The 144,179-nt window shown below is 35.5% G+C and overlaps 1 protein-coding gene, 1 long non-coding RNA gene and 1 pseudogene across 3 annotated transcripts; 1 reads left to right on the plus strand and 2 right to left on the minus strand.

The window, feature by feature from the left end:
- Positions 1-9,016: 9,016 nt before the first annotated feature.
- On the minus strand, positions 9,017-38,941 carry PLSCR5 (phospholipid scramblase family member 5). 2 transcript variants are annotated; one of them, XM_025448941.3, is made up of 9 exons: positions 38,537-38,941; positions 32,211-32,277; positions 26,725-26,888; positions 22,159-22,201; positions 20,897-21,117; positions 18,591-18,752; positions 16,192-16,353; positions 13,405-13,488; positions 9,017-13,318 (listed from the first exon to the last, which is right to left on the minus strand). In XM_025448941.3, exons 2-8 carry the CDS (start codon positions 32,221-32,223, stop codon positions 13,450-13,452), a joined length of 804 nt encoding a protein of 267 aa, XP_025304726.3. In that variant the 5' UTR covers positions 32,224-32,277; positions 38,537-38,941; the 3' UTR covers positions 9,017-13,318; positions 13,405-13,449. The 2 variants fall into 2 exon arrangements, with proteins under 2 accessions (XP_025304726.3, XP_025304727.1); XM_025448942.3 differs by lacking the exons at positions 26,725-26,888; positions 38,537-38,941 and having other exon boundaries at positions 32,211-32,380.
- Positions 36,013-97,756, plus strand: LOC125753458 (uncharacterized). The gene is made up of 3 exons (XR_007405353.1): positions 36,013-36,176; positions 74,820-74,929; positions 97,376-97,756. It is a non-coding gene; the product is annotated as an uncharacterized LOC125753458 (long non-coding RNA).
- A 29,909-nt stretch (positions 97,757-127,665) lies between these two features.
- Positions 127,666-128,150, minus strand: LOC112661168 (ubiquitin-conjugating enzyme E2 N-like; annotated as a pseudogene).
- Positions 128,151-144,179: the final 16,029 nt, after the last annotated feature.

Raw genomic sequence — 144,179 nt, forward strand, 5'->3', positions numbered from 1 at the left:
GCCTGAATGGGGGAAAGGGCAGAGGGAAGGGAGAGGAAGAATCAGATACCCTGCTGAGCGCAGAGCCTGATGTGGGGCTTAATCCCCAGGGCCCCAAGATCATGACCTGAGCCCAAGTCAGAGGCTTAACCTACTTAGCCACCCAGGTGCCCCAGGTCTTATTTTTTTAACCACTCTGTCACCCTGTGTCTTTTGATTGCATCATTTAGTCCATTTAAATTCAAAGTTATTATTGATGGGCATGTATTTATTGCCATTTTTTTTACTTGTTTTGTAGGTTTTCTCTGATCTTTTTTTTCTTTCATGGTTTGCTGATTTTCATTAGTGATATACTTGGATCCTTACTCTTTATCTTTTGCATATCTATTACTGGTTTTTTGATTTGTGGTTACCATTCAGTTTATATATAACATCTTATGAATATAGCACTCTATATTAAGTTAATGGTCACTTAATTTTGAACTCATTCTTTACTCCTCTCCCACCATGTTTCAGATATTTGGTTATCATATTTTCCATCCTTTTATTTTGTGCTCCTTTGACTGATTTTTATAGATATACTTAATTTTATTTTGCTTTTGTGCTTCCTGTTTTTCTTACTCTTATTTATGTTTTTTGTTTTCTACTCACAGAATCCCCCTAACATTTCTTATAGATCTGGACCTAGTGGTCATGAATTCTTTTAACATCTGCTTGCCTGGGGACTCTTATTCTCCTTCTATTCTGAATGATAGCCTTGCTGGATAGTATATTCTTGACTCCAGATTTTTCCCTTTCAGAACTTTGAATATACTGTGACACTTTATTCTGGCCTACAAAGTTTCTGCTGAAAAATCAGCTGATAGCCTTTTGGGGTTTCCTTTATGTATCTGTCTTCTCTTCTTCTGTAACCTTTAAAAAATTTTTTATCACTAGTTTTTGCCTTTCTTTCTTTCTTTCTTTCTTTCTTTCTTTCTTTCTTTCTTTCTTTCTTTCATTTCTTTCCTCCTTTCTCCTTCCTTCCTTCCTTCCTTCCTTCCTTCCTTCCTTCCTTCCTTCCTTCCTTCCTTCCTTCCCTTATCTTTGCTGTTTTAATTATGCGTCTTGGTGTGGACTTTGTTGGGTTGAATTTGTTGTATCTTATAAGTCTGGATTTCTGTTTCCCTCCCCAGATTCAAGAAGTTTTCCGCTCTTATTTTTTGAAATATATTTTCTGCCCTTCTTTCTCTCTTTTCTCTTTCTGGGATCCCTATAATGCAAATGTTATTATGCTTGATGGAATCGCTGAGTTCTCCATGTCTTTCTCCTTATACAGTATTTGTTTGTCTCTCATCCTTTAAGTTTGATTCTGTTACTCTATCCTTCAGGTCACTGATAGGTTCCTCTGCTACCTATAGCCTACAATTTATTCCATCTATTGTGTCTTTAATTTCATTTATCATGGTCTTCATCTCTGATACGTTAGTTTTTTTTATCTCTTTGTCAAGGGTCTCACTGGTGTCTTCCAACCTTTTCTGAACTCCAGTGAGTATCTTTATCATCATTACTTTAAATTCTCTATCAGGGATATTACTCATTTCTGTTTCACTTACATCTCCTGCTGTGAGTTTGTCTTGTTCTTTCATTTGGGACATATTTCTCTGTCTCATTTTTTCTAGCTCTCTGTGTCTATTTCTGTGTGTTAGGGAAACCAGTTACATCTTCTGCTTTTGAACATAATGGCTTCATGAAGAAGATGTTCTGAGGTGCCCTGCAGTGCAGTGTCGCCTGTTCTCAGAACCCAGCACTTTAGGGGAGTCCCCTATGTGCATTGTTTTCATTCAGCTATGATATCTGAGTCACTTTTCCTTTCGGTCTAGATACCTGCACAGATTCTCTGCCTGTTGTGGGCTATGCTCACTCTCTGTCATGTTAGTGAGACTCAGGCCAGCTGGCTCTGAGAGGGCACAGGATTGCAGGGGAGGTCATCAGCAGGATGATGGTGTTTGCAAAATTTGCACTGTGCCACTATTCCTAAGCTGGATCTCCTCAAGTGTGGTGGATGCAGGGTGTGTGTATATGTAGGGTTAATAATATGTGTGCTGAGCCCAGGGCCAGTGGGAGAACTCCTGGTTGGGTGTCGTGCACCGCTAGTAGGTCAGGAAGCAAGTGCTACCTGGCAAAAGTGCCCCTTTTGTTTTTGCTTGGGGTGTGGAGAGGAAATGGTGCCTGCCAGCTCCTTTGTTCCTGGAGAATTCCCCAGTGTGCTCTGAAGTCAGTGTAAACAGATATCCCTTCTGTTGTGCAAGCTGTAGCTTCTGTGCTGCCTCTTCTTGGGCTGCTGTCTCTTTAAGGGTGGGGACCCAGCTATCAACTGTCTTCCAGGCTCACCTAAGGCTGAGTCAGCTGATTTTTAAAGCCCGAGGTTCCAAGTCCAGCATGTTATATGAACTCACAGAATTCAGCTACTCTGGTTTTCAAGGCCAGACATTATGGGGATTCATTTTTCCCATGCAGGGTCCCTGATGCTTTCCCCTCTTGATGACTAGAGTTCCTCCCCCATTTAGGCAGCTCCCACCCACCATTTCTCCTCCTCCTAAACTCTCTGAGGCAGCTTCTTCTCTACATTTAGTTGTGGAGTTTGTCCTGCCAGTCTTGGAATCACTCTTTAATTTGTTTACTCAGATATGAGTGATATCTAGCTATAAATGTAGGACAAGGTGAGCTCAGAGTCCTTCTACTTAGCCATCTTCACAAGCATCTTCTGGTCCCAGACAGAAACCTTTGAATTAGAGCTTTCTCCTGACAGATACCTGTCAATATTTTTCACTTTGATGTTCCATAATCACCTCCAAACTAATCCAGTAAGAGATGAACTTCCTGTTTTAACTTCTTACTGCATTCTTATGTGGATGGAAAATAAACTAGTAACAAAAAAGATAATAGTGTATACTAATGATAAATTAGATACAAAGTTATTTCAGAGTGTAAGTTTTGTCCTATTTAATATTTTGACCCAAGGATATTTATTTTTTTTCCTATACTGAGTGCTCACATCATTAATGTCATCACAAGTCAGACTATTATTGAATTATGTGAAGGGGAATATTGATAGGCTGGAATTTAAATATGTTGGGTAGCGTCATAGATATCTGATATATATTTATAGGTTGGACATTATGACAAATCATTGCAAAAAACAAATAGATATGCATAGAAGGTGGACTCATTTTGAACACAATTGAAAAGATTAGGAGTAGTCATAAAGGAAAAAAAAGCAAGACATTATTTCTCTTAATTTTAATCTTTAATTTTTTTGTTGCATAAATTAAAAAATGTCACTAATTTTCTTTTATGAGGCAAATCTGAATAATTTATTTTTTAATTTTGCATTCTTATTTATTTTTAAAGATTTTATATATTTATTCATGAGAGACACAGAGCAAGACAGAGAGAGGGAGAGAGGCAGAGACACACGCAGATGGAGAAGCAGGCTCCATGCAGGGAGCCCGACCTGGGACTCGATCCCTGGTCTCCAGGATCACAACCTGGGCTGAAGGCGGCACTAAACCGCTGAGCCACCTGGACTGCCCTGAATAATTTCTTTTAAAGGGAGTTGCACTTTAACCATTGTGTGTATAGGGGGGTAAGTGTGTGTATGATGCATATAATGAGTTTTGTTCAAACATTTCAGAAGTATCTAAGGAAATAATTAATTCCCTCATTATGCCACTCCCAACTCTGAAATAATCACTATTAAAAATTAGTTCTTAAATAGACATAGTTCTATATGATAGAACTCCATTCTAGCTGTCATGCTTTTTAAACAAATGGCTAAAAACATTTTATATGACTTTTATAACTGCACACCTATGCTTCTGCTATAGCAAATAAACTAAACGTTTGCACTTCTCCCTCTTTTGTCTTTTCACACACACCCCACATATAATTATTTTTGATTTTACAAAAAATGATCATAATTCTGCATACTTTTGCAAAGTAACTTGCTTTTTGTCACCTACTATAATATAGAGATTTTCTATCCTATCTGTCCATTTATCTATATATTCTATCATTCATCAGACTTACAACTTAATTTTAAGAAAAGATAATTCCATTTTATGTGCAAACCAGAATATATTAATTCATCACTGTTGAGCATTTTACATATTTATTAATAGTCAAGGTAAAATCTGGTATGATAAAAAGACTTGTGGACATGAAATGAAGAAAGTCATTTAATTTGTTTTACTTTGCATTTTCTATAATTTTGATATAGAGAAGTTGTACTGGTCATCTCTAAAGTTGTGCAAAACTAAAGCCCTCTGTTTTCCTGTGAGACTCAGTTCAGGTCATTTATATGGGTGGCATTGCTTTAAAATACTCTAAAGAATTTTACCAATATATAGGTAGTACTACTACTGTTACTGTGATTTCGCAATCACTCAGTGAATTGGAAACTTGAATTTAAGACAATAGACCAGGGATCTGTTCAGGCATCCCAGAGAAACACAGCTGTACTCTAAGGGACTCAGACTAGCAGTAGGTTCATATAATAAGTAAAGCACAGACAGATTACTGAAGATTTTGAATATCACATTTGGGATTTGGACATAAAAATAAAGCAAATACTATTTTGTTAGCTTTGAGTAGGAAGTTGTTTGCAACACTGGTTGCGTATTTGTACTACTGGGCAGATTTTTAATAAAGAGTACATTACCCAGAAGACACACCTAGGGATTTTGATCTAATTGGTCTGAAATGAGGCCTGGACATTGGTACTTAAATATTCTTATGGATTTTGTGCTCCTGTCATTTTATTTTCTGAAAAGCATATTTAAATGTGGTGGGACATCCCTGATCAGACCTACTCACCCTTGCTTGATGATCTGGAATCACCAAAGCTTGAAGAAATTTGACTCCATGTATGTGCCACCGCTTTGCCTATACATTTCCTGTGAGGATGATCAATACGCATCATAGAAGTGACCAAAGTGAAGAGTTTCCTGCATGATTCTAAATAATTTTAGATTATTATGTAATGATTGTTTAGCTTTTAAGCCAGAAATAACAAATAAGATTTGGGAATCTACTTTCAATTATATGCTTAATCTTAATAGTTACCTTTATTTAACCACTTAACAAGAGAATGTTATTGAGTTTCCTTGGAAATATAAGAATATATACATTCACTGAATTGATTGGAAATGTATTCAGTCTGTTCATGAAAAACAGTAACTAGGGGAGCCCTGGGGAGCCCCGGTGGCTTAGTGGTTTAGCGCCGCCTTCAGCCTAGGGTGTGATCCTCGAGACCTGGGATGGAGTCCCACGTGGGGCTCCTGCATGGAGCCTGCTTCTCCCTCTGCCTGTGTCTCTGCCTCTCTCTCTCTCTCTGTGTCTCTCATGAATAAATAAATAAATGAAAAATCTTTAAAAAAAAATTGAAAAACAGTAACTAAACTTTAGTGTTGCACAAAATGCATATATGAAAACAGTGTATTTCTTGTTTGATAAGAAAAATAACATCAAGTTTCACCCTCCCATATACAAAATCAGTGCATTTTTTCTAAGATTACAGAAAGAAGAAAGTGAGCACTCAATAGAAATTGGTCTTTCCATGCATCTGGTGATAGAGCTAAACAGAACTGATAATGTGAAGTGCTGCTGCCATCTGCAGCATGAAACACTTATTAAAGGCATGTTCCATATATGTGTGTCAACTTGCTTATATAAAAAAGTAAGAACTGTTTAATTTCTCTATTAGTCTTCCTATGTATTTTCTGCTAGCTTTAAACATATTTAAAAATGTAATATATTTTAAAACATTTGAAGGGTGTATGAACATGATATAGGTACCAAAATTAATTATATTTGATTGTTTGATTATTCTGAAATTAATTTTGAACAAGCAATTAAACGATAGATTAGTGGGATGCCTGGGGGGCTTAGCAGTTTAGCGCCTGCCTTTGGCCCAGAGCGTGATCCCAGGGTCCTGGAATCGAGTCCTACGTCGGGCTCCCTGCATGGAGCCTGCTTCTCCCTCTGCCTGTGTCTCCGCCTCTCTCTCTCTGTGCCTCTCATGAATAAATAAATAAAATCTTTTAAAAATAAATGATAGATTAAAATAGTCTTTATGATTCATTGATACGGAAATATTTTCTAAATCTTTTATGTTTAGCAAAGTTTTATAGAAATCACTCCAATAAAATTTAAACTTTTTTTCAAATATTTTTTTTCTTTCAGGTTTACTCATTACTTTCTTATTTGTTATATATATATATTAGTAATACAGGTATCCACAAAGAGGATACCAAGATATATTGTCAGTGGATGAAAGATTTTGAGTTGTTGGGTATATGTTACTTTCCCAGTGATAGCACCAAGTGTTGATGAAAACATTACTTATTGAGGCCTTAGGGGGATGAGAATATTTCTCTCCTAGGTTTCTAAATTCTTTTTCTATGTATTTTAAAAATTTGTCCTTTTGCCATTTCTTATCCACTCATATTCTCATCTTAGAAGCTAGACAAAAGTTAACAGCACTGTGATACTTTCTTATAAGAATGTAAGTTATTTAACATTTCCGAACATTGATCTCCCCACCTGTGCCTTTGTGCTTATAATAATCATTTTGTTGTGTTGTTGCATTGCAGTTAACTGGAAATTGCATGTGAGAATCTAGCATAATATTTACAACATGCTCATTAATGTTAGCTTTTATATATTCATGAAACAAATAATTTCATCATGTTTAGTTTTGTTTGAGCAAAATACCAAATTTTCATATTTTAAATCTCTTATATTTATATTGTAATTGACCATTAAAAACTTGATATTTATAATTAAGTGGAAAATGCCCAGAAAATGTATTTTCAATTATTTTGATAATAGTATTTGGCAGATAGTCAAGAAATACTGACTCAGTCAACAAAAGCTAGATTATCCTTTTTTCCTTAACAAGATTATAGTTTATTTTTTCTCTTTAAAATGAATGATAGATTCCTTAAATTACATAACTTAAATTATTTAAACCTCAAACACCTGAACAGTTCACAATACATGTCATTAAGTACAGTGCTTACTTGTTTTTATGACAAAGAAAAGTCATAGCATAAGAAATTTTAAAAATCCATTTGCGTTCAGAGAATTTTTATCTAAAAAGCCTTTTAGGATAATGCACAGATTCTAAAACAAAATGTTAGAAGAAAGAAAAATTGCTAAACTTGAGAACTCAAAATATTGTAAACGATAGGTTCTTTTCCCCCTAATTTTAACAATTAAAGAAACTACGACAAAATGTTAAGATAAGAGTATGTTGTGAAGTGTTACTATTTTATATTATTTCCTATGTTTTATCCTCATTTTGATAACAAACAAATGTATGTAAACCTCAATGAATTAGAATTTCAGTGAACTGCTATATATACTGCTGGGCTATACTCTGATTCTTCAGATGACCTAACAAAATCTCTCTTTTGTAGGGAAATATGGGTAACTTATTTAATGAGTTTAATTTCTTTCCTCCAGGATGTTATGAATAGGGAAGGATATTCATGGTTTTTGTTTCGTTTTATTTTTTTTGTTGTTGTTTATCTCTAGTACCTGTTGGTTCACTTGGACTCAGTTTTTTGTTCAATCTAGTTTCTAAACAATTTTCAAAGCCATTAGAGGATGCTTTGGTCAAGTACAAACAAAACACATCCAGGAGAAGCTATTCTTTGAATCATGATAGCAATACCAGTGAAGGACAGCTGCAAGCACAGCTGAGTGGGAAGGGTGGCCTCATTTCTCTGGAAGGGCCTCGATTCATTAGGTGAACGTCAACTTGTGGGACCTCTTCATTCTTTTTTTTCTTTTCAAGATTTTATTTATTTATTTGTTTGTTTATTTATTTATTCATTTATTTACTTTTAAAAGATTTTATTTATTTATTCATGAGAGACACACACAGAGAGAGAGAGAGGCAGAGACACAGGCAGAGGGAGAAGCAGGCTCCATGCTGATGTGGGACCCAATCCCGGTACTCCAGGATCACACCCTGAGCCAAAGGCAAAAGCTTAACCACTGAGCCACCCAGGCATCCCTTTATTTATTTATTTTAGAGCTAGGGAGTTTGAAAGAGTGGAGAGAGGAACAGAGGGAGAGGGACAAGGAGTGGAGCCCAGTGTGGGGCTCAATCCCATGAGCCTGAGACCATGGCCTGAGCCAAAATCAAGAGTCAGAGGCTTAACTGACTGAGCCACTCAGGTGCTCCAGGGTGTCCTCATTCTTGATGATAATTACAGTGTTTCTGACTTCTATGTCTTTGTGCTGTACTCTCGGCATAGCTTTTTTGTTTTAGAAGTAAACTCCATATACAACAGGGGTTCAAACTCACAACCCCAAGAACAAGAATCACATGCTCCTCTGACTGAGCCAGCCAGGCACTGTGCTTTTGGTTTGGGATGTTCTCCTAGGGGCACACTTCCTGGATTTGACCCCACCTGGCCGGGGGCGGGGAACACATTCATCTCATGCGTCATTACTCTCTAAGGGTTCTAATCTCTCACTCTAAATGTACTGAATGCTTCCCTTTTTTTGTGCCTTGATGTATGTTCTTTTGTCATGAAACCTGTAACACTGTATTGTACCAGTTATGGTGAATGGTATGGCCATTCCTTCAGCTTCCCACAACACAGACTGGGGCTTCATCCTTGAGTTATTAATATTCCTTACATCTCATATCCAATCATGTGCCAGGTTTGGCTAATTTTCTCTTCCATACTTTGCCTTGCAAGACTTTATATTATCAAGCCCCTGGCCACTGACACCTCAGTTGCACAGGCTACCTGTATTTCTCAAAGTTGCTCTGCAGGCTCTTGGCTCAGAGCCTTTGAACTCACTTTTCCATCTGCCTGGAACTCCATTTTCCCACACGTTCTAGTGAATTGCTGCCTTTTTCCCCTTCCTCTGCTCAAATGCAACAGTAGTTCCATTTTTTCTCTATTTCTTTATTCTGAATTATTTTTCTTCATGAAACAACTGATTGTTCATCATAGCAATGAGTCACAGTCAAAACCAGTATTAAACTTGTTTAATCAGTGATTGATTACAAAAGTACACACATGTATGAAAAAAAATTCAGTAACATTCCCTGCAGTCCAATTTTGTAAAATCAAGTAATCAGCCACAGCTTTAGTCCAGTGAACATTTCTGAGAGTCTGCCAGTCAGAAACAGTCTTACTCTGATAAACACATTTTTATAGTTAAAGTTAACACTCCAGATTCTACACTTCACACTTTTCCAAAACCCTATGTAGACTTTCTTTTGCTTATAAACTGTCTTCCAAACTCAGCCCTCCCTTGCCTAAGCAAGCAATAAATTAAACATTGTTTTAGACATTGAGTGATAGACTCTTTATCAGGATTTATGATCACCTATGATTACATGATATTTTTGTTATCTGTTGGTTTATTGTCCATCTGTGTTAGAACATAAGCTCCAAGATGACAGGCACCTTGTTGCATTGTTCCTTGCTGAAAATTCATGCTGACATAGATGCCCAGTACGTAATAACAACGTCATAAATATTTGTTGAATGCATCCATCTTTAGAGTAGGAATATCTGCCACTTAGCATAATATCCCCACTGCCTAATATATTGCCTAGTATATAGAAACAATTCTGTAAAATATTAGTTATATAAGTAAATGAATACATTCATTGACCATGCATATTTTAAAGTATTTTTTAGGGATATCCTTGAAGTAAACCCATGATTATTCAGAAATCTGTGCATCCATATACATAGGTCTTTTTTAAAAAAATATTTTATTTGTTTATTCATGAGAGACACAGAAAGAGAGGCAGAGACACAGGCAGAGGGAGAAGCAGGCTCCTTGCAAGGAGCCCGATGCATGACTTGATCCTGGACCCCAGGGATCATGCCCTGAGCCAAAGGCAGACGCTCAACTGCTGAGCCACCCAGGCGTCCTCACATACATAGGTCTTATATATTCATCTCTTTCTTCAGAAATACACTAGCTGAAAAGATGCCCACCTATTCAACATATCCTTTTGGAAAACTTAAAGGAATGACAAAATCACTATGTTTAAAACTGAATCCAGGATCTTTATCCCCAAACCAGATCCTCTTCTAAATTTCTATCAGTAAATGGCAAAAGCCAGAAACCCCCTTTCTTCCTCTAATCTTCAATTTCAACCCAGTATCAAGTAATGGTCATTTTACTCCCTAAATATATTTCTGCTCACTTCTCTCCCTTTACACGAGTGCCACATGTCCAAGCTACCAATAGCTGTCACCTAAACTATTTTTAGTAACCTACTAATTGGTCCATGAGCATCCTTTCCTGCACTCTTCCCAATCTAATCTTTAACCAATTAACTCTTAAGAATGTTCATCAGATACTGATGAGACAGAGTCTAGAATCTTTAACATGGCGTACTGGCCCTTTTCATCCTCCTCTTGTACCATATTCCCCTTCACTATCTAAACTTTAGTCACTGGCTTTCTTCAAGTCATATGAGATTGTCATGTCCTTCTCCTGCCCCATCACAGAACTTTTTCAAATGTTAACACCTCAGCCAAACACATTCTTCCTTCTGCTCCACTTATTCTTCACATGTTAATGGTACCATCACTCCCTCACAACCTGACCAAGCCAAATACCTCTGCTGTACTTAGTACCTTGTCTATCTCCTATAAATACTTACGTTTGACGTCTAACCTTTGTGTGTGCCATTATTGGATTAATGTCTTTTTGAACCATAAGCTCCACCAAAAGCAGGGGTACCATATTTTTGGCATATAGGAGGGAGTCAGCATATATTTATTAACTGAATGAATGAATGGGAGGTATTTGAAGCTGGTCACATCTTTCCCAGTATATCTCAGAATAAATGGGGTTGGAGCCTGTGTTCTGAGAGTGTAGTGGGGCCAAGGAGAGGTAGGTAGTAAAACAGAAAACTGTGATGTACAGAGGACCCTCATTCTAGAGCTGCATGCTTTTTCCTGAAAATTTTACTGAAGAGCCAAGTCTTATTAGTCTCTCATGGACTCTCATGTTTGTGGGAAAGGAAAAGGGAAAAAACAGAGCACAGAAGATATGGAAAGATCAGTTTTATCTTTAATGAGGGAGAGGAGACAAGATGGATCTTAATTTGTTGTAGTGTGCAATTCAGGAGCAAAGTGTTACGGTAGGTTTTTTTTTTTTTTTTTTTTTTTTAATATAGCCAACTTTGATATAAGTGCTATAACCTAAGAAGGCTTTTATCTTTAGGGAGTCTCTTTTTAGAAGTAGGGGTTTAAAACTTTTCACTAGTTTTAGGAATCATTTAAATATTTTTTAAAATCCAAACGTTTGTCATGTTAAAATATAATATTTATAAGTAGCATTTTTCTCCCATTTTGCCGCACAGTAAGAGTGTCAAATGCTGTTGTTGTGACCTCAATTACAAAAATCTTTCACTTTAGAAATCAAAAGTACAAGAAGAATAGATAAAAGCAGATTCATCTTTAGGAAGAAAATTTGGGGGAAAAAACAGGGCGCCAGGCAGTCTTCCACATACTGTCTAATTTTCCTTTGTTTTTACTGCATTTTGTTACCCCACCGGGAATTCATATGAAGCATGGTGCCTGACGTGTAATAAGCCCTCAGAAAATGCCAGCTAATTTTCTCCATTTTATTAGTTAATAAACATCAGCCATAAAAATGCCACTTCCTTTAGCTGGTTATGAATAAGTCACACATACATTAGTTAAAATGATGAGAGGGGAAGAGAGGAAACACTGCAGTCCCCTCAACTGTCACCAAGCTCTGCAAAGTAACACATAGGAGACCTGAGAAGTTTGAGACTCTAGGACCGATCTCCTGATGCATGGCTAGCACACAGCAGGGCTAGGCTCAAGACAATGTCTGTCACACGCAGGACTGCCATTTGCTTCTGTGACTGCATTGTTCCAATACTCAGGTCATACTAGTGACACTGAAAGAATGGATGGGACCACCAGAAGAAAGATTGGGTGGGATTTTGAAGCATGGTTATTTTTTGGTGGTCAATGCTTGAATGATTCTGTTCCACCAGTCGATCTTTTATGGTTTGCTGAAGCATGCCAATGGAGGGGGCTCTCAGAAAACGTGCTTCTTTCCCCCTTTCCATCTTATACAACCTAAAGCCCTGACCCCAGAACCCCGGACTAAATTGCTATTTGTGGGCTATCTTGGGAACTTAACTGACATATATAGAGTTATTTCTAGATGAGAGGTTCCCAATTCCAAATGATTAACTTAGGCTTGGAACACATTTCCATCACTAAGCAGGGGATTGCCTGGAGTTTCTCTGAACACCTTTATAAGTGGATAGAAATTTGGGTGGTATTTGTATCATTCTAAATTAGAGTCCAAATGGTTACATGGTGCTTTGTTTAAAACAAATCTGTTTCCTCATTTTGAAAAGGGAAGAACTATCATCATTCCTAACAAAGAATTCTGAAAATTTCTTCTTATGTGGGTGGGCTTTGGACATGAGTGGATAACTAGGTGTAGTTACCTAGGGGACTCTGAAAACGTTAAAGCATAAGGCATTAATTAATTGAATTGACCGTATGCCCTGACTTCTATATTTGCCTCATGTGTTAAGTTTTTATTTGTTTTTGTTTGCTTATTTTTAAGTCCTGGAATAAGTACACTTTTCAGAGCCCCAGATCCCTTTCTTAACTGAACTTTCACTATAAATAGATAAAGTTCCTGCTCTATACCACTGCTTTTACTAACTTAGAAGTCTATTTATATACTTACTTAAATCTCTGGTGTGCCTTTGTGTTTACAGCATACTTTGGTTTGTAAATATTAGCTTCTTTATGGAAATATTAGTTCCTTACCACTAGAACAAATTGATTTCATCTATCTTCCTCCTCATCTTTAAGTATATTATTTATCCAGGTTTTCTGATATAAAGTGAAAATCTCACTACAATAAGATTAATAAACAATGTCAAAAGATTAGTCATGAAATAATATTTTAGAAATCCAGTCCTTTTGATTAGTAACCAGCCTTAGTGCCAGAAAAACTTCAAAGTGCTCTCTAAACATTGAATTTTCATCAGTGATGCTGCAAGCCTTAGTTCTCATCTTTCATGCTTACCCATGCAATAACTTCAAAAGGATTAAAAAGAAAGAATGACAATCTCTCAAAGTAGCCCTGTACTCGGGCCAGTAATCTTGTCTTTAGCTATCACGCATTTACAACCAGATAATTGCTTCATTACATTATGCTTTAATAAATATAATAATTAAAACTTGTTAGCAAAAAAGCAAATATTCAAGCCATTTAGAAATGAAATCCAGAGCCCAAGGGATTTCTAGAAGAAAATGAAAAAGAGTTAGACAGCGTCAAATATAGACATCTTCAAAGGGAAAGAGATCACTTAAAGTTTCCTTTACTTACTGAAATAGTTTCTTGCATACTTTATTGTTTTTGTCATCTTGCTTATTATAATCCAGCCAGTGAATGTTCAAAGAACATAAAATCCTACAAATAAATAAACTGAATATGAGTGAATTTACAAAAATGTGACAATTAAGATCAGGAGTCTCACAGGGAAGCTTTGATTGTATAAAGCAATCATGTTGCCCAGTGGTTGTTCCAACAACATGCAATTTATCAGTAGGAGGAAAATCAAAAAGGTTTAAGTTTGATGACACTTACACGTCTAGTTTTCAGAATACAAGTTACTTGAAAATCTTATCTGAATCAACAGAGTATCATCTGTCAAAACTTTGGGTGATCAAGACAGTGCACACTTCGATTGCAGGGCATTCTGTGTCAGTGCAGGACATTGTAATAAACACTGATTTTTGAACAAGTATTACATAGATCATCATGGACTCTGTAGTTAGTAACAAGGTAGTCATCTCAGGAAGTACTGAAAGCTATATCACAGGAGTCTGACAAGGGGTAGTTAGAGATGTAGGCTGTGGAATGGTAGGGTCAAACTAGAGGAAAACCAAAATTAGGTAGTGTTTGTGAATTTTGCTGTTTGGATCAGGGAGCAGCTTTCTGACGGTCTCTTTCTCAGTACAAGGTAACAAAATAGAGACAGCATTTAAAACATAAAAACATAATTCTTCCTATCAAATTATATTTAGAAGTAAGTGACTTATCTTGGTAATGCATGTTGAAATTGTTTTAAAAGCTATATTGGCCAAAAAAAAAAAAAAAGGAAAAAAAAATAGATGGGAGCGTTAGATATTCTCAGTGAGTATATTTCTCCCTCAGACAATGGAGTTAAAAAGTTATCTATTCAGATGATTGGGGTATTATCTGGATCAGTGCTTCTCCAATTTATAGTACACAGTGAATTGTTTACAGTAAATTTTTACTGATTATAAGTGGGTAGGCTGGATTAAAGATGATCTGTTTTTTAATATAAACACTAAATGTGGAGCTTAATCAGAAAGGCTAAATTAAAATTTTGGGGAAAGGTTTTGTGTGTGTGTGTGTGTGTGTGTGTGTGTGTGTGTGTCTATGTGTGTTTGTACATGTGCATGTTTGGAGGGATTGGTGTTGAAATGCTGAACGATCAAAAATGGGAAAGGCGAGCAGGAAGTGGGAAATTAAAAGCTTTATCAAGTGGATAGAGGATAATAAGCAATGGAAGAAATATTAGGTCATAGGCAAGATTGACCGGAATTGGTTAGATTTATAGATGCAAATGGGAATTAAAGGTGACTGCTTAGTAAGTGTAAAAACCTAGTGCTGTACATATATGAATTCTACCTCTTACCAATGATAGGGAACCAATAACTTAAATTCCTGGAAAAAAATATATTCTGTATTAGACCCTAAGTACCTATCAGTAATGTCACTAGGGAATTATTTTTAGTTCATCTACTTCCCAAGTGTCTTTAGAAAAAACCAAATACAGAGAGCAGCACACATTGATAGAACCGTAAGATTTAGGATCCTAAAACTCCGAAGGACAATAAAATATGAGAGGAAGAATGCAGGGTTATTTTATAATTCCATGAATTTTTGTGAAAGCACTGACAATGCTAAACAATGGGGTAGAGATTAGAGGAAAAATAAGGAACAGGAGACGGCCAAGCATTTGGCACAGGTGTTACTTGACTTCTGTTCTATCACCAATCTCCACACCAAGAAGAAAATATTTCTAATGAAATTATAAGTTGGGAAAAAAAGGACAAAGACTTAATATCTTTGTAATAATGGATACCTGTTAACTCATCCCTGTGAATCCATGTATCCATGTTCATACTGGAAGGGCAAGACTGTACTTTCCACATTCTGAATGTTACTTTAGTTCATTGTTAAATGATGAAACAATTCTAACTTATCCAGGATAAAGTGACATTTACAGATTTTTTAATGAAAGAAAAAATAAGCCAAAAATCGAAATTGAAATTGAAAGGGAAGGGTAACTAAGGTTTCAAAGAAGTGATGAGTAGGATGTTGACAGGGCACCCATTCTTGAGGAAGAAGGTATGAGAGCCAGTGGAGAGCGTTGCCGGCTCCTAAATTCTGGCTTCTGAAGAGTTGGTGGTCCCAAAGTAGCCTTCTCTGCATAAACCTCCTTGGGGTAAATGCAGTGCTGTGTAGATGTAGTGAAATGCCGGGACACCTGCACCCCAATGTTCATAGCAGCAATGTCCACAATAGCCAAACTGTGGAAGGAGCCATGATGTCCTTCGACAGATGAATCGATAAAGAAGATGCGGTACATATATATAACGGAGTATTACTCAGCCATCAGAAGGATGGATACCTACCATTTGCCTCAACATGGATGGAACTGAGGGTATTATGCTGAGTGAAATAAGTCAGTTGGAGAAGGACAATCACCATATGGGTTCACTTGTACGTGGAGTATAAGAAATAGTGAAAGGGACTCTAAGGGAAGTAGGGGAAACTGAGTGGGGAAAATTAGAGAGGGAGACAAACCATGAGAGACTCCTAACTCTGGGAAACAAACAAAATGTTGCAGAAGGGGAGGTGGGCGGGGGAGTTGGGGTAACTGGGTGACTGGCACTGAGGAGGGCACCTGATGGGATGGCACTGGGTGTTAGACTATATGTTGGCAAAGCGAACCTCAATAAAAACAAATGAAGAAAAAAACAAAAAGAAAATGCAGTGCTGTGTAAAATGAGATTGGCACCACAGTAGTTAACAAGAAAAGGGAAACAAATCACTCATATTCTTTAAGACCAGACTTACAAAGAGAAAACAAGCACCAATCATCGCTGCTTTGACCGTCACATCTAGATCTGCGGGAACATGAATTCCAAAGTTGTCAGCATTGGTAAAGACATCATTTACAAATCCTGACCAGTACTTCGAAATCTTCCCAATTGTAAGCTTTTCGTTAATGGTCTTCACCTGTGAAAAGAAAATAAGCGATGTTAAATCTGAAGGTGAAACAAATGGTCTTATGTATCTTAGTATATTTGCTTCAAGAGAGACACAAATCATTTTATTCATCATCTGTGACAATTCCGTGTCATTCATTCCTTTATACATAAGCATAAGTTTGTAGATTTAACTTTAGAGTCCAGAAATGTTGCTTTGCTGACAGTTATCTAATCCATGTTAATTTTTTTTTGCTTTTGGTATGCAGATTGAGAATATAATAGCAATAAATAATTAGGGCCCGGCTACCACAAGATGGCAGCAGGTACATAGTCTCAATTACATGGTCTAACCTTGAAGGTAATTTCATTACCTGAGGTCCAGATTTTAAACCTTAATTCTTCAGTAGGAAAAAAAAAAGAAAGAAAGGAATAGAAAAATAAAATTTTTTTGATAAAGATTTTAGAAAATATTTTTGGAAGAAATTAATTTCTAGGTACATTGTAAGCTTTTTCATTGTTATTGCTAACATTTTATAATTACTAATATATTTAAATATTATCAGTCATTTCTTAATCTCATTTTTATATTATGCTTAAATATTTATTCGGTCATTCCCCTGTAACTAACCCTAAGTCCTATTTTTCAGTAAAAAAAAAAAAAAAAAAAAAATCCTCTGGGCAAATGTGCCACCCAGGAAATTCAAACTAATTTGACATCAAAAATCTGTAGTCCTTCTCAGCTAGTAGGAGTCTACAAGTCAATGTTATCAACTATTTTGCTTGCCCTGTTTCTCATTCAAAGGCTGACAGTGATTCAATATAAACTTTCACTTTCTGTATGGCAGGAGAAGATAGAAAATGGAGAAAGTTACTTAGGACATTCATTCCCACAAATACTAAAACTTCTTTTTTCTAAAGATTTATTTATTCAAGAGAAAGAGGGTGACAGTGAGACAGAGCAGGAGCAGGGGGAGGGGCAGAGGAAGAGGAAGAGAGTGAAGCCGACTACTGAGCAGGGAGCCTGATGCAGGCCTGGATCCCAACATCCTGGGGTCAGGGCCTGAGCTGAAGGCAGACACTTACTCGACTAAGCCACCCAGACACCCCAATACTGAAACTTTTAAGTGTCAATCATAAGGCATATTTGTATCCTTTAGGTTCTTTTTTTTCTTTCTTTCTTTCTTTCTTTCTTTCTTTCTTTCTTTCTTTCTTTCTTTCTTTCTTTCTTTCTTTCTTTCTTTCTTTTATTTGAGAGAGAGAGTGAGAGTGCACCCGTGCACACACAAATAGGAGAAGGGGCAGAGGGAATGAGGGAGAGACAAGCAGACTCTCCACCCAGCAGGAACTTATCCTATAGTCTTAGGAAAGCCATGCTGAGTTATTTTGGAGTAGAGCAAAGTTAGAACAGCTTCCTTTGCAAAATTTACATTGTAGTCTGGGTGAATAGTCTTCCCTGAAGTCCCTCAAACCGAATGTCCTGGGTGGGATATACATGAATGTATAGAGAATGAAGGAATGAATAACAAATTTACACTTTAGATTGGATCTCCTTTGCCTAAAATATATTTCTAGGAAAGGCTGTTAAGATAATTTATATTCTTACAATTGAATTTGCAACTACATATTGCTTTTTAACATTGAATTTACACAAATATGTTCATGTAGGTATAGCTTATTTTACAAAATGAAATTAGCAAGTCTTCTGGTCATTGCTTCTAAATTAGTGATATTTTAATGGACTGTGCTTCTTAGATGAGATTTGAACTGAGATATGTAACCACCAGAGCTATAGGAAAGAAGATATAATTTAGGGTGATTCTAAACTATATTTCCTTTGTACCATGGGTGCTGTAATTCCATATAAACCAAAAATTTTAGGGGCGCCTGGGTGGCTCAGTGGTTCAGTGTCTGCCTTCGCCTCAGGGTGTGATCCCAGGGTCCTGCGAATGGTCAATCTGATAGATGGAGTCCCACATCAGGCTCCTTGCAGGGAGCCTACTTCTCCCTCTGCCTCTCTCTCTCTCTGTGTCTCATGAATAAATAAATAAAATCTTAAAAAAATTTCAGTATGTCTTTTAAAAAGAATTCTTGAACTTGATATCTCTGAAATTATGAGTTGTTATTGGCATGTACAATATGGGTTTATTACGTTATTTCATAAATATATTATCTTCTAAGTTTATTTCAGAGTTATTTCATGATTTGAATATTTTAAAACTGAAAAATCAGGACCTAAGTGAAAACCCTTCATTCTGTCATCCATACCTCAAAATCCACATCACCAAAACAGCCACATGTTGCACAAGGACCAACAATTTTCAAAATATCTTCTTTGTTTGCATTTTGGATCGTGAATTTAGGCAGAAAGGGGTGCCACTTCTGTGCAACATAACCAACTATTGTACCAGGAGGGGCTTGGATTTCTAACTGTAAGAAGAGATAATAATAAAATAAGATTTTTCTAAGGTCACTGGGTTTTCATTTTACAGCAATGTCAACTTGCTTCTAAACAGCAACTTTCATGAAATTCTTCTGTATTCTACAAAATATTCTAAATATCTGCTTCCAAGGAAACACAGCAGGGGCTTTTTTTTCTCATATTTTATACAAAGAAATTCACTATTTTGATATATATTTGGCATGACTCACTCAAAGTCCACGTCTTTAATCTTCTTTCCTTAAAGAGAACCTATCCTAGAATTGTTCTCTGAGCCTGGGACACTGGCTTCTTTGCCAGTTTGTTTTGTGTGGCAGTTGGTCGAGGACTGAAGCTGTTTCCCAGGAGGTACTTCAAATCTCCTCCCTCTTTTGTGTTGCCACAACACACATCTATTTTTATCCCTCCCTTACCAATGATTAGTTATTCAGGATTTTTTTCCCTTCAGGCTGTCAACTTCTAGCTTCTCTGTTCAATTAAAAACAAATGCTTCTTGTGCAGGTTCTGTTTTGCATACCAATTTCACTTCCTCCAAAGTATTATAGACTAGCAATTGCATTTTCAGGCTTCATTTTAGTATTTTACTCCATTCCCTTCATTCTCTCCATGTGTTTATTTCCCATCATATTGTATTTCAACATACTTATGCGGTCAAATCCCTTGTGAAATAAGCTAGAGGTGGGCAAGCATAATGAAAATTGTTTGCTTTTAAATCAAACCAACTCCTTATAATCGGTTGAACTTTTATCTTTTTTTAATTTATTATGTTCATAGTCTCATGTGTATCTCTCTAGCATTCTTGGGTCAACAAAGGTGGTTTCAACAAGAGTGCTTAGAATTATATAGATCTGACTTGTCAAATCACTAAGTTGTAGACCTGAAACTAATGTAAAATAGTGTGTCAATTATACTTAAATTAATTTAAAAAAAACCCTAAATAGAAAGAATTATATAGATTTATTCTGGGATCACTTTTCAAATAATTGGTTTGATTTTGACAAAAATTGGTAATGGGTATCAGGATACATCTTATTTTTCACTGGGCTACTCTGAAATAAAACATCAATTATCAGAAACCTTCAAATGGATGTTTTATCTTATACTGACTACACCATCTTAGAGCATATTAAATCTCATATCCTCAGTAGGAGGATGAAGTTTCTGGGACTCCGTATATGAGTACTTTCACCATTTTATCACTTAGCTAGGAAATTGCTTACAGATGTTTGGAGAATTAGCTTTAGTATATAATGCTAGAAACTTCTTCAATTAACCCCATCCATATTAATATTTTTTCCCATTGTGCTAAGTAGAGTACTTACACGTATGTCCTCAATAAAGAAACTTTTTTTTCTTTTTAAAAAATGGGGTTTGAATAAAGACAGAGGGTCAAGCCCCATTCATGATAGTTCATGGATGTTTAAGTTACCTCCAACCCCTAAGCCCCAGTTTCCTCAATTGCTAAATGTGGAGAGTAAAACCTATTCTTTCTAACTCATAGAGATGTTATGATATCAAAGACATTAAAGTAAGTAAATGTTCCATGTCGACTTAACTGCATTATGCCAATAGAAAGTTATTATTGTAGAGCTATTAGATAATGATGAAAATCTATCATACATTAAAATAATTAAATGACTCCCTTCAGAACAATAACATAGTCTTTGTCAAAGTTTGAAGTTCGTCATAAATAGATGAATGGGTTGTGAAATTCTATACTAAAAATAATACCTCACCAACAGAACACCTCGGAAGAGTTTAGGATTAGCACTTTCTGATCTTTGCTACTATTAGAAAACACAAAGGGTAGATGTGCTTGATGGTGGAACTCATAGATATTACAATTATATGATTAATACAGAGATTCAGGGAGATGTGTCCTATTTACACAACCCTTTAGCTGTCTACCAATTCATGGAAGCCACTGTAGCTTTTGGTCAGAAAGGAAAACAACAACAACAACAACCGGTGAATTACCAAATCCTTAAGCTTTTCTGATTCTAAAGGAGCAATCTAATAATTCAAACAATTGAAAAGTGAATGGCCTTACGGCTTCAGATCAATGCCATTAATTAAACAAATTATTGCTAATCTTTTCAAACATAGAAAAATAAAAGTACACCCAATGACTAACCTCTTGCAGGTAGCAAGGGCACCAGCAGCTGTTACATCTCAAGGGCCTGTTTACCGTAATCACCTCCCGACCTGAGTTATCTGTGATCTTCAGAGTGCAGGATCGCAGCGTGGAACAGAAAGTACGATTGAAGCAGATGCTTTCCTCCACTGCAAAGTAAATTCTTTGTCCCAAGCTGTTTTTAATTTCATATTTGTTGGAGGTCTCTGTGCCAAGTATCACTAAGGGAAGAAAAAAATTCATCAAAACAATGCTCTTGTCTAGTACCAAATCTTTAAGTAAAGAGGTAGTGTTATTAAAAGAAAAGAGTCACTAATTATTAAGTATATGGCATGTTTTTCACCCAAATCTTCTTGCATGCTCTAAAATTTGAAGACTAAGCTATGGAAATCAAAGTCAACCAAGAACAAGGCTGTACAATGAGTACATTTTGATTCCAGATATATGACCTACTTGATAGATGTAGTTCCACTCTCCAAGTGAAGAAACAAGTCTGTAAAGAATCAAATCCTCAAATAATACTTCTATCATTGCTGTGGAATTTACTGGGACAACTCACAGCATAGTAATGATCTTTAAGATTTGTATAGCAGTATACCTACAGCTGCATGCTATCCTGCTATTACAATTTCAACTTATTTTAGATATAATATAGAATATTAAGGACAAAATACTCAAGCGAAATGAATTCAGTTAGTCATCATTGTAAATCTTTGTCAAATAACATACCATCTGATTATTCATTAGTGCAATGATAAAACATCACATTTTGTTCAATGGATTTTTGTTATTTATTTATTTATTTATTTATTTATTTATTTATTTATTTATTTATTTATTGTTTTTGTTTCAAGTTTTGTTTAAATTCCAGATAGTTAACATGAAGTGTAATATTAATTTCAGGAGTAGAATGAGTTTTTGTTATTTAGTTTCAACCTTGATTTCCATTTCTGAAATTATTAAGAAAATAAATTATTAACAACCATGGAAGTGATAAAATATCTTGTATTATTTTAAGAGAAAAATAATGTTAGATTCCTGATAACAAATTACCAAAGACTTGGAGAGTTTTATGCTCTCAGGTTTATCTACATCAGACTAACAATTTACTTTCAACGTTTGTTTTAAACAGTAGACCTACTGATCTTTTAAATTTTATCCTCAACACTTAATTTTTTATGAGATATTTAAATATAACACAATTACTGAAGCCTAAAATATTTGTAACAGTTCTAGTTAAGTGTAGAATATAATATACTTACTTCCAAGTAGCTCCACCTGCTGGTGTATAATTATCAGGTCTAACTGTTAAAGAATGACAAAGGAAATAAAAAGTGTTATATCATGGTTTGAAAACCTTCGGAGATACTACTGTTAACCTGTTTGCCACATGAAATTTGGTGATTTCCATGTTCTCTACCAGGAAAATGGTTGAAAACAACTCACATTTTATTTTTTATTTTTTTAAAATATTTTATTTATTTATTTGACAGAGAGAGAGAGAGAGAGAGCACAAGCAGGCCGAGTGTCAGGCAGGAGAGGGAAAAGTGGGCTCCCTGCGGAACAGGAAGCCCAACGTGGGGCTCGTTTCCAGGACCCTGGGATCATGACTGAAGCCTAAGGTAGACGCTTAACTGAATGAGCCACTGAGGCACCCATTTTCTCATGAAAAAGATATATTTTTTATTCAAGTAAATTTTTAAAAAAATTACAAGAACCCTGAAAATCCCAAGGCCGAATTGCCCAGAATAAGAATAGGAATTGTTGGTTAACTTTGTGTTCTTTCTGTGATAAAGGGAAAAATGAGGTACTCTTAGAAACAATACTTGGAGAAGATTTTTTAAAGTCTTTGAATAATAATGCCTAAAAAGTTTTAAAACTCACTTTTTAAAGCAATGATTTGAATGCCTGGCCTCTCCTTTCCAACCTTCCTAACTTCTCTTTCACTCTCAACTCAATCCTCACAGTGATAAAATGTCTTTGTTAAAGCTGAGAGAGGTTATTCTACAAATTGTTCTCTCACGGCTTCCTTTGGACTAGACAAAAAAAACCAGCCAGAAATCCTACTGATGCCAACAAAATACCATTTAAGCAGAATAAGTTTTGCCACTAACAGCTGACATGATAAAATTTGCTTTATGTCATTAGAAATGAAGTTAATTTATAAAGTACCCATAGATGAGAAATGACTATATTAAAAAAGTGTACAATGCAAATTTTTAAAGGAAATAGTAAAATACATTCTTAGAATGAATTTTTTTTCACTAAGGTAAATTCATGAACCTTGAAGACCACTGTCTTTTCCAACACTTCATTTTCTATTTTGCCTCTTAATTTCTTAACTGTAGTCCTCCTTCATTAATAAACTTACTGGTAACAAACTGAAATATTAGTAATATTAGGTATTGATTGGGCATCACAAACCTGGAAAATTTGAAGTTACATTATTTCCTACATTCTCCTTGCTTATCCTGAGATGCCAGTAAAACTAATGTCACGTCCTCTATTTAAATCTTATTATTGGTAAGAGAGTGCATGTGGCTTCTTTTTTTTTTAAGGTCACAGAAAGTATTTTCCATAAATAATTAGTGATTTAAGATATTCTAAAACCTATTCCAACAATAATGGAAATTTTTAAAATATTAAAATCAGTCTTTTGTCGTGTCCTATTGTTAGTTCTGTTCTCTTTTGAGGAAAATGGAGGATGAAGAGAAGCGAGAAGTCACAAAGGTTATCTGCCATTATCTAGCTGTGGTTCCCTTCGTGGTAACTAGGGGCAGAGAAGAACTATGAGGGCAAGACTGAGGTTGGAGTCTGGGAACTTCATGTTAGTGCTACAGATCAAGTTTTAGTCTTGACATTTAGAGACTGTCAATTGAAATCCACTCCATGTTGGAAAGGGAAGTTGTAACCCTCTGCTTTCTAACAATAGCAGGTGTTTATTAGTGGCTAACATGAGGTAGTCACTGGGGTAGATATTTTGACATAGTGTTTGATTTAATCCTCCCCAAAACTCAGAGGGTAGACATCGTTACATTGTGAAGAAACAATCCCAGAGAGATAAAGTAGTTTGCCTGGGATTGCAGAGTTTGTCAATGGGCAGGCTGGGATTTTAAACCCAGATCGGACTACCTGCAACCAATTCTGACATGGGTTCTACTCTCTTGTATTGGCATCGCTAAACTAATCTTACGAACTGGGATAAACAATTCTTAAAGTGATACTGTGGAACTTCTGAGTAGCTTTTCTTCCTATTTTCTCTCCCCCTTATACACACCCCAACCTCTGTGATAATATTTGATTTGATCTATCTCTGTGGGCAATCCCCTTGGATTTGAGGGTCTTGTTTTGTTCTTGCAGTTTCCATTAAGTAGTCCTGGGCCACTTATAAACTATGGTTCAAAGGAGCCCCTTCCACCCTTTGCTATTAATTGAGGGGCTAGGAATTGTTGGAAACTTTAAACATACCAGATCATATAATCAGGTGTTAGGGCAAGTAAAGAACTCAAGTATGAAAACCATAGAATGGAAATCTAATGACAGCTTTGCATATATAGCTTAAGAATAAATTCTCATGTATAACTTATCAGGTTTACAGATATCAGTGATTCCATTTAATATATGTACTTCAAAATATATTTGATCTATGCATATATCTTTGTAGACTTGAACTCACTACTCTTACCTCTGGGTGACTAAATTATAATTATCCTTTGACACTAATAGGATAAAATGATATTGATTATAATGAACATGTTAATCCAGAGAGAAAAACCTAGTTTATTCTTAGGTTTAGCTCTACATGAACAACCTAAATGTGTACGCACACACATCCATATATGTATATTGCACAGGCAAATATATGCACATATCCACATATGTATACATATGCATATGTGCATTTACATGTTACATAACTGAACATTTTCAAATTGTTAATGGGAACAAGATTTTCATTAGTCATTGGATGGACTTCATTAAAGGAGAATAGATGAATTTTTAAATTTTTACTTTGACTTTTTTAATTTAGAAGGATTTTGTGTATTTTGTATATTTTCCTGTTTATTGAAGAATGTACTGTTTTCAGATGTTCATGATTTTATTTAATTCTTATGGTTTTTAGGAAAAAATTAACACCTAAAAATGCACTTTATGTGTATCTCCTACAGACTTGTGGTGTAAGACATTTTAAAATGCTCGTTTATCCTGCTATAAGTACACTGCTTTAGAGCAAGCAAGTGTTCTTTTAGTCTATGGTGAATAAATTACCTTTCCCTTTGAAGTAAAAGAGTCACAAATTTGTGGCATATTTTTATTTTTCTGAAAGAGATTACCAAAGGTATATGTCTGGAAAATTGGCTTCATTTTAGAGCTGAAGCCAGTCGGTTCATATCTCTATTTATGGAATGCAAAACAAAAAATGTATTCACGTCAAGCATCTGGCTCCGGGTGTGTCATCATTCATGGATGGAAGAAGAATATGTGATGACCATATGTGATCATCAAACCTCAGCCCTCTGGCACTGGTATATCACTTTTATACTTGGCAAAACCTTGTCTGACAACATTCCCAAACAGCTTGCAGCAGTTAATCAACTCTAGTCAGCTATTACAGCTGATCCTTTCTGCAGATGGAAGATGGTAGGTTAGCTTTTCCAGCTCTTTTACATATCTCCCTGAGCTCGCCAGTCTCTGAAGTATATTTGTCTGCCAGTGGGTTTCTGGAGAAGGCATCTGCCATTATAAACATTTTCCCAGGAACATATGCTGCATGCAGCTTAAACCCTATCAGGCATAACAGAAAATCTCTTGTACCTTAAGGGAATTAACACAGAGATTTGATTTTGATAAAGGAGATAGACTTTATAGTTTGAAAGAATGCCAAACAAGCTGCAAATTGCAGCAGATGTGCTGACATCTCAATATTAGTGTATTTCTAATCTTTTGCAGGATAAAATACAAAAGCAACAACTATGTTATATATATGTATTATATATATAATACATATATATATATATTTGCTCTTTATGTGCCACATGGTTCAGATGATAATATTTCTTGATTGATTTGTTATAAGGCTTGAATCACTGCTCACCCTCCAATGACTATATCTAATACCAATATGATCTTTTAAGCAAATCAGCTTGGAGATGCAACAGTATCAAAGACAATGAGGTTGACTTGGTACCTTGCTTTCCCTTGGATTTATAGCTACCTTTTGAGATTCAGTTGAAGACGCTGAATTCTCAGATCATTACGGAAGTCTCTCCTGAGTACTTAGATCCTTAACAACCTCTCTCTCCTCTACGCACCTGCACACATTACAATTGTGTGTTTATCTGGCTTTGGTACATAGCCTTGCACTGTTTGTCAACATTTTTTGCATGCCAATTAAGTTGCAGAATGTTCGGGTTAGAGGGACTAGGTTTTATGCTTGTTATATGTCTTAATGATAGTGAGTACTCAATAAATATCCTTTAATTAAATAGCTGTAGGTGACTAGACATGTTAGACAATTCCTTGAGGATGCATTTGCTTATATCTTGAGCAATGAGCAGAAGGAGGATAAATGTGCTAAACAGCTCCATCAAAAATGTTTAGTGTCATACTCTGCCAAATAAATAAGGAAAATAGAAGTGGGAATAAAAGAGAACAAGTTTCTTTCCAAATAATAGAGATTTTTTTATCATAATTTCATGATTTACAGTGCTTTTCTCACTTCAATAAGTGGTTTGCTGAAGTCCTTCAACCTTGGTTGAAAAGCAAGAAACCAAATCTGTATTCATTTTAAGGGGCGAGCGTGTGTAGAAATAGAGAGATAAAAACACCTGACTTAAATATTCTAGACCAGGAGGGAGACTGCCTGGCAGAGGGAGAGCTGGCTGCCACACTTGGTTCCCTGGGTTGGGAAGTGAGTTGTGAAAGCTGCGGTCAGGGTCTGGAGCTCCAGGAAGAAAGCCAGGCAAGTCTCTACTTCTTTGGTTCTGTGCATCTGAAAGAGAATGAAAATCTCAGCCCATATTTAAATTTAGGCCGTTTCATTGAGTTTTTCTCACGGTATTTGTTACGCCTGAATTCAGAGGGTCAATGATCTCCTGCATTTTCCCTATTGCCATCCCTTAACCCTAAGCCAGAGAATAAGGAAGGCAAAAGATGGCTAGTAGTAGTTGTGGGAAGATGGATAATTGGGCAAGAAAAATGATTCCATAAATATATTTTCTGAAGGCAAGTTAAATTCCTGTTCAAAGAGCTAAAAAATGATAAACTCCAAAAGGAAAAGAAATAGTAAAAGGAACTAGATATTCTCTACTCATAAAAGGATAAACTTAGACATCAGTTTTGAGTCATAATTATGCGTTTCAAGGCATATTCTCCCTTTCTCAAATATTATGAAGGTACCTTGTATTTGCTGAGGATATTTTGTCTCTTTTTATCAGTCCTACTGCTATGACTAGTTTTAATTCAGTGGTCCTTACTCTTCAGGCCATACCAGAAGCACCTGGAGGGCTTGTTAAAACACAGATTCCTGGGTTTCTGCTTCAGGAGTTGGGGTAGGGGTGAGACTTGAGAATTTGCATATCCATTAAGTTCCCAGATGACCTAATGCTGCTGCTCTGACCATGTACTTTGGGAACTCATGGCTTAATTCTATATACTGTGAAAATATTCAAACTAATCTATGAGCATAAGGGCAGTATAATATCTAATGAAGCTTTGATTTCTCAGTATTTTGTATAAAAGCATCCAAACATTTTTGACAGCATGAATCCCTTTGTAGTTTACCCAATATTACAAAAGATAAAGTGATTACAGAAGTCTATAATGTCTAGCATTGATTTTTTTAAAGAGAATCACCTGTTTTCTATAGTATTGCCAGGTAAAAATGTTACTGTTTCAGTGATTGGTTAGGTTAAAATTTAGAGATTCGCTATTTATCCTGCATTAGTCTGGACCGTGTGTAGTATCATGCATAAGATGTAATTATGCATGAAAAAAATCTTCTTTTTAAAAAATATAAATTACTGCCTTTCTACTGTTATTTTTCCTTTTTCTTTTCACATGATTGCCATTTAGATTTCTCCCTCTCCCTTCCTTAGATACCATTTTTTTTCAAAGACTATCAGAGTTTTTATGCCTCATCCTTATTAATCCATAATTATTTGAGTCCTCACATTTGCATTCATTTAGTTTGAAAACACTATGCTGTCTTAGATTGAGCGTAGGTATGGATCAAGTTTCGTGATAGGTATTTTCAAATATTAGAGGGGGCATTATGAAAACATAATTCATACTATTCTGAAGACATATGAATGGGGAGGGCAAGGAAAACAGTTGCCAATAGGAAGTTTATAACAGATTGAAATCTGCACACAGATTTAAATAAGTATTCTCACTGTATATAAACTAAAGTTGGAGTGATATCCATATAATTCATAGTAGATTAGAATGGTCTCTTGGTCTCTCCTGAGTTCATGTAAGTTGTGTGTATGTGAGGGTGTATTTTTCAGAATCTTTTAAATCTCTAAAAAATAAATTTGAAGAAAGGTCTGAGTTTCCTTTGGAGATAGTAAATTCCCCACTATTAAGATAATTCAAGCAAAGCCTGAATGAGTTCTTGGAGAAGGATTAAAAAATAAAATAAAATAAAATAAACTGGTGAAGAATACATGGCTCCCAAGGATTGGTCCTTTGGACATTGACAAACTATTTGCAGTAATTCATTAAGTTTGTGTATACGTGTGGTGTTAATGAAAAACAGTTGCCAGGTGATTCATTTATTTACTTAACCTTCAGGTTGTAAGAATAGATGACAATAGGTGTTTAAGTTGGTACTGGTCTGTGACATTTAGAATTTGGACATGGTTGTGTTAGGACCATATGGAAACACACTTGTCATTTGATCTCATTAAAATAGAGCTCTATATATGAGCACCTGGGTCGCTCAGGTGGTTAAGCTGCTGACTCCTGATTTCAGCTTGGGTCATGATCTCAGGGTCCTGGGATCAAGCACCAAGCCTGGACTCTGCTCGGTGGGGAATCTGCTTGTCTCTCCCTTTGCCCTCCCCCGCCCCTCTTTTTAATAAAAGCAAGCAAATCTTTAGAAAATAAACAAATAAAATAGAGCTTCATACCAATAATATTATAGCAATTTGCTTCCACAGGCCCCATCCTGAACCTCTCAGATCAGGGCAGGCAAAAAGCACATAGGCTTAGGTACTCCTCTTGCTCTGGAGAAGGTGGCCTGAATGGAACCTCAGGCAGTAAACTGGGGAGAAAGACTGTGTAAGACCATGTCTGATTTGGGAGAGAAGGTAATGACCAATACGGCAACATCAACTAGAAATAATAACGCAGAACAATCCTTTCTTCAGTTTAGTGCCAAAAGCACTGCTGTCATGGACTTTCAGAGAAAGATAGGGGCAAAATTATGACCTAGGGAAAACTAGTTCGTAATGATAAAATGTTATGCTAGAAGTTCATCCTGGGTATGAAGGTGTGTCACTATTGACCAAAAAGGGAACTTTATGAGGGGCTGGAAATGTTCTATATCGTAATTTTATGGTAATTATACAAGTGCAACCTTATTTAAAAAATCATGAACTTAAGTTTGGTGTTCTTTATGCATTTTATACATGTTATCTTTCAATTAAAACACATATAAGGATCAATTTCTAATAAAAACCAGCAGAAGATTATTAGATTCTCTTGTCAATTTTATTATTAGAAACATTAGCAAATTACTCTAATTATCTTTTGTAAGCTATGTTTGCCATTACAAAGTGCAGATTATTGAGTGTCTTGTGAGTGGCTCTACATTCCAGACCCAGGTCTTTGGGTCCTTAGACCTCACAGCAGGTCCAGAAGCAGTGATGCATTTGGGACACAGGACAGATCATGTTGAAAGTTGGAATAGAGTCTCAGTTGGAAACTCTTGGTACCGTCATTGTGATATCACTTGATTTCTTTCTTTCTTTCTTTCTTTCTTTCTTTCTTTCTTTCTTTCTTTCTTTCTTTCTTTCTTTCTTTCTTTCTTCTTTCTTTCTTCTGATTTTATTTATTATTTTATTTTATTTATTTATTCATGAGAGACACAGAAGCAGAGACATAGGCAGAGGAGAAGCAGGATCCCCGCAGGGAGCCCATGTGGGATTCGATCCCAGGACCCCAGGATCACGATCTGAGCCAAAGGCAGACGCTCAACCACTGAGCCACCCAGGTGCCCCCCACTTGCTTTCTTTTCTGAGATTTCAGTATATTGGAGCAGATTTTAAAGATAGCTGCTGTTCAGTTTAGATCATCCTGGAAACTTCTGTCTTTCTTGAACTTAAAATTTGGGACCAACTTTTTTTTGTTTTTTTGACAAACTTGTTCTTAAATTATGTTTATTTATACTAAATCAGGAGAGCCCAGACCACACAAATATTTCTTCAGTTCTAATGGCATCCAGTATTCAGACTGTCCTTTGGTTTAGTGGTGCTGTGTGCCTAAACTGCCGACAAAATGTGTGAAATATCCAATTGTCCTGTATTCCTTGGGAAAATAATAATTATCAACATAGTTCATGGACCAGAGGACTTTCATGATGTTGTGAATAATGTCCTGCAACATATTTGAGGAAAACGGTGTACAAGAATATTTTAGGTAAATAATGATGATAATCTGACTTGCCTCTCAAATCAGACTTCTCATTCCAAAGGAAGCTTCATTTTCATTTCCTCTAAATAGAATAGAGTCTCTAACAGATGTTTTGCTCACTAAATAATTTGAGTAGGTTGCAGTAGTATTAATTTTCCACCTGAAGTTTTGCCTCTAAGTTTAGTAACTCTTTATCATTACTGAACATCACTGCCTTTTTGGTAGATTAATCATATTTTGATCTCACTATTGCTTTCCAGTCACAAGTTTCTTCAAAGACTCAGACCACCAGATAAAGAAGGAACTCCTTTGAATTTCTATCTGGCTTTGAATTTCTATCTACTCTTTTAAAAATGTATAACTAGCTTATAAATATTTCACATACTCGGCAACTCTTTACCTTACAGGCTACAGTTGTTGCTGTAACTCTTATAAAGTGTTGAAGTGTTTTGGATTAAGTGTTAGTGTCAGTCTTAAATGAAAGAAAAGACTTGTCAAGATTTTTTTGTTCGCCTTCAAATGTAAAAATGAGGCACACATATATTAAAATTCATGATTTTGTTGTTTCATGTATATATTTTACAATTGGTTTGAGCTTTGCCAGTGACACTCAGGGACTGGTGTACATTAAATGTTGAAGAAAAAAAATGAAGATTATCTCCTTTGTTCCATATTAAATCACATCCAAAAGTGTGTTTTGATAAAGAAAGCAAATAAGCCTACATGCTTCTTTGAATGTTTCATTAATTTAATTTAGGATATTTTAAATTGGTAGACTCTATTATCCTATTTGTAATTAGGTTTAAAGGTTTCCACCAATTATACTAATCATAATTCTGCATGCTAAAACTTTTTATTATAGGCTAGAGTTTAATGGTTTGGTCTGATAATGGAAAGAAACACATTATAATTTCATTTTTATATAATTTCACAAGTGTTTTTAGTGAGACTGAAACCCATTACTTTCAAAAACAACCATATCTCTGGTCTTTTTAGAAATTTTTTAAAGTAAGAGAGAAGAGAGTACTAATGATATTTATGCAGTTTCACAAATTTGAGGGATAAATTCCCAGTCCCCCTGCCACAAACTCCCTTATTAATCTGCTTATTTAAATTACTTATTTTCTGTTTGCTTTTTTATATATATAATTTACTATCAAAGAAGTTTTGGAAGTTTTTTGCTTCGTAATTCAACAATATTTACTTCTAGTCTATTAAGTTTATTAAAATTTATCAATAAAACATTGAATTCTTTATGATAAATGGATGTACACACATTTTAAACAAATTTAAAAGACTGAGCTATCCTTTAACACTATTTAACTTATGCGTGAAAAGTTTTCTTTAAATCCCTTTAAACTTGGAATATCAACCTGTCCTTGTGTTTGGCATTAAATATTGCCCTTCTAAATTCTGCTATGCAGCTTTTCTTATTAATTCACTATATTTATATTCATGATAACTAAAACATTGTTTATATCTTAACTTTTACATTCAATCAGATAGTTTTTTTTTTAATTTAATGGAACAGTCCCTTGAAGTTAAAAATTCCAGTGTTCAAAAAGTGATAAATGACAGGTTTTAAAATATCAATCTCACTGATTGTAACATCCCTACCACTGAATATTTTTAGTCATAAATAAGGACAAATTTATTAGCTGGCTATATTTACTCTTACCTTTAGAGGCCATGAAGATGTCTGAGTCACTTCTTCAAAGGCAGCCAGGTTAAAAGAACAGGCTTTTCTTGTTGCAGCAAGGAGAAAAAACACAGCATGCATAAAACTTCAGAAGGTGTCTGTCTACTTCATGTCAGCTTACAAATAACAGAGGAAGGGAGTGCCTTACTGTTTCCAGAGTGATGTATTTTATCACTTTGGACAACAGGGGGAGACGAAGCTATCACCAAAGGTAAACACTACTCAAAGCATCCTCTCTCTTGGTAGCTGAAGGAACAATTTAGAGATAATAAAAACAGGAAAGGAAAATATGCAACACTCATTTTAAGAGTCTTGTTTTCACTTATTGTTTTTTATTTCTTGGAATATATACCTTTGCATTTGCTATTACATCAGAAATGCTCAGATCTTCTGTGTCAGAGTCTATGATACATTATTCTGTCCTGTGTAAGTTTCTGACAGTTCTAAATACAATATTTTATATTTTGAAAATGTTCAAAATTTTAATTTTATTTATTTTATTTTATTTTTTGTATATATTTTTATTGGAGTTTGATTTGACAACATATAGCATAAAACCCAGCGCCCATGCAAAAATGTTCAAACTTCAATGTTATTCTTCTTTTGAGATTTCTTCGCATTCTCTCCCCCAAAAGCAAAGGAGCAAGAATTATTCCTTACTATTTATGTAACAAATAAATCTATAGTTTCGTTTTTAATTGAATTTGATGAATCACAGACATATGAAAATACAAACATTCAATAATCTTGCAAAGTTAATGAGAACATACAGGTGATATTTAACTGCATTGCATACTGAGGGGGAAGAGAAGGCACTGTCACCTTGACTAGATAGCTCATCTTTCTAAATGCAGGTGACCAGGTGACCATGGAGATTTCGCTCCCCAAGTCAATTGCCCTGGATGGCATGATTTGCAAAGGTTGAACTTGCAAGACATACTGCATTATAAGCAACATTGTCTGTCTTCTAAAAATAGTTAAGTGGCCTAATAAGCCATAGAGCATAATGAAAAATTATTATAAAGTCAGCCTCACAGGTTGTTGTTGATAGTCAAAAGTTTATGTTCTTATTTGGCAAAGAGATATTTCTTTTCTTTTTTTTTTTTTTTGAGATATTTCTTTTTATTGTTGCTTTTGTTTTGAAGTATTTGGGGTTGAAGAACTACCATTAGCTGATGTCATTTGCAGAAAAGGTGAATAATATGACTAGCATTTTAAAAAAATATTTACTTATTTAGAGAGAGAGAGAGAATGCGAGAGCAATTGAACGTGTGTGTGTTCAAGGGGGCGGAAGGGCAGAGACAGAGGGAGAAGGAGAGAGGGAAAATTCTCAAGCAGATTCCCTGCTGAGCACAGAGCTGACAAGGGGATCGATCTCAAGACCCTGAGGACCTGAGCCAAAATCAAGAGTTGGAGGCTTAACTGACTGAGCCATCCAGGCCCCCAATATGATTAACATTTTAACTAAATTATGTTTCCTGGATTTCTTAGCATTTGTCTTGGGCATTTGAAAAAAACTTTATTCTGAAGGAGCTAAATTGTTATTAATACTATCAAACCTGATATTTCATTTTTTAAATATTTTATTTATTTATTCATGAGAGACACAGAGAGAGGCAGAGACATAGGCAGAGGGAGAAGCTGGCTCCATGCATGGAGCCCAATATGGGACTCATCCCAGGACCCCGGGATCACGACCTGAGCCAAAGGCAGACAACCGCTGAACCACCCAGGTGTTCCAAACCTGATATTTTAAATTATGGTCATAATGGACCTGTTGATTTTGACTTTCCACAGAGCACCAATTTTGAGTTAATTGTGTATTTGGGGGGATACCTGGGTGGCTCAGTGGTTGAGTAACTGCCTTTGGCTCAGGTCGTGATCCCAGGGTCTTGGGATCGAATCCCACATCAGGCTCCCCTCAGGGAGGCTGCTTCTCCCTCTGCCTATGTCTCTGCCTCTCTCTCTGTGTCTCTCATGAATAAATAAAATCTTTAAAAAAAAAACATGTATTTTGGCAGGCCAATCATCCGTCTATGTGGATATGGCCATATGACTGACTAATGGATTCTTTCAATATTTAACCTGTAAGGGAGAACTTCCAGGCCATTTAACTTGGTGTAGTGTAGGAACTGCCCATTTCTTTCTTTAAACTTTCTCCCTCTGTCCTCCCAAAGACAGTGCTAATATTGCTTTTTCTTTTCAAAGGCTCAGCAGATACCAACCTGAGGTTTCCCCTTCCCTCCATCCCTTTCCGTTTCCCAGCCTTTCTCAAAGAGAGGCTCACAAACTGTCCTGATGGACCCGTGGGAGATTCAAGTGTCCTATTGCTGAGTGCTCCTACAGCCAAGTGGTGTTGCTCCAAGAGCTGGCTTCGCCTCCTCTCCTGCTGACGTTGCTGCTGTCAGTCATTTCAACTCCAGCTGCAAGTTGCCCTCAATCCCCCTCCCCCCTTTCCTTGCACCTGCTGCCTCAGTGAAAGCACCTGGACCTCCTTTCAGCCCTCAGAACTCTCATGTCCACCTCTCTGTTTGTGTGCTATGAAACTCTGGGCTGTTTCAAGCAGCATCAATATCAGTTTCCTTTTGCCATCAGGCTACACCTTTCCGGTCCACTGGCGTGATGCCGTGAAATATAGCTGGCACAAGGTGGGTGTGTCCAACAGGCAAAACCCAGGGCTTGAAAACACAGTGGGATCAGTACAGAAAAAGAGACTTAAAAATAAATATTAGAAAACAGTCAACGGGCCTCCCCCTGCACAGGGTACAACCCTCTCCTGAGCCTCTGCTCTGCAGCTCTGTTGCTTGGGCATGCTTATTTTCTCAGGATGTTAGGTCTTGACTGTCCTTGTCCCTTCTAAAAGAAGGGCCTCTTTACCCCCAACTTCAGATCCAGCCAAAAGAAAATGGGAAAAAAAAACCCTGCATCATAATTTCACTACAATTACCCTCTACCCATGGCCTTTCTGCAGGAGGACATATCACAGCTCTTCCCGAAGATCTGTTTATTCAATATCCACATCCTTGTTTAGAACATTTCCCTGAAGAGGTTTATTCAATATTACATCCTCGTTTAAAACTTTCCCTTGGAATCAAATTAAATATTTAATAGTTAGATACTGGACTCAAATTCTTATGTCTGAAGAGGCTCATCAAAATAGGGTCTCTCAGTAACAAAAGGAGAGACTGCAAATTATTTAAATCTGTCTAGTGGCAGATAAGCTCCCTGTTATGATCAAAACAGCATTATGTTTCAGACAGCATCTGCTGGGGAAAGGGTGGAAAATGGAATAAGGTATAAGCCAATGTGTCTAGGGCAGGACCAAGGACCAAGCATTGAGAATAACTAGCTTCAGGAATATTTCATGGTTATTTTGGTTTTACTATAAAATTATGTGTTCCTAAAAATTAAATATATACACATATAAACATATACATATCTGTATACATATATAATCATATATATACATTTATATGGAATGAGAGGGAATTATTTGTTTTTATTGATTTATATTAATATTTTTGAAGTGTAATTCCAAAACACATTTTATTCACTTGAAATTGTGTTTTCTAAAATTCATTATAATTCATAATGTTACATTTGCTTTTAGCGGCTCCCTATTATTATATTTTATGGATATAATGCATATACATTTTATTATATTTTATTTTATTACACTTTTGCCCATTGTCCTTCTAATGAGTATTTAAATTGTTTCCATTATATAAGGCAATGTTATTATGCACATGTATTGTGGTCTTTTGAAGGTAAATATCCAGAAATGAAAATGCTGGCTTATGGAGTATGAAGATTCTCATTTTTATTAAGCATCATTGCAGAATTTATCAAGTACTAAGCAAATACTAAAAAATTGCTATCACTGAAGATCATTGGAGAATTGAACTCTAGTGTGCTTGTAACAATTTACATACCCAACAGTAATGGGTAAGTGTTCCCATTTCTGTATACCCCTTCCAACACTGGTCTGGTCAATAGAGTGGGGAATTAACTAGGGACCCCCAAATATTGATTTATAAGAAGGCAGCATCCATGGGGGTGACTGGGTGGCTCAGTGGGTTAAGTGTCTGTCTTGGGCTCAGGTCATGATCCCAGGCTCCTGGGATCAAGCACTCCACTGGGCTTCCTGCTCAGTGGGGAGTCTGCTTCTCCCTCTCCCTCTGCCCCTCCCACCTCCCACTTATGCTGTCTCTCACTCTACACTCTCTCTCTTTCAAATAAATAAAATCTTAAAAAAAAAGAAGGCAGCATTCAGAAGTTTTAACTATAGCATGGCTAAGTAATGTGAACACTTTTGTATATATTTATGTTTTCAGCTATTCCTATCATTCTGTATAATGTAAGAATAATAGCAAATTTTATGAATAACTGATCATAAACTAGCTACTATAGGTGGAGAAGGGTTTTTAAATGATTATAATTTATTGATAAAATAGCTCCTTTCATTAAATGAGCCTTATGGCATAGTCAGCGAAAATGTGAATCCACTTTTGGCAACCATGTAGCACATAAGGCATGCATTTCTATGCATGAATCTTATCCCTGGATTTATAATTTCCCATACTAAAAGTTGTGTAATAAGATAAGGTGTGTATAAATAAATTAAGAAAGGAAATAAAACAAATATAGGGAGAAATGTCATTATTATAAATGTTTTTTTCCAGAGTTATTTGATTTATAACTATACTATTAAATATCCATTCCCTTAATGTAAACTTGAGGATGTTCCTTTCCTAGGAATGTGTGCCTCCTACGTCAGTAGCCATTTATCTACACTTTGCAAACCTTCTATCACAGTGCATAGTGCATTTCTTTCTTTTTTTTTTTTTTGCATTTCTTTCTTTTTTAAAAAAGTTTTTTTTTATTTATTCATGAGAGACAGAGAGAGAGGCAGAATGTAGACAGAGGGAGAAGCAGATTCCCTGAGTGGTGCTGGATGCAAAACTCAATCCCAGGACCCCGGGATCAACACCTGAGCCAAAGGCAGATGCTCAACACTGAGCCACCCAGGCATCCCTTAAAGTGCATTTCTTTACTAACTTATTCAAATCTGTCCTTTTGGTGCAATGCTTTATGCATTCATTCAATAAACATGTTTTAAATTTTTACTATGTGCATAGCATTATAGAGTATATTCAGATGTAATGATATGGCCCCCATTTTGGGGGGATGTGTACTCCACTGAAGTATCATAATACAGGATTGAAATATTCTTTTTATTTTCTAAGCTAAGAGTAAGTTACAACCTCCTGAAAATAAAATGATGTAATTCATCCTCTCTCTGAAAAGTGAAACTAATTGGAATCAATAATGCATCATTCATTGTTTCATACACGTCTAATTTTTCCTTTCCTCTGTTCCTTTAAAAAAGGGAAATAATAACTATAATAAATAATAACTATAACTATAATAACTATTAAGATATTTTTTCTTAAATAATAAAAGGATAGTAAACTGGATCATGCCTCCTAGCTGTTAGTAAAAGATGGATTTCTTACCCCCTCTCACTCTGCACATTTAAAAAGATACTGATGAAAGGATTAGGAAAAAAGGCAAGAATTCTGGATACAGAGAAGAATCTGTGAAAGTAGGAGAAAGCTGGTTCTGGAACAAATCTAGAAGGATCCCCATTTACCAAGATGACATGGAAAGGACTCCTAATTTAGAATCCTGTGGACAGACTCCATGGGACAAATGGTGTCCCATAATCAGTAGATTGTAAAGCCCAAGGCAGAAGCAGAAGCTTAGTTTGTATAAATTTTAGCCTTATACATTTTCTTTAGGTAGGACTAAGTTAAGCTGAATGGAGTCCTTTGAAGTATTCTGTGTTTATTGTGCTTTATCTTCAGGTATTTTCCTGATCTGTTATGCCATAATGTAAACTTTTAATAGTTCCTAATGGTATTTTGCTTTAAAGAGTCTAAAAATAGGGGGTGATATTCTGAGAGGTTCTTGGCTCATTCCAGGGATATTACTAGAGAAATAGATGGAAATTACAAGCAGAAAACTTGTACAAACATATGACATATCAACAACTATTTATTTAGGTGTCTTTCAGAGGTATGTTTATGCGTGTATCTGAGAGAGAAGTGGGGGGAAGATAGAGAGGCAGAGATGAGAGATAGAGATAGATGATAGATGGATAGACAGATAGAAATAGAAGCTGCTAAGTCGATTAAGGAGAATTAAAAATCTGAAAAATCTTCAGAGACCTCAATCCTCCCCACCAAACTACTTTGCCATTTTGAAAATCTCTTTATTTCTACCATTATTTTACATATACTTACCTTGTGCCTTGCTTCTTGCACCTTGCTCCTTGTGGTCACTTTGTCCTCCCAGCATCTGCCTGCATCCCTGACATCACCAAAATCCTGCACCAAACCCTTGGGTCGCTGCAGCCGCCAGCCCAGCAGTGCGCTGCATACAACTGCTTTCACTGACAGCAGCCATATCCCGCACAGCCAGGGCAGCTGCAGTTCAGTGCCAGCCAGAGGACACCAATTGTTTTCTGCAGCACATCTTCTTCGCATTCCCAGCATTGAAAATAAGCTTCTGCAAGCTCAGATCCCCCCAAGAGCATAGTTCCAAGAAACTGAGATAATTATCATAACAAATATACATTAAACATATAGGCAAAGTACACGAGAGTTAATTTATGCTCAATAGTGCATGTTTAGTGTTTTCTTCTGCTGCTGTTTATAGGCTAGCTCATTCAGAAAATGTGACCACATTTAAATGCATGCTCTGCTAAGCAGTGGCTAAAAGAGTGGGATGTGTCCTGTGTGACATGGAGAATGTTGCTTCACTACATGGGATGGGAGTGGAAAAAGAAGGCCTGTTTTTGTTATTTGTGTACATTCTTTTTGTTGGTGATGGTGGTGCCCAATGCAGGTCCTGACTGGTCGTGGGCATTCATGGAACGTTAACTACAAAAATGATGGAATAGAGGTCACCAACAACATGATTTCTTGTTTGGACCTTCTCCTTTCATTATTTTGTCTACAAGCAGATGCATGGACTGTGAAGAATGGATGAGAATTATGATTATGCTCTTGACTTCAAATTATCGTCAGTTGTGATTTGAATAAGATTTATACAGCATACTCTTGTGTTCTGGGCATATCTAGAAATAACTCTGTGTTTGCCTAAAGTATATTTATGTTTTGTGTAGTTTTGTTTTTTCTTTTGAAATCTCCTTGGTCGTGTTTTTTCTCCAGTCGCTAGGTAGATTCTAGTGCAATAGAAATATATTTTGAGCCACATAGGTAATGTAATTCAAACTTTTCTAGAAGTTACATTAAAACTTTTCTAGAAGAAACAGGGGAAGTTAACTTAAATAATATATTTTACTTAACCAGATATTTCAAACATATAATTTCAACATGTGGCACTGTCCAATTTTCAAGGGCTCGGTATCCACATGTGTACTGGACATGAGAAGTCCTATTCTACATTTCAAGTGAAAGACTTGGCTGGTGACACATGAAAGATTGTTTATTCATTTTATGTGTTTGTTTAAATAGTATGTGCTTTAAAATAATTTTGAACTTCAGTTTTTGATTTATATATTTTTATTTTTATTTTTTTATTTTTATTTTTTTCTCAAAAGCTTTCCTATTTTGTTTTTTTAATTTATAAATTTATTTTTTATTGGTGTTCAATTTGCAACATAAAGAATAACACCCAGTGCTCATCTCATCAAGTGCCCCCCTCAGTGCCCGCCACCCAGTCACCCTCCCCCCTCCCCACCTCCCCTTTCACCACACCTAGTTCGTTTCCCAGAGTTAGGAGTCTCTCATGTTCTGTATATTTTTAAATAAAAGTAGCACATGGTATGGAAAACTTTGAAATGATACTGAAAATTATAAAGTAAAAGGTTATATTCTTTCCCATATCAGTTTTTTCCCCAAAATAATTGGTGTGAACTCTTGTGTATGTATTTTCAGGTCAAAAATATGCTTATAATATGGGTCTACTTTTATATTTAGAATATAGCAATATGTTTAGAATTTCTACCATATGAAATCATGCAAATAGACCTGTACTGTGCTTAACTTCAGCAGTAAACAGAAAAACTACATGTGATATCATTACTCACTTCTTAGAATGACAAAAACTAAAAGGACTGACAATACCAAGTGTTGCCAGACACAGCAATGGTAGCTCTTATATGCTTGCTAGTGAGTGTGTATTTTGCTACAATATGTAGAAAAGTTTGGGATTATTCAGCATGTTTGAAGAGACACATATTCAATGCCCTAGCAATTCCATTTCTAGGTATATATCACAAAGGAACACTTGCACATCTACGTCATGAGAAATATGTAAGAATACTCATAGAAGCATCCATCATTATAACCCCAGATTGGAAACAACCATGGGTTGGGAAACTGGTCCCCTACCACAGAGGTCAAGGAGAGACCAAATAGGCAGACCACCTCTGATTGGTAAGTGGTGGTTTGAATAAGCAATGGATTTACTTACAAGGCTCGTCTTGGGCTACTCTAGGATTTTGCACCTTTCTGCCAGGTTCTTAAGTTTATATAGAGGCCTTGACTGGGTTTGGTCATAAATATTGTCCAGATGATTTCAACACCACCTTCCTCTCTCAAGACTGTGTCCTTGGGGCAGCTTCTTGTGGGGCGGGCAGGCAGGATGCACATTCCAAGGACGGATGAGGGATGAGTCCCTATAATCTCTCAGGAACTAGCCAGAGATTACATCTTCTTGATGACCTCCTTTACACAACAAAAATGTTCATTCACACACAAAAAATTGGTAAATAGTTGCATACTTACATAATGAAATATTACACATAAACCAAAGTGAGTAAACTACAGCTGTCTGGATGCAATATGAGTATTTCTTTCAATCATGCCATTGAATGAAAGAAGCAAGCCACAGAAAGATGCTTGTCTAGGGTGATTCCATTTCTATAAAGTTTGAAATAGGCCTACGTAGATACTAAAACTATACTTTTAAAAAAGTTACAGCAAATATGAGATCTGTAGTTACCTTTAGGGAGAAAAGAAAAATATGTGAATAGGCATAGACCTATGAGAGATCCTGGCAACATTTTAATTTTTAACTGATGTGGTGTTAGACTGGCGCTGCCACACTGGAGAGTAATCTGGTGATATTTGATATATACTAAGGTGTGTACTTCAGTGAAATTCTTCCCCAAATCCATAATGGGATACTCATGACAGTGAAGAGTTGAAGGCAACCCAGATGTCCATAACTGGGGCAATGGATAAGCAAAATGTGATAGATTCCCACGGTGGAATAGCATACAGCTCTTAGAAATGATTTACCAGATGTACACGCAGTAATCTGCGTGGGTAGTGGCAAAAATGTTTATTAAAGAAAAAAAACAAGACAAAGTTTATTCAGTTGTTGGTATCTACTGATACTGCTTTTGTCTTCTCAATGATTTTAGATTCTCTGTCACCTTTTTCAATACTACTTTTATATTAACACTTGAAAAATAAAATATACACATAAATGACAATGCCATGCCCTTTTGCCTTCCCCCAGTAATCTTGTTTCCTATTCTACCTTAAAGATATAACTTTTATACGTATATCTTAGATACTTCTGTAACTGGTAATGCAGTCCTTCCATTATATCAAATTCATGTATCCTATCCTCTATTTCCGGCTCATTCTCTCTGGTATTTCTGCTGAAACAGACCTTTGATGCACCAGCGCCTCCAATCCTACCCCTCATTGGTTTCCCTTTCATGTCCTCATTCTCTTGTTCACCCAGCCTAAATTCCATGGGGGAATTGTTTTAATTACACCCCTGAGTATACACATTTCCTACTTCATAGTACTCCTTTAGTAAAAAAAATAAAAAATAATAAATAAATAAATACATACATACATACATACATACATACATACATACTGGTTGAATTCAACTCTTCTACTCTAGGCCTGTACCTAAACGTATATAAAGCACACAAAACAATGCTTATTAGTTTCACTTTTTTATTTATGATCTCAAAATCAACTGGCCCTCAATGTTGCCAGATTATCATTTCATTGACTCTCTTGGATGACTCTTTCACACCTTCTCTCAAACAAGCATCAATACCTTCTATCCTATTCTCAGCTGATGATTTTGCATCCTACTTCACTGGGAAAATGGGAGGAATCAGAAGATGACTTTCAAAAATTCCCACTGCCACAGGTAGCTGCCTGCCAACAGCACGCATGCACATAGCTGTCTTCCTCCATGTAGCCGAACATGATTTATCCGGGCTGCTCCCTGCAAGCATGCACTGCATCTCAGCCTCTCTGGTAAATTCAAGAACTCTTAACTACTAATCTCCTTTCTATCTCTCTTTTTAAAAGATTTTATTTATTTATTAATGAGGGACACACAGAAGCAGAGACACAGACAGAGGGAGAAGCAGGCTCCCTGTGGGGAGCCCGATGTGGGACTCAATCCCAGGACCCTGGGATGGTGCCCTGAGCCTAAGACAGATGCTCAGCCGCTGAGCCACCCACGTGCCCCTCCTTTCTCACTCTTATATCAAGTTTTCATTCTTCACATCATGTACAAACTCATGATGACTTCCATATTAAACTTTTTTTTGACCCACTTCTCTACCAGCCATAGATCATTTTGTTCCTCCTCTTTGTAGCAAGATTCCTCAAAGAAGATTTCCGTATTTTTAGCCTCTGATTTCTTGGTTTCTACGTTCTCCCAACCCACTCCACTCAGGCTTTTGCCTTAGTGATTCCACGAATAACTAACTTTGTTAAAGCTTAAGATAGTTTCTGTGCTCTTAAACCCAGCGGTTAATTTTGGATCTCCTTTTCTGGTTTTGCTGGACCTACTGGCAACGTTTGACACAGTTGATCAGACCTTCCTCAAGAGGCTTTTAGTGTTATCTTTTTTTTTTCTCTTCTGCTGATCACACCTCTGTCTGTTTTGCTAGTGATACCTCTTGTTTCAAATGTCTATTTTGGAGGACTCCAAATCTGAATCCTTAATCATTTTTTCCCCATACATTCACTTCCTTGGTAATCTTGTCTAATCTCCTGGCTTTAAATCTTTTATTTTTTTTTCTTTTTGAGATTTTATTTTATTTGAGAGAGAGCATGCATGAGCAGGGGATAAGGGCAGAGGGAGAAGTGGACTCCGCTGAGTAGGGCACCTGATATGGGGCTGGATCCTTGGACCCTGAGATCATGACCTGAGCCAAATGTAGATACTTAACTGACTGAGGCACCCCTTTAAATCTTTTATATATTTCCAAAATATATTTCTAGCTCAGGCTATGTCTATCTCTATTGTCACACCTGATTCTATTCCCTTATTCACTCTATTTTAGTCACACTGGCTTTCTTGCTATTCCTAGACCATACCTGGGAATCTATCATTTTAGTTTAGCTCGAAACATTCTAACTAGAATATTCTTCTGCAAGGTGTTTGCAGGTTAAGGCCCTCATCTCATTTAAATTTTTGTCTACATATCACTTTTTAAATGAAGTCTCTACTAATCACAGTATTTAATGTTCCTACACCCCACCCCCCAGCAGTCCAGCAGTTTCTTTTCTCTTTTTGACTTGAAAATTATAGGTTCTATTTCTATTCTTTAAAGACTAACTTTACATATTGAGCATGTCCATATAATGAAGTGTAAAGTTATTTTCTATAACTGCATCTTAATAACATTTGGTTTTCATTCTATATATAAAATTTTCAATGCTTAGTCCTTTACCATAGCTTCCCTATATCATGGGTGGCTACATGTGTCATCATGTTGTGTTTTCAAAAAAGGCTCATGGGATTGTGTTTTCTGAATTCATGCATAATTGAAAATTTCTTTCTGTTGTCTTTACACTTGCTTGACAGATTGGCTGGGTATAACATTCATGAGTTATGCTTCATTTCCCCTTAGATCTTTGTAGACTCTGCTTCTATTGTTTTTTTAATATTTATGTGGTTGTCTGAAAACAATAGGCATTTCCTGCTTCCTAAATGCCTTGGTTTCCAAGCCTAGATGACTGAAGAATTCTTTCTTTATCCTCACAGTTCAAGAAGGTGACTATCACACGTTAAATGGTTGTTTGTTTTGTAACACTTTTTTGGGAAGCATGTAGTCTTTTGATCCTTACGTTCATATATTCTTTTATGTAAGGAAAACTTGTTTTAAAATGTATATTTTTTTCTGTTCCATTAGTTGTGGTCTCCACCTCAGATGCAAGAATTATCCTAGGTTTCTTTGTTATCACTTGTTCTGTATCTATTACCTTCTTTCTAAGTGTTTTAAGTACTTTGTTTTCTCTGCATTCACATTAATATTTCAAGAATCTGTTTTCTTTCCTATTATTCATTTTGCTGTTACTTTTAATCTAATTACCTGAGTTAGTTTCAAGTTATTTCTTAGTTCTGTAATGCTACTTTCCCTCCTTCAATTTGGTCCTTGGCTCTGCATTTTCATTTCATTACGGTATCTTACCATTGTGAATTTAGTATATTGATGACTTAGATCTGTGTTTTCTTTGGATTCTTTGGGAATATGCAGTTAGAGATTTTTCCTTATTTTCTTAGATAACTTTTCCTTAAAAGTTGATTTTTTAATTTCATTTCACATATGCTACCATTTCTTCTTTCTCTTTCCATCCATGTCTTCTTTCCTTTTCCTTTCTCCCTTTCTTTCATCTCTCTCTCTCTCTGCCTTTATTCCTTTTTTTTTTTTTTTTTTTTGGCCTTTTCAATAGCCTTTTGCAGTGCTAACATGCTTCTTTCTTTTATCCATCTCAGTCAAGGCCTTCTGATTCCTTTGATGTAGTGGGGATAAATCCTCCATGATTTTCCTTTCCAACCTGATATGAAATTCACAGAGCTTCAGTTCAACATCTTTAGTATTTTGTAATCTATTACTTTTATGTAGCATATGACCATGAAAGTCAAGAGGATATCTTATTTAAAGGATTTGATCTCTGGGTTCTTTTTTCCATTTTTGTGAAATACTTTGTATCAAAATCTCAGTGTTCTCTGTTGCTGTGTATTCTGCTTCTGTCCTGTGGGTGGATCCCCCTCCACCCCAAGTAAAGTGGGATCCTACAGCTCTCCTTTGCTTCCAAGATGATTAGGCAGGTTATTTCTCTTGTCACTTCCTCCAACAGCCATTGCCACTTGCTCTAAGCACTGGGACAGAAACACAGTTGGAAACTTGCTTTTGCCCATAAAATTTCCAGAATGACTAGTGTACTGCCTGTAGAGTTTGAGGGATTGCAGCACTGCATGGTAAAGGCAATTCAGAGACTGCAGATAAGGTGTTTAGACCCATGGCCTTTGGCACATGCATTTCACTAGGCTTCATTCGCCTCTCCCAGACAATCTGCCTTGCTTTTTAATTCTTTGTCTTTGACTGCTTTGCCTCCTGACTGGACACAACTCTGGGAAATATAATTCATTTTTTCCCTTTAAACATCTTCCTGCCGGGGAAATCTAAATGAAGAGTCTCAGACATTTTTCCTGTCTCTTAAGAGACTCCAGTGTGGTAGGGAGGGGCTACGTATCTAGACCTTTTTTCCTTCTCTGCCTAAACGTCTCTTCAATTTGCCCTTCAAGTTGGGAGAAAATATTTTAAAATCTTGGGCTTCGAGACACAGAAAGAGATCTTAAAATCATGGTTTCCTAACCAGAAACTTAAGTAGTTTTCAATATTTGTGTTATTTTTGATGGTAAGGACTGATAGTTACTTGGCAAGTTGAAAATAAAATGATGTGACTAAGTACATACAACTAGAGAGATATTCTCTGACTCTAGATTTATTAATGCTCTTATAATTGTATTTCTATTATACTTTTTTTCTTGTTAAACTACACAACACAATGGAGAGGTGTTAAAATATTTATTTTAGTCATTTGGGTCATTGACAATATAAGTCAACTAGTAATTTTTATGCTAATTCTTGAAAGTTCATTATAAACAATGTAACATATTTTGGCCAGTTAATCAGGAGCAGCGATTTTGATTTACAGTTTCATGCTGTTATAAATTGAGATATTCTGTCCAATTTTTTTTTATAAAGGAGCAAAGGGATGTTTCATTAAATTTCAAAGCCTGTCTTGTGTCTGACCATCAATGTGCTATTATTACACTTAATGTCTTGTTCCTCATGAGGGAAATCTTTTTCTTTTTTAATCCCCTGTCACTTTCCAAATCATCATTTTTAAGAATCTACCAATCAAAGGAAATTGTGATTCTTTGAGCCTCTCAGCTGTACTCTTTGTAACCATGGAAACCAAGCCAAACTGTTGCCATGGTAACCTTCCTGAAGCAATGATTTCTCTCATTATCAGTTTTTCCTAAGATTAATAAATTCATTGGAAGTTTAACATAAATAATGCTATATTTGTGTATAATTTATGGCTTATTTTTAAATCTCTCTCATTTTAAATTATATACAACTGAATGTATGGTTCATGATGGAGGAACAAGCACATTCAAGTGGCAATATTTTAAGCAATTGATTGAGTGCCTGAAGAGAATTAATTTGACCTTGATGCTGAGCATATTTTGTCTTTAGTGGCACATATTTAGTAGCTTAAGGTGCATTCCCTCCCTGCCCCCCTACATACAACTTGATTTTGCTATATTATATGCCTTGATATTATAAATGCTATTTTTGGCCTTCAATTTATATAATCAACATATTGATAAAATACAAAGGACATGGTTATGGATAAATAACAGAAGATAAATTATAGATATCTTGGGAACATAAAAGCAATTGTATCTTTATAATGTGTGGTGAAAGTGTGATTTTATAAAGAGCTAATTTGATATTGTTGGAAATCAATTACTACTGTTTAAATTGGTAATCCAGGAAATGGTAGCATAAACATATTTCAGAATAATTTTATAAATATTTCCAGATATTTATAATATTTAGGTATTTGAATATTTTAAAACATTTTAAGAATATCCTCTGATGTGCATCCAAAAGGGGGAAAAAGTAAATTGTTAAAAAGAAAAGGGGACCAGAATTGGAGGTTTGGATGTAAGACTCATTATTTTAAACTTTTATATGGTTTGATGTTTATTTTTTTTATTTTTATTTTTTATAAATTTTTATTTATTTATGATAGTCACACAGAGAGAGAGAGAGAGAGAGAGAGAGGCAGAGACATAGGCAGAGGGAGAAGCAGGCTCCATGCACCGGGAGCCCTACGTGGGATTCGATCCCGGGTCTTCAGGATCGCGCCCTGGGCCAAAGGCAGGCGCCAAACCGCTGCGCCACCCAGGGATCCCTGATGTTTGTGTTTAATACACCAGCAATATAAATAAACATCGAATCAAGATTTTGTTATTCTGTAGTTTAGAGTGGTGTTTTTCACAGTAAAAAGGAATGTCTAAGAATTTTTATTTCTCTCTAAACTGAATACAAACATAAGCATATGTGCTAGATTTTTCTAGGAGAGTCCTATTCTTCATAAATCTCAAAAATACTTCATTCCAATTGTCCCTTTGTCCCCTTTTTTTTCTATTATAGAGAAACTATGGACTCATGTAATCGGTGAAACCAAGGCTCTGAATTTGGAGCATGAACACATGGAAGGGCTAGCATGTGCACTGTCTCTATGTGATTGAGGATGGGGCCTCTGGGAGTCTGGGAACCCTGGGAGTCTAGGCACCTTCAAAATAGAACAAGATCAGAAATATTATTTATGAAGACATTATTTTTAAATTTGTGGGTGTGGAGACCCAAGATGAATACCCCTCAGTTTATTAGTCAGCCAAGTCTGTAAGTCACTAGTGTGTGACTTGTGTGGGGTTGGTTGCCAGGAAAGGGGAGACAGCTATTCTGACCTCACCCATCTTTGACTTTCTTATCTCCTGGCTCTTTACTGGCTAGACTCCAGCAAGAAGCCAGAAGACATGAAAGTTCTGTTTTGTGGAACAAATAAGTCAGTTTCTCTGGGCAGAAGACAGAATAGGGATAAGTGGAGATAGGCAGAGAATGGATTTTTAGGGGCAAAAGGAAGACATCTGTCATGTAACTCCCGTCTTCAGACCTTTTGTGATTTTGCTAGAACTGGGATTTATTCTCATCTGTCAGAAAAAATTGCCGTAATCAATATACAAATCTGCCATCTCTACAATATGAACGGCCTCCTCTTAGATATGGCAACGTTGAGCATGCAGCACCTACAACGTGATGGGTTACTGCGTTACATTTGAGTAAAAATGGAGAATGAGGAACCTGACTGGATTCCATGAATGGTGTCTTCTATTTACAGTGTCACAATTATCAATAAAAAGGAGCTACCATGAGTTCAAATTTCATGGCATCACCAGGGTGACATAGACGGAATCCAGAGAGTGGAGCTGTCTCATCAACATGCTGTAGGTCCCCAAGTTCCACTGTCTGAGAATTCTTTCAAATATCATTTTCTACATAAAATTTATACGTCTGATGGGAAACACAACAAAATGATTCTAACTGTAGAAACAATGACCATAAAGATTTCTTCTTAAAAAACAAAAAATTGAGGGCATCACTAGAGTCCTGTTTCACTTGAAAAAGGGAATACTTGAAGGAAGAAAAAGACCAGGAAGGAAATTCACATGCCTTTAACATCTTTTGCATCAGGTGCTCTGGGAGGGAATCAAATACATATATCTGACTTAATTTAGGTAATCATGGCAAATTGATAAGGCAAGTAATTTTTCCTTTATTTTAAAACTACTGTGTATGTTTTCCACAAAATTTGGTTCCAATCATGTTCTGTGGTTGCTGTTCAGTTGAAGGCAATTATGAGGTATAACATAGCCAAAGCTAGAAGAAAGGAATGTGAGAAGGTAATAGACTAACTAGATCAGTGCATTTCAAAACAAGTCTTGGGAAATCCTCATGTTCCAAGAATAAGCCTCTGGGATTTCTGAGGTGTGAGGGGCAGGGCAGGATTTGGGGGCCCAAGTGATGCTGGATGGGTAGATTTCAGACTGTTTCTTTTCTTTCAAACAGAGAAATGTGATGTGATATGCTTTCAAAATTGTCTTTCAAAAGAAAACTAGTCTAGAAAATTCTAAAAATTGTATAATCGGCTTCTTAATATTCACTCAAAATCCCCTCTAATATGTTAGTGGCATAATCCTTTCAGACTATATTACAGTTAAGTAGAAATGAAGCAATAATCAGCTTGCTATTCACATAAAAAGCAGTATTGCTTATTTTGCTCCACAAAGGTTCATTAACTCATTTTAAGCTAGACACTTCATTAAACAAACATGTGATCAGCTACAAGCAGTTCTTTCAGAAAGTGAAAGTGAGAAACCCCGCAGTAGAATGTGACCTCCCAGGGTAAAATTCTTTTCACGTTCTTTCTTAGGATACGGCGTTTGTCTTTTCTTTTGGGGCTCTCTTTTTCGATTGCTGCCTTCAACTTACCAAGAGAACAGTTTCGAGGAATTTGTCAAATTAATAAGCAATTACAATCTGTCCGTTTGTTGTATGAGTTCTGCATTTTGATGGCAATACTGAGTTTAGAAAGGATGTGCAATTTTGCCCAGGCACGTGGAGGTGTGAATCCTGCCTATCAGGTACACAGACAACCTTAAGTGACCTTGCCACCGAGACACCTTGAAAGACTGAGGGAAAAGGAATTTGAAACAGATTTCTTTTCTCATGTGATCATCTTTGTTACGTGTGTTTTTTTAATTCAAATGTCATTGACATATGACCTTGTGTAAGCTCAAAATGTACAAAGTGTTAATTTAGTACATGTATAGATTGTAGTATTTAAGGTAACATCTCTATCACGTCATATAATTATTTCTTCTTTGTGTTGGGGACCATTAAGATATAATCTCTTAGCAGTTTGGAAGGTGATACTATGGTATTGTTGACTGTAACACACCGTTGTGCATTAATCCTCCAGGATTTACATACCTACCAGTTCCAATTCTCTCACCCCCTTACCTTTGGTAACCACCATCCTACTGTTTTTATGAGTTTGACTTTAAAAAATTTTTCATATCAGTGAAGCCATACAGTATTTGTTTTCCTCTGACTTATTTCACTTACCATAATGGCCCCAAGGTCCATCCAGTTTGTCCCAAGGGGCAGAATTTTCAGTTTTTATTTTTGCTCATAAGTAAAATGGGTTTACCAAAGTAAGAGGCCCTAGGGGCTCTCACAGAAGGAACTCTCCTTACGTTAGCATGCCAAAGGGAAAGAGAGTAGATAGTCTACTAGTTTAAACAAAGCAGAAAAAAAAAAGCTACATTTGAGAGTTTTCTGTTTTAAAAAGTGTTATGTTTAGCAAAAAAAAAAAAAAAAAAAAAAGAGGGTGAGGAGAATTACACAAGTTTTCACCTAATTTATTCTTTGGCTGATTTAATCCATGTATATTTGCATATATTAGCATACAAGAGAACTCACCGAATGAAACCAATTATTTAAGTTGAAGCTAACAAATAATGGCAAGAAAAGAATGAGGGAAATTGTAAGTATTTGACTGCAAGTATTTACAGATAAGGAAATTGAAGTAAGGACTTATATGTTATCTGTGTTTAATTTCTCCCCTCATATTTTATATTCTTTATAACCGGGAAGAGTCTGAGAACTGTTACACTGGCCTTTTTTAAAGTTGCTTTTCAGAGGGCTAATTGAATTAAAAAAAAAAAAAAAAAAAAAAAGGAACTCTAATGCTCAGAGCTGTAAGGGGTCTCCAGGGTTTCTGTGCTTCATCTCCATACCCTCAGGCACATTTTGCAAGTAATTTGGACAGATAAACCTACAGGAAAGGTGATTTCACAAACCATTGCTAGTAATTCATTGTAATGTTTAACTGACCTTCCCTTATTGGCAGGAAGTTCTTAAATCTGTGTGAAACGCTTGGTACAGGAACTTAAATATCACATGAGAGAAAATCTGATGCAGCATTTGTCCCGTTTATGTCTGGGTCAGTTACAACCAGGGCCTTTGTCTCCTTCATTTGAATAGAAGCTTCCTGAAATATGTCAATATTTGCCTTCTCCACTTCCTCCCCTACCCACTATCACCATTCTCTACTTAGACAAGGACAATCTGGCTTCTGTTTCCTAATTCAAAGACCTATCGCTTCTCTGAAGTAACTGTTTCCAAGGTAACACAATGCCCTCTGGTTTCCAAACCTAAAAATGCTTTGAAGTTTACTCATTTAACCTCTGTTGGCACTTGACTGGGTCGACAACTCCCTTGTTTCAAAACATTTTCCTTCCTGATTTATTGGACGTTATGTTCTCTTGGTTTTGCTTTTACATTTCTGAGGATTTTCTGTATTTACCTAACTTTTAAATTTAGTGTTACCTATGCCCCTCCTGTCCTTGATCTCTTTTTTTCCTCACCCTATACTGTCTCCCTGAACAATTTTATCCACAGACTGGTTTTAGTCTCTGTCAACTCCAAATCCGTATTAGTTCATACCTCTCTTCTGGTTTTCAGATTTGTATAACATTTTATAAGAGTGTATTGATTAGTTAAAAATCTCTGATGTTCCATTAATTGTACACACATACCATCACCAATACCTCACTGAAAAATCGAATTTTCAATACAAAAATCTCTAATATGTGCCATTCTCTTGTCCTTTCTTCGTGCTAGACATAAGACTTAAAATCAAGTAAAATACATACATGGTCCTCCAGGAGCTTAGGTCCAGAGACCCTGAGCTGTCTCTTGGGTTTACCCCTTAAGGGCTGTAGTGCCATCTTGTCCTTCCCCGTCATGGCTTATAACACACTGTGCTATATCTGCCTGTTTCCTCATGTACATCTCTCACACATAGTGTCAAAAGGACAGGAACTCCTTCTGTCCTGTGTATATATCTTTCTAACTTAATATAGATCTGTTGACTTGAATGGCTTTTCCCCAGTGCCGTATACCCACCTAAGCATATAAATTTGATGTAAAAAGAAAATTATTATTTGCTTTCCAGAGTTTCATTTTTTGTACTTATGGAATTATTTTTCTAGCAGGTCAAGAACATTCTATTTATTTTTTAATAAAATAAAATCGTCAGTTATTTTACTAGCAAGAGGAGTTTACATAGGAACAGCAGAGGAATTGCAATTCAGACAGACAAGCTATGAGAAACCATAGTCAAGTCCAAAGAGACAAAGAGAAGGACAGTTTTTATTAGATTTTAGGAGGAAATGGGGAGGATTATTTTGAACAAAAGTTCACTGGAGAAAGAACAAGAGTTTGAAGTTGTGGAGGTTTCTCATTGTCTGTAAGTGGTAGTTAATGCATTGCTGCCTGGGCTGAGAGAGATCTTCTTTTCTTAAAAGCAGGAGATAAAATTATTGTGTGGAATGTGTCCTTCCTTGTCAAGCTAAGAATTGTCTTCTTTCTTGCTACTGGTTATACAGCCTGCAACTAGTGTTCCGTGCATGAGAGCTCCCCCTTCAGGGCTTCTTCACTCCATTTTAAATAAGATTTCCTTTACTCATTTTCAAAATATGTATTTGATATTTATAAACAAAATGGACTCATGTAAAGTTGCAAGTGACTTTTAGTGAATGTATGGCCTCTGGGACCAAAGAAATATATTTGGAGAAATATAACCTCAGATGTTAAAGGATTACCAACTTAAGAAAGCATCTAGAATTTATTTTTTTGTACTATTCCAGGGAGGTTAAGGAGGATGTCACAATTTTACTGAATCTTTAAAAAATTCTTAATATGTATTTTTATCGGACCTGCTTTTGTAGTAGAAAAACACATTTTTTATTGATATTAGCCTATGCATTACGGTGAAAAATCTTGATCATTTTTTCTAAGATCTTTTACTTGTGTCAGGGCAATAATATTCTGTAAAGTCTTTGACATTGTATACACATGTTGGAATATGTACATAACTTAATTATATGGAGTAGGCTCTGTAGCTTTTGTTAGATTCTCAGAGGGGTCTGTTTTTCCCAAAATGTTAAGAACCACAAAGCCATACTCTTTGTTCTATACCAGATCTGGAAATTATTAGTAAGAAAGAAGAATTTTTCAGGGAAAATATCAAATGAATACCTTAAGCCAAAAAAAAAGTCTTTTTGTTTTTGAAATTTACACTACACAGAAATGCAAGCTCTCTTGATGCTGACCCTACAAGGGCATTTCTATTTGTATCTGAATAGATTCATTTCCAAAATTGGAGAGTAGCCCATGTTCCATTACCATGTAGCCCACAACATGCTTGAGATTGCTAATTAGGGTGCAAATCGTGGTGGTATTCCTGGTGACCTGGACATGTGTTCAATAGAAATAGAAATGAGCCCCTCAACTCATTCCACATAGGCCAGAAAACATCTGCCAGATGGTTATAGCTTTCAGTAACTATTAAACTGGATCACATTTGAACAAATGACTTAGATATATAGTGTTTGAAAGCTTATTCTGAATTTTCTAACATATCCATGGAGATTAGTCTTAATGAAAAACTACATTAATCTATCTCATGTATTGTGATTAGCCTAAAACCGATAATTCTCTCTCACTTTTGCCAAAGTCAGCCCCAAAATGGCTTTATCCACTTTCAGATAATGTTAACAAAACATCTGGGAGATTTATTGAGATAAGGATATCTAGTAGGACATCAAAATTAATTTCAATTCCCTGAGGTATCTTATTTTAATTAACAAAGCCATGATCTTGTTCTATTAATTAGCATGCTGAAGGAATAAGTTTGAGATGAATTTAATTCTAGAAAAGCATTTATCTTCCAAAATAATAAAAAGAGCATTAACTATCTCAATCTAATTTGTTTTATACTTTTAATAACAGTCTTGAAATTCCATCCAGAAGAGTAATATAACTAATATTCATTATTTTTAATTTAAAGCTTCATTTTGGGTGTGCATATTTCTTACAAGCCTCATTATTAGTAGTACCATAGTTCTAACATTGTATCTTTTAAAGATTATTAATGTGAGCACAAGTTCATTTATTATGTGATATTATTAAACTTTCTGTTGGGTGCGAGCCTCATATTTATTTCACTCCAAGTGTTTTTCCTCACTAACTTATGGAAGTATCTGAGTATGCCAGAGTACAACTAGGAACAAGGCACATGGAATTTGTAATAACTCCCTGTTCTGCCCAAACATATAATTTCTGTCTAATCATATATTTCACTCTAGATTGCTTTTATTGATATATCCTTATATTTTAAATATAGCTAAAACATTTTAGGCAAAATTAAATTAACAGATTAGATTAATAGTATGTCTGATACAATATTAAGATTACTGTAATGGAGCATGCTGAACAATTTCAAATAACTTCATCTTACATCAAGCCACAAATGATGGCTTCAGGTGGTATAATTAGAGGGACTGGATTGTAAGAGCTTAAATGGCATCCTACTGGAAATCCTCCTTAGAACTTTTTCACTTTCATATCTGTTTTGTTGTAAACAGGCTTGCATTTGAAGGCATCATAGAATAGTTCTCAAATAAAACACTGGAAAATGGAGTGTATGCATTTACTACCCGAATGCAAGAAAAAAAAATCAGTATTTTGTATATGGTTGCTGTTTTTCAATCTTTCATACTTATAACCTAAACCATGGTCAGATAATGTTTTAGGCTTTGTGGGCCAAGAGGCAAAATTGAGAATATTATGGAAGTCAGTATACGGCAAGTGAGAAAACAGAATTACACAAATCTTATTGATGGCATTCAAAATGTAGTAATTGAGGACAATTTTTGATAATACAAATCTACTAATGAGAAGAATGGAATTCTTCTTTATAAATAATATTTCACTTAATTGGCATTCAGATTAGTGTTTCCTATCATCAAAATTAACTGCAAGTGTTTAGCTGCCAATGCTGATCCATAATGAGATATTATGTATTTCATCTTTGAAAATATCTTTTCACAGAGGTAGGTCTGCCAAATATTGATATTAACCCATGAGCATATGGAAGACACAGAATCCTGTTAGATTCTTCTCTAGATATTTGCCTTTTAGCATGTCATTGCATTTCAGATTATTCATTTCCAGTTGAAGGTTGTGGGGAAGTTCCTCACTTTGAGGAAGTTAAATGAACTTTGAGGTGTGGAAATTTCCTTTGAACTTGGAACTACTAGAACTTAGTTTAAGCTTAAAATGTGTATCTCCTGCAAAACTGTGGTAATGAAGGCATTTCTTTTTATCTTAACTTCTGCCAATCTATGAGGCATATATAAGGCAGCTTGACATTACTTATGATTCAAACAATATTAGTTGTCATCAAAATGACTTTCCTGCAGTATAAGTTCTGCATTTAAGTACTGTTATTAATACTCATAATTTTGCCTTTTAATTCTAGGTCAAATTAATGAAAAAATATTATAGTCTATAGCAAAAGTTATTTCCAACTCTGTTCAGCATTCAAAGGTAGTGGTTGAGGGTGGTTCTTTTTTTAATATTTTATTTATGTATTTGAGAGGGAGAGTGTATGTGAGTGAGCAGAGGGAGGATCAGTTGGGGAGGGAGAGGGACAAGTAAACTGTGTGTTGAATGGAGTCTTGCAGGGCTTGATTTCATGACCCTGAGATCATGATCTGTGCTGAAATCAAGAGTCAGACACTTAACCGACTGAGCCACCCAGGCACCCTGAGGGTGGTTCTTGATCACAAAAGTTTTAACCTTGCCTCAGCTCAAGAAAATCACAATAGAATATCCCTGCCAAGTTATATAATTGCCCTGTGGTAGAGCAAGTCAGGGTAGTCAATGTCTATTTTTGACACACATTCACAGAATTGATGATGATCAAATCCATGAAAGCCAATGAAGATCACTGTTGACAACTATGGTAGTGACTTATCTAATAGAAAGTCTTTTATTCTTTATGTACTTATTCACAATGTCACTGGGTTAGTTGGGGTCCTCTAAAAGGCAGAGACACCAACGTGGGTTTAGATGTGCAAGAAACGTACGGGGGAAAACATCGGAGAGGCACAAATAGGAAGGAGCTAGAGAAGGTGGGGCGGAGCATTCAAGCTCTAATGCAGTTCTGACTCCTGTCAGGGAGGAAAAGAATGAAAGGGGGGTTTACAAGCAGTTTGAGGAAGGTTTCAGCGAGCCAATTGGAGTACTTGAGCCAAAGTCACCCATCAGAGGAGTCCCTTCTGTGTTCCATCTTTGGCTGGAAGCATCCTGCCACAGTCCAGCACAGGTTCCATATAAGTTTACTTCTTCATATTTACTTGGGGAGAATTTCCTCCATAGTTCCTCTGGGTCTGCCTTCCTGAGGGGAAACTTTTAGAGTGAAATTTGTTTAATAAACTATAGTCCCAAACACTGCAGTTGATCTTAGACTGCCACTGGTCCTCATTCACCCATTTCCTCCCATACAATTCATTCTAAATCTCCGTGCCCTCCCCTATCACCTTAGCATATGTTGGTTGCTTATATGGTGGTATGATCCAAACATTCATTCCTGAGGGTTTGAGTGCTCAGTGATCATACTTTCCTCAGAATCTCAGATTTTTCACAGTTCTTGACATATATCTAGTTTCTGCATATATCTAGTCAAGGGGGTAAGGGAAGTACCAGGAAATGCCCAACTGGAAAACTTGGGTTCTGTATGAATTCCTCCCTGCCCCACTGCCTTCTCATGCCATGCAGAATCACTTACCTTGTTGGTGCGGTGACTTCCATATTACCTGTTGGTATCTCAACACAAGGGGTTCTAGTGGACAAGGTGTCTTGGTGGCAGCTTTAGCTTATAATGTAGTGGTATTCTTGCCAATTCCATTGGTAAGAGTATATTAGTTTTGGGGTTTCAGGACCTTCGCTCCTGCATAGTCTAGTTGTAGGGATGGAAAGCACAAAATTCCTATTGGATTACTGGAAGTAATAGTACATAATGTCATTCTTGCTTTTACCTGTTGGTATGTGAATCTATTTTTATTATTGGAAACAAAATGCCATGTTGAAACCTCTGATTGAATGCATTTAATACGTATAAAAGGATGGTATTCCATTTCCTCAGAGAATTGCCTCTGAGCTGGTGCTGTAGTTAAACATTTAAAACTGTTCCATCATTTTGTGAGGTTGGCTGTTTCTAGATGGTTTGGTATGTAATATGATTATTGGATTCCATTGTAATGGGCTTACTCCCATACCTCTTTCACTGCAAAGTAGGTCCCCTGGTCTGATGTCATGCTATATGAAATCCATAAACCCCAAGATGTTGGTGCTTACTGAAACCACACAGGTTAGGATGGCAAAGCTATACCCAGAACAGGAATCTGTCTTTCTAAGAGGGATGGACTGCTGGCCTTTCCAGTATGTGAGAGCCAACATAGTCAACATGGTTCCAAGTGGTCCATTGGTCTTTTCGTGTAGGAGAGTTGTGTTTGTTGTCAGGAACTGTGAAGAATCTGAGATTTTACTGTATTTGCAAGCTAAGTTAGCCTGCCATAGTTTCATAGATTTTGGCAGAAGATGTGAGACTCTTGGATCAAGGGCAATGGACAATTTAATATGTACAGCCATAGCAGTAGTTTAAGTGTCATTATTTTTGTGTTGGCTTCCTCAGGCTTAATTCCAAAAGGGGTTTGAAAGAGGAATACATATACAGTGAGTTGAACTACAGAACAGAAACCGAATTTAGGAAGCTCAGACATTTTATTTTATTTATTTTTAAAGATTTTATTTATTTATTCATGAGACACACACACACACACACACACACAGAGGCAGAGACATAGGTAGAGGGAGAAGCAGGCACCATGCAGGGAGCCTGATGTGGGACTCGATCCCAGGTCTCCAGGATCAGGCCCCAGGCTGAAGGCAGCACTAAACCGCTGAGCCACCTGGGCTGCCCGAGCTCAGACATTTTATAATGAGAAGCAAATGATAGATATATAACAGAGTTATTTTAAGGACAAAATATGATCATTAAAAGCTTTTTGTACAGTGATTTAACAGCATCTAGCATATGGTCAGGATTAGAAATAGATACTTTTATTATTAGGTAGTATAAAGGTTTACTTCATAGACCAGGGATCTCAGTAAGATTTATTATTTGTAGCTAGAATATTAAAATGCAACTGTTACCTTTTGGGGGGGAATGAGAATTTACATGTTTTCACAAGGCAAAAGAAGGCAAATACAAAAACCAACCAAAAAGGAAACAAAACATCCTCTGTAGATTATTCCTTATTAATCTAGATTATTCAAGATTAGGCCACCTGAATAAAAAGAAAGAAAATAACCTGAGTTTTTGCCTGGAAACACTACCAATTTTCTTTTGAAATGTGTTTGAGCTTTCATGAAGTTCAGTATTTGGTAATTGATGGTAAATCTGGCATTTACTATGACAGAGAACCTATATTTATTGATAATTTTACTTTGGATGCTACAATATAAACCCATACAACTGCACAATGAAGATGACTATGTAAGTCTAAAAGGAACTTCTGAGGGAAAAAGCAATATCACTGTTTACTTCTGTAAGTTTTAATTACATTATTAGTTCTAACGTGTAGTATCATAGGAGAGCAAATGATATGGTTTCAAAAATTTACAGATTCTGAAAAAGTTAAATGACCGTCAGGACTCTCATTGACCACAAAACTCTTTCAGATTTCAGCCTTTGTTTACATATAGAAGTTACTCTGCATTTTTCTTAAATAATTTATAATCTATATGGGATTTTTACATATACTCTATATCTGTTAAATAAATAGAAACACTGGGACCAGGTAATATGATATCAAAATTTTATTCTTGGAAACCTATTTTGAAATATCTTGCAAAATTTAGTTTGCTACATCAATCTGCTCTCCGAGGAAATTATCTCAAATTGTAGGCTTCAGGGTAAGCGAAGGCCATACTTCATACTTCATAAATAGAAATGATTTTCCTAACAGCGCATTGCTTTTGCAATTCGTACAATAGTCATCTTAAGGGGCTTCTCTTCTTCTGTTCATGTGGTCTTAGATAAAACAAAGTGCATTTTATGCCATCCTCTTCTTGAAACTTTTCATTGGCATATGGGCACCCTTAAAATAATCTTCAAAATTCTTACAAGGGCCTTCTAAACGTTACAAGTTCTGTTTCTTGCCAAAGTATCCTCTAAAAATCAGCCACTGTTTTTGATGGAAAAAAAAATGACTGGAAATAACCAAATACCTATCATCAGAAATTGATGTATTCACATAATGGAGTGCTATGAAGCTGTAGAATCTCTATCCCTCTCTCTCTGCAGATGTACGTGTGTGTTATTTATATATAGATCATGTATATCACATAAATGTATGCATATGTCTATGGATATATTCATCTATATATTTATTGAATCAGGATGTAGCGGAGCAGAAGGGATAGGATGGCAACGAGACTTCACTGAATATACTTTGTTCTATAGATTCAACTTTTCTACCACTTATATATTTCAATAATTATAAAGCTACCTTAAATTTGAAAAAATCCCTAAAAAGTCAAATTCAAAATGCAGTAAATGAATCTGTGTCTTTGTTGGTAGCATAACCATAGGCATAGTAGAAAGGTCATTCTTTCCTGATGATTTAGACTCTCCTTTAGCTTCTATATCCTGGTAGTTCAAAGGTGTCTACTGAATCCTTTTGAAATCAATTCACCCCATTACCTGGGGATCTCCCTGGGTCACTGTGGCCTACAGGAACACATGTGTGTTGGCTTTCACTCAAAATTCATATGTTCAGATGACTCCTGCTTGGTTTCTGACTTTCACTGATCTCCATTTGAGAGCTAGATGCTGGCTCCAGTGCTATGTGTACTCCATCCAGCTCGAGTTCCCCAGATGATTGGGTTAAATTTCTCCCACTTATTTTGTGGGTAGGAAACATATTTTTTCCCTCCTCCCAGGGCTGGGAGATTGCATGGCCCTCTGGCCATTCTCTCCAAAAATCTATACTCTCTCAGTGACTCCTGAATGTTCCTCTCACCTCTTATATACTTGGCATGGGTGATGGGCTAAGGTGTCTGACTATTTGAGGGATGTTGCTTAGCAAGTTCAGCATAGTTTCTCTGATCCCTATTTTAAACACAGGCGGAATTATCCTCTTTTATTGACAGCTTTGGAGCTTCAACTGATAGTAAAATTTTAGGTAAAATAGGCATAATGGTTGAATGGCACTGGATGAATTTCTATAATAGTCACTGAGCCTAGACCACAGAACTTTGACAAACCAGCAGACTACCAGCTTTGGGCTACTCAGCTACCTTTAAGAATAAATACCTAATAGAGTACTTAATGTTGCTTTGTGATAAAGACATATGTTCTTTTTGTGAAGTATCAGCAAAAGGCAAATATAAATTTTATTAGAAGGACCTGAAGAATTTACATATTGCTTGTGAAATTCCCAAACACCCTAGAGTCAAGAATATAGGAAGAGATGAAAAATGCCTGATCCTGAATTTAACCATTATGGGAAGTATATAGATAATGTCTATAATGTTAACAAAAAGTTAATAAATAGATATAAACACATGCAAATTAAAGATACAAATAAATTACCGAAAAGAAAGAAAAAGGAGGTAAGAAATTGGAATTGATTCTCCCTGGGGATCAGTAATTAGGGTCAAAATTTGGTCCTTTAATATGAAATAGCTGACAGAGAACAATTAGCTAATATTGTTTGCTTGTTTCTTCCTTTCTGCTTTTTCATATAGTACATTGAAAAGAACTATAAATATTCATAATTTAAAAACTAAGGTGGAACTTTCATAATAGAGCCACCTAGTGGTGAGAAACCTGTGTTATGGAGGCAAAAATTACAGATTTCGAGATTTCACAGTGATTTTATGAAGTAACATTTAAGATGCAAGGGAGGATTTTATTTTTATAAGATATAAATAATATAAAATATAAATTATAATCTGTATAATTAAAATTATTTGGAACTACACATATAGTAGCAGTAAATAATGAGAATACCAATATTTATACGTGTGTGCTTCTCACTCTCAAACGAACAAATCTCCCTGTACAAATTTTTATGATTCTTTCCCTATTTTTTCTCTACCACAGATCACCATACAAAAACTAAACCTTATCTTCTGTACATATTATTTATCCTGCGTGTAGATTGGGGCTATTGATATTTCCATGGATCCCTGATCTATGGAGCAATGCTAGCCAAGCATCCTAAGATTCCTGGTTGCCTAATGAATTAAAAGGAAATCACAAATAATACAAATTTTCTTCATGAAATAAATTTCTTTTTTTTCTGTTTCTTTGTAACATCAGTCGTGACTAGAAAATATGCTAATATTTCACGAGTATAAATAGTGGTCCTCTATTATGTTTGAATCATTGTACCATATTTGTTCCATCAGTTTTTCTGGGAGTACAGATTTTGGGATCATGAGTAGAAGTAGGCTCAGAACAGAAAGAAAATTTTGTAAATAATTCAGCATGTCTTCTTTTATCTTTGCTCTATAATTTCAATTACATATTTGTGTGTCTATATTACAAATATATATTTACATATGTATATTTCACTGTGATATTCACAGTAGCCTAAATTACTTGTTATGTGGCAAATCATGACTGTTTCATGTCTAATGATTTCCTGGAGATGCATTACTACCCGCTTTAGCCATTATTAACCTGTGATACAAATTGTAATTTAATTATACTTAATTTTTACCTTCTTTGTTTCTGCTTCATGTTTGAGTGATAAAACATACATATTTTTAAAGTCAAAATATTGCTATTTGTCAGTTTTGGGAATGTGAGGGTTGGCTTGCTCTTCTCATAGAAATGTTAATTTTGTAAAAAGACATTGCTATTTTTTTGCCTTTATTTAATGACTCAGGGTACCCATCTGTGGGAGTATTGTGTCTCTACTCTCCGACCACAGAATACAAGAATGTTGGTTAATTTCTAAGAGTATTGTATCTTTGATTAGGTTTATATGTTAATGAATAGGGAAGTTACCACCCATTATCACCTCATAGATCAGTGTAGGAACAACTAGTACATATATCAGGGCATTTCAGAACATGGGTTGTTTAGCTTCCATTGCATATAAAGTTCAATATGGGACTTGAAGATGTCTCCTGAATAGAAAAGTATACCACTTACTTTAAGCTTTACCACAGTATTTAATCAGATATAACCTCTTGATTCTTTTAAATGTTGTGGACCTATTTGTTTAGTTGTCAATAATATTATAGACAATTGAAGATTCTCTTGGAAACCAGTTTGGGCCCAGCTGTCAGGAGAACTGGAATGTCTTATTTCCCCGCTCTAGGTGTTTCCACTAAAGCATAATCAGATTCCCTCCAACCCCAGGGCTATTTGCAGTTTGGATGCCAGGAACAGCTGTGGAGTCCAGAAGGCTTCTGTAGGATTCTCTCACCAGGGAGGGCTTTCAGGGAATAGCTGAGCAAGGATATAGATTTGGAATAGATTAGGGAGACAGTGCTGCTTTAAAATAGTCTTCCATAATACATAACAGTTTCAAGGGGAAAAAAATCAACAAATCCTTCACACATTGAAATTTAAATTTAATAGAATATTTTAAAAGGTTGAAATAAAGTATGCCTTGCATGTAAACCAGATTCTATGTGGGAATTGACCTGTTCAGCCACAAAATAAAATTACTATCTCCATACTGAAATGGAGATAGTGAGTAGGATTTTAGATAATATTTCCTTTTCTATGGAGAAAATAAAGTAGTACTATAAAAGTAATAAAGTGCTATAGAGGAAGTGGGCCTTTATTTACTCCTTATTTTAAGCACTTCCTTTAAATCAGGGGGATTTCCACTGTCAAATTCTGGCTTATTTGCATTTATATGGTGAAATGTTGCCATCATGTGGCCAGTCCATCTATCACATCTTTCTCTTTCCACAGGGTTAACCTGAATTTTTAGCTATTTTTATATATGATGCTTGAGTATTTGGAGGCAGGTATGGTGTCTGTTAGGTTCATTAATATAAAGAGATGACAAATACTTAAGCATATTAATTAAAAATAGACATTGAAATAAATTTACTGTTATTCCCACACAATGGGATTTTAATCTGTGTCTTCTGGAGTTCTTAGAATTCCCCTTTTCATGGGCAGATTATTCAAGTTATGAATCTTAAATTGTTTGGAAGTGCTCTCTTAAGAGTCCAGATGACTTTTCTTCCCCATGTTTGTAGTTGTTTTGAATGTCAGCACAAGTTACCAAAATGTCCATTTATTTGTATATATTGGGAGCTATTTCCAATGCATACCCCATTTTAAACAATAGGGGGCATTATGATGTCATGTTTCTGGTTTTCTCTATGATGGCAAGTATTTTATTTCATAGTAAAAATCCTGGATTGTCTTCTTGATAAGAATACTTCTCTAAATCCAAAAACATATTTATTTTGACAGTACTGGCAATGAACATGAGCTTCATCCTCGGGGGACCTAATTTCTTAAGAGAAAATACTACACCAATTTATCACTATTTCAATAATTGCATGCATTTCTAAATTGATATAAAAATCCAAACCAATTTATATTTAATCCAGATATAATAGTTTTAAAACATAGGTTTATGTACTTCCTTATTAAATTGAGAAATGTTGGCATTTTCAAGTATTCGTAAGTCAATCTTTTTCATCATGTATTATCATAAATGCAAACTTTTCTTAAGTTAAATTTTAAGTATAAAAATCATGAAACTATGGGGATGCCTGGGTGGCTCAGTTAGTTATGCATCTACCTTGGGCTCAGGTTGTGATCTCAGGGTCCTGGGATTGAGCCCCTCATTGAGCTCCCTGCTCAGCAGGGGTCTGTTTCTCCTTCCCCCTCGCTGGTGTCCCTCCCTCTTTTCCCCTCCCTTTCTCTCCCCTCTCCTCCCCCTTCCCTCCCTTCCCTACCCCAATGCTCATGGTCTTTCTCAAATAAATAAAATGTTTTTAAAAATCATGAAACTATGTTCTTAGCATTACAAAAATTTGAAATCTTTAGACAACTAGGGTAAAAATTGCTAAAACACAAACATTTTCAAAATTATTGATTTTATGAAGTTAATTAAGGAAGTTCTTTAAATGTATAGCATTTGGGTGTTTTATTTTTTCAAGCTTTACATGGATTTAAGTTTCAGACAGGATACAGAGTAAACCAGGATTTAGTAGATTAAATATTAAAGTTTAAAACTGAAAGTTTTAGATGGAAGAAAATATATTTCTCAATGGGAAGCATCTCTTTCATGTTTCATGAAGCAGAGAGAAGGAAACTGAATATGAGGCAACTTCAAAGATCATTTCTGTCTCCATCCAAAATTATATAACAGTTATCAATGCTTTTTTAGAAGTTTTACTGAAATTATATATATGCACATATGTATACATGCAAGTGTTGCACTACTATGTTCTCTTTATTTCTTTATTAAAACTTAAAACATTAAATAACATCAACTTTTAATTTGCTTTTCCAATCTCAGTCCCCTATATTGGATAATCATAATCATCATTGTGAATTTGTTGGATATCCTGAATTTTTAATTATTCTGGTGAAAGTCACTATGATGCATATATTTTTGCATATTTCAAGGCATTAGAACCCATATTCAACAAAATATTTGTAACTTTTTTTTTAATTGCATGCTCATAGCTTGAATTTAGCCATTGTGGGAGTATTTACACCACGGAAATCAGCAAATTCAACAAATTCCTGCCCCACAAAGACCTTGTCATCAGTACACCAGTGAGTGTTTCTTACTTGGGACCATTATCGGTATTTTGATTAAAATAGTCTTCTTCTGCAGGGTTTTTCAACCCATTGCAGAATGTTTAGCATCCTTGGCTCCTGCCTATTAAACATCAGGATAGAAAACCCTACTCACTGAAACCACTAAAAATGCCCCCATGTTTCCACATGTTCCCTAAACCATTTAAACCCTTGCAAATGACACCCACCCCTGCAGAGATAACTAAGAAATATGTGGCAGTAGGAAATGAAAACTCTCAGGCTGGGGGAATTTAGATGCAGAAAAAGGTAACAAGTTAGTTTAGAAAAAATAAATTGGGCTGACCTATAAACAGATTTAAATTATAGTCTACATTGTTTCGCTTCTTCGTCATTTTGTTGGTCTGCTTATTGGTAGTACCAGAATGTGGAGAGACCAAAAACAAGAAACTGGGTTAAGGAAGCTATAGTATATATCCTGTTTTGTCAATTGGTAGCATTCATTTTTCTTTTGATAACATTGTACCTCAAGTGCCCTCTGGACTTCAGAGGTGTGGTGCTTGATCCATATCGTTTCATTCTTCGTGATCAATAGCCTCATATGGCATTGAACACTCAAAATAAGATTAGTGCAATGGAGGAAATGAATTTTTAATTGATTTATGTTGCAAGTGTAAAATATGCACTGAATTTTGAAAATGTACTCTAAATTTAATGAAAGAATGGAAATAATTTTAATAATTTTAAAATTTTGATAAGATGGTGAAATAGTGTTTTGAATATATTGGATTAAAGAATGTTATATCTTATAATTATATATTAACCTCATCTATTCCTTTTTACTTTTTAAAATGTGGCTACTAGAAGATATACAATTATATACATAGTTTACAATATATTCCTATTAGATAATGTGGCTCCAGAAAGAATCATTTCTTTTTTTATTGTGGGTCCATGCAATTCTGATATTTTTTTTAAAGTTTACTTATTTTTAGTAATCTCTACACTCAAGTCGGGCTCAAACTCACCACCCCAGAGTTCAAGAGTTGCATGATCTTCCAACTGAGCCAGCCAAGCACCATAGTTCTGACATATTTGATTCCTTTGCAGCTTTGGAGGTAGGCAATGAGTCAGTCCTGACCAATCAGAAGACACTGTGTCTTAACTATTTGAGGATGGTTACATGATGTAATTTCAACCAAAGAGAGTGATTTTACAGGATTTTAGCTCAAACTTCTGGAAAAGAATAGTTCTCTTTTTATGAACCTGGGACTGTTGGTTCCAAGCCTAGAACCGGTAGAGACCATAGTACCACCTTGAAAAAACTGCCAGGTTGGACACAAAGCTGATGTTGGAGTGCAGAGCCAAGAGGTAGTGAGAGATGGACTCCTAAAACCAGATCTGTGTCAGGACTTTTTAGTTACCTTGGGCAGTAGAAACCTTTTGGGCTCAAGCCTGTTTGGATTTTCTGCTACTTAAAAAAAAAAAAAAATTATTTATTTAAGAGAGAGAGAGCATGTGTGCATGACTGTGTGTGAGTGGGGGGTGGGGCAGAAGGAGAGAGAGAGAGAGAGAGAGAGAGAGAATCTCAAGCAGATTCCACTCTGGGTGAGAGCCCAACACAAGGTTCAATCTCACGATCCTGAGATCATGACCTGAGCGGAAACCAAGAGCTGAACGCTTAACCAGCTAAGACACCCAAGAGCTCCAGGTTTTTCTGCTACTTTAAAAACAAAAATTCCTTCTTGATACAGAGATAGAAGATTTTTAAGGGCTAGTGCTCATGCAGTAGCTGCAGGAATGAAGAACATCAAATCTATGACACATGGCAGTAAACGTGGCTTTCATTTGACTTAAAGAATTCAAGGAATAGAGATAGGGAAAAATTAAGTACATTAAAAAACAACCTCTTCAGTTGATTCTATCAAGTGGTAAATACAGGTTTTATTAGCACATGATATTGAACTTGTTTTGAAATTCAGGCTTTTCTAATGTATGCTAAGTTCAAATCCTCAATCTGGTTAGCAGCATTTAGGAGTGACTCTTAGTTTACAGTGTGACCTTCTATTTGGTTGGTCTTTATTTAAAATGCTAGTATAATTAGTGAGATTATGAATTATAAAATATATATTTTTAGTCTCCAAACTAGAAATAGATGAATTGCAATTAGTATACATGCAAGTGTTATGGCTTTGTATCATCAACCAACCACCCAATTCTGCTTCTCTTATACAAGAGACTCATAAATTTATAGCTCAAGTCACTGTGTGCAACTATTACTGATTAGCTCTGAGTCAAGTCAAAACATTTCTCTTTTTAGTCAAGTGCCTTCTGATATTCATAAACTTTGGCAAAATGTTATACTTTTATTTATGGTAAATCATAATTTTTTGATATTCTAAGTTTCAATGAAATCTCCATTCCTTGGTAATCTTGAAACATTTCAGATTTTAAAGCTTGATTAAACTCTAGATGTTTAAAATCTAATTTTTTAAGTCATAAAGGTGACATGGAAAAAATATTGAATAAATGTGCTTTAGTTTTTACTTCTGTCCTCTGATTCACTTATGATACTAAAAAAGCATTTCTAAGAGGTTTGATTCCTTACCTGCCATCTTGATCGGCTGATCGCTGGAAAGAAGATAGACAAAGTTGACAAATTTTTATTTATGAGAGTTAACTAGAATAAGATAAGTTTTCTTAGTATGATAGAAATTTCTCAGAGGGCTCTCAAAATAATAAAAAAAATAATAAGTTCCCAGTAATATTCAGATACGTGATTGAACAAGTATAGATAGTTCAGTGCTCTTGACATCAACAAAAACATTACCTTGTAGAAGAAAGATAGGTCTTTCTAATTGTATAATAGTGGAAAGATACTTGCATAATTACAGGGCTACAGTGACAGCTGCTTACCATGTCCGCTATCATGCACTGCAGGTGGTAATTTACCCATGTGCTTTCCATTCATTTGAATGGAAAACAGTAGGGGGTGGCCCTTATGCATTCCATGTAATTGTAGACATTTTAAGCAACTATCAATGAAGTTTTTTCATTTTAATGTTGTATAAAAATATGACTTATTATTTTTTATACTAGACTTTCCTACTCGACAGAATCTTTTAAATACTATGCCTAAAATTTTTGTCTCCTTTTTCTCTAAAATTATTTCTTTACTATTTTCATATTCCAAGGCATAAGAGAGGAGTATCAACAACAGGAAAGAAATCTTGGTTAAGTTATGGGTCTAATAAAAATGTTGGATAAAATCTTGTCTTTTCATTAACATTCCTAAATGTAGTAGGTACAAGTAGCATACAGAAACGACATATCAAATATACTGAGTTCAGAGGGCTTGATTTTATAAAATTGCCTTAATAATCATTTATTTGCAAATGTTTTCAAAAGCCATTTAATATCCACATACATGGAAGTTCCTGGCTCTAATCTCAACCAGCCAGAAGAGACCAGGACCAGGAACTAAAACGATTCCTGTACAACTATTTATTTGAGAGAGAGAGAGAGAGAGATGCACGCTTGCACATGTGAGGCCAGGGGTGGAGGTAAGGCATGAAGCAAAGGGGGAGGGAGAAGGACAAGCAGCCCCCCCACCCCCGCCCCAGTGAGCACAGAGCCTGACTGGGGCTCAATCCCAGGACTCTGGGACTGTGACCTGAGCTGAAACCAAGAGTCTGACGCTCAACCTACTGAGCCACCCAAGTGCCCCTAGGTCCTTCACTTTTGATCAGAACTTCTTTCTTCTTACTCAGCACACCATTCTTTCAAACCAACATAAACAAGCAAATGAACAGCTTTAATTCCTAACACAGGGGCAATTAGAAAACATCAAAGGAGAAAAGACTAGACAGGAAAAGAAAGATTATTTCTCTTACCTACAGACTTAGGTCACATTTCAACTGCTTTTTTTAGGCTTCCTTAAATTGCCAGGGTTGGAGTTAATCACCTCATTCTCTCATCTCCCAGAACACTTTTTTTTTTGAGCACATGTGTACACATATGTGGGGATGGGGAGGAGCAGAGGAAGAGGGAGAGAGAGAATCTCAAGCATGGAGCCTGGCAGGGGTCTCCATCCCAGGACCTGAGATCATGACCTGAGCAGAAATCAAGAGTTAGCCACTTGACCGACTGAGGCACCCACGCACCTTCTTCCCAGGACACTTAGACTGCCATCACGATCAGGGTTGATACTAAAAATATTTAGCAACTGGTACAGATGTGGGGTGTCTCTCCCTTTGCCCCACCCCCACTTGCACCCTCTCTCTGTGTCTCTCTAAAATAAATAAATCTTTAAAAACAAACAAACAAACATGCTGGCCAATGCTGAAGTTTGGAGCTTATCTATGCTGTCCATTAATCCTTTAGCTATTGGATCCTGTAGAATTCCAAGGTGTCCCAAGGCCCTGGCTGCTGTGGTGGCTGGGAAACACGCAGGGAGCAACGGCAGTGGTTATTTGCCAAGTACTATGGAAGTATATGTAACTTCAAAAACCAAAGGATGAATGGGTGCAGAGCCTGTCTCTAATGCCTTTTAACAACCCCAGATGGCAGAGAACAGCACAAGATGTTAACATCTCAAATAAGTAGCCTTTGCATTGAATGTGTTTTTAAAAATTTTATCAGAGAATCTAATGACAATTTAGATTCCTATCAGTGTGTATTTTACTAAGGTTCTGCCCCTGTAATTCCCCTAAACTGGGAGACAATGAAAGTTGCCAACATACAAAGAGTGGAGAGACCAGAATATTGTAGCCAGAGGACTTGACTTGGCCAAGCAAATTTTGGATTACCAATTCTACTTACCTTGTTCTTGCAGATAAACAAAGACACTTGCTCTTGCAGATAAACTTGCCAAAGAGATGGAAGTGTGCTGATTAAAATAAAAAACAACAACAGTATTTTAACAGACGTGGTGTTCTGTAAGGAATTAAATAAAACAAAGACATTCTGAAATGTTTGGGGTTTTATTCTTAGATCTTTGGATACTGCTTATATTTTCTTTTTGTCCAAATTCAGTTTTCTTTTCAGTTACCTCTCATCCTCCTGCTTGTTGGTGTCCTAGTTAGCAGAAGAGACGGGTAAAAGTACGTGGAAGAAATTGAGATGTGAGTGAAGAAAAAAACCCAGTTACATCAAAGCCTACAGAATACTCAAAATTATGGGTTTGTCTTCGCCTATTATTTATCATCTGTACAGATAGTAACATCCAAATAGTAATAGGACACATATAATATCATGCAACGAGAATTATTTTGCATAATTTTGCAAGATGGTGAATTGTACCATGAGATGTGTTTAGGTACTTAGAACTGAGTATGAGATGGATATACTGAACATTTACATTTTAATTATAAACATGGTAGGTAAGGTCCTTTTCATTGTATATTACATTAAGTTAATGAAGTTGGTGAGCAGAACTTGAACGAATCATCAGTTTCACTCCAATTCATTATAAAAGGTAGGGTTCATTAATGCAGATTTCTATTTTACTTTATTTCAAGGAAGAGCAAAAAAGTTTACTCCTACTATCTGCTCAACTTGTTTCTTCACCACGTAAGTGATCACCTCTAAGTGACAAACCACAGTAAGCATGCAGCTTGGCTTGTCTTTTATTATTTTCGTTCCTGACCTAATTCAGACCTACTTGCCCTTTAACAAATAGTGAAAAGTTTCTGTCTGTCTGTCTCTCTCCCTCTGTTTTTTTTTTTTTTCATTTTGTTTCTTCCATAATTATATGGAGGCATAATTGATACGTAATAAATCACACATATTTAATGTGTATAATTTGATGTTTTCACACACACACACACACACACACACAGATATATATATCTCCACGTCCCCAGGAAACTATCAGCAAAATCAAGGCAGTGAACATATCCATATTTACCTGATAAAAGTTTTCTTAAGTTTTCTTGTACCTTTTGTAACCCTGCCCTCACACCCCTCCTCAGCTCTCATCCCCAAGCAACCATTGATCTACTATGAAAGTATTATTAAAAAAAAAAAGTATCTTTATTTTGATAGTTTAGTATTGGGGATTCTGATTCTCATAAAGAAATCTGAATGCCCAGTTTAACGTGGTTAGTGTACAGGTGGATCGACTTTATACAGGGAGCGGAACAGCATGAGTTCACTTCAACCACAGGCATACAAGCTAAACAAATTCAAAATCAAATAAATATACTCCTTTCATATTGATAGTAGCCATCCTACAACTATGGAAAACTAGTGTTTTATATTGACTGTTTTAAAATAACTACTCAGAAACAAATTCTGGCACCTTGTGTTTGCCCAAGGTAAATGGGCCATTAAGTAAACCAAAATTCCCGCCCTTACATGAAGACATATATTTGTGGATCTGTGCAAAATGAATAGAAAAGCTGAAATACTTACTCACTGATATCTGGGTCTGAAATTTGTTGTTATTAAATGTTAAGGAATTCCCATTAAGTGGTATGAACTAGTCTTTATGTCTTAACCTTTTTTTTTTTTTTTTTTTTGTCTTAACCTTTTTTTTCCTCTTCTTCTCCTTGCTCCGACTTTGGCCAGAAGGTGAAAAGATGTACTTTGTGGTGACATTATCGTTACTGCATTTTTTCTAGTGAAGAGACGAAGGGCTGAGCAGCCTATTTCTTCTGTCCTGGGCAGGGGGGTGAAGAATAAAGATTTGTGTGGGTTTCTGTGTATGTGTGTGTCTGTGTGTTTCTGAAGAAATATAATTAGAATAGGAATAGAATTCCATTGCTGATGGTCTTATGTTTATATATTAGTAAAATAACAATAATAGTTATAACGTTGTGTTAAGGCTGAGACGACTTGCGTAGAAGAATCCTGGTGCATAGTACGTAGTACTCAAAGTATGTTTGTTCTTATTTAGTTAAAAACCTTTACATTTTGATGCTATTTGAATCAAAATGTATACATATCTTCCAAACCCAACCTACTTGCCCTTTAGAAAATGGTTATTGATTTTTGAACTCTGGAAGTTACAGCTGTATCTGGTCAAGAAAATCTCCTAGATTGGCAGGTTATTGAGTTAGCTGCCTGGAAACAACCATGAGAGGGTCACTTCTGATTAGAACTGACATCTAAGACTTTTAAAAATGAGTTTCTTCCCAGCCTGCTCATGTACTCCACTTTATTGTTTATAGAATTGCAAGCCCTGATACTTAAAATAGCACAGGACACTACATTTACTTTCTGCTGACAATTAATACAATTAAGAATCATTAGAAGTTCAGGCACTACTAATTCCCTCATAAAGTGTCCTCGAAGCCAATACAGCTTTGAGTATTTAAAATGATGCTAATTACACCTGGGGTGGCGGCAGCGCCCTGTCCTTGAATTGATTGTCTTCCACGGGGAGGTAAGTACAGAACTTAAGAGTGCCCGGACAGGTAGGTATGTGATTTAGGATTTGACAAGAGTACTGGTGGGGACTGGTAGAGGGGAACCCCTCACTACAGTAATTCACACAGACCGATTTAAGGTGAAATCTTTGTGCATAACCAGATAACCAGCTATGTGGTCTGACTTGTGGAGAGGGGGGCTGCCCCCATATCTGTCTCCAAGCACTTGTCATGAAATCTGATTTTATAATGAGAATTCTATTTCTTAGAATCATCAGATTTAAAGATCAGAGTTTAAGATTCTTTTTTAACAGCACAGATATTTCTGAGGGGAGATAGGAACTTACATTATTAAACAACTATTATTTGAGTTCTTTTTACATTCATTATTAAAATTCTGCAAAATGCTGGCCCAACGCCCTAAAAGAGTTGAGTTATCCTGAAGGCCACTTAGTGTCATGGTGAGCAAATGTCAGCAGAGGATAGTAATGTCGTGTGTGTGTGTGTGTGTGTGTGTGTGTGTGTGGCAGGAGCTTTTAGAGAATTCAAAATCAAAATTAGAGTGGCTTCCTGATTTTGCCCTGTATGTAACTCCTCAGAGTTTCCATTTTATTTGGGTCACATGGGGTAGCATAACTTTGGGCATAATCTTGCCAGCCCAATGGAGAAGGTGAGAATGGAGAGGAGGCTGTGTATTTAATCTGATGCTCATGCAGAGTGAGCCTCCCCTCCACTGACCTTCATCCGTCTTCATTTGGTAAAGCTTAACATCATGGCTGGCTCTGTGGTCTTCTCATTTCCAGGATGCTTGAGGGAGGGAGGTCTGTGTGCAGGCCTGAGATATCTGACTAAAAGGAAGTCATGTATTCTGAACTAGCTATTTTAGTTCAACGATTACATATTTCCTATTTTCTCTTGAGAACGTTTTCTTGACTTTCTGGCAGACTTTCAATATGAATAGAGAAAACAAACAAACCCTCAAGATTCTCTAAACAAAGGTTTCTCCTACTAGGATTTTAAAGTATTTTCAGATTTCTTCTCATCTATTTTGTGAATTCAGCCAGTCCAAGCTAGATCATAACATTCCTTAAAATTTTCTTTTCCATTAACTTGTGACTACAGTATTCACTACTACGTTGGCTTGGTGGAAATATTTTCATAATTTAATATTGAATATTAATAGAATTTCTGGCACAGAGGTCAAGGCATCTGATCCAGAATCAGAATGAAGGTAACTTGGTTTTAAGTGTTTACACTGACCATAGGAGGGGGCTTCATGTATTCTTTGTTACTGAGATGCTCAATGACTGGCACAGGTCGAGTGGCATATGCTCAGTATGATGACTTAATATTCTATTTGTTCTCTTCTAATCCATAAAGAGTTAAAAATTCAATTCCACAAGTCTATTTAGAAAAGTGTCCTTTAGGGCAGCCCGGGTGGCTCAGCGGTTTAGCACTGCCTTCAGCCCAGGGCCTGATCCTGGAGACCCAGGATTGAGTCCCATGTCGGGCTCCCTGTGTGGAGCCTGCTTCTCCCTCTTACTGTCTCTCTCTCTCTCTCTCTCTCTCTCTCTGTCTTTCATAAACAAATAAATAAATCTTTAAAAAATAATTTAAAAAAAAGAAAAGTGTCCTTTAGTGGAAGATTTTGCTCTGGAATAAAAATATTCCACTGGATTACATAAAGCACAACAGCTTTTTAAAACAGCTTTCTTATGAAAGTAAGCTGGACTATTTGGGATAGTGCTTCCTACGTTCATTCCCATTTGGAAAGAAAGAAACAGCACTTTTCGAGGTACAGGCCTTTTGGTCATGAACTCATAGGCTCTAAAGCCATATATAATTTCTAAACTAGAGAAATTAAAACAGCAGAAAGTTGAAAGGGAATGTTCTCTAATTAAAATGCTAATAAGCTTTAATGCTATAGAGTAACTTAAGGAAGAAAAGCTTAAGAGAGCTCATAATTAAACGATTATCTAAAAAATTCTGATAAATATTCAAATCTCCAAACTTGTTTTTGCTTTCAGTTCTTGAACTCAGACACGATTTTCTTTCCTTCTATTTCCTTACCTGACCTCCAGGCCTGTTTTTCCAGATACATTCATGTAAGAAGTATGTTGACCTCTTATTATGCAGATATAGGCTAAAACAAAACAACATGCATTCTCTATTGAATCCTCACGATATTCCTATAATGTATGAGAGGGCTTTGCTTCTTATTTTATTGGATGAAGAATTTGAAACAGATAGTCTGATTTACCTCCACAAATGAGGAACAAAAACAATGCAAATAGTTATGTTTAAACTTAGCATTTACGTATCACCTATCTGATAGTGCATCTGGCCTCGGACAAGAGAATGTAGCGTGGCTGGTTGTGTGAGGGCACAGCTGTATACCAGTCTCTCTGCAGTCAGGTGTGGCCAGATGCCTGAGTTCTGCTAGAGGAAGAGGGAGAGGATAGATGGTGGGCCATTTTCAGGCTAAGGCATTTAGGAAGTGGGTATGCACACACCATGTGCTTTTCCACTTTTTCCAACAGGGTGAAGAAGCCTTTCAAGATACTGGACCCGAAAGCTAGAAGAAGCCTTTGTTGCCAAGGAGAAAATCTACCGACAGACCAAGGAGCTCCAGCAACACTTCCTCTAGGGTGTGAGTTCTGGTATTGTTTATTTGTTAAAGCAGTAGTATTAGAGTAATGCGTGCTTATTTTCATTGTTTCCTTGCTTCCTTTGCCCAAACTTTATAACATATTCTGTTAGGGCCACTTAATTCTCTTCCTGTTGATGTAACATAGGAGATACAAGTTTCTATTTGTTATTATAGTAGATGCTGCTCTTCTTATCTTCCTGTCCACAAAACTTTCCATAAGTTTTGACACATGCTAACCATCATGATTACGAAATAACGCTGATATATGGTTATCACTATCTTGCAAAAAGAGACGAAAAGCTTACTGTGTCTTCACCGTTTTGTTGAAAGTTTGCTGATAGCTTTTCAATACATATCATTAACAATGCAAAGTGAAGATTCAGACTAAGACATATTTTGTAAAGATACTGTATGTGTATATGGTTAGTTTACTACTTGGTCATTTAGAAAAAATGTGGTGATTTTCACCAATCAAAGCTGTGAAATAAATATTATGTATGAGTCAAGAAAATGGATTTTTTTTTATTCCTTGAATGATACTAGCTGTACGACCTTGACCAAGTCATTTACTTTCAGTAGAATTTAGCTTCTGATATACAGAACAATTGATAACAGTTAATGGGTGTTGTCTCTATATATCCAAAAAATGGCCTAGGTGCTCTCTATGTATTAATTCATTTAATCTTTACTACAACACTATGAGATAATACTATGTTGGCCCATTTTATAAGAGGGAAACAGAAGAACAATATATTAGAATTATTTGACAATAATCACTCAGCTAATCGTTAGCAAATTTGAGATTTGAACTGTCAGCTTATGTCCCGAGTAAATACTATTAATCAATTTACTAGTGCTTCTCAGACTGGAGTGCATGAGAGTCCTCTGGAAAGCTGTTATAAAACACAAATTTCTGAGTGTCACCCTCAGAGTTTCTGACGTAGTTGGTCCAGGATCGTGCCTGAGAATTTACATTCCTGACCAGTTCCCAACTGATGCTGCTGCTGCTGCTGGCACCACAGGGGGAGAAGCTCTGTTGGAATTTTGATCATCTGTGGTTTCTTTTCCAAAAGAAATCATTCGAATAAATTGAATCACATTATAAGAAAATATTTTCAATACTAAGACTTGTATTTCAAAAATATAATTGAAGGTCGGGGTTCCTGGGTGGCTCAGTTAGTTAAGTGTTCCACTCTTGATTTCAGCTCAAGTCAGGATCCCAGGGTTATGGGATTGAGCCGCATGTCTGGCTCTGTGCTGGGCATAGAGCCTGCTTCGGATTCTCTCTCGCCCTCTCCTGCACCCCTCTCTTAAAACAGCAACAACAACAGCTTAGTTGAAGGGCTATCAAAATAATTTTGTGTCTTTTTCTTTAGAATCTTGAAATACTGTAAATGAATTATAAATGAAATAATTGTCTTATTTGAGCCAAAAGGTCCAGTAATTATGTGATAATTCATTTTCTTAGCTGTCTGATTACCGTTTGATCCACACTAGTACTTTTACATTTTATGTTCATCTTCGGAAACACTTTAATTCCAGTATCATGTGCTACTTTATGTGGTCAGTTTTTGATACTTGCCACCTTCTTCCATTTTTTAAAAAGTTTTGTTGGGGAAAAAATCACTCCCCCCCCCAGCTTATATTTTACAGCTATCTGACAAGAAATTCTATTTACGATTTTTGAATTAGATTTTGAATATAGTGCTTAGTTTTCCTTGGATGTGCATTATAAAATCAAAGGTGAATTTTTGAATAGTTTAAAAGGAGATATAGAAATTAGAGATAAAAAGCAATACCACAAAGGTGTGAGGAAAAAAATAAAGATAATCTCTAGAGTATAGAGGAACATATTTTAAAAATACAAATGTATCATAAATTTAAAAATCTACACATGTCATATATATCTATATATGCATATATATACACACTGATATATATAATGATTATATATATATGATTAGATATATATGTAATGATTTAGTGCACAATGTGCTTTCATGTGTTGAAGTTGTCATATAAATTGTAGAACATTTTATATTGGGTATTTTTTATCAATTCCATTATAAATTTTCTTTTCAACTGAGAAACTTTGATCCATATTGCCTTAGGTTATAAATGAGTAACTCTGAGTAGAAATTGATGAGATAGGGACATTAAAGGTTGTTGATTTTTCTAATGTTAAGAATTTCTATCTTAAGGATCCAAGAAGAATGTCTTACTTAGGATCGTTTGCCTTCCAAAGCATCTGTGGCTTTGGAACCATGAGCAGGGAGAAATTTTGAAATAGGAGAAGGATGTGGGTTGGAATGGTCAAGAAAGAAAAAAGAATTAAAAAGTAAAATAAGTGAAAGGAACATGTCCTAATTAAAACCACTTTTCTATCTTTTAGAATCCCCCAAATGCACATAGATGAAAGCAAGGCTGCTTGTTTTATTAGTTGCCTAACCAATCAATACCATCCTGGAAGCAACAACTGTATAAACACAAAGCCTCCAGCAAAGGCTTTGTAGAGCCACCTGCACTCTGATCTAAACTGAACCGGAGTGACATTTCAAACATTCTCATGAGAAGTTTTCTACTTTCTCAGGATACAGCATTCCACATTGCCCATAAGATTATTGAAATATGTTCAGCAGCATTTTCTTATTCTAGTACGTCCAGTACAGTATTTTCAAATCATAGCTGGAAAAATATGTTCAGCCTTGATACTGAACGTATACAGTTCAGATATAATGCTGTACTTGCTTCAAAAGAACATGTAAGGGATTGCATCTGCTCCTGATGATTACTCCTGCATGTGTTCCTAATCAGTATCATTATTTCTTAGATTACCATAGTGACTAACAAAGTCGTATTTTGTTATAAAGTTTACCTTCTTTACAAAAAAAAAAAAAAAGTTTACCTTCTTGTGTACTCTCAGAGTCATGAAAAAATAGTCAGGTATTATATAAACTCAAACCAAAATATGCTTAAAATAGTCCAAACTTCCAGAGTTTTTCTTTGAATAAATTGAAAGCATTATCTACTTGTTAATGCCAAATAGCTTAATCTGATTGGAACTTTTAGTTAAGAATTATTTATGGCTTAAAAAAAAAGAATTATTTATGGCTTTAAAATAAAAGTGGCTAATAATTAATAAACACATTCTCTCTGCCAAGTGTTGTGCTGAGAATTTATTCATTGACTTATTTAATGACTACCAGAGCAAAGTAAGTACTGTTATGACTTTATGAGGAAAGTTAGAAAAATTATGCGACTTTCCTCAAATCCTACAACCAGTAGGTGTCTGAATTAGAATTTGAACCCAATTCTAACAGTACTATAGCATGAATTTGAATAGGAATTTTTTTTACAGTCACTGACAGTTTCATAGCTACACATTAACAGTTGAATCGACCTATTTATTAAATTTTGTCCTTTTTTGCTTAAGACGAATTGTGTGGTAATTGTCTATCTGTACTAATTTAAAAAAGCCAAGCCATTAATTAAGATAAGATCAACTAAAAATAAAATTTAAAAGAAATTCAGCCATTAACTAAAGTAAAATATGGCAGTAATTGCATACATTTAGGCATTTTCATCCCCATACATACCCCTGCATATGAGGCTGCTATAATTTTTCCAAATATAAAATTAAACATCTTAATTGAAAAAATTCATCTTATTTGTTATCTTAATAATACTTATTATGGCTTTACTTGTATATTAGTGAAGTGGTTATTCATTAATGAAAATATTATTTATTTGCAATTACTGGGTGCCAGATTAATTCATTGATTATTAACCCATTAGTGAAGAATGAATTAATTGATTTATTAATTCATTTGTAGGCATAGGGAACATGGTGATAAATATGATAGATGCAGATCTCTCTTTTTCATAGAGTTTATATTCTAGCAAAAGACATATATTTGAAAGCAACCAACTAGAGAAATAATTATTCAATTATACTTTTATGTCAATAGGTAGAAGTGCAGAAAACTTAGAGAGCATTGAATCCCATACCTGACATGGGTGGAGGAGTGGTCTGGAAATCTTTTCTGAGGGAGTGATAGTAAGCTAAAATATGGATGATGGTGAGGAACTAGTTGGTAAAAGGAGAAGAATAAAAAAAAGGAAGAGAAATAGTATCATCCTTTTTAATTCTCTTCATAAATGTACACCTATGTTATTAACATCATGGAAGGACAAAGTTTTGTGGGATGGACAAGAAGCCCATAAAATTTGGGGGAAGAGCTTCTAAAGGAAAAGACAAAAAGATCTTAGTTTTATAACGTTTTACAGAAATAAAAGACTTTATGATCACATTGTGAAGATCCTCCCCAGAGCCTCAAAAGGAGTCCATTGATGAGGGGTGTTGAGGCTTAACCCTTAACCTTCATTATCTTATGGTAAATTTACCTCAGGTGACTGTCCCACTATATAGATGATAAAATGTAAGAAAGTAAGTGATGAAATCAGTATCCAATTTAATTTTTTTTTGATTCCAAAACCAGTGTTTCTAACAATTCTATTATGCTTTATCAGATACTTCATTAGCAAAACCAGAAATTATATGAGAAGCTTAGGCATGGCAGTGGCCATATTTTATTCATTCCTGTGTTCACTTCAGTGCAGATCAAGCAAATGGAGTAAAATATGTATGTTAAACTCAGTAAGTTTTTAAAAAAGGTTTGTGTCCTTAAATACAACAGATTTTATGTAAGAGTTAGGAAGTGGTAAAAAGTACAGGGTGAGGGATGCTTTGGGGAAGGAGTGGGGTTGGAGGAGGCTTTGAGAAAGGAATCTTGTCAGATGAACATGCACAGGTTCTTTGAATTCACAGAAACAAAGAAACACCTTCTTTCATCCTGAACAACTCTTTGGTAATGTGGATCCAGGAAGGAAAGGTAGAAAATTATCCTATTCCTCTTTCTTTGGGAAGCTAGTGATGATCAGAAATAAGACAGATCATGGACCATGTGTAAATACACTTCTTCACCTTTAGTTTACCTTAAAAAGAATAAATAGGAATGTGTGTAAGGGATAAACCTGATTTATACACAGGTATTTCAAGAAATTCCTTTAAACAACGGTACAGTGTACTTTTTACTTCCTCCATCTAGTCCCCAATTCTCTTTACCTGTTTGCTGGTGACTGAAATTCTTTTAACTCCTGGCAAAGTTTTCCATTTCGCTAATTGAAAGGCTCAAAATGCCAAGGCTAGAATGCTAACTCCTACAATATTTTAGCTAGAACTCATTTACTGTAAACAGAGATAGTTGATTCTTTCTGGATTGCATCAATCTAGAAAAACATTTCAAGTAAAAGGACTAAACTTGGCTGACCCTGAAGCTACACACTTGTGTATACAAACATGCTGTGTATTGATATTTTTTGTCAAGCATGACAATAGATGTGAGTTGTTATGTTGAAAATATTCTGAGTCTCCCAAATATAGGTAGGCTGCTACAGGTTCCTTATGGAGCCTTCCCTTTTCCCCTTTTTAAAACAGTCACTCCTTCTTAAACAAACCTTATCTAATCTAGGATAAATAAAAATAAATTTACTGTAGTGCTAGTAAATTTATAGAACACCAAAGAAAATGAGAAGATTATAAAAAAAAAATGCCAGAGACAAAAGAGAACTCGCCTACAAAAGAATAGCAGTTAGAATGAAGGATGATTTATCAACAGCAACTTTGGAACCTACAATATAGAAGAATAATATCTTCAAAAAGCTGAAAGAAAATAATTCTCAATCTAGATTTCCAGCAAAAACATCTCTCAAGCTATTTTCAGGAAAATCAAAGATATTTTCAGAAATCAAGATATTTTCAGAAAATATCAGGACATTTTCAGGAAGAAAACCCAGTTTACTACCAAGAGACTCTCATTTAAAAAAAAATTCTAAAAGATATTTTTAGGGAGAAGAGAGTGAATTTATATGCAAAAACAAAGTGACTAAGGATAACTAAGATGGGCTGATAAAACTATAATGATTTATATATATAGTATAGGCTTATAATATAAATTAATACCCTGATTCTGAAAAATTTTTCAATCTATTAAGACCTCTACTCTGTGGATCCTAATACTTTTCACTATCCCCTCTCCTTATTCCACAGCTTAAACATTACAAATATGACTATGCACATAGTCTTGAAGTCTTTTGACTTCACTGATTTCTTTGCACTGATTTCATGGCAAAGTCAGTACATAATTCCAGTCTAACTCACCACTCACTCAATACCTGCATCTCTGCAGTTGAATTGTAGGAGAAAGAGAAGCTACCATGCTGATTAATTTTACTCTATATTAATGACAACAAAACTTAAGTGAGACCCAAATATTGCCCCGTAATCATACTTTATTTCTATATTCTGTTCCTCCAGCACTGTCTTAGCTGACCACGACTTCTTTTCTCTATATCTTCACATCTTTATCAGGTCCTAATGGGTCTCATTCTCTGTTGTTGATATTGCTTCCAGTTTCACTGGGAAAATAAAAAAAATTTAAAAGATCAATCAATTAATTATTCTAAAGATTTATTTATTTTAGAGAGAGAGAGGGAGTGAGGGAGTGAGTGGGGAGGGAGAGAATCTTAAGCGACTCTTCGCTGAGTGTGGAGCCCCATGTGAGGCTTGATCTCATGACCCTGAGATCATGACCTGAGCTGGAACCAAGAGTCTGGTGCTTAACCAACTGTGCCACACAGGCACCCCCAAAATCAAAGTATTTTAAAGAAAAATATGTACACATCTGTATCATCTGCAAACTGCCTTTTCATTTAATACCATCAATGGACTCTACACTCCTATCTGTGGCCACCCTGTCCTCTTGTGTGTTGTGTCCGATCTGCTCTTAACGTACACAGGGCCATCACTCCAACCAATTATTTCCTGTCTCTCCTACATGATCAATGTCTCTCTTCCTAACTGCATTGCCCTGGTAGCATAGAAACATTCTCTCTCCCACCAAACAGAAAGGAAAGAAAAAGGAAACAACAAAAAACCAAATCTGGACTTTGTTTCCCTTACCAGCAACCACTTTATTTCTTTGCTTCCATTCATGGCCAGTTTTTTTAAAGAGCTTTCTATATTTCAATCTACAGTTCTTGTGCACACATTTTTTTGCTATTAAAACAGAAAAATGCACGTATTATATGTGTATAGCTTGATTATTTTTCACAAATTGAACACACTCATGAAAATAGCACCCTGAACATAATAATGGCTTTTTTTTGTGCTTCTTTATGCTCCCTTTGAGAAACAATTGTCCTAAACTCTCAAATTTCCTGACTTCTAACACCATATAGTTACTGCATTTACTTTCATTTTTTATTTTTATTTTTAAATTTTTTTTCCAAGACAAACTGTATCCAGCCTTTCTAAAGATACTTTTCATAAGCAGGCATGGTATTTCAGGCAGGACATGCGAAGACAATCATTAACAGTATACAACAACTTTCAAACTCCCTTCTTCAATGGGCTATGACAACCAGAAAGCCACCATAAACCCCATGAAGTCTTCATGTGATGCTCTGAACTGGGAAAGTTTAGAGTGAGGTGACAGTTCACTTTTGGCCTTGTTTAATAACTTTTCACAAACTTCCCCTGACTTTCAGGAAATAAAATAAAAATGGTAGAATTATCAGTCTGAAGATCCCACAAGCTACACAAGGAACTCTTTTGAGGGGATACCATCCCCATGGTGCCACTGCAAGGTCCAGATTGCTGGACATACTGGGAACCATTTTTTTTTGCGGGGGGGTCAGGTTCCAATAGGTCTCTGGGCTTAAGGGAGTCTATGTTGGAGGCAGAGAGGGAGAAGAGGATATAAAAAATGAATTTTAGTTTATCCACACCATAAGGTATCTGTGCCAAAGTGGCTAATGTGTGTCAGCAAGGAATGCCTCCTCCTTGGAACCAAGAGGAAGTTTCTCAAAGCTAGAAGAGAAAGGTGTTTCCACCCTCCCCAATGTATCAATCTGGCTTTAGAGATACTCTATTAATGACATCTGCCCTTCCCCCCAAACTACAATGGAGTGTTCTGTGTGCTAACATCGTAGCTTTTTTTTTTTTAAAAAAAAGTAAAACAAAATTCTGCATTTTTTAAAAAAAAAGATTTTTTTTTTATTTATGAGAGACAGAGAGAGAAAGGCAGAGACACAGGCAGAGGGAGAAGCAGGATCCATGTAGGGAGCCTGACACGAAACTCGATCCCAGGACTCCAGGATCACACCCTGGGCTGAAGGCAGCGCTAAACCGCTGAGCCATCCGGGCTGCCCCAAATTCTGCATTTTTATTTTACTTTATTATTTTATCTATTTATTTATGAAAGACACAGAGAACGGCAGAGACACAGGCAGAGGGAGAAGCAGGCTCCATGCAGGGAGCCCCATGTGGGACTTGATCCCAGGATCCCAAGATCACGCCCTGAGCCGAAGGCAGATGCTCAGCCATTGAGCTACCCAGGTGCCCCAAAATTCTGCATTTTAAAAAAAGATTTTATTTATTTACAAGAGGGTTGGGGGGGGGACAAGCAGAGGGAAAGAGACAAGCAGACTCTACACATGAGACTCATGACCTGAGCCAAAACCAACAAGAGTTTGACGCTTAACTAAGCCACCCAGCCATGCCCCCAAATTCTGCATTTTTATAAAACTTGATAAAAAAAAGAAAATTTCAAACTCTACAGTCACTAGAAGTACAGTTACCAGAAATGTACACTTCATTGGCTTCTCCTACTTTTGTTTGTATAAATGGAGTTATTCTTTTGTACTTGCCTTTGCTTGCTCACGTGTGTGAGATATAGACATTTTCAAGTCCATCAAGTCTCTTTTCAGTATGTTGCAATGTGGCCCTTGTCCCTCGTCACCAACACTGCTCTCATCAAGTCACACGTAATCCCACATTGCTCAATTCACTAGTCAAGCATCACCCTACCTGACCCACTGATCTCTCTTCTTTTGTACATGGTCTTCGTTTTCCTGCCAGAAAACTCGTCTTGCAGTTTTCCTCCTTCCTTCTGTCTCTCACTGTCTTTTTTCTGGTTCCTCCTCTTTTCAATTTTCCCTCAATGTTAACATGTCCCAGGGGTCATTTCTTGGTCTTCTTTTTCCTCTAACATCACTCATTTCCTTGTTGATTTCCTGGTTTTAAAAAACATCAGAGTGACGTAGACTCCCCAATTTATATCCCAGACCCAGATTTCATCCCTGAAATCCAGATTTGGAAAAGCAGTGATGTTCTCAACAGCTCTACTTGGATGCCGAACAGTTATGCTAAACCCAATAGCTACAAAATTGAATCCAAATCATATTCCCCACAATCTGATCCACTAAAACCTTTTCCATCTCATTTGCTAGCACCTTCATTCTTCTAGTTGCTGAAAGTCAAATACTTGGAATTATCCTTGAATCTTTTCCTCACAGCACATCCAATGTATCAGCAAATTTGTTCACTTTTTTTTTTTAAAAAAAAGGAACACAGACTATTTATTTTATTATTAGTTTTTAATTCTAGTACAGTGTATATTAGTTTCAGGTATACAATAGAGTGATTCAATAATTCTATCCATTACTCAGTGTTCACCACAATATATGTACTTTTAATCTCCTTCACCAATTTCACTCATCCCCTCATCTACCTCCCCTCTGGTAACCATCAGTTTGTTCTCTATAGTTGAGAGGCTGGTTTTTGGCTCATTTGTTTTGTCTCTTAAATTCCACATATGAGTGAAATCATATGGTATTTGTCTTTCTCTGACTTATTTCATTTAGTGTTATATCTTCTAGGTTCATCCATGTTGTCACAATGGGAGTAACATTCCATTGTGTGTGTGTTTATATATATATATATAAAATTATAATAATATATATAAAAATTTATATAATATATATAAAATTATATATATAATTATATAATTATATATATAATTTTCTTTATTCATTCATCTATCCATGGGTACTTATGCTGTTGCCATAATTTGGTTATTGTAAATAATGCTGCAATAAACACAGAAGTGCATTTATTCTTTCAAATTACTGTTTTTGTACTCTTTGAGTAAATACTCAGTAGCAGAACTATTGGATCATAAGGTAGTTCTATTTTTGATTTTTTGAGGAACCTCCACTTGTTCTTCACAGTGGCTGCATCAGTTTGCATTTCTACCAACAGTGCACAAGGCTTTCTCTTTTTCCACATCTTCACCAACACTTGTTGCTTCTCATGTTCTGGATTTTAGCCTTTCTGACAGCAGAGAGGTGACATTTCACTATAGTTTTGATTTGTATTTCCCTGATGATCAGTGATGTTGAACATTTTTCGTATCTGTGGGATATCTACATGTCCTCTTTGGAGAAATATCTTTTCATGTCTTCTGCCTATTTTTAAATTGAGTTATTTATTTATTTGGTACTGAGTTGTCGAAGTTTTTGTATGTTTTGGATATTAACCCTTTATCAGAGAAGGCATTTGCCAATATCTTCTCCCATTTAGTAGGTTGTCTCTTAGTTTTGTTGTTTGTTTCATTTGCTACGCAGAAGTTTTTTTATTTTGACAAAGTCCCAATATTTTTGCTTTTGTTTCCCTTGCCTCAGGAGACATATTTAGAAAAATGTTGCTATAGCCAATGTCAGAGAAATTACTGACTGTTTTTTCTTCTAGGATTTTCATGGATTCGGGTCTCATTTTTAGGTCTTTAATTGCTTTTGAGTTTTTGGTTTTGTGTGAGAAACGGGCCTAGTTTAACTTTTTTTTGCATGTATCTGTCCAGTTTTCACAAAACCATTTGTTGAAGAGACTGTCTTTTCCCCATTGCATATTCTTGCCTCCTTTGTCAAAAGGTTAATTGGCTTGAGTTTATTTCTGGGCTCTCTATTCTGTTCATTGATGTAGGTATGTACTTTTGTGTTACTATCATGCTGTTCTGATTTCTACAGCTTTGAAGATCTTGAAATCTGGAATTTTTAAAAAAGATTTTTAAAAAATTTATTTATTTATGAGAGACACACACACACAGAGGCAGAGACACAGGCTGAGGGAGAAGCAGGCTCCATGCAGGGAGCGTGATGTGGGACTCAATCCCAGGTCTCCAGGATCAGGCCCTGGGCTGAAGGCAGGCACTAAACCGCTGAGCCACTCAGGTGTCCCTTGAAATCTGGAATTGTGATGCCTCCAGTTTTGTTCTTCTTTTTAAAGATTGCTTGGCTATTTGGTTCTTATGTGATTTCATATGATTTTAGAATTATTTGTTTTAGTTCTGTGAAAAATGTTATTAGTTTTTTGACAGAGAGTGCATTAAATTTGTGGAATGCTTTGGGTAGTGTGGACATTGTAAGGTTCATTGCTGGTAATTAGTGTGTTCAGATTTTTTTTCATTTTTTTTTTTAAGATTTTACTTATTTATTTATGAGAGACACACAGAGAGAGGCAGAGACACAGGCAGAGGGAGAAGCAGGCTCCCTTCTGGAGCCCAGTGCAGAACTGGATCCTAGGACCCCGTGATCATGACCTGAGCCAAAGGTAGACACTCAACCACTGAGCCACCCAGGCACCCAGTGTGTTCAGATTTTCTATGTCTTCTTGATTCAGATTTATGAGATTATATGTTTTTGGGAATTTACCTATTTCTTTTGGCTTGTCCAATTTGTTGGCATATATTTTTTTCATAATTTTTCTATTATAATCTTTTCTACTCCTGTGGTGTTGGTTCTCCTGCTTCATTTCTGGTTTTAAGTCCTTTCTCTATGAGTCTCGCTAAAGATTTATCAATTTTGTTGATCTTTTTAAAGAACAAGCTCTTGGTTTCATTGATCTATTGATTATTGTAGTTTCTATTTTGTTTATTTTTGTTCTAATCTTTATTATTATTATTATTATTATTATTTTGTTCTACTGGTTTTGAGTTTTTTCTCTGTTGTTCTTTTTTCTAGCTCGCTTATGATGTTTATATTAAATTTTTCTTACTTCTTGAGGTAGGCCTATTTTGCTATAAATTTCCCTCTTTGAACCACTTTTGCTGCATCCCAAAGATTTTGGACCATTGTGTTTTTGTTTTCATTTGTCTCCAGGTATTTTTAAATTTCTTTGATTTCTTGGTTGACCCCTCAGTATTTAGTAGTATGCTATTAGGTGTATATAAGGTTGGGATTTTATAATCTTTCTATTGAATTGATTCTTAAGATTATAAAATGTCCAGTTAAATCTCCAATAATACTCTTTGCCTTAAAATCTTTTTCTGACATTTTATAGGCTATTCTTTTTTTTTTGGATGGGGGGGTTGTCAGTGTATACATGGTATATATTTTCAAATACTTTATACTTACCATTTCTGTAATTTTATACTTAAAGTGTGTCTCATAAGAAAAATATGTATTTTTCTTTTATAGGTGTGACAATTATAGACTTTTCTTGTGGGTATCTCCTCCATTTGCATCTTATGTAATTTCTTTTCTAATTGGGTTTAAATCTACCACTTACATTTTTTTAAATTGTTTTTTTACCCTTCCTGTCTCATTTTAAATGAAGCCTGTTTTTAAAAAATTATATAATTTCCCCCCTCCATGAATTCTATTTCCATTTCTTGGATAATGGAAGAACACTACAAAACTTTAACTCCATTTAACCTCTTCCTGCTTTTGAGATGTTATTTCATAAAATTGAATTATTTCAATATTTTATCCCCATGTGGAATTGTTAATATAGTTTGAAACAGTCAATGGTTACTTAGAGTTTCTCAAATATCTTTTCTGGTGTTCTTTTTTCCTTCCTACTTCTTTCTGGGTTGTCTTTCTTTCTGGGATAATATCTTTTCTACCTGAACAATTCCCATTAGTATTTCTTTTATTTCAGAATGCCTAGTAACAACCATTTCCAGTTTATTTTTGACTGAAAATATCTTTATGTTGTTTTTTTCTGAGTGTTGGTGAAGTATAACTTCTAATTTCACAATTATTTTCTTATAGCACTTGGGGATATTGCTATATTATTGTCTGGTTTCCATTTTTTTTTTCTATTGAAAAATTGGTTGTCATTATTTTGCTTTTTAAAAATCTATTCTTATGGCTTTTTCTTCCCTTTTATTTAATCTTCAGCATTTTTACTATAATACCCACGGGTGGCATTTCTTTGTAGTTATGTTTCTTGGTGGTTGCAGACATCTTGAATCTCAGGCATGATGTCTATTTTCACAATTGGGAAATTATGAGCCAGTTTTTTTTTTTTTTCAAATGTAACTTTGCCTAATTTTCTCTTTCCTCTTCTTTTGTGACTTTGGTTAAATATAATTCTATTTCTCATTTCCATATATGTGTTTTTCTTTTTTTCTTTCCAAATTTTCATCCTCTTTTCTTTCCATGCTTCATTGTACATATTTCCTACTGGTCTATCTCAAACATAGCTAATCTGTTATTAAGTCCATTCATGGAAATTTTACTATTGGTCTTTTTCTTTCAGTTTCATAATTTCAATTTAATATTTTTAATAGTAGTCTGTGTTGTGACAAAATTGGGCCTACGGCCCAAAGGCGGGAAGCAAGTCAAGAAAAGGGGGAGTTAATGTGCCTAACAGAACTGATTCTCTGCCACTGTTTCTTTTTTCCATTGAAGATGATAATCTCTATGTCTGGTGAAATGTGTTAACTAATACATTGAAGTGTTGCTTGATGCTACATGAGGGAGACATTAAAATAGCATTGAGTATTTTTAATCTACTCTCAGTCTTCTAACATTCAACATTGGGGTTGTATCACTACGGGCAATTACAAAAACTGCTTCTAACTGCCCAATTCTAAAGATAAGGCTGTCATTTCTGCTACTTTACCCAGACTAAATGACCTCAATTCAGAATACTCTGGTGTTCTTGTGACATTCCTAAGACTAGAGTTGTTCTTTTTTTAGAGTAAGATTTATTGAGGTATAATTTACATACAGCATAATTCACTCATTTTAGTGTATAGTTCTATGAGTTTTGACAAATGCACATCATTGTGTAACTGTCACTAAAATCAAGATATAGAGTAGCTCCATAACATAAAAAAAAAATCCTTGTGCTTATTTGTAGTCAGCTTTTTCTCCCACCTCCAGTTCCTGCAAAACATTGATCTATTTTTTTGTACCTATAGTTTTACCTTTTAGATAGTGTCATATAAATGGAATCTTATTTTATATAGCCTTTTTAAAAATATTTTATTTATCCATGAGAGAGAGAGACAGACAGACAGACAGAAAGAGGCAGAGGGAGAAGCAGGCTCCATGCAAGGAGCCAGACATGGGACTCGACCCCGGGTCTCCAGGATCACATCCTGGACTGAAGGCGGCGCTAAACCGCTGAGCCACCGGGGCTGCCCTTATATAGCCTTTTGAGTCTGGCTTCTTTCGTATAGCATAATGTGTTTGATATTCATCTATGTTGCTGGGGTATTAGTGGTTTGTTCATTTTAGCCTAGAGTTTAAATAGTGTAATCAGTAACTCTCTCTTATTCAAACTCTGTTAAAGCTGATTTATAAGTTGGGAGAATATAAATACCTACTTTCAAATCCCTAGGCATAATATCTGTCTGTTTCACTGAAAATTCACAAGGACAATAAAAATTTAGGAAAAGCAATAAATTAAACTAATTAAGCAAACCAAATTCGAAGGATCTAAATATGTTCATTCTATACCTTTTCAAGTTAAAAATAATGCCTTTATAGGTTTAGACTGGTGAGTGTACAATCTATAACAAGCATCTGAGTCTTCAGGAGTATTTGTATTCTCCACATGCTTTCAGGAAAAGTTTAGGTTATATGATAAAAAATTGAACATTTATCTGAGCAATTGTTACTCTAATAATATCAAAGAAATTACTCACCTTTCTCTACAAAGTATTGCCATCATTTTAGTCCTCAATAACCTGATTGAGGACTAAAGATTTAAGATTATACAATTTCAGTCATATGATAATATTTATTAAACTTGAATTTGACCTTACCTTTTAGTGTAACAAATAGTGTAGAGTTTCAACTGTAGTGCCATGCATGTATCTTTTTTCAATTGTGTTTTATTGATCCCATCATATCAAATATGTGATATTGAGGTACATTTCTTCCTGACTAATTGTGATTCAATGCATTAACCAGACTGTTTTTTTGCACATTATATTTGAACTGAAAAGATGCATTGTCTTATGTTTTAATGGAATTTCAGAATTTTTTAGTGCTTTCTGTGTTGTGGAATTAATTATGGGATTATAAAGTTGTTGTTGTTTTTTTTTTTTCTCCTCGGAAGTAAGATCTTATTTAAGTGTAGAACTCAAAAAGCTCAAGTAGAGAATGATAGGGTATTTTAAAAGGAAATCTATATATAAAAATTCTTCTACCACAATAAGACAGAAAAACAGAACCCTTTGAGTGATCCCATCCCACAGTAGTTATCACACCATTTTGCAAAAGCATCTTTCCCTTTCTGTCCCCTTGCTGACAAGCCTCGTGTATTGTATTTGTATGCAACTGAATGGCAGTTTATTGTGTCCCAGAGGACAGGGTATTAATGATCATTTGCTTCCTGCTGTGGGGCCTGTCATAATTTTGTAGGCAGAAGAGTGACAGAAGTAACGGCCAATCAGTATGCTAATACTGTCCGAGAATGGGTAGTTAGTCTATTTTAACCAAGGTTTTTTTTTTTCCAAATCCTTAGGTAATTTTCATTAAAAAATGCAATTTTTGATAGCATTGCAAATTGCTACATGGAGCCAGTTGAAGAAACCATATATTTCTTTTGTGTGGCAGTCAGACTTCTGTCTCAGCAGGTGCCTTCTAGGAAAAAAAAGAAAGACTTCTAATGTGAAAGCCCATTTTGGTCAGCAAGAATCAATCACTAAAACATTCAGCAATTTGTTATATCAATATCTTAACATGGACAATTCTATGCAGCATATGAAAATTAAATCTAGTCACTGACAAGTAAATAGAAGGCAGAACCTTAAAAAAAATTAGTTGAAAACCAAATGTAAAAGGTCCTGCAGATTTATATGGTGTGATGCCATTCATTTTTCTCTTTATTGTTCTATTTGTTTCTTCAATTTTCATGACATTTGGTTTTTTAAAGGAAAAGATATGCCTAAAGATGATGGCTTTCAATGATGGCATATAAATATTCAAATATTTTAGTAGCCATTTTATAACATGCAACCTATAGTGAATGTACTCTTGACTAGGAAAAAAAGAGTTTCTTAGGATGATTTCTGAGTGTTGGCACAGCACGTAAACACATGATTACAGAGAGGATTAGTGGATTAAGGTATAGACAGTTGGTGGCCTTAAGGCTACAGATAAAAAGAGCTCCACTTTCTCTCCATGAAATCACATTTTATTCTTACCCACATACAAACAATGCCAGCTATGTAAACTAATAAGCAGAATTACTTTGAGAACACTATATTCACTTAAATATGTTCATCATGGAAAAAAACCAATAATAAAAACAATAACAATTTCACATATACATATATCTGCATGAAATACAAGGTAATATCTCTTAACATCACAAATATGTTTGAGAAGCTCTGATTTACCCCTGGGGCTGGATAAAGAGTTCTTTTCTATATATTAAGATTTTGAGCTTAGTTATTTCAAAATACAAACTTATTAGACTATAGTGATGATCAATGCTATTGCCAGAAAAATATATTTAATATATTTTAATAAAAATTAAGTAGATATTGTATCAAATGCAATTTTACTTTTTGGAAAACAGAGAAACCTTGTTTGCTGCCTGCTGGTTTTTTTATATATGCAAATCTTTATACATTACAGAACAACCTAGCTGCCTTCTACAATCCCATAAACGTTTTGCTGTTTTATGAGATGTTTGTAATAAATGTGATTGATGATTTTTTTCACAATTGCCTATTAGAAATACACTATTTTGTGATTAAATACTTAGAGATAACTCAATTCCAAGTCATGAGATTACAAGCTATGAATTGACATGGATGCCAAAATACATGTTTAATCTACTATTTAAATTTACTTGTATATTTATTTTGGATAGCAATTTTTTTTAGTTCACAGGGATTTTTGCATTTCAATCAATTGCAAACCTATCTTAAAAAATAGTGTGGCTTGGGGCAGGGAAATAGCTTTAAGCTGCACACACATATAGTCACAAGGGTGAATAGCTATAATTATATTGGAGTGCATCCAAGAAATCAGCTATTCTGTTTACACTTACTGCCTCTTCAAATTTATGTGCACCTCAAGCAAACAAACTGTAAATTGATTTTAATACTAAAAACTGTTGACCTTGGTATTACAGTTTATTGACTATTTTTCATGTTGTTATCTTCCAAAAATCTAAAATTTAAATAAACATCGATAATAATTTATTATAATTTCAAACTGTCGCTTTCCTCCTTAAGATTTAAAAAGCCCATTGGCTTAATGTGGTAAAAGTCAACTCATGAAAATGTGAAAATGTGAAAATGTAAAAGTGAAGTCTTGTTCTAAAGTCCTTTAAAATTAGAGTGCTCTCCTGTAGGCTGCAATTAGAACAGACTGCTGAGGAGATCTGTTGAGTTAGCTTGGAAACAGAGTTGGGCCCCTGCCCAAGCAGTCCACTCTAGGTTGGACTTAAAAGAGAATGAAAAAAGATGGAATTGGAACTATTCTTGTTTTAGGTGATGGAGAAAGAAATGTCATATTTATCCAAGTATTTGCCTAAGTCTCATCTTACCATTTAGGTCTATGAAGTATTTCAAAATTTTTTATCCCTTTAATTTACCATGAAAAAGACACATTATTCTGGACCATGGTTAGCAGCAACTTTTGAATTTTCCTTTGGATTATACTCTTGAATTTCATACATTTGGCATAATAAGGCAGGGCCTAAAACTGTCTTCCATCTTTGGGTTGTGATCCAATACAGAAATCAAACTGGAAGCCTGAGGAAAGGAAGCACAGGGCAAGAAACAAGCCAGATGATGGTCTATGCAGAAAGACTTCTGTGGCTGATCATAATTCATCTTTCAACAGGTGTGGGCACTGAGTTTGGACTCCATAGCCATAATTAGCAATATTTTTTCCAATTTTATTAAGATATAATTGACATATAATGTAGTTTAAGTTTAAAGTATACAATGTGATGACTTGATACACATATACAGAAAAGTATTTATTACTATAAGGTTAGTTAACACATCCTCAGCCTCATGTAATTACCATTTTGTTATTCTTGTTGTTATAGTGAGAACATGAAATCTTTACTTTCATAGCAACTTTCATGCATACAATGCAGTATAGCAGTAATAAATTTTACTTCCTCATGGATCAGCTGTTTTGCATAAATCTTCTTTTGAGTTATTAAGCAGGAATATCAGTAGCAACAGCAGATATTTGCAAAAGATTTTGTGTTAGGTACGTTTCTATTTCTTTTTAAGTAACAGAAAATTATGCCTTTTGTTTCTGTCTTTACTAAGAGGATGCCTGCCCTTATACAGTATCATAGAAGAAGAGCTACTGGTCAGTTAAGACATCCTTTGCTCACCATAATAATTTATTTAGGATAATATAATGCTAAGGGCATCAACTCTGCTTGGAATTGAAGCCTCTTCAGCCATTAACTAGATGAGTGACTAGGGCAAATTACCTAACCTCTTTAGGCATCAGTATCGTCATTTGTGATTAAATAAAATAGAATCTACATTATAGGATTATTTTTAAGATTAAAGTAGCAAGGCATATCCAGAATTTAAAACAATATGTCTTACATATTATGTGCCATGTAAGCATTTTCTATTAACAGTACTATAATCCATTTATTCAGTCACTCATTTAGTTGCTGAATCTATCCAACCTTTGACTGTATTCTTAATGAATTCATTCTGGCACCAAACTAAGCACTGTGGAGGATTCTTTTTTTTTTTTTTAAATTTAAATTCATTTTGCCCACATATAGTATAACCCCAATGCTCATCACATTACATGCCCTCCTTAATGCCCATCACCCAGTTACTCCATCCCCCCATCCATTTCCCCTTCTGCAACCATTTGTTTTCCAGAATGATAACTCTCTCATGGTTTGTCTTCCTCTCTAAATTTTCCCCAGTTTCCCCTCCCTTCCTAATGGACCTTTTCACTATTTCTTATATTCAACATATGAATGAAACCATAAAATTGTCATTCTCCAATTGACTTATTTCACTCAGCATAATACCCTCTAGTTCCACCCACATCGACATAAACGGTAGGCATTCATCCTTTCTGATGGCTGAGTAATATTCCATTCCAATACATATATTCCATACACACACACACACACACACACACACACATCGCATATTTTTTATCCATCCATCTTTTGACTCCTTCCACAGTTTGGTTATTGCGTACATTGCTGCTATGAATATTAGGGTGCAGGTGTCCCATAATTTCATTACATCTACATCTTTGGAGCAAATACCCAGTAGTATAATTGCTGGGTCATAGGGTAGCTCTATTTCTAATTTCTTGAGGAACCTCCACACTGTTCTCCAGAGGATCGCTACCAGCTTGCATTCCTACCAACAGTGTAAGAGGGTTCCTCTTTCTCCACTTCCTTGCCAACATTTATTGTTTCCTATCTTGTTAATTTTAACCATTCTCATTGGTGTAAGGTAGTGGTATCTCATTATGGTTTTGATTTGTATTTATTTAATAACAATTGGTGTGAAACATTTTTTCTGTGTCTGTTGGCCATGTGTATGTCTTCTTTGGAGATGTCTGTTCATATTTTCTGCCCATTTATCGAGTGGATTGTTTTGGGGGTGTTGAGTTTGAGAAGTTCTTTATAGATCTTGGTTATTAGCCCTTCATCTTATGTCATTTGTAAATATCTTCTCCTATTCTGTAAGGTGCCTTTTAGTTTTGTTGACTGCTTTCTTTGCTGTGCAGAAGCTTCTTATCTCAATTAAGTCCCAGTATTTCATTTTTCCTTTTGTTTCCCTTGACTTTATAGATGTGTCTTGCAAGAAGTTGCTAGACCAAGTTCAAAAAGCTTGTTGCCTGTGTTCTCCTCTAGGATTTTGATGGATTTCTGTCATACATTTAGATCTTGCACCCATTTTGAGTTTATCTTTGTATATGATGTAGAGAATGGTCTAGTTTCATTCTTCTGGATGTGGCTGTTCAATTTTCCCAACAGCATTTATTGAAGAGACTGCCCTTTCTTCTATTGGATATTCTTTCCTACTTTGTCAAAGATAGTTGGCCATAGAGTTGAGGGTCTCTATTTTGGTTCCATTGATCTACGTGTCTGTTTTTGTGCCAGTACCATACTGTCTTGATGATCATAGCTTTGTAATATAGCTTGAAGTCAGGCATTGGGATGCCCCCAGCTTTGGTTTTCTCTTTCAACATTCCTCTGGCTGTTTAGGATCTTTTCTGGTTCCATAAAAATCTTAGGGTTATTTGTACCACTCTGTGAAGAAAGTCCATGGTATTTTTATAGGGATTGCATTGAACGTGTAAATTGTTCTGGGTAGCATAGATTTTAACAATATTTATTCTTCCAATCCAAAGCATGAAATGTTTTTTCATCTCTTTCCATCTTTCTTGATTTCTTTCATAAGTGTTCTGTAGTTTTTAGAATACAGATCCTTTACCTCTTTGGTTAGGTTTATTCCTAGGTATATCACTGCAGAAGATTCTGCAATGTATATACAGAATGGTTTATGTTACTGAAGAATCAATTGTCTAGTAGGAGAATTAATACAGATGCCAATATGTAACATGTGATTAAAAGTGGTAGGTACTTAATATTGTGAGTGTTTAGAGGAATGAAAATATATTTTTTAAAGATATTATTTATTTAGTCATGAGAGACACACAGAGAGAAACAGAGACATAGGCAGAGGGAGAAGCAGGCTCCATGTGGGAACCTGATATGCAGAACTTGATCCCAGGACCTGGGGAGCACGACCTGAGCCAAAGGCAGATGCTCAACCACTGAGCCACCCAGGTATCCCTATAGGGATGAAAATAAACTACAGTGTATTGTATTATAATGTCAGGCACTATGCTAGGCACTTTAATATATTACCTTATTAATCCAGATCCCAGATGGGATGAAAAAGATTTTGTGCAGTAAATGATGATTAATGAGTCAAAAAGAACTGGTTGGATTTGAATTTTAAGAGAAAGGAGGAAATAATTACATTTGGGAGAAGGGTGAATACACTGTAGCACATAGGCTAGGACAGGGAATAGACCAAACAGTTCTGTTTGGTAAGAAGAGAATTTGCAAGGAAAGGAGTAGCTGCTGTGCCACCCAGGGGGTAACAGAATAATGTAATAGAGACATACCAATGTATCAACAGTGTAAGTTAGATTAACATAATAGAAAATGTGATAGTAAATAACCCAAATATGATAATATAGATATTTTTATTCAAGGTGTTTGATTATAAATATTTTCTGCCAGACTAGGTGTTGGGAAGGCCATTAATAACTTTATAATTTTTATAAAAGTCTGACTTAAAACAATTTGTTTGACTCTTGTTGGAGGACAAGTCTCCATGAACACTTCATATTTATGCCTGGGTCCTCTGAACAAAGACATTTATGGCTAATTTAAGAATATTCAAACAAGAGATAGTCCAGGATAGTAAAGGTTAGAGACATCTGTCTTCCCAGACATGGTCCAGGACAGTAAAGATAGAGACATCCCATCCCTATCCAGAAAATATTTGCTTATATTAAAGTGAAGATGAGAGTCATCCTTTTCTAGGAGGGGGGATTGGGAAAATCATTAGCAGCCCTATATATGATCATTTTTTAAATTTCAGGGTTCCTCTTCTGTAATGTATCCCATTGCATGTGTAAGTACTATCTGGCCCCTAATACACTGTCCATTGGGGATTGGAGCTTGGGCCTTGGGGCTTGGGAAATGGATGCAAAATGTTGCTCTGGCTGCTGCTTTTGCTTTCAGTAATAAACTATTTTTGTCTCTGACCTATAAGTATATAAAACATATAAAATATGTTTTCTGTATATGAAATATTTTATCTTGCCATACATTTCTTCTATTATCTATCATCTATCTATCTATCTATCTATCTATCTATCTATCTATCTATCTATCATATATCTACTATGTATATACACACATGGATAAACATGTATATAGTATAATATATAGGCAAGTACTACATATATATGTAAGAAAATAACCTGTTAGCTTATAAGTAGGGTACATTTTCAGACTCTTCATAGTTTCTGACTATAGTAGTTCTTGTGACAGAGACTATGTTACATATTGTCTCAATTTATCTCCTTCCCTCCCCAGAACTCAGATATCTATGTTTTCTATTCCCTTACATATAGATGTGGCCAGGTAGTGGAGTATTACCAGCAGAAGATATAGCAGAAATGCTATACCATTTCTGGATTAAGAAAGTTAAGAACAGACAGATCTTATCTTTGCACTTTCTCTTTTCCTTCCTTCAGACACTGGAAACTTTGTTGAAAATGGAAGCATCTCAAGATGAAAGGAACCTGTGTCCTAACTGACCCCGTGGAGGGATCATACCCCCTCTGACAAACATACTGGACTGCCTACGATATGATCAAGCAGTAAGTGTCAAGCTGCAAGAATCTTCAAATTGTTTCTTATAGAAGTTAAACTCCTCTGACTTTAAAGATCTGATTTTTAGTTACACCGGAGTGGCTTAGCAGTGGAGCATCTGCCTTAGGCCCAGGGCGTGATCCTGGAGACCTGGGATCGAGTCCCACGTTGGGCTCCCTGCATGGAGCCTGCTTCTCCCTCTGCCTGTGTATCTGCCTCTTTCTCTCTCTCTGTTTCTCATGAATGAATGAATGAATGAATGAATGAATGAATGAATGAATAAATAAATAAAACTTTAAAAAAATAAAATAAAGATCTGATTTTTGAAAATCTCTTTGGTTTCCTTTGCAGAACACTAGAAAAAAAGTTCATTATTCTGTCAACTGGTAAGTAAAGAGGAAGGGTCACACATACATATATTACTTTCATGTACTAAGTGTACCTTAGGGTAATTAAATAGTTAATGAAGAAAATTTTCTCCTTTTATTTTTTTAAAAGATTTTATTTATCTATTTATTTGACAGAGAGAGAGAGAGAGCACAAGCAGGGGGAATGGCAGGCAGAGAAGGAGAAGGAGACACCCTGCTGAGCAAGGAGCCAGGTACAGAACTAGATCCCAAGACCCTGGGATAATTACCTGAGCCAAAGGCAGATGCTTAACAAACTGAGCCACCCAGGTACCCCAAAAAGTTCTACTTTTTGATGCAATTCACTAATGATAAATTTAGAAAATTTAATATTAATAAATTATAGTTAATATTTTAGGAATATTATAACACATTTAAAAATAGTCCTTATGCTTAGCAATTAACATTGAAGTATTCATGGATGCATAAAACAGCTTCTTTTAGTGAGCTAATTTTCCTATAAACTATAAATATAAAACAAGAGTTCATCCAATTCAAAAGGTATATAAAAAGCAAAACTGAAGAATTTCTTAAAATGAAATTTAGGAAACCATGACAAATAAGAATTTGAGATAGATCAGAAAGACTACATTAATACGATTTTAAAAATTAAATGCATTTAACACACAAATGGAAAATTTAGAGAAATAAAAACAAACAAATACAAAATGAAGGACAAGGAAGGGATTAATAAAGGCAAAAGCAAAAGTTTTAAAATTAGACAACAGGTAAAATATAGAACTAATAAATTCACACTAGTTACTTGTAGTAACTGAAAAGATAAATAAACTATTTGTTAACCCAAATAAAGATAGAACAAGTGGAAAAGCACAATTAAATAAAATTAGAGAGAGGGCTAATAGCCATGAAAACAGGAAACTGAAAAAAACCCATGAGTCAACTTTGCCCCTCGTATCGAATATATCTAAAAAAACTTACACACACAGCATATGTTATATAAATATATATTTCTTTGAAAATGCAATGTATTCCATATTAAGAAATATATTGTTAAAAAAGAAAATTATAAATTACAAAACTTACCTAGGGAGAAAATAAAACTTAGTTACAGAAATTACCTATGAAAAGTTTAGAAGAACAATTAAAGATTCTCAATTTAAAAAATTAAAATTACCAAGACTGTATGATATTAGATATGATGGAAATCTCCCCAATTCATTTAATAAAGCCATTATTACCTTTATACTGATAATTTAATACATAGTTAAAAAACAAAAACTATAGACTAATCTCAATGTATGCACAAAAATTCTGAAAAAACTTCTGGGAAATCAAGACTAAGTGTAATAAGACAAATATACATTGCACACATTAGTATTTATATCAGGGAATGCAAAAACCTTTAAATATTACTCAGCCATAAAAAAAAGAATGAAATCTTGCCATTTGCAACGTCGTAGATAGAGCTAAAGTATAATGCTAAGTGAAATAAGTCGATCAGGGAAAGACAAATACCCTATGATTTCATTTATATATGGAATTCAAGAAACAAAACAAATGAACATGGTGGGGGGAAGAGGGGCAAACTAAGAAACAGATTCTTAACTACAGAAGACAAACTGATGGTTACTGTAGGGGGGAGGTGGGCTAAATAGGTGATGGGTATTTAGGAAGGCCCTTGTGATGAACACCGGGGGTTGTATGGAACTGATGAATTTACTGTATGTTAACTAACTGGAATTTACAATAAAAACTTGGAAAAAAATAAACATATGTGTAGAAGTATCAAAAAATCTTTAAATATCGGGCAGCCTGGGTGGCTCAGTGGTTTAGCGCCGCCTTCAGTCCAGGGCCTGATCCTGGAGACCTGGGATCGAGTCCCATGTCAGGCTCCTTGCATGGAGCCTGCTTCTCCTTCTGCCTATGTTTCTGCCTCTCCCTGTGTGTCTTTCATGAATAAATAAATAAAATCTTTAAAAAAATATTTAAATATCAATAAATCTTTCAACCTACTCTGTAGTATCATTCAATCAATGAAGAAAAACCACACGAGCATTATTGATATGTGCTAAAAATCATTTGATATGCTTAGAAGCCATTCTAAATTAAAATTTCTCATAAAATAGGCAAAAGAGGCCAACTATCAAAATATCACAGAGACTTCTAAAGCCCCCAACAAGCATTGTTGTAAATAATGGAATGTTAAACCAAATTTCTACTAAAACTAAAAACAATGCACAAATGACTCTTTTCTCCCTTCTTATTCCATATTGTTTAGAGGTTTTAGGTTGTCTTTTAGTTTTTTTGACTATGTCTTTTGCTGTGCAGAAGCCTTTTATCTTAATTAAGTCCCAATAGTTCATTTTTTGCTGTTGTTTCCCTTGCTTTCATGGAGGTATCTTGCAAGAAGTTACTGTGGCCAAGTTAAAAAAGGTTGTTGCCTGTGTTCTCCTCCAGGATTTTGATGGATTCTTGTCTCACATTTAGCTCTTTCAACCATTTTGAGTCTATTGTTTAGAGGCTTCAATAAATACATTGAAATAGGAAAATAACCATTGTAAATATTGGAACTAGAATAAATATATACGATAAAGCATATATAAAACAGATACTTCAGTTTGGTGTGATATAGATGATTTATTCACTAAATTGTAATCATACAACTAACTTGCATCTGGGATGAAAAACAAATCTAGACAGACTCAAATGTAAATATGTAAATAAAATAAGTATTTTAGAAAAAATTTAGAAGACATCAAACAGGAACATGAAATGATTCTCTACTTCTCTGGGTAGCAAAAAAAATCTAAATTATAGTAATAAAGTCATATCACTTTATGTACTTCATATTGGGAAAATTAAATCAAGATAGCACCTGCTGCTCACAGGGATGTAGTATTCTCACACCTTGCTGATGGAAATGTGAATTGTTGCAGCTTTCTTGAAAAATAAACAGATCTTTGCACCAAGCAATAGGACTCTGGGGACTGTATACCAAACAAATTAAACTATAAAAGTATTTTTTTACAAGCATGACTATTGTAACATTTTTCTGGTAAAAAGTAGAAACAAAAAACTATTCGTAAAGGCAGTGGAGAATGATTGAATAAAAGTTACTGTAATAATGGTATGATATTCATACCATGGTTTATCTGCCATCTTTATTATTACACAGCACTTAAAAGAAGGAAGTAATTTCCATTAAATAAGAAAAATATTTTTAGCAGTGGAAGAAATGTGATCCTATTTTTAGAATATAAATAACAAAAATATATATTATAAGTATATATATATGCATCTACCTGTCATCTATATTATGTATCTACTTAACTGTATTTCATTAAATAAATACTACATAAGGTATGAAAAAGTACGCAGTAGGCTTTTAAAACTGGTTACCTAGATTCTAATAGTCTTAGAAAATGAAGTGTAGAGAAGAGGGTAGAGGAACAGAATAGGAATGAGATCAAGAATAAGGGGGAGCAGGGTGGGGGGAGAGGAGACCTGGTAGGTACAGTGCTCAAAAAGATACATGAATCAGTCATTACACTGTTGATAATAACTATCTTAAAGTAGTGAGTATTCAAATGATTTTTACTTCTTTAAACCTTTAGCTTCAGATTTTTAATAATATGGATATGTTTTTTCATAATGGGAAATTCCATGATTTTATTTATAGGGAAAGGGAAGCACAACAAGATTTAGCAAGAAATCCTGTTTGAGAAATGTGTATGAACAAAAACTTTATTCTAGAATGGGGAACTTGAAATGGAAAGCCCAAAGAATGAGGAGTAGGTAAGCCTCTCAAAACGATGACTGGAAGAGAAGTGCCAAGGTCCAAAGACTCATGAGACAGGTAGCTAGGTATTTCCAGGAGAAATGCATAAGATTATCAGATCTCAATGCCATTATACTTTACCTAACTAAGATCTCATTATCATGAAGCATGCTAAACTTCCTACATAATCATTCTGCAGTGAAAAAACATGCTGCGGGGTGCCTGGGTGGCTCGGTGGGTTAAACCTCCAACTCTTGTCTTCATCTCAGGTCATAATCTCAGGGTTGTGAGATCAAGCCCCATATCAGGCTTGGTGGGGAGTCTGCTTGAAGATTCTCTCCCTCTGTCCCTCCCCTACTTGTAATCTCTCTTTTTCTCTCTCAAAATATGCTCTTATGTTCACAAATACCTACCCTCAATGGGAGCTGTCTCTCTCCTTGAATTTCTTTTTGGCATTAAAAAAAATTTTAAGGATTTTATTTATTTATTCATGAGAGACACAGAGAGAGGCAGAGACATAGGCAGTGGGAAAAGCAGGCTCCCTACGGGGAGCCCGATGCAGGACTCGATCCCCAGACCCTGGGATCATGCCCTGAGCTGAAGGCAGATGCTCAAACACAGAGCCACCCAGGCATCCCTCTTTTTGGCATTTTAGTAGCAATTAACTGTCTCATGACCTAGACCAAAGTGAAATTGAAGAAATCTGTTTCTGAGAGGAAATTCATATCCTGATATGATGTTGAAATCATGAACATAAATAGCATGCTTGGGGCTGCTACCCGTGCAGAGTCTCCAGTAACATTTTTACCTCTGAATTCATCTTCCACACTACAACACACCCTTTCTTTCCTTCTTGTTGTTCATTCTTCAGCTAAACTTTGGAGAAGGCTAATCAGTGTGTTTAATGACATCTCTAGTCCAGATTTCTCCTTTGAACTCTGTAAGACTTTATCCAAAATTTTACATGACATCTATTCTTGGATGCTTCAAACTCCAATATGCCAAAACCCCAATGACCTCCCATCCCACAGTCCTCTCTGAAACCTTGGCTTTTCCTAAGATTCTCACTTTCAGTAGGTAGTATCACCAGTTGAACATGCTGGAAAGCTAGAGTTATCCTCGACACAATTTTTGTCACCCTCTCACACATTCAATTCAACAGTTCTTTTGATTACTTCGCTTAAACATCTCTCAAATTAATCTGTTTCTACCCCATCTGCATTTCCAGCACAGCCTATTTATCCACATTATGACAGCCTCATGCCCCAACTATCCTAGCAGCTGCCTGGTTGGTTTCTCCTTCATTTCGTTACACCTCCAGTGCAATTTCCACCCTACAACTAGAACAACTCTTTAAAAAGAATCACCTCTGCATAAAACGTTTCAGTAATTGCCTCACATCCTTAGAATAAGATCCAAATGCTTCAGTGGCCAACAGACTCTGCATATGTTGACCCTCAATACCTCTCTGCTCTCAGCTTATGATACCCTCTGCTCCCCCTCCCAGCATTTCAGACACAGGTTTCTGTTTCTTCTTCAGATGTACCTTGCTGCCTCTGCTTCAAGACCTCTTCCCATGCCATTTCCTTCTTGCCTGGGAACACCTCCTAACCCCTTTCTCCATTCAAATGCACCCAGTTAACTGTTCACATTTCAGATCTCAGCCAAGATAAGACTTCTCTATGCTTGCATTTTTCATAGTTTGTATCCCTGTGTGGAATGATTACTTGGTGAATATTGTCCTCCTCATTCTTGCAGCTATAAGTTCTATAAAGGTAGCATCAATGTCCCTCTCAAACCACTTTTTCCTTTGTACCTTGCACAGGACCAGTACATCTGCTACATGAATAATATGGCTATGGTCTGTCTGTGGTCTTTTTTTTTTTTTTTTGAATATGGTAAAAAAAATATAGCCAGTACAAAGGGTCCCACATAGGAGAAGCAGTTGCACAGCGACCCAGTGGGGGGGAAGGCATGGCCCACGTGCAGAAGGGAACACGTGCCAGTGGGGCCGCGGTGCTGAGCAGCAATTTATGTGATTTATGTTGCCGTGTTTACCATCACGAGCCATTCTGCTGGGCCCTGGGAGATACATCCTAAAATCCTCTTCTGTTAACCATTTTGGGTCCTGAATCCTATTTCTCCCATTTATCTTATTAGTTTTGTTGTCTCCCCATTCCCCTCGCCAGTGTTTATACTATGATCTTTGATTATACATTTTCTGTTTTGTGGTTTTATGATTTTGTGCTATTACATTTTAAGATTCTCAATGTAAGGATATTTCTTTTAGATAAACATGGGTAATATTTAAGTTTTCTACAAATGTGGTTTTTATATGGCATCTATATCCTTAAATAGATATGAGCGTTAAGCAAATGTGATATCATCTATAGGAACCATGAAATAAACAGGAAATGATATTGAAGAAATATGTGCAAATGAATAGAAGCCATCTTTGTTGGCTTAAAGTTTCTGGGGGAAGTTTTATATATGAAGTATGGCTGTATATTTTGCAAAACCTAGGATGAGGGCCTGCCCCTAATGGGCAGTCAGTCATCCATAATGTGTTATCTTGAGAAACTTTTGCAAAAAATTAGCATTTGCTATACAAGCATTACATGTTGAGCTAATTACTTTTGTCTCTTTTTAAATCAGGAAATAAATGAAATCAAATAGGGACCCTCATATATGAGGACTATAAATAACACATTTCTATAGCAATACATATTTTCCTCAAGATTAATTTAAATGTGAAAAAATTTGTTCCTATGAAAAATAAGTCAATTTAGACTTAACATATTAACTTGGGAAGACATCAGATCAAATTTACTAGGTTCATTAAGCTTAGGGAATTAAATTTCAGAAATCTTGATTTCTTCCTAATAGATTCTAAGAGTAATATTTAGCAGCCTGTCAAATATGTGCTAATTTTTTATGTAAATTGACATTAGAGATGAGAACAAGCAACTAGTTTTAAATAGTTCTTTTTTTTTCTTTTTGCAGACTCACCAAGTGTTTATAAAAAAAAAATTTAATAAAGTAGTACACTACCAAGCAGGAATCCTCTTTAGCTTCAGCTATAAAACTCTCAGACTATCACTGAGCACTCAATTGCCATTCTTGATTCACCAGCTATGTCTTGATTGGCTGGATTGCTACTGAATGATATTACCACCAAGCTACAGATATTAATATATTGTTTCTCACATAAGTACACACAGTGAGCTTTTCTTTGGTTGTTCGAATTTTGTGACTTATGTAGTGATTGCAGAGGAAATTATGCTTATTGGTATATTTTCAAGGAGTATCTCGACACACATAAAAGCAATTCTGAGATTGCAAGTACTTAACGTAGCAGGCAGATAGAAATTTATTTATGTTTAAAAATAAAAAGACACACATAATAAAGTTACAAAGGCTCTCCTGTCTGTCATAATAACTGGAGAGCACAGGTAGATAATAGGATTCAATCACAACACTCAGTTTGTTAGCACTGGCTCTTTCAGCTCTCACTTCCTTTACAGGAAGCTATGGTCTATATTGTGAAATGCTGAGTCTGGAGTGTCTTTCCTACCTTCAGAAGAAGCAGCTTGACTTTACATTGATGTTGTCTCCTATTCATTCACTTTCTTTTTCCATCTCTGATTAGTCATTGCCTCTATCAAAAGTGATTAGAATTTACTATTAAATATAGACATATTATCATCTACAATGCCTGCATCAATGCCTTTTTAAAAAGATTTTATTTATTTATTCATGAGAGACACAGAGAGAGAGAGAGGCAGGGACACAGGCAGAGGAAGAAGCAGGCTCCATGCAGGGAGCCCAATGTGGGACTCAATCTCGGGACTCTAGGATCATGCCCTAGGCTGAAGGCAGGCACTAAACTGCTGAGCCACCCAGAGATCCCCAACATCAATGCCTTACAAGCAACAGTCAATCTTAAGACAACATAATTTTAGAAACAGTAACAGGTTTCATAAAATCTGGCCAGTCAGGCTATGTCATTTGGGACTGTTAAATGCAACTGCAGCCCAAAATAATAAATAATACTTTTAGTCATTAGTGTTTTCCAGCATGTCCATTCTCATCCAAGGTCTTATGGTTCCAGAGAGAATCTAATTATTATTTTTTGTTATTCACTGTTTAGGTGAAAACCATCAACACACAGTGAAGTGAATTGTACAAAGTTCAGAAATGAAATGCATGTGGAACGGAATACAATGACAGACCATCTCAGTTTTTAAAACATTCAGCCAAACAGTAAAGTCTTATCCTTTCTTAAAATCATTGTTTAGAAATGACACTTCCCTTTACCAAGTGATTAAACATTGTCAGATTTTAAAGACAAAGAATGAGAATTGAACATTCTCATTGAAGAATGGGTGTGTTGGTTATCAATGGTCAACCATGACTTTTCTTGTGGCTTTGACAGATGCCCCAGAGTACCATGAGATTGGCCATTCCCAACTCTTTGTAGGTATTAGGGAGTAGATGTGTATGTGTGTATAGGGAGTAATTTTAAAACTTTGGGAATTTGTACTTTATGATTTCTATGCAATAAGTCATTATCTTGTTCAATGGAAATTTTATGCAGTAGGAATTGTTATTCATGTTGGCTTGTTCCTGGCAGTTATCAGAATATGCTAGGACATGCTTTGCCTCTGGTCTTGATAAGGTACATACATAGGTACCCTCTTTTGAAATGATTTTGTACACAGAGTCACCACTGGAACACTCAAATTAATTCATATATATTTTTGGAGATAATGTAACATAGTGGAAAAGGCACAATGCTGTATTAAGAAGACCTGAATTTGGATCCAAGCTCTATCTTTTAATACTTGTGTGAATTCAGATTTGTCATTTGTGTCCTTGAATTGAAGTTGGCTCATCTATAAAATGAGGACTGATGATAATTTTCTTCAGTCTTATAAAAAGATTTAGTAATAATTCATACAAGAAATAGCATATATTGAAGAATCCATTATTTCTCTATTTGTTACTTGGAAAAGAAAGTCCAATTTTTTGTGTGCCTTGAGTGGTTGTCACATTGGTTACAGGAATATTTCTACGTAAAACCTCCTCCTCCTCCTGGGATTTTAGGAATCTTTTCTGATTTGTGCCTAACTACCACTTTGGATTTCAATTTATCTCTCTATATACGAGTATGAATATGTATTTGTATTTAATAACCACCAAACTTTAATTTTTTATTTAACTAGAGAAAAAAAGATATTGCTTCTTTAAATAGTATAAACCACCTGATCACATAATGATATAACAGTTAAGCCACCTATCATAGATCTCAATATTTAAACTTTGAGAATATTTGCAAATTCAAATACATTTTTATATCACTTCAAATATTCGATCAATTATTCTCAAATATTAATTTGAGTCTATTCTCTTTTGTTTTTAATAAGGCTGGCTAATGGGGTATTTATTTTATTAATTCTTTCAAAGAACTAACTCCTCATTTTGTGGATCTGTTCTACAGTTCTCTGGTCTCTATTTCATGGAGTTCTGCTTGAATCTTTATTAACTCTCTTCTGCTTGGTGTAGGTTTTATTTGCTGTTCTTTCTCCAGTTCCTTTAGGTGCAAGGTTAGCTTGTGTATTTGAATTTTTTCTAGTTTTTTGAGGGTTGCTTGTATTGCAATGTATTTCCCTCTCAGGATTGCTTTTACTGTATCCCAAGATTTTGAACGGTTGCATCTTTATTCTCATTAGTTTCCTGGAATCTTTTTAATTCTTCTCTAATTTCCTGGTTGACCCTTTCATCTTTTAGCAAGATGGTCTTTAACCTCCATGTGTTTGAATTTCTTCCAAATTTCTTCTTGTGATTTAGTTCTAGTTTCAAAGCATTATGGTCTGAAAATATGCAGGGGACAATCCCAATTTTTTTGGTATTGGTTAAGACCTGATTTGTGACCCACAAATTCTGGAGAAAGTTCCATGTGCACTTGAAAAGAATGTGTATTCAGTTGCATTTGGATGTAAAGTTCTGTAAATATCTGTGAAATCCATCTGGTCCAGTGTATCATTTAAAGCTCTTGCTTCTTTGGAGATGTTGTGGTTAGAATATCTGTCATTTACGGAAAGTGCCATGTTGAAGTTTCCCAGGATAAGTGTATTATTATCTAAGTGTGTCTTAACTTTGGTTATTAATTGATTGATATACTTGGCAGCTCCCACATTAGGGGCATAAATATTCATGATTGTTAAGTTCTCTTGTTGGATAGATCCTTTAAGTATGATATAGGGTCCCTCTTCATCTCTTACTACAGTCTTTGGATAACCTTAATTTACCTGATATGAGGATTGCTACCCCTGCTTTCTTTTGAGGACCATTTGAATGGTAAATGGTTCTCCAACCTTTTATTTTCAGGCTGTAGGTGTCCTTAGGTCTAAATGAGTCTCTTGTAGACAGCAAATAGATGGGTCTTGCTTTTTTATCCAGTCTGAAGCCCTGTGTCTTTTGATGGGATCATTAAGTCCAATCACGTTCAGAGTTACTATTGAAAGATATGAATTTAGTGTCATCATAATACCTATTCAGTCCCTGTTTTTGTGGATTGTTCCTTTGGACTTCCTCTTTCTCTTACAGAGTCCCCCTTAATATTTCTTGCAGAGCTGGTTTGGTGGTCACATATTCTTTCAGTTTCTGCCTATCTTGGAAGCTCTTTATATCTCCTTCTATTCTGAATGAGAGCCTTGCAGGATAAAGTATTCTTGGCTGCAGGTTCTTCTCATTTAGGACCCTGAATATATCCTGCCATACCTTTCTGGCCTGCCAGGTCTCTGTGGAGAGGTCTGCTGTTAACCTAATACTTCTCCCCATCTAAGTTAGGGATCTCTTGTCTCTTGCTGCTTTAAGGATCTTCTCTTTATCTTTGGAATTTGCAAGTTTCACCATGAAATGTCAGGGTGTTGAATGTTTTATTTTTATTTTATTTTTATTTTTTATTTATGATAGGCACACAGTGAGAGAGAGAGAGAGAGGCAGAGACACAGGCAGAGGGAGAAGCAGGCTCCATGCTCCGGGAGCCCGACGTGGGATTCGATCCCAGGTCTCCAGGATCGCGCCCTGGGCCAAAGGCAGGTGCCAAACCGCTGCGCACCCAGGGATCCCTGAATGTTTTTTTTTTTATTTGTCTCCTGGATCTTAATGCCTGTTTCCCTCCTCAAGTTAGGGAAATTCTCAGCTATGATTTGTTCAAATACACTTTCTGGTCCTCTGTCCCCTTCAGCGCCCACTGGAACCCCAATTAAACATAGATTTTTCCTTCTGAGGCTGTCATTTATTTCCCTTAACCTTTCCCCATGGTCTTTTAATTTTTTTTCTCTTTTTTCCTCAGCTTCCTTCTTTGCCATCAACTTGTCTTCTATGTCACTCACTCTTTCTTCTACCTCATTAACTTTCATCGTTAGGACCTCCAGTTTGGATTGCATCTCATTTAACTGATTTTTTTTTTTCATTTAACTGATTTTTAATTTCGACCTGATTAGATCTAAATTCTGCAGTCATGAAGTCTCTTGAATCCTTTATGCTTTTTTCTAGAGCCACCAGTAGCTTTATAATTCTGCCTCTGAATTGGCTTTCTGACATCTAATTGTAATCCAAATTCTGTAACTCTGTGGGAGAGAGTACTATTTCTGATTCTTTCTTTTGTGGTGAGTTCTTCTTTCTAGTCATTTTGCTCAGTGCAGAGTGGCTAAAAACAAGTCGTACTTGAAAAAGGAAGGGAAAAAAAAAAAGAGGAAAAAGGGAAAAAAAACCTCACAAAGAACAAAAACCAAAACGAAAAAACAAACAAACAAAGAGGGGCATCCTCTGGTTCTATATACCGTAAATCCCTCGACTTCCCCTGGAGCTTTCCAGCGCTGCTCCATCGAGAACTTACTCTTCCCCTGTCCTTCCAGTTGGTCTTCTGGGGGAGGGTCCGCTGTGCTGACTCTCAGGTGTGTGCACCTAGGGGAACTGCCCCGCCCCTTGCCAGATGCAAGACTCAGTGGGCGCTGTTGACCCTGTGAGGCCCCTGTTCCCTGGCGGCCCCGCTCCATCCCAGGCACAAGGTGGCACAGGGAGGAACAACGAGATTGGCAACAGCCAGCTCCCCAGCCCTGGAATCTGGCCCCACAGCAACTACTGCAGCTCCCTGGTCCCCACGGGCCTGGATGCTCCAGGGGCGGGGAGCGCTGACCTGCACAGCTCGGGACGCCCGGTGGCAGGAGTGTCCCTGCTGCCCTGTGTCCTCCTAGTGCCCACCTGTCCCAGGGGGGAGGGGGGCACTGGATCCTGGGCAGTGTTCCCCAGTGCCCTGGGCTCTGGGGCCTGCGCCACTGGGATCGCTACCGGGGCCATGCAGCCCCCTCCGCTCAGAGCCACCACCGGAGCTGCTCCTGGAGCCCCACCTGGCGTATGCTCCAGCCCTTTAGGGAGCTCGCTCGGGTGTGTGGGTGCTCTCCCCTGGGTGCCCCTCCTCTGTTGGTGATCCCAGGAACCTGGGGGCTCCACCACCCCTCCTGGGATCCTACCTGAGTTCCCTGTGAGCGCCTTTCCATCAGGGAAGTTTGGTAAAGTTCCTGCTTCTCCGGGGCGCTCAGCCCAGCTCCTCGCGGGGGCCCCTCCCCGACTGGATTCTTTTCTATTTATTTTTTCCATCTTCCTACCTTGTTAGAAGAGCGAACTCTTCTCTCTGTACCATTCCAGCTGTTCTCTCTTTAAACCTCAGGCCAAATTCGTAGGTTTTCAGGATGATTTGAAAGTTATCTGGGTAAGTTGGTGGGGCCAGGTGAACTTGGGGACCCTACTCTTCTGCCATCTTGCCCCCAATTATTCTCAAACATTTACTTGTTGTGACCCAACATACTATTCTTACTCCCCTAAAATCACCTCAAATTACTATTTTGGAGGGAAAAATTAGTAACAAGTGTCAGCCAATTCTAGTCCCATGCAGGTAAATTCCTCCCAGGAAAGATTTGATCTCCCTATCTCTCCCCTAGTATAGAGCGTGCATCCTCTACTTCTACCCAGCTTTATGCCACATTTCATTTAGAAAGTCTTTTAGGATTTAGGCAATCTTAGAGGAACAATTTGATGAACCAACTTCCATCAAAATATTTTTCCAACAACCTACATGTAGCCAACATTCTCCAAGTGTTCGCTCATATTATAGTGGAACATATATGCACTTCCATCCCACCACTTCAATGAAACTGCTGTTGTTAAGGCAACCAAAAGCACCAGTTCGCTCAAAACAATGGCTATCTCCTCTGTCCTCATGTTATTTGATCTTTCATAATCCTTGACATACTGTCTTCTCTTGACATCTTTCTTTTTTTTCTTGACATCTTTCTTTCTTATGTTGTCTTTATTTAGTCTCTAAATAAATATTTAAGTACCCCAATACTCCATCCTGGGCAGTCCTTTTTTTTCCCCAAAAGGAAATTTCACATATCTCTGTCACTTTAAAATATTATCCATACTCTGATCATTCCAAATAGCATCCCTAGCACTCTTGACCCTCAGACTATATAAAACAGTCCATTTGACATCTTCACTGGGATGCCTGCTAGGCAGCCTAGATCTAGCACAGAAGAACTTTGGATTCAGATTTCTCACCTAAGCATCCTGATAGCTGTTGATGGAAGCACATCCACCAGTAGTTCATGCCAAAATCCCAAGCCAATGTTCATTTCCCCTCTTTCTTTCCCCATACAGACAATAGTCTAGCAGGATACCTGGTACTGTTGTCTTAAAATATATTGTGATCTTTTTCTCTACTTTGTTTTTCCAGTGACATAATCATTTAGTATCCCCTGTGTTTCTGGCTTCCACTGTTTTCCACCCCCAATTCATTATTTACAAAGCAGTAAGAGTAACCTTTTTAAAAGAGGAAGCAAGTCATATATCTATACTACATTAACACCTTCCAGTGGCTTCCAATCGAACTTAAAACATGAAAACTTTTTACTGTGTCCTGCTTTTCTAAGCTCATTTATCTTTTCCTGTCTTATAGATAGGTCAAGCATCTTTCTTTTGTTGTTATTGTTGTTGTTTCTAGAAAAAGACCAACGGGTTCTAATATCTGTCACTTGGCCTGGTGAGCATATTTCTGATCTTCGTATGACTGATTCGTCTCATCACAGAAGATTCAACTCAAAGATCACCTCCTCTCCATAGAGAGGATGTCTATGAATATCCACTTAAAATTCATTCCCCCTACATATAAACCTCACTCTAGCACATAGTCCTTATTTATTTATTTTTTGAGTGGAATTTAGTGACAGCTGAAATTGATTTATAAATTTGTGAGAAATACACTGAGGATATGGTAAAGACATGGCCTAGTTAAGGTGTTTATTTCAACAAAAGATAGCAGTAGCTATTTCATAAATCACATAATTCCTCAGTTCCTCAGGTAGCCCATAAAGCCCAGGAATAACAGCCTTCCCTCACAGCTTTTAGCCTGTTTAAGGACAAACAGACATTTTGGTAGCTTTTAGTCAATCAGCTGGTCCAAGGCAGTGAAAAGCCAACAAAACTAAACAAGACTATTCTGTGTACCATCTGTGTTTTTTCTTTTATAAATACTGTTTTGCATTTGTTAAGAGAAGAGATCTATAACAAGATTGGTCTTTCTCAATACAAGTATCAATTCTAACTAAATGTCTCTGAGTTATTCTTTGACACTTTTTTGGAGAGGTCCTACCAAAATTTGCATCCCCAATCTATTCTCTAGTGCTGCCCAAACCACATAGTTTGGCAGTCCTCTGATGAGTCTCATGTACAGTGATCAATCTCTTCAGATCTTATGCATAGAATATGGGTTGTGAACAAATCTGGTTAAATTTTTTTGGCACAGCCATTTTATACCTTCTGTTGGCAGCAGTAACCTTGGGAAACTTAATGCATATCCTCTGACCATCAGGTTACTGTCATAAAGGGAATCTAGTCTTGTTTAACTCAACTTCCTGTTGTCTGTATTTGCTGATACCATGAAGCTAGAAGGAAAGAAATGAGGTTTGGTTGGAAGATTCTCAGACAGCAGTGCAATTTCCAGGAAAGATTTATCATGCTGGGGGCCAGAGTAATCTATTAGAAGAGTCATGAATCTAGTAGTAATGGACCAGCACCAATAGCCCTGCTGTGCTCAGATAAGCTGGAAGCAGCCTATGGGAATTGTGACCTCTATAAGTGCTGCAGTAGATCCAAAGGAGCACCTAGATGGTAGTGAGAAATTCTCAATCATCTGGGTTTCTACCTGTGGAATTCTTTTATTGTCTCCTTCCTTTATAAGTAATAAAAATTAAGAAATACATTACTTTTTTCCCCTAATGAAAGTTAATTTTTTGACCGCTTAACAACTGCTCAAAATTCAAATATTTCCCATAATGACTTGTTTGTATTTCCCTCAACACCTCTGATATGGTATTATTTGCTAGTATATCTAGTATATTTGCTCATCAGACTGTATGAACTTGCTGGGTCATAAAAATTATATGTTTAGCTCTCACAGATAATTTTAAATAATTTTCTGAAGTAGTTTAACTAATTTTAACTCTCATTTTTAACCCACATCTTTAACAACACTTGGTGTATTCTGTCTTTGAAATATAAGATATTCTAGAAGATTTGAAAAGATGTTTCATTGGCCTTTTATAGTATTCCATTTCCCTACCATTTTGGGAATTTTTAATCAGTTGTTTTTCCTATTGATTTGTATGAATTTTCTCTATATTTTCCAAGTGTGAGTTCTTTGTTGAATATATGTTTTGAGAATATCCTTCACTCTTTTCTTTTTAATTAAAACTTTTTTTGAGTAGTTTTAGATTTACAGTAAAATTGACGGGAAGGTACAAAGATCTCCTATAGACCCCCTGTTCCCACATATGCACAGCCTCTCCCATCATCAATGCTCCCCACTTACAATGAAACATTTATTACAATTGATGTACCTACATGGCATAGCATAATTACCCAAAGTTTATAGTTTACATTACTGTTCACTTCTGGTAGTGTAAATTCTGTGGGTCTAAATAAATGTATAGTGACCTATTGCCATCATTAAAGTATCATACAGAGTATTTCCACTGCCCTAATAAAAAGTCTGTGTACCACCTATTTGTCCCTTTCCTCCCCTCATTCCTGGAAACCACTGATCTTTTTACTGTTTTCACAGTTTTGCCTTTTCCAGAATGTCATATAGTTGAAATCATATAGTATGTAACCTTTCCAGATTGTTTCCTTTCATTTAGTGATATGCATTTTGGGTTCCTCCATTGTCTTATCATGAGTTGATGGCTCATTTCTTTTTAACTCTTAATAGCATTCCATTGTTTAGATGTACCACACTTTATCCATTGCCTACTGAAGGACATATTGATTGCTTCCAAGTTTTGGTAATTATGAAAAAGCTGCTATAAACATCCATGTACAGATTTTTGTAAGGACCTAAGTTTTCAACCCTTTGGGAAAATATCAAGAAGTATGATTGCTGGATTGTACACTAAGATTATATTTAGTCTTATAAGAAAACTGCCAAACCATCCTCCAAAGTGGCTATACTGTTTTGAATTCCCACCAGCAATGAATAAAATGAGTTCCTGTTGCCCCCTAACCTTACAAGCATTTGGTGCTTTTGGTCTTCTGGGTTTTGATCATTCTAATGCATGCATGGTGGTATCTCATTCTTTTACTTTGTATTTCCTTAATGACATATGATGTAGAGCATCTTTTCATATGCTTATTTGCAATCTATATATCTTCTTTGGTAATATTTTTTTAATTGGATTGTTTGTTTTTTTATTGTTGAGTTTTAGGAGTTCTTTGTATATTTTGGATAACAGTGCCTTATCAGTTGTGTCTTTGGTAAATGTTTTCTCCAATTCTGTGGCTTGTCTTATTCTCTTGATATTGCCTTTCACAAAGCAGAAGCTTTTACTTTTTTGTTTTATTTTTTAAAGATTTATTGATTTATTTAAGAGAGAGAGCAAGTGAGCACCAGCGGGAATGGTAGGGAGAATCAGAGGCAGACTCCACACTAAGCATGGAGCCTGATACAGGGCTTACTCTCGTGACCCTGAGATCATGACCTGTGCCAAAACCAACGGTCAGGAGCTGAACTGACTGCCCCATCCAGGCTCTCTCAGAAGTTTCAGGTTTTGATGAATTCCAACTTATCAAGTATTTCTTTTATGCGTTGTATTTTTGGTGTTATATCTTAAAAGCCATCACCATCCCCAAGGTCATCTGTGTCATTTTTAGGAGGTTTATAGTTTTGTGTTTTCAATAAGGTCTATGATCCATTTTGAATTAATTTTTGAAGGGTTTAAGTAAAGTCTGTGTCTATATTCATTTTTCCCTTTTGTCTAGTTGTTCTAGCCCATTTGTTGAAAAAGAGTATTTTTGCCCAATTGTAACATTTCTTCTCCTTTGTCAAAGAACAGTTGACTATTAATGTGGATCAATTTCTGGGATTTTGATTCTGATTAATTCATTTATTCATGTATTTTTTTTTTTTGCCAATACCATGGTATCTTAATTACTGTAGCTTTATTGTAAGTCTTGAAGTCGAGTAGCATCAATCCTCAAACTTTGTTCTTCTCCTTTAATATTGTGTTAGCTATTGTAGATCTTTCTTTTTCTGTAGAAACTTTTTGTCTATATCCATAAAGGAATGTGTTGTGTTTTGTTTGAGATTGCACTAAATGTATAGATAGGTTAGGAAAAACTGACATCTTGATGACATTGAGTCTTCCTATCCATAAACATGATGAATCTCTTCATTTATTTAGATTTTCTTTGATTTTGATCATCAATTTTTTTGTAGTTTTCCTCATATAGATGTTGTACAGATTTTTTAAGGTTTATATCTATTTCATTTCTGAGGGTGCTAACATAAATGGTATTGTTTTAAATTTCAAATCCTTTATCTGATATGTCATTTGCAAATATCTTTTCCCATTCTGTAGGTTGTCTTTGAGTTTTGTTGACTGTATCCTTTGCTGTGCAAAAGCTTCTTATCTTGATGAAGTCCCAATAGTTCATTTTTGCTTTTGTTTCTTTTGCCTTCGTGGATGTATCTTGCAAGAAGTTACTGTGGCCGAGTTCAAAAAGGGTGTTGCCTGTGTTCTTCTCTAGGATTTTGATGGAATCTTGTCTCACATTTAGATCTTTCATCCATTTTGAGTTTATCTTTGTGTATGGTGAAAGTGAGTGGTCTAGTTTAATTCTTCTGCATGTGGATGTTCAATTTTCCCAGCACCATTTATTGAAGAGGCTGTCTTTCTTCCAGTGGATAGTCTTTCCTCCTTTATCAAATATTAGTTGACCATAAAGTTGAGGGTCCACTTCTGGATTCTCTATTCTGTTCCACTGATCTATGTGTCTGTTTTTGTGCCAGTACCACACTGTCTTGATGACCACAGCTTTGTAGTACAACCTGAAATCTGGCATTGTGATGCCCCCAGATATGGTTTTCTTTTTTAAAATTCCCCTGGCTATTTGGGGTCTTTTCTGATTCCACACAAATCTTAAAATAATTTGTTCTAACTCTCTGAAGAAAGTCCATGGTATTTTGATAGGGATTGCATTAAACGTGTATATTGCCCTGGGTAACATTGACATTCTCACAATATTAATTCTGCCAATCCATGAGCATGGAATATTTTTCCATCTCTTTGTGTCTTCCTCAATTTCTTTCAGAAGTGTTCTATAGTTTTGAGGGTATAGATCCTTTACATCTTTGGTTAGGTTTATTCCTAGGTATCTTATGCTTTTGGGTGCAATTGTAAATGGGATTGACTCCTTAATTTCTCTTTCTTCAGTCTCATTGTTAGTGTATAGAAATGCCACTGATTTCTGGGCATTGATTTTGTATCCTGCCACGCTACCGAATTGCTGTATGAGTTCTAGCAATCTTGGGGTGGAGACTTTTGGGTTTTCTATGTAGAGTATCATGTCATCGACATATCAGGTAAAGGGCTAGTTTCCAAGATCTATAAAGAACTTATTAAACTCAACACCAAAGAAACAAACAATCCAATCATGAAATGGGCAAAAGACATGAAGAGAAATCTCACAGAGGAAGACATAGACATGGTCAACATGCATATGAGAAAATGCTCTGCATCATTTGCCATCAGGGAAATACAAATCAAAACCACAATGAGATACCACCTCACACCGGTGAGAATGGGGCAAATTAACAAGGCAGGAAACAACAAATGTTGGAGGGGATGCGGAGAAAAGGGAACCCTCTTACACTGTTGGTGGGAATGTGAACTGGTGCAGCCACTCTGGAAAACTGTGTGGAGGTTCCTCAAAGAGTTAAAAATAGACCTGCCCTACGACCCAGCAATTGCACTATTGGGGATTTACCCCAAAGATACAGATGCAGTGAAACGCCGGGACACCTGCACCCCGATGTTTATAGCAGCAATGGCCACGATAGCCAAACTGTGGAAGGAGCCTCGGTGTCCAACGAAAGATGAATGGATAAAGAAGATGTGGTCTATGTATACAATGGAATATTACTCAGCGATTAGAAACGACAAATACCCACCATTTGCTTCAACGTGGATGGAACTGGAGTGTATTATGCTGAGTGAAGTAAGTCAGTCGGAGAAGGACAAACATTATATGTTCTCATTCATTTGGGGAATATAAATAATAGTGAAAGGGAATATAAGGGAAGGGAGAAGAAATGTGTGGGAAATATCAGAAAGGGAGACAGAACGTAAAGACTGCTAACTCTGGGAAACGAACTAGGGGTGGTAGAAGGGGAGGAGGGCGGGGGGTGGGAGTGAATGGGTGACGGGCACTGGGGGTTATTCTGTATGTTAGTAAATTGAACACCAATAAAAAATTAAAAAAAAATAATCTCAAATCCTACGTATTCATTGCCAGTATGTAGGAAAGTGATTTACTTTTGTATGTTAACCTTGTACTCTGTAACCTTGGCATAATCACTGACTAGTTTCAGGAGGGTTTTTTTTTTGGTCAGTTCTTTCAGATTTTCTACATAGATGATGATGTCATCTGTAAACAAAAACAGTTTTTTTTTTTTTTTTGCTTCTTAGTCTATATACCTTTTATTTCCTTTTGTTGTCTTATTGCATCAGCTAGAACCTCCAGTATGATGTTAAAAAGAAATGGTAAAAGCAGACACGCTTGCCTTGTACCTAATTTTAGTAGAAAAGCTTTGAGTTTCTCATCACTAAGTATGTTTGGATGTTAGCTATAGGATTTTGTAGATATTATTTATCAAATTGGGGAAATTTCCCTCTATTCCTAGTACACTGAGAATTTTTATCATTAATACTCATTAATGTTGGGGTTTTTTTCAAATGCTTCTCCTGCATCTATTGATATGATCATGTGATTTTTCTTTTTTAGTCTGTTGATGTAATGTATTAAAATAATTGATTTTTAAATGAAACATCTTTCAATATCTGGGATAAATTTCACTTGGTTATGTTGTACTATTCTTTTATACATTTTTGGATTCAATTGCTAAAATTTTGTTGAAGATTTTAGCAACTATGTGCACAAGAGATTGGTCTATAGCTTTCTTTTCTTGTAATATCTTTGTCTGGCTTAGTTATTAGGGTAATAATAATGGCCTCATCAAATGAGTTAGGAATATTCCATCTACTTTTACTTTTATTACTGCTTCCTAACATAATTCTGTTTTTCAACTTTTGAGTGCAAAAGGATTTTGTATATTCATATCTTCTTGTTCATTTGACTTTTTAGGTTTTACTAAGAAATGTCCTTCTTTATCTCTAATAAACAAGGTCAATATCTGACCTTAAAATTTGATACTATATTTTTAGATATGCATGTATTACAATAGCTACATCTTTGGGTCTGTATGGTCTGTTGTATTTTAGGGGGCATCCCTTTAATTTTAAACTCTTTGTTTCATTATATTTAATGTGTCTCTTGTAATAGTATGTAGATTTTTTTAAAAAGTTCAATCTGACAACCTTAGTCTTTTACTTGGAGTGTTTACGTTTAATGAAATGAGTTATATACTTAGGCTTGGTTATATCTACTGTCTGATTATTTTCTGTTTGACCTGTATGTTCAAACTTTTTTCTTTTGCTTGGCTTCTTTGGAGTTAATGAAGTATACATATATTATCATTTCATTTTTTACCTTCTATTAAATTATCAGTTACATTTCATCTTTCTACTTTTTGTAGTTATCTATCCTTTCATAGCATGTATCCTTGTCTCATGAGCATATAAAGCAAATATTTTTTAATATTTCCTGATATTGCTAGAGTTTAACAACCTTTTAACACATTTTCTCCTCTTCCTATTTTTTGTGCTACTGTGTTGTACATGTTTATTATATAGTTTTACAGACCAGATCTCTATCTTTTAGTGCTATGTAGTGTCAAAATTTGGGAAATATATTTAAATGGAGACTGATCCCTATACTTCTTTCCCTGAAATGTCTTTATTTTCTTTATGTTTTTAAGATTTATTTATTTATTTGAGAAAGAGAGGAAGTGCGAATGGGGGTAGGACAGAGGGAAAGATTCTCAAGCAGATTCCCACCAGGCATGGAGCCTGATGTGCGGCTCAGTGTGGGGCTCTACCTCAAGACCCTGAGATCATGAACTGAGCCCAAATCAAGAGTCAGTAACCCAACTGGATGAGCCACTCAGGGATTCCAAAATGTATTTATTTTCTAGCACACAAGGTTCTAGGCTTTTGGTGTGACTTCCCAGGGTCTTGCCCATGACCAGAAGGCAGTAAATGACTCACGGAGAAAATCTGTATTATGCCAAGTTTCCAATTTATCACACCAGTGCCTATAAGAGCTTTGTAATTTGCTCCCTCTAAATTATTTTACTACATCACAAAACATTTCCACTAGAAATTTAATTCTGAGATTCATTAAAACGCCTACAGAACCAGACAACCGCTGAGTGTAGACAGCTACTCAAGAACCTGTTGATAAACAAGATGACATCAGTGCCAAACAGCTACTTAGCTTTTTCCAGAGACTTTCAGATCAAAATGCCCATTCAGAATACTGTAAATTTTCTTGTTCATATATTTTTCTCCCACCTCTTTATATAATCTTTCTTTTGTAATGAACAGTTTATTTTGGCCTACATTGGTGAATATGATATAATCTAATGTTTCTCAAGAAGTGTGTAATTATCCTCACAGTTCTTGCCTTCCTCTACTCTTTAATATCTAGATGCTTTGATTTTATTACATAGCCATTATCGCTGACAAACACCCAGCTGATATTTCTTCATAATGAAAAAAAGTCTGGTATCACAATTCTTGGAGTTGAAGTTGAAAAAAATAGTTATAAAGTAGTCCTAATGTGGGAAATGGTACAAATCTGGGCTTAGTAAAGCAGAATCATGTAAGGAAGGCAATAAAAACCATCACACTGAGAAGGGGACTTTACTTCCACCTCACAGGCAAAACTGCAGGGTTTATTGGGAAACTCATCAATAACCATAACATGCATTTTCTGGTAACTTAGCTTTCTTTAAAGGCAAAGTGTTCTTCCTCATACTTTTCAATCAGTCAGCATATTCAAGAGAGAAAAAGACTATGGAATATAGTATATAGAGTATCTGTAGATTTAGCTTTTATAAACACTGTTTTTTTTTTTTTTTTGGAGAGACAATCTTTATGTGATTAATCTCTTTCAGATAGGAGTAAATAAATATTGGTAATATTCTAACTGATGTCTTGAAATTATTCTTTGAAATTTGTTTAATTTTTATATTTTTTTAGTAGAATATAAACTAAGAACAGGAAACAAGACTGCCTCGTTGATTGTTCTACCCCTCATGTGTAGAATAATTCCTAATATATGATACACACTAAGTAAATATTTGTCAAATAAATCAATGCAGATATGAATTAACAAGCAGTATGATCTCAGAAAACTCACTTAAATTTTTCTAATAGGAACAATCAGAGAGAGAACTGACTTGGTATTTTGTAATTTCTTTTCCACTTATTAAAAACATATATTTTATGTCTGAGAGCCAGGAAGTTTCATTTTTAAAGATTTTCAGATCCAAACTTTTCAACACTCATATGAATATCTTTTTTTCCCTACTGTGCCTTCAGAATTTAACTTATACCAAATTGATTTAAAGACAATTTACAGGAGTACCTGGGTGGCTCAGTGGTTTGAGGTCTGCCTTTGGCTCAGGTCATGATCCTGGTGTCTTGAGATCAAGTTCTACATCACTGTCCCCATAGGGAGCCTGCCTTTCCCTCTGCCTCTGTCTCTGCCTCTTTTTTCGTGTGTTTCATGAATAAATAAATAAATAAAATATTAAAAAAATAAAGACAATTTACAGGGGACACCTAGATGGCTTAGTTAGTAGAGCATGCACATTTTGATCTCGGGTTTGGGAGATGGTAATATGAATAAGTTACATTTTTGTTGGTAAAAACTAACCACCACTCCACCATGAGCCTTTGGTGATTCAAGGGCCAAATCTTACCCTTTTTCTCCAAACAGAATAATTCATGAAGTCAAATGCACAAATTTTGAATATAACAAATATCTATAAGAGTTTGCTTTATGATTATTATAATTTTTATGATATATTATAAAAATGAAATAATGTAGTGTCCAGAATATATTGGCTGTTCTAACACAAAATTAATAATATCCATATTTTGGATCTATTACTATTAGTTGGTAACTTTTTAAATATAAATGCTGCAGTTAAAGAGTTGAAACCACCGTGTACTGCGGTAGAACACAAAATGTCAAACCTAAAAGATTTCTAGTATTCCACAATGGATATACACAACAATCAATAATATAAACACAGCTTCAGTGAAGAGAACAAAAGAAACCCTCTAGGTTGGGCTGAGTAGAGATTATATCCATACTTCTAATTTAATGCTGATGAGAATTAAAATACAACGTCATTGAAATAGGCATGGCATGTTTTCTGGGTTTTTAAAAATGTGTTGTGAAAAAAATAGTTCTGAAACAATATAAATTCACATTAACAATTTAATTAAACTCTGCAATGCATTCTCTAGTCTTATGCAGCTAAGAGATTTAGACTTCATGCAGAGGATTATCTATTATTGTAAGTCTAGGTTTACAGACCTATGTGAAAAAGATTAATAGCCAACTCATTTTTTCCTACATATTTGTAGCTGTTAACTAAGAAAATATACATACGAAACCAGAATCAAATATATCTCACATTTCATGTTTCGTATAATTCTTGTTTATTTAAGAAAATTCTAGTGGATATATTCATGATAGCATCCTCTGGTGTTAAATTAGTGTCCCCACAATCAACATAGATTCCACTTGAATGATAGTCTAACCCTTATGCAACCTTTATATGTTTTTTCTTAATAAGAGACCAAAATATATTTCTCCTTATAAAAATCTTTATCTGGCTGTGTTGGTCACAAAATACCTCCTCCTTTTTCTCTGTGGTTCATGCTTCATCACAAAAATTTGAATTTATTACAATGAAAATCACTAAATAAGTGTGTAGGGATGAAATTTGGGGGGAAGACTGGCTCTATAAAAAACTATTCAGGAAATAGTAAGTGATACAGTTTGGCATATAAAAAGTACTCACTCATTTTCATCCCTGTGGAAATTCATAAAACTTATGACAGTCCAACTGATAGAATCCTGCTTCTTTGTACAAATACTAGCTAAAACCAGGGGTTTACGTGCAGTTGATGCCAGTGGGGTAGTGCGTGGACCATTCTGACCATTCATAAGTATTTCCACACCAATATTACATTAACCAGCCATTTGATAATTTTTATTGACTATGAATTGATGTCTTTTTTTAGGCAAGATACTTTTTGGGCATAGAGTGTAATAAAGTGCCAGTCTTATGCATGAGGATACAATATACCTGAGCAAACACTAACTTTAGTAGATATAATTGTGAGCAGAATCTCTGCAGAGTTCAGGCAGTGTCCAGAGTTCTCTAAAAGTGGTCAGCACAAAAGAAATTCATAGAGATGAATCCCTTGCTTGGAATTAGGTTGGTGGCTTGACTAACTGGATGAATTTTGGTGCCAAATCCTGAAGTAAGAAAATAAGATGACAAGGTTTGAAGAATAATATTTTGAGTCAGTTTTTGGATATGTAGTATTGTAGTGCATTTGAGACTTTCATGAGATGTCAAGGGAGGAAGTGAATACAAGTGTCTGAAACACAGAGGTGAGCTGTATATTGAAGGTAACATTTTGGCTGCAGTATGGATCATATTTGAAGTCATGGACATGGTTAAAATTGCTCAGGGAATGCTGATAAAGGAAAATGGCAAAGAGAAAATGGAGGAATTTCATTGTTTAAAGAATCATTAAAGATATGGTAGAGAAAGATGATGTAAGGAGATAGAACTAGCCACCATAGGCTCAGCGGTTTAGCACCTGCCTTCGGCCCAGAGCATGATCCTGGAGTCTCAGGATCAAGTCCCACATCGGGCTCCCTGCATGGAGCTTGCTTCTCCCTCTGCCTTTTTCTCTGCTTCTCTCTCTCTCTCTGTGTCTCTCATGAATAAATAAATAAAAATCTTTAAAAAAACCCTAGCCACCATAGAGATATAGAGAAAGCTAGCAGTATATGGATGCACAGAAAGTTAAAATAGAGTGTGTTTCAAGCAGAAAAGAGAGGTTAATTGTGTAGAATGCTGCTGAGAGTTCAAACAAGATAGTTAATGAACTATGTCCATTGGATATAAAATGACAGTCTTAGCTAAGATTGTTTCAGTAGATTTATAGGAGTAGAAGCAGAATTTGAGGGCAGTAAGGAGTCAAGGCTGAAGATACTAAGGCAATAAATATAGGGAAATTCTTATTACAGTTTTTTGTTAGAGTACTTTGAGTTGGCCCTAGAATAGTATGAGGAGTTTAATGAGTAATTTTTTAACTTGGGATCTCAAACAGTAAATACAAATAAGTAGCGTCCGTATGAAAGGAAGAATTTTTAGTACACTCAAGAAATGGGTTGTCAGGAATGTATGTTTCCTTTAAGAAAAGCAAAAGATGATGAAATAAAGAAGAAATAAAGGAGTTACCTTTAGGACAAGAAACTTTTGTTCTTTAGTAACTAGAGAAGGAAACTTAGATGCATGTAGAACGGTAGTTCTCAACATTTCCTGTGATATTTTCCCCTCCCAAATAGTTGTAAAATCCAGATAAAAAGTGAACAAGTCCTAAACTAAAAACGTTAGTCTGGGGGTATAAAAGAAGGAATGGACCAAGGAGATAGTAAAAGGTAGAATTTGATGATCAAGTGAATGAATGTTGGAAATATTAAATAAATAGGAAGAGTTCATCTTGGCACTCTATTCTTGCCCTGAAGACCGCAAGTCTTCCAATAGATGCTAATGTTTAAACTCAGTGGTACGGAATGCAAGGACATTTGTAAAACCCTCCCTCTCCATTTTTCCTCGTATCCTCCTTTATGCCTAAGTTCTATGCTCCAGTTATTCATACATTTGCTGCTCTTCCTTGGATATATCATGTTGTACCATGATTTATTGTGTACTTTTAAATCACCTATGATTCTATTCTTATTCAGCCAAAGTTAAGAGCTCTCACTTTCAGTAGTCAATCACCTCTAGTAGTTATTTTTTAATTGTTCATTATAATGTCTTATAAGATGTAATTATAATTTCTTTTTCATTCATTCCTGCTTGTAGATATGCTCTCCTGATTTATTTAATTTGGGCATCTATCCCCAGTACTTAATAAAAAATAACCACTCAGTAAAATTGTTTCTTGAGCAAGTGAATAAATAGATGAAGGCTAAATAGACACTGTAAAAAGTGCTTTCGTAGCATTCCAGGAAGGGCAAAGTCTTTCATTTGATCTAAGTCAAAATCCTTAATGGACAAATAAAAATGGAAGTCAAAGTACATGAAATACATTTTTCAGGTCATATAGTACATTTGTGGTAAAGCAAGAATAGAAACTCAGCCCTCCTGCTTTCCAGATTGTTTCTCAGACTAGTAGATCATACTACTCTTTATGTGTTCTCCCTTGCTGTAGTTGACAACCTTTTGAAATACCTTCTCTTATACTGCCAGGTTCTAGGATATTCCCAGAATAATAATATATCTCAGAGGATGCTTTGGATCTCTGAGATCAGTCTAAGTTTAGAACAAAAGAAACTTTTGCCATTTTGATAGACATGAAACAATTTTCTTGGATGTAGCTGTGTTTATATTTATATCCCAAGTTCCCAGAAAACGCAATCTCATTTACGATACTTCTACTCCTTACTGAGCTTTTACTATGTGCTGAGCACTAGAATTATCCCTTTAAAAGGACCTTATGCATGTACTCTGCAATAGGCCACCCCTGAAAAGCAGTTAGAAGTTTATTTTGTTGCAGCTATTTGATTTCTATAAAAGAACAATTCTTCATGTTAGGATCAATCCCACTATTCTGGAAATATTAATTTCACCTATTTCATTTTGGTCACATAATGATATTAATCTAAACATAGGCAAACAAAGGGCTGGCTATGGATACAGACTGATAGATGATTTCTAGTATCCATCAACATAGGTTTTAAACAAAAAATTATTGATTATTGAATCAGTCAGGATTTTTTGGTTTATTTTTTTAAAGGTTTTGTTTATTTATTCATGAGAGACAGAGAGAGAGAGAGAGAGAGAGAGAGAGAGGCAGAGACATAGGCAGAGGGAGAAGAAGGCTCCATGCAGGCAGCCTGATGTGGGACTCCATCTCAGGACTCCAGGATCACACCCTGAGCCGAAGGCAGACACTCAACTGCTGAGCAACCCAGGAGTCCCAGGATTCTTTGGTTTAAATCAATAGAATCCAATTCTAGTCACTTAAAAAATAATGTCATTGTAAGGTTTGTTGCTTCTCAGAGAAAAAAAGATAAGTCAAAGAAGAATGAAAGCTTAGCAACCATGATGACTCCAGGAGTAGGGAGATGGGGTAGTGGGTGGTAATAATTGGCTCCTGAGTCAATTGCCACTGGAATAAATCATGTCCAGCTATTCTCTATCCTGGAATCACTTTGCTCATTATTCTTATTCCTAGAAGAAAACGTTGTTTTGGTGTAGTTTGGGCCATATGCCCACAGGAGAACAAGGCTCTTTGATAGTCTCAACAGCTCTTCCTAAAATAAGAAACCAATAATTTCTCAAAGTAAACATTGAGATGCAGTTATCACACCAAGGGATATGGATATTGTCTAGGCACAAACAACTGTGGTGATAATGATACTGATAATGAGATTACTTGATAAACTTTCACAGTAACAGGTAGCTATTCCTCCTGCTAATGGAACCCTGTTTATTTGGCTTCTTAAGTAAAATAATGATTTTATTACAGATTTTATTTATTTATTAATAATAAAAATATTATTATTATTTTATTACTCATTCTACTCAAACATTTTGGGCAGCCAACAAGTATCTTCTAATAATTACTTATCCTCTAATTACAGAGAAAGGTTAAACCTTAGATTCACAGGAAATTCATACGTTGTATGTTAAGGAGGAGCAAATGTTCAACAAAGATGACATCAAAGTGAGGAAATTTCAAATTCCCCAAAGATAATGTAATAGAATCTATAATCTGTAATTCTAGACAAGTAGAAAGTACTTGGTAAAGTAATATCATAGGCAAGTAGTAGGAAATATTCATTGCTGTGGGCAAAGAATTTTTCAGAAAATGAGTAGCTGATTAACCCAATTTTTTAAGAGGGAAAAAAAGTCAAATAGTTATTATTTAGAAATAAAAAGACTAGGTTTAATTGTAGGAGCCCTAGAGTTAGACTAACTGAACCTGAAAACCACATCTACCCAGTTCCATCAGTCTGACTCCTGGCAGGTTACTGAGTCTCTTCATGTCTTAATTTATAAAATAAAACAAATTCCTTTATAAAGAGTTTTGAGGATTGAAAAAGATAGTATATGTAGAACATTTTTAGAAGAGAACTTATCACAAAAGTGCTCAATAAATGATAGTTTTTAGCTATATTTTACACATCTGACTCAAGTTTACCAGACTTGGTACTGCTTCTATCTTAGAGCGTGGTGACCATAATATACATACTCTAATACAGAAAGTAATATCATGCTGACTGAACAGGACACATTTTCAGGTCTCACACTCCAAGCAGGTTTTCATGAATCTCAATTTCTCTCTCTCTTTCTCTTTCTCTCTCTCATCTATTTCTATCTCCATCTCTATAAGCTGACATATAACGACTGTATATCTGCAACTTTATTATTAAAAGTCTAATATCCATGTTGCTTTCATGTTTCTGTAGGCATTTCTCTTTCCATTTTCAAGGTAGACCTATGTACTGATAAATAGGATACTAGAAAGATTGTAACATTTTTTTTAGAATAACAAAAAATATTTTACTAAAACAGAAGATTTACAGAAGTTTCCAGACAAACCATACAAAATGGTCACAAGCTTTTTCTTGAAGGAAGGATTCTACACTTGACAGTAAAGTCACAATGTTATTAGTGAGGGCTCTGATGTTTGTTTAATGTTCCCATTTTGGTTCAAACAATCAAGCTTGTCCATCTACAGAGTCTAAATAAACTTAGACTTGGCTAGAGAGCATATTCTAAAGAACTGGTTAGCTGCTTTTAACCAATGCAATTGGATCACCATAAAAAGCAGGAAAGGAGCCCATAAAATTAAAATTAAAACTACCTCTCCCCCTCAAAAAAATAATAAAAACACCCACACACCCCTGCAGCTAACCCTGACAACTACCTTCATTCACAGTGCTTTATACTTAAACCATGATGGGGGAAATGAATAAAAGGAGAGAGGGACCACTGCTTTTAAACATTTCACAACAATCCAGATGGTACTTCTAGCCTCTGCTCATCCTTTACAGCAGCCAATCAGGACAAGACATAGATTTGCTAATGTGCATTTAATCACCAAAGGACTGAAGATATCTGGGATTCTGTACTGTTTCTAAGACTGTGTCCATTAAGTGCAAACCAAAAAAGAAGTCTTGGCAGAACAGGAGAAGTGATGCACACTTGATGATCAGATCGATTTTAAATATTATTCATGGCATATAGCCTAGTCCATGCTCTAGCTGTTTCTATGGCTTGGGCTTTGTTGGTCTTCCACTGCTCCGCTACATCATTTGCTAATGGATCATCTGGATTGGGAGCACTTAACAAAGCCTGGATCGATAGCAGAACTGTGTGGATCTGCAGTGCTGGGGACCACTTACCTTCCAAAATATCTAAACATATTCTTCCCAACATGTCTACATTAGGATGATAAATTTTGGTCATGAAACGTACTTTAGGGGTTACCATTGGGTGTATTCTTCTGGAAGGAATGGTTCAAGTTTAAAAGTCCCTCCCTCAAAGGGGGAATCCTGGGGGCCAGTAATGACCACATGAAAATAACGGGGGTTGCTCTCATCTGGTTCTGCCAGCAAACGCTGGGTTTCCTCGATAATCCTGTGGGGCAGCCGGGCCATCTTGTCAGGTCCTGAGTTAGGCCTCTGGTCTTGACTCTGGCTCCTCTCGCCTCACACATGAGTGCAAAAGATTGTAACATTAAACTCCACTTAGAAAGTTATGTTTATTGCACTCATTAAGTCAATGTTCTGAAACTTTAAAAGGCATTTTCCAAAAAAAGCCCTCCTTACTTTATACCTGGAAATTCTTACTTTTGTACGTATAATTGCATATATCTGTAAGGCTTTCCCCCTTCGCTCCAGCCTTCCGCCTATATCCCAGCCCTAATACTCTCTGAATAGCCCCTTTCTACCTGGTCCCACAATGTTAGGCACTTTTTACTTGTCTTTTAATAGACCCCATCACATTGTTTTATAATGAATTTCACAGACCTTTCTCCTCTGCCAGATTAAACTCCTTGGAGATTGATATCATGGCATATCCATTTTCTTATCTCAGCTCCTCACATCAAGCCTGGCACATGGTAGAAATTCAACCAAGATTTGTTACATTAACACATAAATGAAAACTTTAGCAAAATAAGCAGCATTTCGAGACAAAAGTCCCTGTTTTCCACAAGGAACTGTGGAGGTGATGTCTATTCTTCATTCTTCCAGTCTTTCTTTGCTCCTTAAATTACACTCCTACTTTTGGAAGAACACTGTACCTTTCAAAGCAATGCATCTCATTCTTCGTTAAAGGAATTGGCTCAGGTTCTGTGAAAATTTCATTGCCCTATATAAATGTTTTAGGGACTTAGAAACAAAAAGATCCAGGCCTATGAAAAGTGTAATGAGTCCCAGTATGGCCATTTGTGATGGGGATTTAACTGCTTTGTTTGTGAGCTTCAGCTAAGGAAACAGATTACCTTCATCATGTGGTAATACCCCAGAGTCGATCTAAACTCTGCTCCACTATGGAAAGGCATCCTGGGGATGCTAGCAAACACTCTAAAGCTTAATCCTGTAAACCTGTCAGCTTGGGAACAACAACAAAAAATTATCGCTGGTGCCAAACTTCCACTCAACACTCTTCTTCCTTATACAGGGCTTAAAACTAGCCAATAAATCATCATGGATGCATTTCAAAATTGAAATCCCATTTCCATAATAAACGAAATACTTGCATGGAAAATATTGCCTACCAAATGTCTAAGAATCTAGGGAATAGCTGAGATATAATTAAAGAAAATATTTTTAAAGGACATAACTCCTTAGATTAAATTGTTTTAGTGTTGCAAATGTCAGAACATTATTTAATTAATGTTACTTTATCACCCAAACTTTTGGGGGTATCTTAATATTTCCCATAAATTTTCACTTTACTTGTTTTTGGAATCTGTCCCTGATAAGTGGTATTATTTGTCTATAAGCTTTAAAATTGTGATATATTTAAATATGATTTAATATTATATTATTAAATATTACTTTATAATATTTATACTACTAATAAATATAAATAAATATTATACTAATAAATATAATTTAAGTGTTTGGTAAATATATTTCTCCCCTATCTCCACTACAACATACGATACTACTACCTTGTAAAGACAGTAACCAGTGTATATTAAGAAAGAAAATGCATATGATTTTCCTGTGTAAAATATAGGCCAAATATCAACTATGAGAGAAAATATTAAAATTTTTTCTTTCAAATTTATTCAACAAATGTTTCCTAAAAGATTTTCCTTGAAGCAAAGCAATTTAATTTTTTTTGTATTATTCTCAGTGGTTATAAACCTAATTAGCTTTATATGCTTCACATTTATTTGCATTTGAAATAAATTTAATCTTTTCTTAGCATAATTTTTTTTTTTAGCATAATTTTTTGAAATCAAAATATAAACTAAAAAGGTGTGAGTTTGATTAGTGGAACAAGAACAATAAAAAGTAATCATCATGATGAGATGTTAATTGGTACCTGGGTGATTCTATTCATAGTAACAATGGGAAATAATATCTGTGTCCTTTGCTGTTCAACAACACTTTGCCATGTAATTTATTATAATACCAATTAAATGGGATATATATTTTTTAATAGCAGAGGAGTACATGAACAGAATAAAAAGCCTGCTTTTTTCTTGAACAGGGAGGCAGTGTTTATTTTGCCAAAATTTTCTCATCTTAAATTTTGAAGAAATGAGAAAGATTTGAGGATTTATTTTTCTCAAAATTCCTGGTTATGGTCTATTGGCATTTAGAGAGTGACCCATTTTCTGAATAAGGTGCACATAAATCCAGGTGTACATTAACTTTGTCATAGAAATTATTTAAGTGATTATAGCATGGAACATTATTTTAGATATGGATGTTGAGAAGGAATCTTGATTTGTTACTTTGTGTGTCAATATAGGTAGTAAATACTTTTAGCCGTATCAAATTTATCTAAAAGTAAAACAGAATTGGCCATTAGCTAGTGATATTTATTTCTATATAGCTAATATAGGCAATTTCAGTGTGGATGGAGAATGAAAATATTTCCAGTCAGAATTATTCAATTTAACTGCCTGTATAATTTCAATTCTCCAGGTAACATTCAATTTTAAATGTTTTTTAATGATTTTATAAACTCTGCCTTAAATCTATTAAGAATACATGGAGAAACTGTATTAGAAATAAATAAATGTACCTAAGAAGCAATTCAGTAAAAGATACTGTTTATTTTGTCTAAATAGTAATTGCAATTATAATTTGGGTCCCCCGTTCATGTATTTATTTACAACAATAAATAACATGATGTTGCTAACTTTATATTTTATAGCAGTGTTAGGTCATTGATAATAATATGATATAACAGCTACCATTTACTGAATATTTTTATGTTTCAGGCACTAGGATAAGCATTGAAGTACATTATCATATTTTACTCTCCTCCAAAATCCAAAAAAGCAGTCGTTATCCCCAATTTATAGATGACAAAGCTTCAGCTTCAGCTACGTGACTTGTCCAAGTTTTCATAGTTAATTTGTGCGGGAAATGGGATTTCAGTAAAGGCCATTGTGTTGCCAATACTTATATTCTTTATAAAAATAATTTAAAAAATTAAAGTTGAAGTTACATCCCATTTTTATGAATAAACATAAAAGTCAGAAAATATGGGCCTGAATAAAGGAAACTACTGTTAAAAATTTAGTGCTTTTCTTTACACATATAAGTACATATGAACAGGGATGCCTGGGTGGCTCAGCCATTGAGCCTCTGCCTTCAGCCCAGGGCCTGATCCTGGAGACCCGGGATCGAGTTCCACGTCGGGCTCCCTGCATGGAGCCTGCTTCTCCCTCTGCCTGTGTCTCTGCCTCTCTCTCTCTCTGTGTGTCTCTATTAATCAATAAGTAAAATCTTAAAAAAAATATGTATAAACATATTTTTATTAAACTAGGTCATGTGGTACTTTTGATTTTGTCTTATTTCTACTAAAGAATTTTTATTATCTTTTATTGAAAGCGCTTTTAAATTGCTTTGTTCTTTCTCTTTGGCAAACCAGTAAAATATTGCATTGATGTATCATGATTATACTAGTACTTAATTCATTGACACTTATGTTCCTTTCATGTTTTCCCTTCTACAAATATTAATCATGTGTGTGTGTATGCCTATGTGAGTATCTGCCAGAAATTTTTACTAGTGGTAAAACTGGATTAAGGAGTTATACATGCATTTACAATTTTGATAAACTTCGAAATTACACTCCAAAATGATTAAACAAATGAATTTGCTCTCCAGAAGTTTTAAAAAATGTTTTTCTTATACCTGCTTTCCAATACTCTCTCTTTAATCTTATCAAAAGTGAAGAATGATTGTTTGAAATCTGGTATTGTAAATTTCTAATAATTTCCTAATACAGTTATTGTTTATTTTAGTTTCTCTATTTCCTTTCTGTATTGTTTAAGCTAAGTTATTTATATTTGTTTTTTTTAATTTTTATTTATTTATGATAGTTACACAGAGAGAGAGAGAGAGGCAGAGACACAGGCAGAGGGAGAAGCAGGCTCCATGCACCAGGAGCCCCACGTGGGACTCGATCCTGGGTCTCCAGGATCGCGCCCTGGGCCAAAGGCAGGCGCTAAACCGCTGCGCCACCCAGGGATCCCTAAGTTATTTATATTTGTAATTTCAACTGAGTTTGATTTACAAATGTTATTTCTGTTTAGATATTAGTCCTTTGCTTTTTATATGTATTCCAAACATTCAAAGAATTTTCCCTTCATAGGTAGCATTTTTTTCTCTATGTAGACATTTTGGGTAGTCAAACTTGTCTTAATTTAAATTTAACTTTGTTATAAGTTCTGTAGTCTGTGATAAAACTTAGAATGGCCTTATCTAGTCTAAAATTATAGGTAAGATTTACCCCTTTTTTCCTCTGATAATTTTATGGTTTCATTTTTTTTTTAAACACTTATTCATCTGGATTTTAGCAAGCTGTAAGCAGTGGAGTTGTTCCTCAGTTTTATTTTATTTTTTTAAAAAGGGTAGTCAGTTGCCCCAACGCTGTAGATTCAATAGTTCATCTAGTTACACTGATTTAAAATGTCACTTTTACCATTTTCAATGTCCCTGTATGAACTTTGAATTGCTTTTATTTTGTATTGAGATATAATTGGCATGTAACATTATTAGTTTCAGATATACAACATAATGATTCAATATTTCTCTATGTTGTAAAATGATCATCACAATGTCTAGTTAATAGCCATTACCAGAGTTACAATTTTTTCTTGTGATGAGAACTTTTAAGATTTACTCTACTAGCAACTTCCAAATATTCAAAAGAATATCACTAACCATAGTCATCATGCTGTATATTGTGTATTCCTGACTTATTTATTTTGCAGCTGGAAAAACTTATTTCATTCATTCCCCACTGCCTGCCTCTGCCAATCATTCTATTCTTTATTTTAAACTTCCTTGATCTGCTTGAATATCTGTATGCAAAGACAACTTTTAAAAATAGTTTCATGGGGAGCCGGGGAAGCTCAATCGGTTAGACATCTGTCTTAGGCTCAGGTCATGGTCCCAGGGTCCCAGGATCAAGCCCCACATCAGGCTCCCTGCTCAGCGCGGAACCTGCTTCTCCCTCTCCCTCGGCCTACTGCTCTGCCTGCTCTCTCTCTCTCTCTCTAAATCTGTCATATAAATAAATAAAATATTTATAAAAATATATTTATATATATTTATAAAAATAGTTACATAATTAAACAATTTGATATGAGTACTGAGTACTCTGAGGTGGGCATGAACAATTAGAAAAGATACCAGTCTTCAAATGAAACAAAAGCACAGGTTCAAAGGGGTACATGCACCCAAACTATGGAAAGAGTCCAAGTGTCCATGACTGATAAATGGATAAAGAAGATGTGATATATCTATATAGATATATAGATATAGATATAGATATAGATATAGATATAGATATTCCATAGTGGAATGTTACTCAGCCATCAAAAAGAATGAGATATTGCCATTTGCAATGATGTGGATGGAGCTAGTGTGTATCATACTAAGTGAAGTAAGTCAGAGAAAGACAAATGCCATATAATTTTACTCATATGTGGAACTTAGGAAACAAAACTGATGAACATATTGGAAGGGTAAAAAAAGGGGAGGGAAGCAAACCATAAGAAATTCTTAATGATAGAGAACTGAGAGTTGTTGTTGGAGGAAGGTGGGTGGGGGATGGGCTAAATGAGTGGTGGGTATTAAGGAGGGCACTTGTTATGATGAGCACTGGATGTTATACGTAAGTGATGAATCATTAAATTTTCCTCCTGAAACCAATATTACATTATATGTTAACTAAATGGTTAAATAAAAATTTAGGAGAAAAAAATTCAATCTGATAAAAAAAAATACCAGCCATCTCTAACTGCTCAAGATATATGGATGCATCTTTTTTGAACCATTTGCTAATCAGTAAAACACTATGAGGATAATTTGCTTTAAACACAATGCACCTCCTCAAATGATTTTTTTTGTTGTTAAAAATATAATTTAAATATAATGATAGGTGCATTGCACTAACAAATGATATAAGGTTGTGGTTCTCAGTGAGGGTTGGAAAGAAGCTCCTCCTGCCCATGCCCTATGCATTGTTGCCCTCATTCTCCCCCCCCAGGGAAGGAGCTCTAAGCCATCTTGAGTACATGATTAGTTTTAAAAAGTATATTCAAATTAATAGGAGATGTTTCTTTACATCAAGACCATTTACAAATTGGCGGCATAATAGAAGTCAACGAAGGTGAGACTCTGATCCATTATTCAGATTTTATAGAACTAATATGCTTCTGTCAAGCAAATCATATGAACTGTTTGCCTTCAAATTAAAGATAACAATGTACCTTGCTACCTTTGAAAATTATCCTTGCATTGATTTTGATACTGATTTGTGAAAAGTCCAGATAACAGTGATTGAGGGTACGAGATTTTTATTCTTACGCAAAGAAGACCTGACTTTAAACATTTGAAAATTTTTTATTTAAATTAATATTTCTTCCTCACCAAGGAGAACAACTCCTTAGCTAAAAGCTTACAAAAAAGTCTGTCCTCTGTTCCATCTGCGCATGGGCCTTTTGCTAGTTCTCCAAGTTCTATGAGTCCATCTCATACTCTACCTTCAAAGAAGCACTGTATTTTTAAACAGAAGAGGGAAAAAATTAATCTGCCTTTCTAAAGATGCAGCTTTAGTAAAAGGAAAAGAAGTAAACCTATCATTAGGTAAATATCTCTTATTTCTTCTTGGGATGTGCTCTACCATAGATTTGTCTGTCCTTTTATAGCCAACTGTGTGGTAATACTATTGTGTGACCCTCTAGGAAAAGGACCAAGTGTCCAGCGGCTTACATTGAGCTCAAGATCTAGAGTCAACCCAAATGAAAGGAGCCCTTGCCACACATCTAGTGCCTAATTCTCCAGAATTCCACATAGGGATGTGAGGCTAACGTCCATGTGTAGTGAAATGTAGCATTTACTGGCCTATCCTTTTGTATATCTCCCTCCAGAATCATTGGAGGGCAGCAAGAGCCAACTTAAGGGCTTGGAGATAGAGTAAACTCAACTATGTATCTAATACATTGCCCTTTCTTTGATAATAGTATCCAGTTTTGTTTTGTTTTGTTTTGTTTTGTTTTGTTTTGTGGGTTTTTTTTTTTTTTATTGGGGCACCATCCCTTCCCAAGATCAGCTTTTGTGCTTTGGGTAAACTCCACTTCATCTTGGACCACATAGGCATAGGCGTGTGGTTTAGACTTGGAAGAAAGAATCTGCCTACTATTTTGATGAACATGAATGTATAGAATGTGGGGAAAGCATGAGTTTGGAGTTACCCAAGATCATCTCGTGGAGGCTAGATACAAAGCCAGAGGAATAATTCAACAAATCAAGACAAATCAGGTCATAGTAGCTTAGTTGAATTTGGGAATCAATCCATACATAAAGCCACCTAGAGTTAAACTTTCCTAATGAATAAACATTTCTAATTCCATTTTAATGGGAATTCGTGTGCTTTTAAAGACTCCTAACTAATATAGGAGGTAAAGCTTTTTGCCAAATATATTGCTATTTCTTATTAGCAATAAGAAAGTGCATTATTTCTAGACTAGAAATGTGCATTATTTCTTATTGTCGACCTAATATTTTCATAGGTCAGGGATACTTTAGCTATTTCTCATCCCATGCTATTTTATGATGAATTCAGTACGTATTGGGACCACATCATTTATGTTAATTTTGTGGAATTTTGAGAGTGCAATAGACTAAAATTGTGACTTTTTAACTCAAAGCCATTTCTAGGTTTGATGAACATAACATTTATAATGTCATGCGAATGCTGTATTAATTAATTAATGCTCTATTAAATGTCCATTCCCTGTTCATCTGGGAATGATTGTGTCTTCTCATTAGAGCCTCTGTCTCTGTTCTTTCTCTTCTCAGTTTTTAGACGTTTTCAATCTCTGTGCCTCAACAACAGGAGAAATCTGGTGACTTTCCTAGGTTACTATCTCAACTTAATTTTAGGTAGAAAGTGAGAAAAACTCCTTCCCTTGAAGTTAGAGGTCTAGATGCGGATTAGGATCTGGTCATTATTTAACCTAACATGAGAGATGGAAGATGGAAATAAAATGGAGGCCACATATTTATTGCTGTGGCAGTTGGCAAGCAACAGAGTGCAGATATGAGTATTTGAAAAGGAAGCAGTGGCCTGACTTTGCATTCTGCATCTACGGTTCAGTGTGATATACACCGAAGAAGTTCAGCAATAGTATCAGCAATGGCTGTTTGGCTGCTCAAATGTCCTGACTTTTGGTCCTCTAGTCCCTCCAAACAAATTGGTAAGCACCCAGTCCTCCGTATTGAACACTTTTTTTTTTTAAATTGACCTTCCATGGTATTTTTTTAAACATATGCAAACTTTCTAAGTATATAACATAAAAATGTACACAGATTTATATATTATATATCTGGGGATACTATAATCATAAAATATTATAACACAGCCACAAATGGTTTTATTTTCTAGATAAAATTCTGAATCACTTATTGAGAGATAGTCTTAATTATAAGTGACTATTATTACCAGAATGCAATCAAGTAAGTTATTCTATTATTCATAAATTCATTTGTTCATGGAATCTATTTAATCTGGAAAATGGATTAGGTCAAAAGTACCAATGTTTTTGGCAAGGAAGAGCTTTATAATATGGAAAACTTGCCTCCCTCAAGCTATATTTTCTTTAGCTTTCTTTGTAAAATATCACAGCAGATTGCTGGAATCCAAGAAGTTCTGGCAAATAATCCACATGATACTTGGATCTTTGTACTGTGAATAACACTGAATCTTGAGGGCAGGGAGTATGTTTTATTTAACCTATATCTGCCAATGTATAAGTTGGTTTGACATAAGCATGCTGTGGCAGGCTGAATAATAACCCTCCGTAGGTATCTACTCCCTAATCCCTGGAATCTACGAATGCTACCTTATATACAAAAGAGATTTTGCAGATGTGATTTAGTCCTTGTATTACTTTGCTAAGGCTGCTATAACAAAGTATCACAAACTGGGTGGCTTAAAAAACAGAAATTTACTTTCTCACAGCTCTGGGATCTAAAAGTCCAAGATCAAGGTATGGACAGGGTTGTTTTCTTGTGAAGGCTGTCCCAGGCCTCTCCCCCTAGCTTGTTTGCTGGCTATCTTAGGTCTTCCTTGACCAATGAAAGTGTCACCCTTACCACTGCCTTCATCTCTACATGTGTTCTCCCTGTATGTCTGGCATTTGTCTCTACATCCAAATTTCTCCTTTTTATAAGGACATCAGTCATATTGAATTAGGGCTCAGCCTAATGACCTTGTCTCCATGAACTACATACGTAGTGACTTGATTTCCAAATAAAGTCACATTCTGAGGTCCTGGTGGTTAGGACACAAACAATATTTGAATGGGGTGTGTGTGCATAATTCAACCCACAATCACCCTGGATAATCCTAACAGGTTGTAAATATCATCATAAAGGTCCTTAGAGGATGGAGGTAAGGTCAGGAGTAGGAAGTGAGTAATGGGATGATGTGAGGAGGAAGTCAGCAACAAAGGAATGTTGATGGTGACCAGAAGCTAGAAAGGGTAAAGAAACAGACTGACTCTCTAGAGCCTCAGGAAGGAAACGTAGCTTTGTCAACACCTTAACTTTTGTCCAGTGAAAAGCAATTTCAGACTTCTGGCCTCCAAAACTGTAACAGAAATAATTTATTAAGCCACTGAGTTTGTGGCAATTTGTTATAGTAGCAATATGAAACTAATATGCTTAATGAATTTTTGTTTAAAATATTTTATTAATAATTAGTATTTTAAAAGTTTATCTTAATTGCTTGGATAAATGGGCATTAAAGAAGCTATTGTAGGACAACTTTACTTTCTGGGTTATATATCTGATAAATTGTGTTCTAATTCCTAATATGATTTTTTCCTGTTTTTCCCGAGACTACAAATCAGTTACTCTATTCTAATATGAGTGTGCTATTTCATAGTTATTTGAAGACTCCTATAGAGCAGCACCATGTATCTTGGATTCAGTACTCATCTCTGACATTGTATATTTATTTAACAAAACCAATTGCCCTTTGATTAGAATTTTACATGTATCAATAAACATGTTGCATTGTGTCAATTTCTATTGTTTGCACTTGATCTTAGCCAAAAGGCCCACAAGTGATCTCTCTTTCTGTTATTTAAAAAATATATCTTTGAAAGAATTTATAATTTACAAGTAGATATAAATAGAATTATGGGTCCAAGTAACCAGAAAAATAGATTATTTGTATCTATTTTATATCTAAGAGATGTGAGCTGCAGAAACCTTTCTATGTCATTGATGGCGTAAATTAATTATTAGCTATGAAAATTATATAAAAAGACTTCTGCTCTTTAATATTTTTTCAGAAGTACAAATCCATTTTCTTATAACTGATAACATTGTCCTCCTGTGCCTTCTCTAGTATGATTTACGTTAGCAAAATATGTACAAGAACTTTTTTTGTATTTTGTTTGTAATATATCTCTTTATTTGCTTATAACTAATACAAATCTGCCCTCTAGTCATTTCTTAAAATGTTTTTATTGTATTTTCTTTGTAATACATCACTTTATTTGCTTATAACTAATATAAATCTGCCCTCTAGTCATTTCTTAAATGCCTTATTATAGCAAAACGAAGTAGTGAAAATATTGTGTTTGAGTTCTAAACTTAGAAATATCAGGATTCAATTTTTAAAAATTTTATTTATTTATTGAGACAGAGAGTGTACATAAGCGGGAAGGAAAGGGGAAGGGCAGAAGGAGAGGGAGAAGCAGACTCCCCACTGAGCAGGGAGCCTGATGTGGGGCTGGATCCCAGGATCCTGAGATCATGACCTGAGCCAAAGTGAGATGGTTAAGCAACTAACTGAGCCACCAGGCAGTTTCTAATTCAATCACTTGTTAGTTGTGTGACTTTTAGAAAATTATTTAACACCTCTGTGTTTTAGTTCTATATATAATAAGGTATGATAATAATATTTACCTAATAGAGTTACTGTTAAGATTTAAAGTACCAGTTATTGTTAAGATTTTAAGTGCCTGGAGCCTTCTTTAGAATATAGTAGGATCTGAAAAAAATCATAGCCAAGATTACCATTGTTGGAATCATGCCATGGGGCACAGATATTTTTGTTTATTGCAAGTTATCTTCCTCTTATATAACACTCAAATTTTCAATTCCTGTTCATTCTGTTGTTTTGATATTTACTGAATAATCTATGAAAAAATCCTGTATAACCTAATCATGGCCTATTGTGCACTGGGGATTTGGGGTAGATTCAAGGCAGTCATGTCTCAGAGACAGGGATAAGAAACAACAAAAACAACAATATAATAGACAAACTATATCAATATTAAATTATATTATTATAGTAATAAACTATATAAGCATTTAAATCCAAATTGTATCAGTTATAAATTAAATATTCATGGGTTAATACTTAATTTAAAAACAAAGTTTCTAATATTAATTTGAAAATGCCCACCTCTATGCTAATTACAAAGGTCATTTTAATATTACAACCCTGCACTGGTTTAAAGAAAAAAAAAAGAAAAAATATATTTCCAGCCTATTTTTGCATATACATATATACATACACATCTATATATTTCAAACACTAACCAAAAGAAAACTGGTGTGGTTATATAAATATCAAATGAAATATATTTTAAGACAAGAACAATTCTGAAAAATAAAAACATTGTTTAGTGATTAGTCGGTTCAACTAAAAGATTAAAGAATCCTAGAGTTAAATCAACCGAATAATAGTTTTGAAATATGTAGAAGTTGACTAAAATCAAAGAAGGTATGAGTAATACCACAATCATAGAGATATATATATTCCTAACAATTTTTATAGTTTTATCAAAATACAATTACAATAATAAAATACACATTTTTAAATTGTACAATTTGATAAATTTTGACATATTTATACACTTGTGAAAACAGCAGCACAAAGATAATGAACATATTCAACAGCACCCTCCTAAAGTTTCGTCATGCCCCATCATTGTCCTTTTTCCTCATTCATCCTTGCCCCTCTTGTCACTAAATAATCTAAACCACTAAATAATCTGTTTTCTGTTATTAAAAATTCTTTGTCACCTCTAGAATGTTATATCAATGGAAACATACAGTATATACTCTTTTTTTGTCTCATTTCTTTCACTTACTGTAATTATTTTGAGAGTCATCCATGTTACTGTATCATTAATCAATTTATTTTTGCTGTTGAGCATATTCCATTGTATTGATACACCAACATTTTTTTATTCGATTTTTGTTGATGAATATTTGGATTGTTTCCACTTTTTAGCTATTACAAATAAGACTGCTATGAATACTTCTGTGCAAATTTTTGAGTGGACACAAACTTTCATTTCTGCTGAGATAATTAGAAGTGGAATAGCTGTGTCATATGGTTGGTGTGGGCTGGGATTTTTAAGAGCCTGTCAAACTGATTTGAGAAGCCATTTGATCACATTCCAACCAGCAGTATATGAGAGTTCCATGTGTTGAACACCTACATCAAACTGGGTGTGGTCAGCAATGTGTTTTTTTTTTTTTTTTTTTTTTAAGGGAGGGTACATGTGCTCATGTTCACTAGAGCAGGGAGAGGAAGAGAGAATCCTTTTTATTTTTTTTAAGATTTTATTTTATTTATTTGAGAGAGAGAGAGAGGGAGAGAGAGAGACTGTAAGAGAGCACAAGCAGGGAAGAGGGAGAAGCAGATTCCCTGCTGAGCAGGGAGCCCAATGCAGGACTTGATCCCAGGACCCTGAGATCACGACCTGAGTTGAAGGCAGCCACTTACCGGAATGAGGCACCAGGTGCTCATGAAGAGAGAGTCTTTAGCAGGCTGCACACCCAGCAGGGAACCTACTGCAAGGCTCCATCTCACAACATTGAGATCATGGCCTGAGCTGAAATTAAGAGTCCAACTCTTAACCATCTGAGCCACCCAGTCTCCCCAGTCAGTGATTATAATTCTACCCATTCTAGTGGTTGTGGAATAGTATCCAATTGTGGCTTTAATTTACATTTCCCTAATGATTAATAATACCAAATGCCTTCTTATATACTTATTTTTTTCTTCAATATATTATCTTTGGTGAAATGTCTATTCATGTCTTTGCTCTTTTTAAAATTAGATTGATTTTCTGATTTCAGTTATCATTAATGCTGATTTCACAGAACAAATTGTAAAGTATTCCATCTTCCTTAATTTTCTAGGAGAGTATGTACAATAATTTTGGTATTTCATCCTTAAATACTTGGTAGAATTTACCAGTGAAAAGTGTGGGCTTACATTTTCCTTTGCAAGAACGTTTTTTTTTTTAAACTGTAATTTCAATTCATACAGTTCAATTCATGTTGTCTATTTCTTCTTTAGTGAGCACTAGTACTCTGTGTCTTTCAAGGAATTTAAGCATTTCATATCAACTGTCAAGTTTGACATACTTTAAAAAATAATATTTCCACATTGTATTTTAAGTATCTTTAGGATCTGTAGTGATGTTCTCTCATCTATGATACTGGTAATTTGTATTCTCTCCCCTTTTTTCCAGTTAGTCTGGCTAGACGTTTATCAGTTTATTGATATTCTCAAATAATCAGCTTTTAATTTTACTCAATTTTCTCTACTCGTTTTTGTTTTCTTTCTTTGTTTTATGACCGTATTATTCCTTTCTACTTATTTTGAGTTTCTTTTCCTCATTTCCCCCCCCTAGTTTTTAAAGATACATTATGAGGTCTTTGGTTTGAGAGTTTTTTTTTCGTAGTGAAAATATTTAATTCTATAAATTTTCATTTAAATACTATTGTGTTCCTGGAATAATCCCTACTTGGTCATAATGTATAATCCTTTTTATAATTGCTGAATTTGTTTTGCTAGTGTTTTATTAAGGATTTTTGCATCTATGTTCATATGGGATATTGATCTGTTCTCTCACAATATCTTTTAATTTGACATCAGGGTCATGCTAACATCTTAAAATGAGTTGGGAAGAATGCCCTCCTTTTCTATTTTTTGGGAAATTTTGTGTAGAATTAGTATCCCTATCATAAATTGACAAAGCAGACATGGGGGCATGGACTTTGGTCTGTGGGAAGACTTTTCACTCCACACTCAATTTCTTGAACTGACACATAGGGTTATTCCATTTATCAGTTTCTTGAGTGAGCTTTGCCAGATTGTGTCTTTCAGAGAATTTATTTGCATACAGCTGTGTATAATATTCTCATATTATCCTGTAATGTCTGTAGGATTTGCACCAACCTTCCCCTGCTTTTACTCCTGCAAATAGTAATTTTGTCTTCTCTCTTTTTTGCTTGGTTAGTCTGGTTAGAGATTTATCAATTTTATTGATCTCTTCAAAAAGCTAGCTTTGAATTTCATTGAGTTTTCTCCGTTTTTCACTTGTTTACTATTTCATTGATTTCTGCTTGTATCTTTAATATTTCCTCTTTTCCTCTTGCTTTGGGCTTAATTTGTCCTTCATTCTCTAGTTGTACGTGTGTGTGTTTTAGGAGGAAGCTGAATTCATTGACTTACAACCTTTCTTATTTTCTAATATAAATACTATTCTCTAAACTTCCCTCTAAGCCTGCTTGACAGAGCTCCCTGGCTTCCCCTGGTGATAGCACACATGTGCTTTGTATCAGTGCAGTGCTTATTCCCACCCATTTTGTGCTCCATCAGGTTTCCTGCCCTACCTCTGGAGCAGGTGGTTCTGCTTTACTGCTCTCTCACTCAGCAGCAGATACCTTTACCCCAGAATGGTGGAGAGAGGGATTGCTGTTGGGGGTGGGCAGATGGGCAATCCTGTTTCCCACTTAAGTGCAGGCAACTTTTACTTCTTGGCTTCCTTTCAGCAGCGACTTCTTCTTACCCCAAAACAAGGGCTAGAGTCCTGCCTTTCCATCTGAAATGGACAAAAGGCTTTTGTGTCTATTCCTCCATCGGAATCAGTAGATCTTTTCTGGAACCCTAATGGCAAGAGTTTTCTGCTTTTCCCAGCCCAGCTGACAAGGCTTTTGCTTCCCAAGAGGGCAGGTTCCAGGAAGTGCGTGGATGTTTACTTGGGCCAGGAAACTCAGATCCTGAGGTGTCCTGCTCTGCGCCAGGAGCATGGGGTTTAGAGCCAGGGGAAAGAGCTTTGAGTGAATGCAGGACTCTGTTTTTGTCTGGCCCTTCCATGAATTCTAAAGTGCGACACCATTCCAGCTCTTATAGATTTGTCAAATAGTTACTTTTCATTTTACTCCCATATAATGGCTGCTTCTTCCTCCAGTGTTTCCTCCAGTGAAAAAGGTAAAACCTCCTCAGGAGTATACACCTTTTGAAACTCAGTTCATCTGATTGCCTTTTGACTTCAGCTCTCTGGCTTAAAAAAAAAGTTATGATTTGGGGAATTATTTGGATTTTTCTCTTTGTGTGGAGTAATGTTCTCTTATGGTTTTCTGCATTTAAGCAGCAATAGATAATATATCTGGTGCATCTATTAGGGGAAAAAAGGTTGAAAATCAAATTCTAGTACATATCTCAAGAAATTAGAAGAAAAATAAATGTAATCTAAATAGACAAAATAATAAAACTAGAAAAATAATAAAATAGAAAATAAACAATTGAGATAAGTCAAAAGTGTTGTTGAAATCACTAAAAAAAGTATCAAACCTCTGTTCCGAGAAGGAAAAGATAAAATATGCCAATTACAGTAATGAAAAATGAAAAACTACTATAGTTTCTGCAGGAATTTAAAAAGATAATAAAACTGATATGAACAGATACTTGCTACTGAATTTCACAGTATAAATTAAATGGACAATTTCCTTTAGAAGCAAAGTCACCAAAACCAATACAAGAGGAAATAGAAAATCTGAAGAGTTTTATAGCTATCAGATATATTGAATCCATAACTAAAATCTTCACTTACATATACCTTCCCCTGCATAAAACATAGATCTAAACGATTTACTGTT

This window comes from Canis lupus, chromosome 23 (genome assembly GCF_003254725.2).
Source record: "Canis lupus dingo isolate Sandy chromosome 23, ASM325472v2, whole genome shotgun sequence".
Taxonomy (NCBI): Eukaryota; Metazoa; Chordata; class Mammalia; order Carnivora; family Canidae; genus Canis; species Canis lupus.

Coding starts and splice junctions, on each gene's coding strand:
- PLSCR5 (XM_025448941.3), bottom strand. Junction 22,202..26,724: donor GTCTAGAATATTTAAGTCAG/GTGTTTTTATCT, acceptor ATTCTTTAACAG/TTAGACCTGATAATTATACA. Junction 13,489..16,191: donor TTGGTGCTTGTTTTCTCTTT/GTAAGTCTGGTC, acceptor ATTTATTTGTAG/GATTTTATGTTCTTTGAACA.